Genomic DNA, 140516 nt, shown 5'->3' with positions numbered 1-140516 from the left:
TTTATTCATGTTTGACTATGATAATTTATTTTGATGAGTTCACTATGAATTTTTTATAGAGGGTAAAAAACATTCTGCCATTTACCTTATACATAATTTTGCAAAAGATTGCTTGGGTGTTTTATTTTTTAAGAGATTAAAACTCAGGGACTATAATGAAAGGAAGGCCACCTTTGATGGAAGCCCTCGTCGAAACGCTTCTAGAGACATAAAAAAAAAGTCATTTTTGAAGGCTAAAGGAAGTCACATGCACCACAACGTTAAGGCAAGTCCTCTCATATGATGGCACGTGTTCTCTATTTGCTAGATAATTTTTTTTTTTCATTTTGTTCAAATTAGTCCCTGCTTTTATGATAACCTTTCACTCGAGTCTTGAATTTCATTGCATAGAGCCCAAGCCATTTTCTTTTAATTTAGTCCATGATTATCCTATAAATATTCAATTTAGACTGGAATTCCATCCGACCTAAGCCCAATAAAAGCCTATTCAAGGGAGAAAATAAAAAAAAAAAAGGATAACTAACCAATCAGGTTAGCGAATTGTGATCAAACTCATGACCTGAGTCATGAATTTAATATTTAACATAAGTTGACCGAGAGTAATCTAATATGTCTTCGTTTCAATATTAAAATAAAAAAATATGTCATCCGAATTTTTTTAAAGCTTACCCACATTGTTATCAGTTATTCATGTTATTTTTGACATTACCAAATCAACTTGATCATGTTGTGGGAACCCCTAAAAATTAATTTAAAGCTCGAACAATGCGAACAATCAGATTGCGAGGTTTTATGGTTAACCCCTAAGATCAGGTTTAATGACACTTTCAAAGAGTTCTCCATGGTGTGCTTAATTTTTATTTTTTTTACATTTAAGAAAACAAAATCGCTTAGAATTATTTTTTTAAGCAAAACCTTGGGTAACATCATTTTTTAGATTTGTTTTTAGTAATATTGGGTTTCGACCATGTTAGTTTTATATGTTATGAAATTACACCTATTATTTTAAAAAAATGCTTACAAAGGAATTTACTAACATCTCAAATCTTTATCGACAGCAGACTGCGGCCAACTAAACTACTAAAATCTATAAATCAAATGCATGAATAAAATTTATAGATATATTTTAAAATTAATAATAATAAAACTACTAGGCTGAATATGTGTCAAGTGATAGATGGGTAAACCTCTCTCCAACTCTTGCATCGGCCCATTAAAACCGAGTTTGATTTTCATTTGGGGTATGTTTGTTTTCTAGAAAATGATTTTCAGGAAATTATTTTTCAAACTTTCATAAGTTTGTTTGTTATTAGAAAAGTTGGTTAACGAAAAACATTTTCCGGTTAACAGAAAACACTTTCTAGTCAAAATAAAATTTGGCTTGGTTTTCAAGAAAGTGTTTTCCTTTTATTTTGGGCGGAAAACACTTTCTGAAAGTTGTGAAAAAAATTAGAAATGTCATATTATTTGCTGATTATATCAAATTTGGTCCTCAAACTTTTGATTGTTATATATATTTTGTTTTGAATATTTATTTTTCAATTTCATCCCTTATAATTTAATTTTTATATTAACTTTGGTCCTCATTTTTATAATTGTTATTTGCGTTTCCCTTATTATTTTTTATCTATCAAATTTCATCCTTATTCTTTTGATTGTTACTTTTTTTATTTGAAATAATTTATAAAATATTTATTATTATTATTTTAATTTCTTCATCTTTTATTTTTTTTATTTTTTAGATTTGATCTCTATTATTTTGATTAATATTTATTTTATTTGAGATAATTTATGGAATTATATTTTTTTTTAAATTTCATTCACATTCAACTTTTTAATTTATAAGATTTATTCCTTATTATTTTAATAAACTTGAAAAACATAAAACATTAATAAGTTATTTTCTAACTCATTTTTCATGACATAACCAAACACTGGAAAGTGTTTTTCAACTTATTTTTCATTATACTACCAAACATCGGAAAATAATTCACTTTCCCGGAATTTATTTTCCTGAAATTAACTTTACAAAAAGAAACTACTTTTTAGCAAACAAACGAAGCCTTATACTCAATTACTAAACTAGGTGATGCTAGATATACAATGGATCAAGGAAAAAATATTATCCCTGCGGCTTCAGAAATAGTTTTTTGAAAATTATTTTCCAAACTTTGTTTGTTTATTATTAAAAAAGTTAAAAATTTTAATCAAAGAAAAATTTAGTTTAGTTTTCAGGAAAGTTTTTTTTTATGGAAAACACTTTTTAAAAGTTGAAAAAAAATCTTGTTTTTTGTTAATTATATCAAATTTGGTTCTCAATCTTTTGATTGTTATATTTTTTTTTTAATTTCATTCCTTAGAATTTGATTTAATTTTATTTTTCTACCAATTTTATTCTTTATTTTTTTTTACTGTTATTTGTTTCTCTCTTATCCTTTTCTTAATTGAGATTTTTTATTTATCATATTTGATCCCCAATCTTTTGAATATTATTTGTTTCATTTGAAATAATTTATGAAATTGATTTTTGTTTTTCAATTTCACCGTCTTTTAAATTTTTTATCTATCAGATTTGATTAACATTTTTTTATTTGAAATAATTTATGAAAATAGATTTTGTTTCTTAATTTTATCATTCTTTAACTTTTTTATTTTTTAGAATTTGTACTCATTCTTTTAATAAACTTGAAAAAAAATAAAAAACTATTTTGTAACTTATTTTTTATCACATAGTTAAATACTATAAATTATTTTCAAACTTATTTTCTATCAAATATTAAAAAATAATTTACTTTTTAATTATTTATTTTCAATAAAAACTATAAATATATATATCTATATATTTAAAAAAAAATTATTTTCGATCAACAAACTAGGCTTAATTTTGATATAATAATAATTAGGTTTGGGATCAACGACCGAGTGGTATGGGCAATTGTCAAATCTGCGCAGCGAAGTTCCAACCTTGTTATCTTTTTTTCTAATGAAGGACGGAAGTACTTGATCAAAACACAGCAGCGGGCAACTTAGGATGCCATCAGCACTGATCCTCTCGATGTCTTGTTGCAAATTTGACTCTGACTTTACGAGTCTCAGTATACCCTCGGCCCATTGCTAAACAAACTGAACCAGACTTTTCTTAATCGTTGGATTTTTCTTTTCTTTTTCTGACTCCCGGATTCTTTTTTTTCTTTTTATTAATGGTTGGAAATTCAGCTTTCATATTGGAGGAAGTGCTAATATACGGCAGGAAAACCATTGTCTCGCCATCTACAGTGATGATGACAGTATAATCTGCCCACATTAATTGCAGAGTTAAATTTGGGGCCACAGAACTCCCACTTTTATCATCGATCGTCGATGGTAAGACTGGATTATTGGCGTTAGTATTCAAGAAAACTGAATGGATTTAAAATCAGACAGGCGTACGTACTCCTTGTCATCCTGGACGAAACGAGACTCGTCAAGAACAGCAATAAGGAATTATCTCACATCAGGAGGTTGGCTTTAGAACTAGGCAATCATCAATCAACTATAAAAATAAATTCCATCGATCCCACCTGTACTGCCAACCGCTGCAGTCCCTAGCGTGGTTGGGAATCAACGTCCACCACAGTCACATTTCGCATTCAGTTGTTAACCTAATTCAATGGCACCAGCTCCATCAACTAGCAAGATATGATTCCAGGATTAAACATCTTAGCTAGATATGATTCATCTTATGTTTTGTATGTAAGCTACTTGTTGCTTTATGCTGCATCAGAAGCACGTTGTATATTTTTCCATAGAAACGATCCCATTTCACTGGCTTTCTGTGTGTTCTCAACACAGCAATGATTGATGCATTGGAGCAGTGATTAGATTAATGGTGCTGAACTAGTAATGATGAACATAATGTAATAGCAAATGCAATGAAGACCTTGAAAGCCGCCTTATAGCTACTATGGTTTTGATTGGGGGGAGGAAAGTACAGTGGGGATCTAGAAGCAAGTAAAATGAAGCACAAATGATGAGAGAGAGGGAGTTGAACAAGAGAAGGCTATACTTCCAAAGGCTAACTTTGTGGACAAGAAGCCAAAATTGTAAAGCGAGGGACCGCTTGATTTGATACAATTACGCAACCTGCCTCGCCTGGTCGGCCTCTTGTTTCGCATATGGGGCCATTCGCATCTTAAGGTCTAATAGTGGGGTTGGGTCTATTTATTGAGCTGTAACATTGAGAATGGTTTAATTTTGCTGGTCTGTTCCTCTCCCTCTTCTTAGCTGGTGTTTTATAGGGCTCTGGTGGTCCATTTTTAAAGTATTTTTATTTATAAATATATTAAATAATATATTTTTATTTTTTAAAATTTATTTTTAACATAAATACATAATAAAAAATCAAGGCTAATACCATTTCCAAATAATAATTCAATTCAGTAGTAATAGGTGAATATTGACATGTGTATTATCAAGCGATTTATAACACTTAAGACTTAATTTTTTAATTTATTTTTGAAATATTTTTAAAGATTAAATTCCATTTGAAATTTAATTTTTAACCCTTAAAAAGGATTAGAAACATCAAATTTCATTAATATCTTGCTCCGGTATGCTTCTCCCTCTCTTCTTTTTATCCTTCTTTTAGCACTTTCACCTTTTCTTCTTTCAGTGGATGACCATAATTAAGCAGCAAGTGAAAACCTTGAATCATAAAAACCTCTCCTTTATCAACACAGGGAATGTAAAACAAAAATTATCCTTCCATGTTAGCCTGAACCCACCCTCAAATCTCTATAAAATTTATTATAGCAGCTCGTGCTCAGGCGAGGAAGATGTTGCCATATTTAGCAGTAGATTGAAGAAAACAAAAAATAAAAAGAAAAGGGGCCATGCCCAATATGTTAACGCACCATCCAGGGCCCGAAGATTTGTTATGTCTACTTCATCGGAGACATGGATACCTTGACTACTCACTGCTCGGAACCATGGGTGGTTTTCTGCACTTTTAAGAGGCACATGGTGACATGTAGTGTGACTTGTTATTCCATTGTCGAAAAGCATTACAACTTCAAGTTAGAGATTACCTTACTCATAGCCATTTTCCTCCCCTTTCCCAACAAAAGATAAAATGAAATAAAACAGCTCATTTGTTTCTTGTAACTTAAAATAAAACACCTCATTTCATCTATCCGTGTAGTGTATATAAACTACAATGCTACACTATATTGTAAAATATAGTTTAAGTTAGTGGGTAAAATTTCAAAATATAATTTATATTATTTATTAATATATCTTTTTTAAGTGAAAGTTTTATGGACTAAAAACTTACACAGACTCATATTATTTTATACTTAATTTTATTAATTAGAATGAAAATGATGAGATTTGAGCTCATAACCGTTTTAATCTAAAAATTTAAGCTATTAGATAAAGTTCAAGATACGAATTTAAAAACTTAAGTTGTTAGGTAAGACTCCGATATATGATTTATATTATTTTATAACACACTCTTTCAAGACTTGCACATGCATACACTACATTGTATAATTAATTAATTTTAATTAGAAGAGAGAAGGAGGGTGTTGAGATTTAAACTCGTGAACATTTGATCATGATCAAAGCTCTTATACTATGTTAAATAACTATCTCAACCCAAATAAACCCCAAAAATATAATTTATATTATTTTTTAACATGCATAAGGTAAAATCAATTGCCATACTATCCAGTCCAATTATGAAGTTATAAATTTTTTGATTTTATAAAATTTTTTTTCTAGATCTAATCAAAATTAGACAGTATCATCCATCTATTTATTTATCTAACACCGTTAGCAATAATTTTTTTTTGGGTCCAATTTACATATATTTCTTTAAGTGATATTATCCAAAGGCTTGTCAAATTAAACCTCATTCTATTCTAAAGAACAATTTTAAAATTGATTAACAGTAAACTTTTCTCCACTTCACTACGATTTGATGTCAAAATTATCCTTTAGAGTAAGCTAACATTTGACATCTTGAATGGAAACACTCAATAAATATGTACAAATCGGACGAAATCTCTTAGCTTCTAGTTACAATAAAATGGATGAAAGGATAATATTGTTCGACATTAATTAAAATGTAATTAATGAAATTAAAAGGTTTGAAATTCATTTAATAATGAAGTAATACGTTAAGAGTTACGTTTAGGTTTCCATTGCTGTCAAGAACCCCAACCATTTTTCTTTTACCTGAACTTAGCGATTCATAAGTTAATAATCATACACATTTTGTTCTGCCCATAGTCTATCCAGCATTACCCAAGGAAAAAGAATTGCTGCCATGTCTCATCCATAAGAGGGAAAAAAAAAAAAAAGAGTGTTTTAACGCAGTTGATGAAGTTGGGCCGTGATATGGGCTTGGCGTTTCTTTTTTCATCCTTGTTTTTTTTAAAAAAAAAAACAGAAAAAAAAAACATGGAAGAAATATCCAGTCAATGAAGGGGCATGCAAGCCACAGCTGGTCGTCCTGATCTTCGATTTATTTATCATTTTCTTCGGGCTTGAAGATTTGCATCGTTTTTATTTTTATGAAACTTGAAAATCTGCTCCAACTGTGGATCTGAACGTTTTTCGGACACCACGGATAATTTTCAAAGCACTTGAAGCTATTGAAGAAGACGAAAAGAAAGAAACAGGATGCAAAACGATCGAGTTGCAGAGAGAGCGCCAGCATGATTCCTCTTCTACCAAGATCCCAAGAAAAACCGCACTAAAATTGGCCACTGAAGCCACAGTGATTATGCTATCTTTCAAGCTCAAATCGCTATGATCAAGAGCTGGCACGTTCACGTGAAAATCATAAATAGTGTACTCACTGCTGCAAAGACCAATTGGAAATCAAATTTCGAGAGCACTAATTTGGCATCCAATGGACTCACGGCATACCATATCCATGGGGATACAAGGGGGCCCGTGAAGCAACTAGTAGTTGAAGCCTTGACAGGGATAGCATATTCTCACGCGAAACGCTGGGCATGAATAATAAATTGGGGAATCGTGAAGGCATTGATTTGCATCTCATATTTATTTCTTTCTTTGTGAACTCGCCTCTCCACTCTCCTTGTACGAGTGGAAATTAAATTATTATGCAAATAAAAGTGAGTAGAATAAATAAAAGAACTTCACAATAAGGGTGGAATTGAGCAAATCAAAAGATGGCAGGACAATCAATAGGTCACCACCGGTCTCTAGACAGAGTTTTGGGCTCAAATTCCAGTTGTATATGCTAACCCAAGCAGCCGGAACAATTTCTAGGCGCGGCCTGGAAAATTTATTTTTTCTTGTATCATCATCATTGATGAGTGATTGGGTTAAAGTAAATCTTGTTGTACAAGTACAATTCGTAATCGAGTGCTGGACCAGAAGATCAACATTATGAGACATTCATGGTTTTTGTCTCGTATGTAAAGTAGAATCGGGGATTGGCCATTGCTCTAAAACTGTCTCCATAAATAAAAATAAATCCTGCCTTCTTGGTTTAAAATATTTTTTTATTTAAAAATATATTAAAATTATAATTTTTTTTATTTTTTTAATTATTTTTAAAAACCACATATCGATTTAAAAATATAATTTTTAACAAAAAAAAAATTAAAATTTTAAAAAACACGTTCCCAAACAGTCTCTCAACTCTTTGGCAGCCAGTTACTGGAACCGGCAAGAGCCTCCGAATCTCCCTTCCAATTGCATGCTAAAACGACCCCGTTCCGAACACGGTACGCTCGCTCTCTTTCCCTTTCGTTTTTCTTGTGGATTACGAGCTCATGACCTTTCCTTGGACGGGCCTGTGCACGTCTTTTTCCCCCTCCTGTAAAACGGAAACCTCCTCCGGTTCTCATTGTAGTTTGTTTAACGGCTAGCATTTTGCATCCGGTGGTGATGGAGTAATTCAATGCTAACATCCTCGAAAGAGTTCATGGCCACTGGAACTAAAAAAGCTTTGATGGGCTATTAAGCAGTGTTTGAAAGTTTAAAATTAGTTGTTTTTATTTGTAAATATATTAAAAACAATTTTTAAAAAAATTATTTTGATATAACATATAAAATAAAAAAAAATATAGAAAAAATATTTTTAAATTAAAATATTTTTTTTAAAAAAAAATAGTGAAACTTAGTTTGGAACACGGTTTCAAAAAGGCATTTTGGGAACACGGTTGAAACCGCTCCCTCAAATTTCATTTTTTTTGAATATTTTTATATTTTTAAATTGTTTTGATATGCTGATTTTAAAAATAATTTTTTAAAATTAAAAAAACTGTTATTTTAATATATTTCTAAATAAAAATACTTTAAATTATAATTATTATCAAACATGAAAGCATGTTTCAAGCTAGCTATTTGCCTAACTAGGAAACTTTATTTTTTAATTTTTACAAAAGGAGGGAAAGACTAGCCTCTAGTGAAAGTTACGCTAGAAAATCAACTAAAATAAAGTATCCAGGTCCAGGGGCTGCTCTCAAATCTGAGCAATTAACTAACCATCTACCTTGCAAGGATTTTTATTTGATGACAAGAAATATTTTTAGCTAAGATTAATAAATCTCATCTTCAAGCCACAACTTGTAAAAATAATTTAAAGAAATAATATAACTATATAAAGACATTTCCATCTATGCGTGGAGTCTTCATTTTTTTCAAAAGCATATGCCTAACCAGGTGTTCCATCAATTGATTAATCAAACTACAAGATACTTAAAACCGAATATTATTTTGTGCGTTGCATCAACTTATAAGTTTTTATTATTAGAAAAAAAAAAATGGTGAAATGACTTTGTTTTGTTGTGTTCTTGGTGGATAAAGTTAATAAGTGTTAGAGAATAATATAAATTATATTTTAAAATTATACTTAATAGCTTAAGTTTTTAGATTGAGATGGTTCTTTGACATGGTATCAGAGCCTTGATGACTAATCGGTCATGGGTTCGAATCTTACCATCCCTATTTATTTGATAAAAATTAAACACAAGGTTATGTGGACATGTGCAAGTTTCAAGCCCCAAGAGCTTTCACTTGATGGGGTATATTAGAGAATAATATAAATTATATCTTAGAACATCATCTAAAGTGTTTTTTGTTTAAAAATATATTAAAATAATTTTTTTTTAAAAAAATATTTTTGATACCAGTACAAATGATAAAAAATCATAAAAAATAATTTGAAATAAAACAATAATTTTTTTAAAAAATACTTTTTCTAAAATATGCCAATAAAAATGCTTTCCCACCCAATGGTCGACAACCACAATCTTTGACAATAAATAAAGAAAAATCAATCAATTAAATATTCCATCGTAATCACTTTACCTTTCCCTGTATAACCCTCCATCTCTCTAAACAAGAAATTGCAAACCTCATTTACCTAAAATGGAGAAACATAATTTTCTTTTTTTTTTTGCTTAGTTTATTTTTCTATCTTTAAAGGGTAAAATAGCAAGGAAGTTCCATCATATAGTTTTGTTTTTCCAGAAGAAGAAAGATACTTGTTTTATAAGATGGGAAATTCAACTCATTAATCAATAAAAAGTTTCCAAGCTGATAAAACAAAGAAATATACAAATTTCTCAAGGATTTTTCATCCTTTTATCATGGGAATATTTTCTGCACTTCCCTACACTTGATTTTACGCTTCATCGCCTCGTTTTCGGGACATTGTAATTGTAAGATTAAGTCCTATTAATTACAAGGGATGGAGAAATTTGACCTTTGATCTTCAGCAATAAAAGAGCATCATCACATGCAAATGGGGCAACCAAACCAGAAATCGATCCCCATTAAGAAGGCTATGTTAATGTGGACTGAATTGCACACAAAGTCACCATATATCGCTCTCATCATGCTGGCTAGGTCATCGTAATTTGTATTGTTATTTTCACTATAATTAATTAATTTGACGATGGATATTTTAAATTACTTAAGATTTTCAATTAATAGGAGATTAACATTTTCATAGGGCTTAATTTCTACGTACGACCCTTTGGTGTGCAAATTTGGAATTTCTCAATTGGTTTCCAACAAGATATGTGAGAATATAATAACGATTGTATTTTAAAATATTTTTTTATATAAATACATTAAAAAATCATTTGAATTTTTGCGAACTTGTTTCTGAACCATAATACCAAGCATGGACTAGATACACTATCTCCAGGCTGTTTCGTTTGTTCAGGTGCAGCGAACAACTAACACGTTATAGAGTTTTAGGTAAATCGGTATGGGAAAGAGAAGATCTGGTGTTTTATTCTCTCTTTAATTAAAATTTGTCGTTCTTGCGAATTTTCTTTTCTTGTAGTTAGGCAGGTCTGAATATTCTTGCTTTAAAACCACCGTTCAAATTAAGCAGCCTATTTACAATCAAAGACAAGATTTAAGAAATCTATCTTCCTATATTTTGTGGTTTGATGGTTAGGTGATATCCTCACCTCATGTTAGGCGCCGGCGTTATTATCGATAATTAAAAAGACAGAATATCCCTTAAAATTAAGACCAACTTCTTAATTAATGTAATATTTTCTGGCAAACCGTGGAATTATTTTCTGGGAAAAAAGAAAGATTGGCATGAATGGGTTTATTTTTCTCAGTCTAAAGTCTTGGATAAATATTGTTAATGGAAGAGAAGCTAGCTCTCTAGAAAATGATCGCTCGCCATTACGAAGAAGCCATGGTTTCGGTAATGTACGGAAAACCAGTGATTAACGGTTTCAATATGTATAAAGCTGCAGGATTGAGATGAAATTACATTGATTCTTCGAAAAAGGAATGCTGATTCATTCAATAACGAGTGAAAGTCTTGACGTTTTCCTCAACAACGGAAATAGAAGAAGAAGAAGAAGAAGAAGAAAGTGTCGGCATACAAGCTGCTGCAGGACGGAAGACACGCAGCTGCTAAAAGCAAGTGCGCAAAGGCAAATAACAGTCCTATTGTTATTTAAAAATAATTAATTTGTTTTGTTTTAAATTAAATTTTTTATATTTTTAAATTGTTTTAATCGGTTGATATTAAAAATATTATTTTAAAATATTATTTTTTTAATAAATTTTTAAATAAATAAGCACCACAATAAATAAATGAAAAAAGAGCTCGGAAAGCTCTGATGGACTGCTGTCCAGAAAAGAAAAGGTTTTATCTCACATATTAGTTTTATCCCATACTCACAAACACATAATAAAAATGAAAATGAAAATGAAAATCTCAAACAGGCAAATGGCTTGGAACTTGATTCCAAATTACTTGGTACCACAATTATTTAGTTTCACATACACACCAATTGGATCGGCATGGAGAAATGTACAGTCGTTTTATCCTGGGAAAAGATTTTTTTTTTTTTTTTAAGTTTGGGATAATTAACCTGCTCTTCATCTTCCCAGCAGACGAACATGTGCAAAAATACACTTTCATCAATGGGGTCTTTCCCCTTCTTCTTCCTTTTTCACAAGACGTCATGTGCTGTAAATCTTTCTCACGCATGGATTTGGATCTTAGGTTGTGCCATGCATATACAGGCTCCATAAAAATATAAATAATCTGATAGAAACTATATATATATATATAAAAGCGTGATATGAGCTTCAATCTTGCGAACACGGCACCACATCCTTGTGTGCGTGTGTGTGAAATAGTGATATGAATTTCAATCTTCCGTTAATTAGAAGCCCATTTGAATGGTAAGAACATTATATTATTTTCGTTGTTGATGAACTCATGTCAATGATCACCATGTATGTATATGAACAAATTAAAAGCGAAAACTCGATTTAGAAATTATTTATTTACAAGTCCGTCTCACTTTCGATTGCAGTGAAATTAATCACATTTGTCAAACGAAAGAAAATCATTCTTTTCGTGGCACCATCTAAACTTTACACATCATTCATCCAAACTTGTGTGGACTTGATTTGTTTGATTGCATGAGCTAACTGATATTTTTATTTTAAACGTTTTCTGATTATCAATAACCCCAGCTACTTTTGAATTCAATCCTGATTGAGAAGAATACAAGGCTTGAATAATTAGTTAGTTAATCTTTTTTTATTTATATATGTAGAGATTACAACTCAAGATTAAACCTATCAATTTTTTCTAATTATATACATTCTATATTATGTAATTTTCTATAACACGCCCCTTAAAGCTGAGGGTAGAGGATCAACCCAAAGCTTGAACTGAAGATCAGTAAAAAAAACAGTAGGAAGTGGCTTAGTAAGAACATCATTAAATTGATCCTTTGAAGAGATAAAATGAATCTAAATGTTCATATTGACAACTCTGTTACGTACAAAATGATAATCAACCTCAACATATTTAGTACGATCATGGAAGATATGATTCACAAACAAATAAATAGCACCCAAATTATCACACCAAAGTGTTGGCATAGAAGTAGGAGTAATCTGCATATCTGACAATAAATACTAAAGCTAGATAACCTTAGCAGTGTCATCGGTTAAGGCTTTATACTCAGCCTCAGTAGAAGAATGAGCTAGCAACCATGCGTTGTTTGCTAGAGTTTCAAGAAATCAATGTATTACCAAAAAACGATAAGATATCCACTCGTAGACTTATGATCATTAACACTATCAGCCTAATCAATATACATAAAACCATGTAAATCAAAGGAAGAGCTATGAGTGATATGTAAACCAAAAGAAAACGTACCTCAAAGATATCACATAATACGTTTAACGACAACCCAATGTGCATTTATAGCAGCATGCATAAGCTAACAGACCTTGTTATCTACAAAACAAATGTCTGATCTCATAAAAGTGAGACATTGAAGAGCATCAATAATTTGATGAAACAGTGTAGGATAAAAAAAAAAGCAATCAAGCACCACAATAACCTTTGAGGTAGAAATAAGAGTATCAACATGTTTGCAAGAAGGCATACCTGCTTGATTAAGTATGTCAAGAATATACTTATCTTGTTGAAACATAAAACTCACACTAGTAAAATGAACCTCAATCCCAAAAAAAAAAAATGAGTAGCTCCTAAATCCCGAAACTTAAACTCTAAACTCAGCAACTGTATCAATCGGTGAAGCAAGATTAAATTGCTTCATGTAAGCAAAATATCATCAACTTAAACTAGAACATAAAAGATATCAGCAGTCATAGACAAGATGAATAGTAAAGTGTCAACCTTAGAAGCTTAAAAGCCAATAGAGAAAAGATAATCACTCAAGCGAGTGTACCATGCTCAATGAGCTTGTTTTAAGTTATATAAAGACTTATGTGATCGACACATATGAAAGGAAAAAGTATAATTAACAAAACCTTGAGGTTGTTACATGTATACCTCTTCAGTAAGTGTCTCATTGAAAAAGACATTATGTATATCGAGTTGATTAATCTTCTAACCACACAAAATCGTAATGGAGAAAACCAACCAAACTGTCACTTGCTTAATGATGGACTATAAATCTCAGAATAACCAATACCTTCTTGCTGAGTAAAATCTTTAGCAACCAATCGAGCCTTATAACGCTCAATGTTGCCATTTGCATGATACTTTATCTTATACACCCAACAATTACCAACAACATTCATCGAATGATGAAAAGGAACCAAAGACCAAGTGTCATTGGAACGCAACGCCTAAATTTCATCCTTTATAGCATCGTTCCAAGCCTCATATCTGCCAACATCATAAATGCACTCGATTCATAAGTAGGAGAAGAGATAGGGCTAGCATACAAAATTAAAAAAATCATCAGACTAGTTGTTTTTGGCAGTCATGGATGAAGAATCATACGATGCCGACGAACCACAAAACTAGAGGTAGGTAAGCTCAAACCTGTATGCTATTATAAAGGATATGAGGAGAGGTCAACAACCAAATTCAACCTAACTGGAGATTCAGATCGAGATGTTAGACTAGTAGCAACAGACCCAAGTGACCCAACAGTAGAACCAACGACGTCAAACCTAGAAAATGGCAACTCTAAAGAAGGAGAACATGTACCTAGAGAATGATCATTAGATAAACAAGTAGATGGTGACATAAAGGCAGGGATGACGGGATGTCTGATGGTGGCAGAAACGACAGGCAGTATGGGTGGTGGAGAGGTTGTAGGTATAGGGGAGGGAAAAAATGGTGAATTAAGAAAGTTAAGCTAATGGTTAGTAGGGATATGATGTGGAGAATAATCATTAGATAAACAAGCAAATGATGACATAAAGGCAAGGATAATGGGATGTCTGATGGTGGCAGAAATGATAGGCAGTATGGGTGGTGAAGAGGTTGTAGGTATAAAGGAAGGGAAAAAAAATGGTGAATTAAGAAAATTAAGTTAGTGGTTAGTAGGGATATGATGTGGAGAATGATCATTAGATAAACAAGTAGATGATGACATAAAGGCAGGGATGATGGGATGTCTGATGGTGGTAGAAACGATAAGCAGTATGGGTGGTGGAGAGGTTGTACATATAGGGGAGGGAAAAAATAGAAAATTAAGCTGGTGATTAGTAGGGATATGATGTGGAGAATGATCATTAGATAAACAAATAGATGGTGACATAAGGGCAGGGATGATGGGATGTTTAATGGTGGCAGAAATGATAGGCAATATAGGTGGTGGAGAAGCTATAGGTATAGGGAAGGGAAATAAATGGTGAATTAAGAAAATTAAGCAAGTGGTTACCTTGGTTTACCATGACTGAAATTAGGACTGTTGTTATACGAACTTGAGAACTGATCGTGTGCAACATTAGATGACGATGGTTGAGTTAGGAGGAGTAACCATCATGGATTGAAGGGAGGTCTTGTGGAGGAACTCATAGGTAAGGAGATGACTATAAAGATCTGCATACGAAAGAGGTTTTGCCTTGGTCGCGAGGTTTGTTACTAATTCTTTGAACTCACCGTAAAGACTATAAAACACATACAAATTGAAATCCTCTAATGAAACTGGTCGGCCAATAACTGCTAATTCATTAAAAAAACATGTTTTTACTTTTTGCACATATATAATGACTTAATCATCACCCTAACAAAGATCTTGTAAAAACCCATAAAGTTGTATAATACAAAAATTAGACGGGGAAACAAGGGCTTGGTTAAGAGTACACCAAATACATTGCAAGGTTTTACAATTGACAACAAGATACAATACATCCATTGAAAGAGAAGAAAGCAGTGCACTGAAAATAAGTTGATCATACTGCTTCTAAGGAAGAAAAAAAAGGATTAGTCTAAAGAGAAGAACCATAAGCAAAAAGCACATAAGAAGAAGGACACGACAATGAGCCATCAAAAAAATGGAAAATAACTTGTCCAAGAAGATACCGCTTCATCTGTATTCGCTAATAAATATAATTGTTGTTTGTAAATTTCAAAGAAATAACTTGATGAGTATTAGATAGGGGAACAATAATTGTAATTGAAGCCTTTATGAGGGGAAGATTCACGGTAGCATCAGTAGCAGGGGAAAAGGAAGAAGTATGCATCGATTGAGTCTTAATGACAACCTGTGGTGTAGGAGCTAGAACACCAATCTGTTGCGAGAAGAAACGATAGTCAAGGAAGAGTTCATTTGGAGGGGGAAAGAGAATTTTAATGTGTGAAGGCTCTGATATAAAGTTGAGAAGAACAAGAGGCTTGACCAATTAATTAACCAACCTTTTCTATTTATATATGTAGGGTAATGTATAATAGTTAATGTAGAGATTACAACACAAGATCATTAAGCCTATCAATATTTCTTGATTACATACATGCTATCCTATGTTGTTTAATTTCCTATAACAATACTGAACAAAATAAAATAAAATAAAAAGGATAGAAAGTTTCAAAAGACAAGCCAACTTTGAAATTTCAGCTGTTGGAAAATTTGAGATAACTAGATGGGTAGATGTATTTGTCTAGATAGCTCTTTCTACACATATATAGTAATTAAAGCTGGAGAAAAATTCAAAGACAAAGTTTTATGCTTCTTCTACGTCGTCTTTCTCCAAGCTAAAAGAGATTGAAGTTGGTTGAGTCTTCACCTACTCCCGTGCCGTACTGATACTGTGATTGCTTGCTCAAAGGCAACTTGAGATGAAGTCGTGCAGATTAATGACTTTCTTCATGAAGGACCATCATACAGATACATGGCCGACTTTAATGCATGCATAATATTCTAAGTTTCATCAAGCTGTACTACCTATATTGCAAGGTTGAAAAGGGAGGAGCTCAAAAATTGCATCTCGTTGTTATTTAAAAGATAGGTTTAACTAGAGGAGTCTTTGTCATTGAATTCGTTCTCTTAAAATTGTTATAATTGGTAATTATTCTAATCCAAGTTGTATTTTTTTAGTGTTGCAGAGGTATTTGGTGTAGTATTTTAAGAGTCGGTGACTAAAATATTCAACAATGCTTTTTTTTTTTTTAACTTCTTATATCATTCTTGAGCACGATCATAGCTAGCTAAAAGTTTTGCATGCATCCGTAATTGATTGCAATAGTTTCGTTAATACTTTTTTTTTTTGTGAATTTACCCTTTAAGAACATAGAAGAATGGAATACTAAAATGCTCTTGAAATTAACTTTAATTTTTTTTTAGATTTCAAAAGTAATTATGTAATTTAACTATCAAAAAAATAAAAAAAGTTTCTTTGTGCATGTTCATTTTTTTCTAAGAGTATAACCATAACTTTATCGTGATTTAAAAAAAAACAATAGAAGCCTTAACCGAAAGCCTAATATTTTTTTAAGGGTAAAATAGTTATTTTAGTATGATAAAAAATATATCCTAATTAATTTATTTTTAATTAATTTTACAATAACTAATGAATCAAAAGAAAAGGATGATTTTATCAACAATTGAAAGTTTCTGTAGTTTTTTTTTTAATGGTAAAAGCGAACTTTTCCGATGAACAGGAAAATATATCTATAATAGTGTTTTCTTTTTTAATTAATCCAAACCAGATCTTACTTTTGAATTTACCCTTTAAGGATATTAGAAGCTGACTTCTAGATAAATTGGAATTTAGCACAGTGTGAAGGCGAATTGAAAGCGAACGCAACTAGGTACTCGAGGGAAGCCAGGCAGTGGTTGCGAGAGAGAGACGTCGAAGTCGTAGCCGCCTGGTCCCTCGGGGGAAAAAAGTCATAAGAAGTTAGGCCCTTGCTTTCTATATATTTCTTTTTCAAAACTAGCTCTCTGTATGCAGAAATAAATGGTTTTTTATTTTAAAAAAAAGAAGAAATAAATAAATATATAAGGATGACTTCCCGCTTGAGCAACTGATTAAGAAATTACAAAAGCTAAAAAGCAAAGGACATGCATGGACATATAGTCTTAATTAGTACTCGATTCCTGCTGAGTTTGCAGACTCCAATCAAGGCAAATCAACTATTTAAAAGTCACATTGTTTCAAATTAATTATTTTATTTCTATGCCTTTTCACCGAGTTTAAAATAAAAACTTCTCCGAAGTCCATTTTACCATGATTGGTTTACGTGTTCAAGGGTAAAGTATCGAATCTATATAAAGGGAAGTGAGGATTGCCTAAGAAGCAGAACCAAAGCAAAGTTGGCAAAAATGAGGTCTTCAATGGCCTCTCTTACTGCTACTCTTCTACTGGTAGCAATCTCTCTCAGCTTGCCATCACAAACCACAGCAAAATACGAATACTCCTCTCCTCCACCTCCTAAGAAATCGCCTCCACCACCACCTCCTCCTTACCATTACAAATCCCCACCGCCACCTCCGCCAGTGCATTCTCCTCCACCACCACCACACCCTTACAAGTACAAGTCCCCCCCACCTCCTCCACCGGTGCATAAGTCTCCACCACCACCCAAAAAGCCCTACAAGTACAAGTCACCACCGCCTCCTCCGGTTCATTCTCCACCACCACCATCACATCCTTACAAGTACAAGTCTCCACCACCTCCTCCACCAGTTTACAAATACAAGTCTCCTCCTCCACCTCCTCCAGTTTACAAGTCACCTCCCCCACCTCCCGAGAAGCCCTACAAGTATAAGTCTCCCCCACCACCTCCCGTTTACAAGTCACCACCTCCTCCTCCCGAGAAGCCATACAAGTACAAGTCTCCCCCACCACCTCCTACTCCAGTTTATAAATACAAGTCTCCTCCCCCACCACCACCAGTACACAAGTCTCCTCCACCACCTCCTCCCAAGAAGCCATACAAATACAAGTCTCCTCCCCCACCTCCCACTCCAGTTTATAAATATAAGTCTCCTCCCCCACCACCACCAGTACACAAGTCACCACCACCACCCCATTACATTTACGCATCACCCCCTCCACCTCACCATTACTAGAATACGGCTATCATCTATAGTTTCAAGGTAAACCCAATTATATATGCAAGAACGATTATCTTGACAATGCTAAGTATATATATCTTAATTAACAAAAATCTGAAAATATAATGTCAGGCCAAAATATGTTGTTACAGCATTGCATTAAATTATTCACTTTCTTCCCACATAAAATAAATATTAGTAAATATTGCCAACATGCACCAGTATATATATTGACAGAGATCCAATTTGTGTGTGTTTTGACAGGTAAAAAGGAAAAGGATGGGTGCAGGAGCTTCTGCAAGGAAGGAAATTAAGGAATCAAGCTACTGCAATTAGTGGAGCTCTGTGTTTTATTTATATGATGAATAAAGAGAGACATGTAGAAGAAAAGATCAGCTTCCTCGTTTAGTGTGTTTTTAGAAAGTTGTAGTCACCGGTTAATCTGCTCTGTTGAAAAGTAGCTTATGCGTATGTAATTTCCAACCTGTTGTGCTATGCATGCATGGCTGTTAATTTCATATGGAGTAATAAAATAATATCTTCTTTCACCAAAACAAAAGGTTTATGCATTTCTTTTCTCTTAATTATTTTATTTTGGTTTCAGATATATATTATGTACTGTGGTTTAATTGGATCAAGTGCAGCAATCATCGTCTATATATCTCGTAAAATCGGCAGGCTTGAGTACGTAGCAGAGAATGAAGAGACTAATAAATTAATATCTTTAAAAGAGAAATAAATAAATATGTGGGAAATTAACAGCACCAGTCCTTTCATCTGAAAACTCCGAAATGAAGGAATAGAAAAGGTTGCGTGAAAACAGATCACAAGTGCAAAAGACAATCTAAAAAGGAGGAAAAATAGATTTTTATTTTACTATTTAATTAGTTTTAATAACTCTTTCTCGATTTATATAATTTTTAATTTTTTCTACTAACCATAAACTATTTGAAGACGCGTCCACAACATTAACAATTTTTTTATATATAAAAAAAATTAACTTAGAATTATATCCACGGTGTGGCGCTACTGATAAAACAAGTATAAAATATACCCATGTTCTTTTTATTTATTATTTTTTTAATCAAGACTATCTGAGAAGGGGAATAGCCAGTGCTAGCTAGCCAGTAAAACAATTAGTAGGTATGGAAAGCACTAAAGAGATGAGTGTGTGTGTTTATTTTAAAAAGAATGACTTACGATCATTACCACATTTAATATTATTCACGGTTTAACGCGGGTTAAATAAGATTATTGATTTTAGTTCTATTTTTTAAATTAATTATTTAATATTAAATTGATAATGAATTATACTTTATAATTAGTTTTTTGTTTTATTTTCTATAAGGTTATCTCAGCTTTATTAAAATTATGGGTTTTATAGGTTAACTCGAGTTGACTTAAGATATTTCTCAATTTACTTTTTATGAGGTTATCCTGGTTTCATGAACAAAGTCAGGGGCATGACGTATTAAACTGGGTTGACAATGGTTGTTATTTGTATTTTTTTTAATTGATTTTTTTAAAAAAATCTTATTCTTCAATATTAGGTTGATTGAGAATTGAGTTTTATAATTTGTTTCAATTTATTTTTTATAGGGTTATCTCGGTCTTATAATTCAAGTCGCGAGTTTGATAGTTTGACTCGGACAACTTTTTTAGTTATTTTTTAATTGATTTTTTTTCAATTATATTTTTTAACATTGGATTAATTGGAAAATATGTTTTATAATTTGTTTCAATTTACTTTTTATAGAGTTATTATGGTCATATGAATATGATTGTAGATATGACAAGTTAACTGAGGTTGATCCAACATGTTTCCGTCTAATTTATTTTTTTTAAGATATTGTTTTGAATTTTTTAGTCAAGCAATGGTTGAATCGATCGTCTAAGTAATTTTTTTACCTACCAAGTTAATTAGGTTATATCAAATCAACTCCTACATAATTTGTTTTCTGATAGAAAAAATGTTAACAATGACTAAACAATTTTATTTATGTTTAAAAAGATTTAGAACATAAGGCATTTTATAAGAATAAAAATAACTTAATTAAAGATATATATAAAAAAACTCACCTTATTATAAGAACAAACTAATAATTTTCCAACATTTTAGAGACAGAATACTCTTTAAGAGTTTGACAATTCTACGTAAAAAAAGAAATTCATTGAGCTTGTTGCTTTCATTATCTAGAAAAATCAAATGGCATGCATGCAAAGATATATCTATGTGCATATAAGAACAAACTAATTATTATTATTGCAAGAAATTCAATGAGTTCGTTGCTTTCATTAATTATCTAGAAAAATCCAATGGCATATATGCAAAGATATATCTATGTGCATATAAGAACAAACTAATTATTATTATTGCAATCGTCACCAACTTGCAATAATAATAATAATAATAATAATAATAATAATAATACTAATAGTAATAATAAAAAAAAGGGGCATGTGTACACGAGAAAACACATCATCATGGCTATAATTTCCACCGAAGAAGGGAAGGGTTGTATTTCTGGTTTCCTCACCTAAAAGCATAATCCTGGAAATATGAAGAAAAAACAATGGATCTAGAAATAAATAAATAAATAAATACTTAGATTATAGAAAACTAATTGAATGTCAGTGTCTCTCCATCTCATCATGTGCGATTTTAATTCAGTGCCGGTTGTCATATTTGACGAAAACTCTTTGTAGAGGTCCCCGGCCCCAATTTTATGTTCTCTTCTGCTTTGTCTTTTACTTTATATTATCATCTTATTATTGCACATAAATAGCGACAAATTAATCTCACTGACCCCTCCCTCAAATATTCACATAAATTATGATATAATTGCCCTCTCGCCCAAATTTATATTTACTCTCTTTTTTCTCCTATGAATATACTTGTATACGAGTCTGTTTGGAAATGTGATTGTGGTTACTTTTCAAAATACTTTTCATGTCGAAACGCATTAAAATAATATTTTTTTTATTTTTTAACAATTATTTTTAAAATTAGCATATCAAAACGATCCAAAATATAAAAAAAAATAATTAAAATGATGGTGGCTATTGAAGGCAAAAATATGCACATGCATGGAAATTAATTTATGAAGCTATTAATTAGTCCAAGCCACGTATATAATTTAGTTAATGATTTCATTTAATTTTGTAAGGAGTTCGAACGAAAAACTCGATTAAAATCTTTTAATCCAATTTAAGGTTAATTTGCCCGGCGTAATGAAGCCTGGGATTCTCTCCTTGGCGGAAGAATATGCCAGACGATACAATTATTCTCTTGGCAGCCCTGCAATGCAGTACATTCAACAATCTATTGTTTAATTAATTCCTTACAAGATCTATTGTTCGATTAGATTGTAACGTGGGTTGGGTAGCTCGAGATTCTGCTCTCGGTCCTCCAGCTCAAGGTCAGTACCCCGCAAGAAAGTAGTTTTTGATTAAATTACTGTGGATTATCTTGCATGAAATTCGTGCTATATAGGCACGTAAGGCACATACATTGACGTAGGAATTCGGAGCATGACTTGAACTTGGTTTCAAATTAATCTTGTAAAACTTGATTAATTTCAATGAGTTTTTAATGATTTGTTTGATTTAGTAGAATCCAATTAAAAATTAATCAAGTTAATTTTAAATAATTTTTTTTTAAATAATAAAACGATGGATATAATGAACCCACAATTAACTTCTCAAGCTAATAATAGTCATCAAAATACAATCCTAAAAGGAAGCTCAACTAGTTAAGTTTTAGATTTGTTTCTTAATAGTTATGAGTTCGAGTTCTTTTAGAATCACTAAAAACTTATACAGTTATTAATTTTAAAATTTATAAAATTAATCGAGATAAACACATATAATCTTGATCTTAAACAAAAAAAAAAAATACATTTCTGCAACGTGTTATTGTCAGTGAACTGGCTCCCATATACAAGTGTCTTACTGCTGTCCATAGTCTCCGTTGAAATGGCACCTGTATCTACAATATAAAGTAACAGACACATTTAATTAATTAAACAATCAAAACATAAAATATAAATTACAAACAGGGAAACTGACAGATAGAGTGAGACCCTCGGTTAGGGATGGGTTTTCAATGGCCCCTCAAGAGTTTTTCAACATTCCGCGTCACTTATAACATATTTTTTTATTTTTTATTTTTGTTAACGAAGCTATCTATTTTATATATAGTATTTTTTTTTTTATGTATTGTCTCACTCTCATGCACTTTTATATATTTATGTTTCTTTCATATACTGTTTATCTATTTTTCCGGATAAAATGAGTCGTTAAACTATCAAAAATTATTTTTAAAGGATAAAATTGTTTTAAGAATATGATCGGTCATGTTACAAATCCCATCATTGATTTTAAATTCAATAATCTAGATTAAGTAAAAGAAATACAATAATGAGGAGTTAATTAGTTATCATTTTTTTTTATCTAGATTAAGTGAATATTTTTCAAGAAAGACATTGACTGGAATTCTCTTATATTCATTAAATTTAATTAATTTAATTCAAATTGAATGGATAGATAACCTAACTCCTCATTATTTTATTTCTTTTACTTAATCTAGATTATTGAGTTTAAAATCAATGATGGTGTTCGTAACATCACTGATCATATTCTTAAAACAACACGAGAGGATCCAAAAACCCAATATATAATATATTAGATTAATCAATTAACTTTTTTCTTATCCGGAAGATGGAAATTAATGAATCATCATGAATAATAGCATGTACAAAAACATGTTGTGTCCTAATCATATGAAAAGCATCATTTCAAAACACCAAACTAACATCGTGTCACTTGGATTTATATATTCCCTCTTAGTTACCACTAGGCAGATTTCCTGCTTCGGTGTAAATGTTCTATATTGTTTTCCGACAGCCTACTTTAAACCCATGAAAATGGTGAATTTATTCTCAAAATTTGATTAGGAAAATGATAGTCACACACACTTCTAATACAGATTCCTTCTACGCAGCAAATGAGTATGTTTTGATCCTAAAGTTCTACAATCATGCTTAAAAGAAAAAATGTTTCCATCTTGTTATTTTTGCCCATGCAATCTTCAAATAATTAAATAAATACAATTTGATTCTTAAGACTTAAAATATGTATTATAATTACATCATTATTAATTCAAATGGGAGAAAAATAATAGATTAGCATACCAACGAAGGATATACTATATCCGGATTTAAGCAAACAAAATAAATTTATTACTTTTACTCATGCACCTCAGTTCCATGAGAAAAGCCCAAGAGTGGGCTGACGATCATATAGCTCTCACTCGTGTATAACAATGGGCTGGATGGCCCCGGCTTCAAGCAGATCACCTACAAATTGGGAAGAAAAGGGCGATACGTCTACACTCAACAGACAACAAAATGGATCAAGCCTTGCTCCGAATTAGAATCTTTCATGCCATCCTCGTTTCGCACACTAGCCATCTTCAGACAATGCATTGCAGGATATATGCGATTGAATCTTTATAAATAGATACATGATGAAATGTGGAGACTTGAATTATTTTGACATTACTCGTCATTATGCATTTCAAAATGTTTAAGTCTTTCATAAATAGATGCACGACTTGTCGTTGCAGGCAGAGGATTCTCTCTCTCTTCCAGTTACATCTGCCAGAGGCTCCACATGGTTTGTAATCAAGGACGACTAAGAATCCTTCAAAAACAGATGGCTACAGTGTTCGAAATTCATATTTTGGAAAATAAATACAAACCTTTAAAAACAAATAGAGTGTCATCATAATTACAACAAATTTCAAGCGTGACTGATCTTTGTAGGAAAGTATACACGTCTTGATACTAAAAAGCTTTGAAATCTCACAAGTAGAAAAAAAACCTTGCTCTTTGTTTTCTTTAGTGTTGTAACGGACAAGCCTAAAATCCTTTTCCCTAGGTTGTACAATAAAACCTCTATATAACTATGTTTATCTTTTTTAACACAACTATGTTGAAAGAACAGAAGGCAAATCATCAAAACGGGCGTTAGATTGTTGCATACAGAAATTGTCAGTTCCCATTGACCGCTTCCATAATTCCCTGACAGGTCAATCATTGAGTTAGACATGCGTCTTCTGTATCGATCAACGAGGAAAAGAAGTGTTCAGAAATCCACCTGACTTTCTTGCAGAAGTGTTTGAAGTTCAACTGTTATCTCAGAGAAGGATGGCCGCCTGTCAGGAACTGTTTCCCAGCATCTTTGCATCAAGTCTAAAAGTTTTGGATGTGCACTGTGAGGGAGATCAGGACGCAGCCCCTGGAAAATATTTTATGTAAAATCAGTGAAACTATTGACTAAATTAGCTCTAGTCTCATGTCAACCCTAGAATGCTTTCAAAATGCAATCGAGAAAGCACCATCTATGTGGCACAAACACTGATCATGAAAATGTCTCTAGTTTGTAACTAAACTTCAAAATAACATGTCATAAACACTGAGAAGCAGCTTTCATCTTACTACAATTGAATGCAGCGAACCTGTTATCCAATGCAAAAGGATTTTAATGCCACACTCCTTCCCAGAACACCAACACTTGCAGTTGCGGATACAAAGTAAAAATGCACACGACATATAACAAAACAAGGAGGCAAAGAAGACTATTGTGCCTTTCTGAATCCAATTCAAAGCCAAACTAGACTAATATATCACAATATAAACCATTACATAGAAATACAAACCTGTCTCACTCCCAGAGCAGCTTGTAGTGGAGTCATGCTATCATATGGAATCTAGGACAACAACAAAAATGTCACTTCAGGATTACTTCACTAGTGATTTTCTTTCTTTTTCTTTTTCTTTTTTAATATTTGTAACAATGATTATTTTCATAAAAGCTCAAGTGCTGGGTTTGCTTTTAGGAAATACCTTTGCAGTTACTAGCTCCCACAATACAATAGCAAAGCTGAATATATCTGCTTTCTGATCATATGGCTGATGGTTGATGACCTTGAATCAAACAAATTATAATATAAGATAATTGGATGCAAGTTCAAAGAGACTAGAACACATGATGTTGCCCAGAAGTTGAAAGCTCAAAACGAACATGAACTTGGCAAACACAAACAAAATCCAGGTCCATTTCTTTTTAGTCTTAAATGAGGATGAAACTTATGGGTGTATATTTTCTCAATTCATCAAAGTTGAGTACAGCAGAGGAGCAAGAGTACAATAACTGAAAAGCTTAGAAAACAAACATCATCTTTCTTCCTCGAAGGGAAAAGGCTATCTATAATTATAGCTGTAAGATTATCAAGTCTGAATGCTCAACAATTCATCTAAAGAGAGATTATAACACGATCTCTACCAAAGAAAAATGGATTGTGAGAGTTTTTTCTAGAAGGCAGCTGATCAATCAAGGAGTTGATTTGAATCATCACAAAGATCCTTAACTTGGATAACAGAAAGCTAGTACCTCTTTATAGTAAAGAAGCAAGAAACACATAACTACACAGTGGAACTAAAAAAATCCAAACCTCAGGTGCCATCCATCTGTAGGTTCCCGTCTCTGCTGTCATTACTCCCCCTTGATTCTGGAACCGAGCAACCCCAAAATCTGCTACCTTAACAACCTTGAGGCAAAAATGACTATAACTTAATTAAGATTTTTTTTTAATGAATTTGCATAAGACTTTGTCAATCTATTCTGAACAATACAAGTTCAATACAGATATAAAATGGAAGGACAGCCTATCAAATTCATAGTCAACCACATTGATGATTTATAACCCCAACAAGCCACTACTAAGCAAAAGAAAATACAAGAATGTTGGATCTTCATGCTCCATACATTAATTGAGTGACCCATGACATGGATCATTACATAAAAAGTGCTTATAACAGAAGCCACATACAGATTAAAAAAATTGCTAAAAAACTTGAAATCATTGAACGGAGACATAATGATGATAGAAAAGCCAGCTCATCAACCATGCAGCCAAACATCAAGGAAGCATCAGAAAATGTGGAATATTTTTAAATAACTTATCAAGTTTATGAGGTCAGCAAATACAAATGTCACTTCAATCAATCAAAATAAAAACTCTTACATTTTGAGTATCCATGAGCAAATTTGCTGTCTTCAAATCTCTATGGATGATGTTGTTTTGATGCAAATACTCCATTCCTTTGCAAACATCAATCGCAAAATTCAGCAATTGAGGGAGCTTCAGTACATTATGGTTCTTATGCAAGTAATCATAGAGACTTCCTCCATGCATAAACTCTGCAAGCAAGAACACCATATCCTTATAGAGGATTTCAATGAAACAGAAGACAGGCAAGCAAACAAGTACAGAATCAAATACATTTGAAATTAAATAAATTACAAAAAGGAAGCCAGGAACCAATTATACCTACTTGGAATTCATATTAACAAAATAAATATGAAAATGGAAATTTTGTATGCCATATTAAAGCATTAACACAAGTATGAGCATGATTTTCAACTTTGGTAGATTAATGCAAAGAGAGATGGATACAGAAGGCAATGTGTTAGATATTAACTTGATTAAAATGACGGTAAAAATAAATCCTGGCCAAAACAACTTGGGGAAGTTAAAACCCTAGTATAAAATCTAAAATAATTTCACGGGAACACATAATACTACAGCAAGCCACAAAAGCAAATGCTCCATGATCCAATAAATCTTCATGATCATCAGCCACAAATAGTCATAAATTGATTTGCGTTGATACTCACAATAAGCCCCCAGAGATTTCCATTCCAGTTTTTAATTTGAAAAACAAAATGAGGAGAGCGAAATTCTTATCAGTTACTGAAAAGAGAGCCCCACAAAAAAGCACAACATTAAATAGAAGAGCAAAGCCTTAAGTTCTCTTGAGGGAAGTGCAGTCTGATCATTCTGATAAAATAAAACAGTGCGAGAAGAAAGAACGATGAAAAGAAAGATTTTGCTTCCTGTAGAGTTCTGTACCTGTAACTATGCACAAATGTGGAAATTTAGTGCATGCACCAACAAAACGAACAACATTTCTATGTTGGACTTCCCTGTATCAAGAAAAATGGACATATTCAGGTACAAATGTAAAACTACTAAACAATAAAAATGCTTAGAATCATGGCAAAGTGGAGCAACCAGAATATTAACAGCTCAAATGGAATAGTGGAAAGGAAATCCATGCTCAATTAAGTGCCTGGACTTTCAGATTACAGTGCTAAATGACATCATTACTAAACCAAAAAGGGAAGAGATTTCCACTCTGAAGAAAAGAGGAATTCTTTACTTCCATATGGATGTATAAATAAGGGCATGTCTTTGGACACCAAAGAGGATTGAATACCATCCCTCTTTTTCATGGTTTTCTGCAATACTTTTAAAATCATATAAAATGGTAAGAATTAATAAAGAAAACATAACACAGGTTAATCAAATAAAAGTCTACTTCGTGGCTGCTTGAAGGACAGATTAATTCAGGTTAATCAAATGACAGATATTAGACAAAAAAGGTGAGGGTTCAAAATCCCTGAATTGAACCAATGCTTTATAGTATAATTTGTTTTAATTCAAAAATAAATACAGCATTTTGAGAAGGATATGAATAGCCCTTTGTATGAGAAAAAATAATGCCATACTATGAAAATAAAGTTTAAAAGAGACTAATGTAGACAAACACAATCTCAAACCCCTTAACAAAGGATACGGAATTTTTAGGTTCCAAAAGCTAGCTATAGCAGATAGTCAATTCTGGCAAAAATCTTCTCCCAAGGGAAAAAAAAATGCCTTTCATGTTATAGAGTCAAACCAGTTAGTAGAAAGTACAGGTTTTTCCAGGAAATAAATATTTCAAGTGTCAATTAAGTCAAATCATACAGTCAAGCACATCACATAAAACCAAAAGTAATATCATTACCCAGATTCATTACAGTCTCAGATCATACTCTCAGGGATCCTTGCGCATATCAAGGCCAACATGACAGAGATACATGGGGAGTTCATGTGAAGTCAAATGCTTAAACATTTTTGCATGATTAGTTTAGCATGAATCAATTTACAGATGTACGAAGTGAACTTCATTTCAAACTATTCACCTTAGAATTGTCACTTCTTGAGCGAACTCTTCTTCTTGAGTGCCGTTTAATTGCTCAGATCTAAGAATTTTAATGGCAACATCTTCACCAAAGTAAACACCACGATACCTTCAGATTAACAGAAGTTGGCAGATGAGAATGATAATGGAGGACAACCAAAAATGAAGTTGAAGAAAAGTAGCAAATTTGAAAAGCCCAACTCACAGATCTCCACAAGATCCAGATGCAATTCTTTCTCCTATCTTCAATAACCTTCTATCTATTTCCCAATCTCCAGATTTTGCTCGAGCTGCTACTGCTTTACCTACAGATGACTGAGAATGTGAAGAACCAGACCACGACCCCTGTATTTCCAGAGAGAATAGTCAGAACATTTTATTCTTTGTTTAGCTAAAAAAAAAAAAACTGAAAATAGGAGCCCATGCAAGAAGAGGGTCAAGCAAGTTTAAGACTTGGGAGAGTCTAAAGAAGACAACAGTGATAAACATGTCCCGATCAAAGGCTTAAAGTCAAGAACAGGGGCAAGATCTCCTCAATAAGTCAGGCATGGAGTGACAGAAAGGAATTTAATTTTAAAAACTCCATTGACACAAATTTAGGTTTTTTTAATGCCTACAAGCAATGAAAAGAGAAGTACTAAACTAAGCTTCTCTAAACTCAATAAGCATTAACCTTCAATATAGTAAATCAACAGAACTTCTAATTTATGAATTATTAATGACAGCCAGCAACTTCATCCGCCTGTCAGATTGCAGGTTGCAGACTAAGACATTCAGTTCTGTCATAAATTAAAACTACATGCATCAGCAGTGGTAAGAAGTATCAGAAGTCGGCATCCAAGAATTGAGAGGTGCCACATTTTCTTAATAGGACACCGCAAGGCTGAGCTAACAAGGCCCAAAGGTAGATGTTTATAAAGGATTGCCTGCTGGAACAATGCATTGATCATGCATCGCAAAGCTCATCACAACATATGTTTTATCTCTTGAACAAAAATTAAGCGGAGACACACACAACCACACCTGACACTGAAATTGACAGTAGTCACAAGAAAGTGAATATGCTTCAAGCGATCTGAACAGTTCTGTGCAAATACAAGATGAGATATATGCTGAATTAATATGTGGAGGCTTCGTTGATGTATACACCATGGCGTGCAATGGGTACTCAAATTGCTCCAAATTATTTGTAGTTGGGGAATGAAAAAGAAAATTACAAACAAAAGACAAACTCTAACCCAAAATATCCAGTCTTCTTCCAGAAGATACAGCAGAGAACTATAAATTAAGCAGCGCGAATTGGAACTACCCCAGCTAGATGAGAAAAAATTTCTAAAATCCTGTTCACAGCCTATAACCCTTTGCAACTCTCATATGCATTTCATTTTTACATGTCCTCCATTACCAGAGAGACAGCTAAATTCTCTTCCATGATATGCATGGATTTCTTCTGCTAGGTATGACAGGTAAATTCTAAAGCAGCAAAAAAGGTGAAAATAGAATACACAATTCTCAGGATCCCGCCTCCTTTTTTTTCTACTCTTTAAAAAGGTATAGTAAATCTAAAAAAAAATGATGTAATGAATATAAAAAGACATATTCTCTGATTCTTTCATTATTGACCAATACTTCTGCTGGACATCAGCGTGATTAAAGCAAACCAGTGACCCAAAAAACAAACAATAGGATTATACTGAGATACAAATTACCTCGCTTCTAGCAATTGCTTCTTCCATAGCCTTATACAAACCATCTGTATCCTGGCCACAACATTGCAAAGTCAGCAACATTTGGACTCAGCACAGAACCCTGTCATAAAGAGATATAATCGCAATGCTCCTTAATATAATATGAGGCCACTGTCCGGGGATAAGCACAGTTTGTTTTGTTTAAGAAAAAAATTTGCAAATTTTCTGAACAAAAAGGGAAACATAGTAGTTATAAAGAAAATTCAAGCTTATTAATCATTTCATTTGAAATTCAGGTAACAAGTACAGAACTCATCAGTGTGATTATTATGATGCAAGGCATGAGAGATTAATTTAAAGATGAGCAACAGGAGTAAACGAATAACTCCCATATCATTAAGATCCTTCAATAGTATTAATGAGTTATACTAAATCTCTAAGTACAAAAAATATATATATTGGGAATATGAACACAAATCATAGTGAGTATCAAGTACCTCAATAGGCCACCCATCCACCACAAATACATCCAGAGAGTAGCTATCAGTAGTTGAAAACACATGAGCTTCGCGGATGTTAAGCCCTATATCTGAAAGCAAAGCAGAAAGCTAAAAGAAAACATGCATCAGAAGAAATTCACATTACTCATTTCAAACCACCAAATTTAACCAAGCCTTATTGTTTTATTGGTTCAACTGATTTTAGCATGGGTTTTACGTTGCACATATCTGCACATCATAAGCTTACAAAATTTATAAATTCCATTCTATGAACATGCTTTAGATTGGAAAATAAGACCTTAAGATGCATTACCAAAGCTCAACAAAATCTCGGAAGAGGTGTTTTGAAAACATCATAACTTAAGGGTCTACAGGTAAATCTAAGGAGTTATGGTCATGCTTTCCTTCCCAGTGAAGGATAATGGCAAATACCAACGGGCTGCAGATTTTTCTTGGCAAACTGCATCTAATAACAAGTACCAACAGGCTGCACAAGTGGAAGTCCTATCCATAGCATACACAGTGAATCCAACAGCTGATGAATATAAAGTAAAGGGACCCATAACATTTTCAAAAGCTGCAATGGAAAATAAAACCATGGCAATGAAATGCTCTTTTCATTAAATTTGAACAACCCATGTCCAATTATGGCTAGTTTTTTAATACAGAAGAGGAAAAACAATGCAACAAACTTCAAGTCTGGTTTTACTCTTATGGAGAAATAAATACCAAAGGTAGCAAACTTCAAGCTTGGTTTCTTTTCTTTTCCCCCTTATGATGAGGTAATCTTACACCACTCAAACACATTACAATGAATGCAAACAATTTAATAGGATTAAATTTGAACTCAACTTTTAAGCATGTGAATGCCAAAAAATTGTGTGGTTCACGTTAATGAAGGATTATGACCATGGAAACGGACTTGGTACAACTCAAAAGATTAATAACACATTCTACAAAAAAAGAAAAAGAAAAAAGCATGAGTCTTCCCAAACAAACCTGACTAAGAAGCTTGGGCTTGTCTACAGTAGAAAATATTACTTCATGAATTGGGACATGTGAAACTTCTTGCCTGCATTAAGTTTCCAAGCAACCAACTTAATTCCAATATAGAAAAGCAATATAAAGAATATATTCGTGATCTAACACACTTCATCTTTTTTATATGTATATAGGTATAATTCAAGCTAATCTCAATTTCATAAATATAGCAAACAGATCCATGACTGTACAACAAACATTTACAAATAGAACAGAGACATCTTATTTTAGCTAATTTTAAAAAATGCATCCAAATAAAAAAGAGAGAATTAAGTTTATCATTATTAAAAGTATAAAACTTATACTCCTTTTTAAAAACCTTGGATAAAGGATAAGATCAAAAAGAAAATAACAACTATTTGAATTTGACATGCAATGTGGAATAACATAGAGCATTGCTGCCACTTCCATTTAGGCTTGTCATTTAAATTACATCGCTTGATAATGAGGGAAACATTCTAATTCCAACCCCAAAGAAGAACATAGAAACCAAAACAGATACAAATATTGGCAATTACACTAAACATACAGGGTGAACCCCCTGCACTAAAAGCAAACTCTTGAAATTCCCCAGTTACAAAAAATTTCCCATTCATAACTAAGTTAAAAAATAATAATGTTTCACTCTTCATGATAAAAAAAAAAAAGGAAAAAAATAGTCACAAAGAAACAATTCTTCATTGAGGAAGTACCTTCTGGATGCATCCTCTGGATGATACTTCTCCTCCATGTCCTTGGAGCTCTTTCTAACATCCAAATTCAGATCCTCGAGCTTAGAGCAAGGTTCAAATTCAATCGTACAATCGCTGATTCTACTTACCGAAATGGCATAAATAACAAAAAAAAAAAACATTGACAAACCAACAATAAAGGACAATCATTACATTTACATGCTCACTAAATGAACAAAAATAAAGTTAAAAGCTCATCATTGCTATGCACATATAAATAAGATCTATATGGATTCAATACCTCTTTTGTAATGGCACAGCTCCATCATCTATATCACACGCTGGCCTTGGGAAAGGAGTCATACTAATAAACTGTTGGTCACCATTGTCCTCTGTTTTAGTGCAAAGGTTCTTCCCAGAAGCAAAAGGAGAAAATAAGCAGACAGAGCATAGAATGTAAGATGCGTTACTGAAACAAGATAGCAGGACAAAATCATAAGTGTACCGTCATTTTAAATATATCATAAGTTTCTTTAGTAGTTCAGAATGAATTTTAGGATTTGGTACTAGAAGGATGACCTTTAATATTTGCTACAAGATAAAGCATTCCAGCAAATAAATTCTAAAACTAAAAGTCAAACAGCCTGATTAACCTGTAGAGCACTGTGCGCAAGTGATCTATAGTCCAAACACTCATGTGTTTTGTTAACCCTAAACCCCAAAGAACCCAAATGATAGCTAACAAAAAAAAAGTCCCAGGATGCTGATGTATTAGTGTAAACTAGACAAGAGGCTTTGAGGCGTGAAATAAATTTTATACGATATCAAAGGAAAAATATAACATCAGAGTGCTGTCTGTGGAATATAAAAATTCCATACTAGAAATATAGAGTTAAATTCATCGTTTTGAAACTATACGCATTAACAATATCGACCATAGAAACTAGAACCCGAAGTATCCCACAAAGGACGGTTGATCTCAATCCCTGTAAACCTAAGAAACTCAGTTAATCACTCTAGCACTCAATTTACCATATGACTGGTACAATGTCATTAATATTTTCAGCAATGTCAGTTATCATAGGCTACCTTACCAATGTTTCATATCACGCTTCATTTTCAGATAATTCTCCTTCAGCAAAGTTCCGTAGAAATTGTAAAGCTTAGCTAACAAAGTGATTCAACAAATAAAAAGCATCAACAGCCAAAGCTAGTGGTACTAACCAAAAGAAGATGAAGAACAGGGCAGTACCTCTAAGAAACGGATATGGTAAACAGGACGTCTCGCTGGATCCTTCGCCATCGCGAGAAGTTTTCGATGTAGCAAAACATCTTCTATTCTATCCATGTTAACATCCAGTCCATAACTGAAAATAACAATACCAAACAAGCAAAAATTAAGTCGTAGAAATAAATTAAAGATTCACACTCTATCGCAAATTAAAATAAAAATACAGAAGATCAAATATGATGTGAATAAAATTAAAAAAAAAAAACCTGGCAGGCAAGCGATTGAAGTGAGAGTCGAGGAGTTCGCGAAACAACTCAGGATTTGAAACAGCTTCTTCGTGACCACTCTCTATGAAGCGATTATACACGTCGCTCCGCACATCGTAGTTGCTAACACTGCCAAAGCTTCTCGGCGGTGAAGAGCTCTCTCCAACTCCTTCCGTTAAATCCATTCGATTTTCTTCCTTTTGCTTGTCTTTTTTTTTTTCCTGTTTTTGCACTATAAGCAAGCCTCCTCTGCTCCTACTGGTTCCATGGAGAGGGGAGATTTTTTGAGGAGAGAGGATAGGATCTTTGACGGATGGTAGAATCTGAAAGGACACACGAAACAGGGTTAGGTTTGGGGTTTTGAAGGTAAACCAAGGGCAATTTCGTCCTACGAGAAAGAAGCCGTAGCAGAAAACGGAGACTCAAATTCAACGCCTAGAAGAACTGAGCACTGAGCAGAGAGAGAGAGCGAGAGACGGAAAGAATTTCGGGTCAGGTTTTTTTCTTTATTCATTTCTTCTCAGTGGTGGTACCATTTACTTTTCTATATATAAACTTCAAGGGAAGTGGATAAAGTTATGGAATTACTAGCATGCTCTTGACGATTTGCAGAATTTACGGGTTCTTGGCGCTGGTCCTTGTATTCGAGCAAATCGCAAAAATGCCATTGTCGTACCAAAAGGGGAGCGGGGGTGGGGGCAGGGCTGGGCAGCAACAGGTGGTTGGATCACGCCATACGCGTTTTAAACAGGAGAGGTTATGGACCTATGGTAAAGTGACAGGTGGGTTAAATTAAATTCCTAAAATTGACTAAGCGAAGAAGAATGGATGATTTTTCTTGCAATTTCGGAGGCAGAATTGTGGTGAGATTGGAATTGTCAAGACACAAAAGAAAGGGATGGAATTGGAATCATACGAGCGCTCCTGGATTTTGTGTAGGAAGACATTTGATCAACTATCTAGATATTTAAATATTGCTTACATCTAATCCCAGTTGATTTTTTTTTATTTTTTTTTATCCTAAACTTATATTAAAATGCATTTTGAGAAACAGTACATGTCACGTCCATGATGCAATTTGCATTCATTTTGATAACGTGCCTTGTTTCTTTGTCACCGAATTGTCTCCCCTCCTACCCTCAACAATTTACAATTCAAATGATGCAATTCCGGCCATGGAATCCAAGCTTTTTCAAAAAGGAATATACCGCCCAAAAAAATAGTAGAAAAACAATGCATGCGGTCGTCCATCTCTAAAGTCTTCCCGGTTAAAGCCGTCTTGGGGAATAATTCGAGCATCTCTTTCGGTAATAATTGCATGTTTAGTATTTTAGTGGGAAATGTTTTTTAAAAGTATGTTTTACTTGAAATTATATTATTTTTTTATATTTTTTATTCTTAATATTAATACATCAAAATCATCAAGAAATACTAAAAAAAATCAATTTGAAATTTTTATAAATAAAATATATTTTTAAAACACAATAAAAAAAACAAAAATTATAACACTTTCACACGATAGCTTTACTAGCTTGGAACTGTTCTGGACAACAAAAACAATTCCTCCCTGGTCCTTAATCTTATTCCCTAATCTTTTTATTATGACGATTCCCCTTTTCGTTTGGAACAATCCCATAGTTGGTGAGCATCTCTATCCTTTATATATTACCTTATTATTTGGTTTTTTTTTTTGGAGTGAGTTGTTTAACCAACGATACAGAGAACACTTATTATCGAGCATGATTAATTGAGGGAATTAACTTACTGGGTGTTTGGATACCGATAAAATTATTTTTTAAAATATTTTTTATTTAAAAATATATTTAAATGATATATTTTTTTATTTTTTAAAATTTATTTTTAATATTAACATATCAAAACGGTTCAAAAATACTAAAAATTTAATTTATAACAAAAAAGAACTAAAAATGTGGTTGGACCGCGCTTCCGATACCCGTTTACAATGTTGTGTTTCTTTAAAAAAACAAAAAGCATTCTTATTTTTTTATCAGGTATGATTATGAGAATTAAAATTATAATAGATCTTATAATCCCAAAATGGATACCTTTTGAGTCTTTAATCAACCAACACAAGAGAATTAAGACTATGACAGTAATCCTGAAAACAATGAGGATCCAATTTACCAGTAAAAATCAAGATCAAGGCAGTATTTTACGTTTTATGACTGTAGATAAGCCTAAAAAAACGATTAAAATGACTGTGTTTTTATCTATTCGACAAATTAACTCTTAAAAAAAAAAAATCAAATGTTTGTAAGTTCTTGAGAATGTTTAAGGGATAAAAGTAAATTTAAAAAGAAAAAAAATATTCAGAAATACTGAAATTCTTAAAGATGTCAGGTAATGGAGCTTAAATCTACACTAAGACATGATTAAGATTTTATTCTCATGAATGGATTTCTTTCCTTTGTAAGATACAAGTGGGCCATTTTCTGCTGCTCATGTCTTCTTCAATAAATTCTCCTTCGCTCAAAGGAGGATATCATAGTGATGTGACACGATCTAACTGATCACCACTGGAGCCTCGCCGGATACTTGGAACACGGTGGATTTTATTTTATTTTTTTCGAAAGGAAAGAGGGGAGGCAATATAAGCCACAAAGTTTTCGAGCTTTTTGGTGGGAACCAAGATTAGACGTCTTCGATGCCAAACTTCATAGTTGAAACGTGAGACATGCGAGCCGAGGCTTCGTCACTATGGATAGCCAGATGTTTTGAGGTTAATTTGGTGCCACGTTTTTGTCATTTTGGAGTGTGTGTGATGCAAAGAAAATAGGAATTGATTGGAAGAACATTGAGCTTGAAATATAACTAACAACGATAAAATTATGTAATTAAAACAACTATAACTTCAATTAATCTCCAGAACTCTTCAAATTTTGAAGATGTTTGAAAGTGTGGTGGTGTTCCACCATAATTATTAAACTCAGACTAGTCTAATAGGGTGACCTAGTGACTTGACCAGTTTTGATAAGGTAAAAAACCGGGATGAGCAAAAACTCGATTATCCCGTGACCTAGGCAACCCAACAAAATCCATTTGAGACCTTTTTTTTTTTAAAATGTGTTTTTTCTTCTAATTAGAGATCCTTTTTTATATATTTTTTAGTTGGTTATTAATCATTTTCAAAGTTTACCATATAAATACTAAAAGTATGTTTTATTTTTTCAATGTGGAATTTAAAACTCTTTAGTATATATACTCGAGTCTATGTTCACAAGGAAAAAATTATGTTTGTTTGATGCGGGATAAAAAAACTGTTTTAGTTTAAATACTTCAACTTAAAAGGATAATATACTAACATAGTTTTTTTTTAATGTGGGATAAAAAAACATTTTGAAATAATTTTTTAAACTTCATTATCTATAACATGTATAGTCTATATTCCCATGGATTATTTTTTTTATATGAAATATTAAAATTTAAAATATATATTTAATTTTTCCGAGTTGACCCGGGTTAACCTTTATAACCCGAGACCCGGCTCCTTGATCGGGTCAATCCCTGGGTCAGGTCTAGTAACTATATTTTTCACTTTGAAATGCTTCAAAATAATATTTATTTTTTATTTTAAAAAATTATTTTTAATATCAATATATTAAAACAATCCAAAAACATTAAAAAAAAAAAATTTAGGCCATCCTCATTTTAAACGCAATACTAAACAAGGCTACATCAAGATAGAGAAGCAGAATCTCAAAGCCTAAAAGTTGAAATCTCTCCACTAATAATCTTATAAAACAAATCTCCTTATCCTATTACAATAGTTCTTTTCCATTTTATACACACACCATCATCAATTAACATGTTATTTTGATTATCAGTCAAGATAGAGTGAATTCAGTTTTGCTTTATATATTTATCACCCCCTTCAATTTCTTCATGAACTTAGCCTCTAGAAGCACTTTTTTAAATTTTTTTCTTGATTTTTTTTTATATAACCCGCAGTATAGCATGGGTTTATAAGCCAGTATTCTCTCAAAATCATTTAATGATACAAAACATATTCTATGTGGCTGCAACCATGTTCACATTGTCTTCATCGGAATGAATTTTGGGGTCAACCATTTAAGCTGGCTGGCAGCTGCTGGGTTTCTTGTTGTGTATGTAACGTGGGTGAGCCGTATACCCTTAATTTCCTTCCAATTCTTTCAAGGCATTTGCAGAGTCGGTTGTGTGAAAATGCAATATGTTGAACTCTTCCTTGAAATCACCCAAATTGTGCAAGTCGTTTCATATGGGAGTCAGGCACAAGTTTAATATTCAATTGCCATGGTGTATATATAATTAATTGAAGTGTGGCAATTATTTATTGATTAATTAGGTAGACTGTTCTTTGGCACCCCAAATTCTTGGATGCGTGGAAATTTAGGGCGCATGGAAAAGTATTGGGAAAAATATATCTAGAATACGTAGTGGAATTCTCGTTTGGATGGAAATTAATGATGATTTCTTGGAATATATGTTAATATTGTAATATATAAAGCAAAACTGAATTCACTCTATCTTGACTGATCAATCGGGTTAGATAAAAATTTTATACACACACCATCACTTTCAATTTCTTTAATTTTACTTCTAATTTCAATAAATTAGAACTATGTGGTTCGGTGTCTTTTACAAAATAGTTCTTGACTGTAAAATTTTTTAATTTAATCTCTAATTGACCTCAAAACTCCAATTTTCTTGAGATTTTACCCCTGATTTCAATCAATTAACTTGGTAAAAATTAAATTTAGTCTCTTAAAATTTCAATCTTCTTAATTAAACTCAAATTGGGTTCCCAAACTTAATGTTTTACCAATTAAGCCCCTAATAAAATTAATTTGACCCTTTCAAAAGTATAATTAAGTCATTGCACCTAATTAAATCCTTTAATTGGACCCAAATTAATTCTTAAACATGATTTGACTTTTAATTTGATCTGTAATTAAATTAAAGTGACCTATTAAAAATTTAATTATGTCCTTGGACTTAATTTCTTATGCAGATTCATCCAATAATCATTTAATTCGACCTTAAATCTGTATTATTTTTTCATTCTTAGGTATAATAGGGTACAATTAGACCTCGAATTTCCTCCAAAATTACAACTTGACTTTTATGTATTTTTTTTGGAATCCTTCTCGACCTGCTTTCTCCACGTTGTCAATCTTTATTTTATTTTTTTGATTTTTATTTTGGAGGAAAAAAGTGAATTTATGAAATAACCCATAAATCAGTTATGACAACCCATATTAAATAAATAAGAAATAAAATTAAATAATAAAAAAATAGAATGTTAGATTAGAAGTTATAGTTGGGACGGACAAGTTATGTAATTTGTATGATAATTATCCTTGTAGTCCAGGTCTCCATTCAAATAACAAGAACATACATCGAGTATTTAGTTCACATTTTTTTTAATCCATCACGTCTCCATTTGTCTCCCCTTTTTTTATTTTCTTCTTTTTTTTTAATCAAAGAACTTGATTAAATCACATATAAACAAGATTAGTGAATGATATATAATAGCAGAGAAAGAAGTAGTAATTGGAAACAAAAGAAATGTAGAAATATATAACTGAACTTCTTTGGTATATCTATTCTTGTTAACTAAGAGCGTGTTTGACAGTGTGGTTGCGGGTGCTTTTCAAATAACTTTTCGTGTTGAAATACATGCCAATAATGTTTTTTTATTTTTTAAAAATTATTTTTGACATCAGCACATCAAAACGATCCAAAAGGTACAAACCGCACTTAATTTTAGCAAAATTTTTTTTTTCAAATTTTAATAAAACGCAGTTACAAACACAATGTCAAACGGTGTCTAAGCCAAAAACCAGGGAGAGTAATAGTATTTTTCAAATCCTTCCTTTTTTTTTCAAAATAAAATGCTTTTGGTCTGCCATTAGGATGGGAGGTAGCTTGTATTTTTGTTGGGATAAAAAATATGTATTTTTAGTTTTTAAAGATATGATTTGTGCTTAAAAAATATTATACATTTTAAAAAACCCACTATATCTCCAAACCAAACATACTTGGCATTTGGTAGTTCGTTTAAAAAGCATTTTTGAAAAAATTTGATTTTTTTTTTTGAATTAATATGTTTTTTATGTTTTTAAATCATTTTAATCTGCTAATGCCAAAAATAATTTTTAAAACATAAAAAATATTATTAATATATTTTTCAAATAAAAAATATTTTAAAAATAATTTTTTCTTGTTTATAATAAAAAAAATAGCAAGTGCTGCTTAATTGGCTGATTTGTGCGGCACAAACTGGTTCTTGTGTGAAACCAGAACCAGCTTGCAGCTAGCTTAATTAATTATTATTATTATTAATTTGTTCATAAACTCTTAGGAAATGTCACGTGTGCATTTTGTCACTGGGGTTGTTTCAGGCCAGACTTAGACGAATGAGTATAATCTTGATTTTGTTCTCTTGAAAACAATTGGGTATCTACACTCAATAATTTTTTATAATTTTCTATCTTAATAATAAAATTAATAAAATAAAAACATATTTATTAAATAAAATATTATTTATTTTACTATAAAACACTCTAGTAACAAAATCAAATTCAATTTCATTAAGTTATAAATTAATATAATTTTTAAAATCTTAAATAAACTCTAATATGTACAAATTATACATTCATAAAATAAATTTTTATGGAAACAAGCTATAAAATAAGTAAACATATAAACAAACTATATATACGTATTATATCAAAATACAAAAATTAAATAAATTAACATTTAAAAAATGAGTTACAATAAAAAAATAGATAATTTTGCTTACTTGATGTAAGGAATGAAAAAATGATCTAAATTAGTGATGTTGTGATTGAATTTGTAACGATATAAGTTTGATTGTGATAAAATTGAGGGAGTTGGCTGTTTGATGTTTTTTTTGCAAGAAAGAATGGAAGAAAAAGAAAAATGGGGGAGAGGAAGGGGGAAAGAGAAGGTCGATTGTCATGTTATAATTTAAAAATTATCGATGAATATTAACGACAAGTTTATTTTGTTAATAATATCGTATGTAACAATGATATGTTATTTTTTTTATTCTATTATTTTTAATTGTAATTTTCTTGGTATGTACTAATAGAGAATTTTTATTGGTAAAAACTAAGGGAAATTTTGAGAAAATATTTCATTGATAAATATTATTATAATTTACTGAAAGTAAAAATTTCATTTGTTTTTGATAATTTCGGAGTGAAACAAATTTTAAAAGTCCAAACTCCACGGTTCTTAAGCTGGAGTGGTCCAAACCATTTATTCCCCAGAATGCAAAGTCTGAGTATATAGTAGCCTCTTGAATTGGTTATAATTTGATAAATGAAAATTGTATGCATCATTAAAAAAAAATATGTGCATAATAATTTCCCTTTCTTGAAATTCGAATTGATCATGAAATGGGCATCAACCGCTCACAATTTACACACACGTCAAAAGGCAACAATAATTCTTCAAGGGAATATTATTTGGGATGGGTTTGGTTGCTTGGTGACCATGCTTATAATTCAATAGAAGTCGCAGTGTAAAAATACCTGGAATTATATATATAATGCTCTAATTCCAGCTCCATTGAAAAAAATAAAAATAAAAACTCATCTAACTGGAGGAATCCTGCACAAAAGCAATGGTGGTTTTAATTAGACCAGAACGCAAATTCGGAAAATAAGCGAATGTTCAAAGTGGGTGTACGAAAGAGTCCATTAAAGAGGAGCGATAAGTAGCTTTACTTCACAGGAGGTGACTTTTTTGCAACACAACAGGGGCGAGTCTAGAATGCCTGTGTTTATGATTAAGAGCCCGTTTGGAAACGCGGCTGCTGCTGCGTTTTTAAAAATTTTGATTTTTTTTTTGTTAAAATTTAATATGGTTTGTACGTTTTGGATCGTTTTGATGTGCTGATGTCAAAAATTATTTTTAAAAAATAAAAAAACATCGTTGGCATGCATTTTAGCACGAAAAGTTATTTGAAAAGCACCCGCAACCACACTGCCAAACACGCTCTAAGAGATGGCCAGGATAACGCGTTTTTAAAAAAATTAATTTATTCTTGTTAAAAATAAATTTTTTTTATATTTTAAATTATTTTAATATTTTAATACGTTGATATCAAAAATAATTTTTTAAAAATAAAAAAAATATTATTTTAATACATTTTAAAATAAAAAACACTTTAAAAAACAATCGCAACCACACTCCCAAACAGGTGTATAAATGGAGTATAATAAAGAATAATATAAATTATATCTTAAAATTTTACTTAATAATTTAAATTATTGAGTTGAGTTGGTTTTTAATATGATATCAGAGTTTCAAAGATTAAGTAGTTTGAATTATTATTTTTATTTATTAGATAAAAAAATATTTAATATGATGTAATATATACTAGTTTAACTGCTGTCATAATCCTCACAGGCATCCGTTTCTTTCCTTTATCGGGCGCTGTAGCCTTTCGGTGTAATTCGTGGACAGCCAACGCACATGAACGAGCGAAGGGAAAGGCCTGGCCTGAGGCTTTCTTTAACTGTTACCTTTTCAAGAATGCTAAAAAAAAAAAAAAAAAAAAAAAAAAAAAAGAATGCTAGGGTTTCTATTTCTTCAATCCTTTCAGCTCCCGGTGCCAATGTCTCGAGGAGACGAAAACAACTCAGGGAAGACTCGAAAGCAACGACAAAAAATTAAAGCATAATCAAGAACAAATTAATGGTTGCGTTGCTTGTTAATCGTGCTAAACGTGCTTAATTAGTTTCCTAATCTTATTGTAATTTCTTTTCGCAGCTTCTCGTAATCACTATATATTTAGGCATGTGCATGGCATACGTACTTTAATCAAATAAAGACTGCGATTTTATTTTCCAAGGTCCACCGCATCTCGATCCGATAACGCATGTGTTAATGTACACCATATCCATTGGGTTATTGCGTTCTTGTATTATTCTCCTAGTTCATCTTGTATTGATGCTATTTTTATTTTTATTTTTTTAGTTAAATAATTAAGTTGAGTATAATAATTATTTAGGATACAATACTTGATTAAAAGTACCACGTGTTCGAAACTACGGATTATAAAAATTATGCATGTCTAATTGTAGACACGCATTTTTTTATTTTATAATCTATATTTACAAAAATTAAAAAAAAATGTTTCTTGATTCAATTTCTACACTTTCTAATAACATCGCCTGTTTGAATAACAGTACATGAACACAGTAATCTAAATCAAGATGATATATCAAAATTTTAATTCTTTTATATAGCTTTTACGATTAAAAATACCCTTAGAATGCACGTGAAGAATTCAGTAGGAGCGTGTGCTGGGGATTCCCATGTGACTCGGCAAGGAGTGGCATTGGGACATTGTTGAGTGCTTTGTTCGAAATAATTGTCATGATAAGAAGACAAAACTTGCATAAGCAGTGATTAAGAAACAAAGGCGGATGAATTAAGAGCATAAATTCTCGCGATAAACTTGTGATTCATCATTGGACGGTGAGCCTTCCTTCGAACGCTAGCTTATGATTTGCCGTCGAGTGTTCTTGCATGAATCTGTATCTTTGAGTCCTCTCTGAGATGTAATAATATATATTTTTTTAATTTATTTTAAACATTAACACGTTAGAAAATATATAAAGAAATTAAAACTTACGGAGCCCACCAAACTGTTCATAATCTATACCGACCTCGTAATTTGTCCTTTATAAAGAAACATGTGATTCACAGACTGCACTGCACCTACTCCCTACACTGTCACAACCTGACAGGCTAATACTAGCTAAGTTAGCAAGCGCTGGAAAATTTGCGGCGCCGAAGATGAGATGATCTCGATCAATTTTTATTCAATACTCTGCAAAACGACATGTAAGAAAACGAAGGGGTTAAGGAATCTTTCAAGGGATCCACCCTCTCTAGTCTACACCATGTGTGTGATGGTTGATGATGAAGAAGAAGCGTTCTCCACTCTAGTAGGCTAATAGGAATTGGGTCATATAAAAATAACATACAGACATGTGAGCTATTGCTTTCATGTTCTTTAGTTTTCTTTTCTTCAAACGGGACATCTCTACTTGGCACGCTACATTATCCAAATACCAAGCAATGAGCGAGGTATTTATACAAGGAGGTCTTGGCGGCCCAAGTTTTTCACTACTCTTTAAAGATCTTGGTTTTCAGTCTTTAATTAGTCATCCCCGTTAGTGCCATGAACTATGAGCAAGCTCCTCTTATCTACTACAATAGTGAACTACAATGCAACCTCGAAATTGCTTCAGCTTTCCCAACAGAAAAGGACAACCTGGACACCGATCAGTTTATTGAAAGCTTACTTCAAATGGAAGCTGATTCCATGGATGAAGCCGGTATTGACAAGAGATGTGGCAGCCACACATCAACTAGTCCTGTGAATCAAGAAAGTGGCAGCTTGGTTACTTCCGTAGATGATACTGTGCATTTTGTCGGCTTTCAGGAGAGCAATGGTAGGAATACCTTCACTGATTTTCTGTTGACAGGAGCCCAGGCTGTTGAAGTATCAAACTGGCATCTTGCTTCAAATATAATCGCAGGAATCAGCGAATTACTTCTAAGCCAAACTGAAGAGAATCTGTTCAGTGATATGGTTTTTTATTTCACTCAAGGGCTCTCCTACAAATGCAGAGATGTTCCAGCATTAGCATTACATGAGATTGTTCATGAACAGAATGAAACCATGTCTCACTTCCAGATGCTCAAAGAGCTCTCCCCATATGTGAGGTTTGCACAATTCACTGCAAACCAAGCGATCCTTGAGGCAACCAGAGAGGAAAATGAGGTTCATATCCTGGATCTTGACATCATGGATGGAATTCAATGGCCACCACTAATGGCAGATCTTGCACAGAGGAATAATGTTTCTCTGAGAATAACTGCAATTGTTGGCGACCCAGAGAAAGCAGCTCTTGTACAGCATACGGGCAGAAGACTGGTCGAGTTTGCAGAATCAGTAGGTCAAACGTTCAGGTTTGACCAAATGACTATGGAGAAAGAAGAGGACTTTGACAAGATTGAAGGAGGCCATACACTGATAGCAAACTGCATGATCCATCAGCTTCACATGACTGACAGGAACCTTTTGGCTGTGAAGAATTTCTTGAATGGCGTGAGTAGACTATCCCCAAAACTGGTGGTTTTGGTTGAAGAAGAACTCTTAAATTTTGCTAAGGTTTCATCTGTGTCCTTTGTAGAGTTTTTTCAAGAGGCGATCCAACATTACACTGCACTTTCTGATTCTCTACAATATAGCTACGGAAGAGTGGGGTTTGAACTGTTTCAAAAGGAGAGCATGGGGCTTAGGATTATGGATAGTGTAAGGAGTTTTCCGATTGGGAGAGAAGAGAAAATGTCGTGGGAGGAAAGCTTTTCTTTGCTGAAGAATTTTAAACCAATCCCCATGAGTGCCACCAATGTTTCTCAAGCCAAGCAATTGTCAGGTCTCCTTGGTAAAGCGTACTGGGTGCAAAATGAAAATTCAAGGTTGTCTTTGTGTTGGAAATCAAGGCCTTTAACAACTGCTTCCTCTTGGATTCCTAGACATGCTCTAGGAAGTCGGCATTGAAAAAGACCAATGGAGATTCTGAATTTTCACGCAATAAAATAGCATGACAGGCTTAGCATAATGAAGGGGAACTTGCACAAACAAGTAACTCTTCTCAGTATTGTACGCTGAGATTGATTTCTCATTCCAGTTGGTATAGTTAATAAATTTCATAAAGGGTGTCGTTCCGAGCCGGTCATACAGCAGTGCATCTTCATCTCCCTACATAATTCTAACATATGTTGTTTTCATAACCCCAGATCACCCTCTTCTTCTATATCACTCTTCCTCGGGAAAGAGTGGAGGAATTTATATTCTAATATCTACTCCTTTGGAAAACAAAGGATGGGACTAGATGAATTATAATCCAAGATAAGTTTCCAGAAAGTTGCAAGTTCTCAGGGGTATAAAATATCCCAGAAGTCTCGATTAGCACTTAATTTCTTTAACAATTGAGTGAACTTTGTTTCCATCATGGTGATCAATATTCCAAAGCAACAGTTTCTGGAATAAGCAGTCACTGTCTTCTAGCTTCAATGCTCCATAAATAGTTCAGTAACATTTCAGCAGCAAAAGAACAAACCAAAGTACAAATGAACAGATAATTGAAAACCACGAAAGAAATCAAACCACCGGTGCATCCTTGTATCAAGTAAACGCAAAAGAGATAAATGCAAACAATTAAACAAAATGTCAAGAATTAGATGGTAGGTACAGGCTTTGAGTTCATAAATAATCAAAGAAGGTAAAGAAAAGGCTCTACTTGTATAGCCACCATCAGAATCCGAAAGTAACCAGATGAGTTGCACTTGTCCAATATAAAAAATCTTGCTTTCAAAATAGAAAATAAATTTAAGGGGTTATTTTTGGCTCGACAATACATGTGAATCAGTGTGAATTACACTCGAGCAAGAGATGGGTGTTCAATTACTATGGGTTGTAGTTGGAGGGATTGGCTAAAATTTCAAAATTATGGACCTTAAGGTTATATGAGGTTGCAAAGAGCTGCAATTGCAATTCCAATAGGACCTCATCTCCCCTTGAATCAAGCACATGTACAGTTCTCAAGAAACAGGTGAATCAACCAGGGGGAGTTTTGCGAGCTGAAAGCTTCTCCAACAAACATTTAACCGATCTATTCTTTACACTCATTAAAACTCAAGATTTTAGATGATTTGATTCTGAATTGCACCCCGCTATTAATTCACAACACGAGTGAGTCCTGATAGGGCATTTGCATGCCTATTGATGTCCTCTTATAAAAGATGAAGTGAACGTAACTCACAATGACGACGACAATTTTGCAATCCCAATATTTGAAGAATAAATAATAAATATTTGTGCAAAATATTTTTAAAAATATTTTTTATTTCAAAATATCATATCAAAACCATTAAAAAAAATTAAAGTGAAAAACATCAAAAGACAGAAGTTACAGGAATCCCAAACACTCACCTAAGAAAGAAAGTACAAATCATATCCTGTCAGCAATAAATGAACCATATATATATACAAGGTGAACACGATAAATGAAATAGACAGCAAAAGGCTCTGCCATCAGCACAATCCATCCCAAAGGAAAAAATAATGGAGAAATTACTAAGGTAGCCAGAACAAGAAATGAAAGCACCGCTACTAGTTAGATGCTTTCACATTCCCAATAAATGCAATAGCACATTCCCGTCAGCATAATGCTCATAATAGCATTTTCTTACTCAGAACTGAATCCCTATCAAATCTGAACTAATGCAGGGCTTCAAGAGTCAAGCCTAAAGGCACAAACTAAGTTCAGTTGAAAAAACAAAGTAAAAGCAGGGCAACCAGACAATATCATATGCAACTGAACCATTTGGAACATTTTGTTAACATTTCATTGATAAACCAAATACAAAGTAGAACAACAGAACCAAGCCAACAAGTTTCTCAAACACAACAATAGTGATACAAATCCAACTCGAATACACCTAAACTCAAATTCAGTAACCAAACATAACAGTTCAAGACAATGCAGTGAGACTAGCCTCGAACACAAACCCTCGACAAAGCCCATCACCACCTCCGGGCACTCCTTCAATCCACCTCCAAACCACACCATCACAGTCATCCCACAAAGCCAACTTCCCCACTCTCTTCGCAGATAAACAGACCCTATCCCCACCACCAAAAATCTTAAACTTACTCGATTCCTGAAAACTCTTATACATCTCCGATGGCATCCGTCCTGCCTCCTCCCACTCCATCCTCGCCAAATCCAACCTCAATATCAATATCGTCGAACACGATGGATTCAAAGAAAAATTTGACTTTAACACTCCAATCATCAACAATTTATTCCCCTTTCCACGAACCAAACGTGGTCGTTTGATAATATCAAAGATATCTCCCCATTCAAGCCTTCCCAAACAAACCCAATTGTTATAACTATTGTTAAGATTCGTCAGTGTACATGTAAAGAGCTTCCATTGAGATCTCCATCGAGACCCAACATCACATAAAGCGAAAACCGAGTCCGATATTAAAATAGGGCTTCTGGGTTTTGATGGTAAATTCGCAGAGAAAGTTAACCACGAGTTTGTTTTATTTGTGTTTGAGAAATATAAAGCAGCGAGTTCAGTTAATACCATGACTCGGTGGTTCACTGAGTCAACCAGGACAGATCCGTGTCGTGACCAGGCCGAGCCAAGCTGGGGGAGCACCTGAAATTGGCGAGTCAAGGGGTTGCAGACAACGAGTGATCTGTTTGACTCGAGCGAGTTGGGTGATTCACCCCAGAGGTAAACGAGCCCACTCGCTGAGGCGACAGGTTGAGGTGACCTGAAAGGTAAGAAGCTGAGACTAAATCTGAGCCATTGATTCTGGTCTGGATCGAACACGTGGAGGTAAGGTAGAGAGGAGACGTGACTATTACGCCTTTGATGGTGGTGGTGATGTGGAGGGCGGAGAGCGAGGAAGCGGAGAGGGGTTTGAGTGGAGATTAGGTCCATGAAGGATGGTGAGGTCAACATTTGATTGAAGAACTTGCAGACAGATCTGCAAATCATGATTTGACGAAGTGGGAGAGAGGAGAAGATCTGGTTGAGTGTGTCTTGTGGTAGACGGTTGATTGGTGAGGCGTCCATGGTTTCAGGTGAACCGGTGACGCAGAGAATCGGGAGGGAGGGAGCGAAGAAGAGAAGATGACAGGCAAGGGATATGGTTGAGATTTTTGTTTTGTTTTGTCGTTAAAGTACAGTTGGAGGCAGGGCCACATGCAATGCTTTTGTTGACTGCTGAAAGAGTCAAGACTAAAGTTGGTGATGGGCCAGGTAATCTGATGGGTCCAGTTTTAAGCCCAGAACTATATTCTGCTAGCTTTTGGGCTTGGTGCTCAAAATGTTGGAGATTTGATTGGCAATGATTTGTTAAAGACGGAAGGTTGAGCATCTGCACAAATGTTAAGTTAGTTGGGTTTAGTGATAATACTATTTTATTGCGTGCACTTTTTTTGCAGACCTAAATTTTTTGAAATGTGAAAAAAATTAATATTAATGTAGTTTAAGTATATTTATAATTAGAAATATATTTTATAAAAACGATTCAAAATAACCTTTTTAAAAAAAAATAATGTGGTTTAAGTATAATTTATAAATTAAAAATTAAAAAAATTATCTCTTAATTAAATTAATATTTGACTCAATTTTATAATAAATTTTTAATTTATAAATAATTATTTTTAAATCTAACATACTTATAATTTTTTAAAAAAATTAAAAGTTAAAAAATAATTTAAGTAAATCTAATTGTAAGGTACAGAGAGAGAAACAACAATGTTCTAACGTGGCATGCTACCATGGACTTTATTAACAAACTGATTATTGATAGAACAAAAAAACTAAAAGGAATTGTTTGTTTATTGTTGTTGAATTAAATTATTTTTATGTATTTTTTAATTAATTTTTTTTAATTTTATATTTTATAATTGAATTAATTGAGAATTGAGTTTTATAATTTATTTTATATAAAATTATAATGATCTCACTATATAAGTTACAAATATAACAGATTAATTTAAATTCACAAGCATCCGAATTCCAAAATATTACAATCTTTGATATTAAAAAAATGGATATTGTTTTGAATTTTCGGAATGAAACGACAGTAAACGTGATTCCGTATTAATTCACCAATCAGCACTCATTCCTACCCCGATCTCCAGCACCTCCTACGTGGGCCCATTTCGAATCTCAACAATCCAATGATGACGATCCAATCCAACAATAAACGACGTCGCACAGTACGAAACGAGATCGCTCCTTCCGCCCGCTGTCTCAATGATCGTGTCCACTTGCCACGATGAGATAGACACACCATCGAGCGGCCTCAGAAATTGGTGGTCGATGACGTTAGCCCTCGAAAAAATATAATATATCTGCCCATGTGGCTTGCAGTAGCTGGTTTTTGTTTTTTATTTATTTATTACTACTATTTTTTCGTCGTCACTGAGCTTGGAGGGCTGTCAATCAAAGTTGTTAAAATCACGATTTAACTCGTAAAATCGTACGATTTTACGAGTTAATGTAGGCTTTACGTGCTGAATCGTTCTTAAAACTCGAAAATGGATGAAATCGGATTAAAATCAAGTAAAATCGTTAAAATCAGGTGAAATCGTGTAAAAAAGCGATTTCAGCACCGTTTTAACGATTTTGGCAGAAAATATATACTGCCCGTAACCTTTGCCTCGCTCCAGCTGTCCAGCGGCTATTGAGCCATTGACTATTGCGATTTGCGTGTTTTTTCATCTTTCTTTCAGCTGTTGATACACACACACACACACACACACACAAAACAAACAAAATCTAAATCCCTAAGCCTAAAATTATCTACACAAAATCGTGCATCTCTGAACTTCTTTGAACACCTCAAATTCTCAATGCTTCTGTTCTACTGCTCCCGTTCGCCACTCGAAAACAAAGGTAGAAAGCGAACCAGGAAACGCGAAACTGCGTGAGTGAGCTTAACTCGGGCAAGAAGGAAAGAAAGGCATCTTCGGGCACACAACCGCTGAAGTGGAGGTTTCAAGTCTCCAAACCGGCAAGGAGAGAATAGATGCACAAAGCAGCTGGTTTGCATTTTAGATATGAGAATCAATGAGTGAAGAAGCCAGTTGTTCTGAGCGATCCTGAAACAGGGAAGAAAGAGCTCGATATAGAGTTGGGTGAAGTGAACTTTCAGCATTTCAAAAAGGGAGCATGGATCTAGGAGACAGAATGAGAGAAGGGCCCGAGTGGAGGAGAAACTGGAGAAATTTCCAGTATTCGTTCATGAGGAATAAAGGATGAAATTTCTAGTATTTTGTATCCTCTCCCTGGTGCTGTTTGTTTTGGGTTAGTGGAAGGTAAGGAAGATGATGATGTTTATAAAGGCTGAGATATGGTGGAGATAGCTCACGATTTGATGGGCATGGTGTTGGTTTGTGTTTGAAAGGATGGCTATGGTGATGTGGGTCTCTGGATCGGTTGAAATCTGGAAGCATTTCCAGACTTCTTTGTTGGTTCTCTGTTGTTGTTTCTTGGTTTTTTTCCCTGGTTCCCCCCATTTGAATTCCCCAGTGTCCACCATTTCTTTGTAGGAGAGAAAATCTGGAATTAATGCAGTATTGAATGATTTCTGGGACTTGATTGCTGGAGATGGAATTGGGAGATTAGAATCTGGGTTTATTTTGCTGGGATTTGGGGTTTAATTTAAATCCTGGACTAGATTGAATCAATTGGACAAAATCAGACCAAAAACATGCTTTGAGTGGGCTGAGTTGAATTAGTTCAATTTAATTGGACTAAATTAATTGGTATGAAACAAATGGGATTGAAATGAAATTATAACTAAGATAATTGATCCTCATAATGTTTCTTACTTTTAATTACAGTCCATGGCTTTTGAGTTTTTCAATTCCATTCAATTAAGATATTTAATCTTATGATTTTTCTCAATTTATATCCTAAAATGTATCAATTCATTTTTCAATTTCAAATTTGTCTTGAATTATTTTTTGTATTATTTTACATTTTTTACGATTGTTTGTTTTACCCCTGTTAATTATTAGTTAATGAAAAGTTATTTTAAATTATGTATGATTTTTATTTGAACCATGTATTTTAAGATGTTTAAACTATGTATGAATTTTTATTTAAAGACTTGAAATATGTATGAATTTTTATTTGAAGCATATTTTTTAAGGTACTTGAACTATCTATGAATTTTTATTTGAAACATCAATTTTTTTTTATGTATTTTAAAATTCCTTACGATTTTACGATTTTACGATCCGTTTTTACGATCCGAGTTTGTGTGAGGCTTTCCGTGCCGTGTTAAAATCACGATTTTAACAACCTTGCTGTCAATGTTTTTTAGTCAAAGCAATGAAGGATCTTATAGTGCTTGCTTTCCATTTTGTTTCTTTTATATATTAATTGTGTTGCGCTTTACATTAAAAAACGATTTATGAATTAATTATTGTTATAGTTAGCGGCAAAAGAATGCATTGTTAACGTATAAGATTACAAGAGCAACCCTATGCTTGGCCATGAGGCTGAAAAGATTCTCCAATTTTTATTTTTTTTTAAAGGTTAATAAAGGTCATGAGCACCACTCCTGTTTTTCCATTGACATGTGCGCGCTCCCTGGCACCTACGTCTGTAGTTTCAAAATTTGTAAATGTGATTGCAGCAGCTTGTTAGTTAAAAATTTAATTTTTTTATTTAATATTTTAAAATTAATCTAATATTAAATTATTTTAATATATTGATATTAAAAATAAATTTTTAAAAATAAAAAATATTATTTCAATATATTTTTTAGTAAAAAATACTTTAAACAATAATTGTTATCACATCACTAAACATTCTCTTAACTTTTTAATTTAAATTATAATTAAAAAAATTGCTTTTTATCAATAATTTATAATAAAAATAAGTTATAATAACTTTAATTTAAGACTATATTCGTTAAAAATAACTCACACAACTTCTTTTTTTTACTAAGAAATATGGTATAAGTCATAATAATTAAGTTAAAAATTATGATTAAATCAATTTTTTTATTTATTTAAGTCAAAATTTAATTTTAACCAAACATACTTATAATCTGTCTAGCTAAAAATGAGAAATAACTTAAATAAGAGACATCAAACATAACTTTAATAGGTTATGCTATCCATTTGTGCTCGAAGTCTATCTCAAATCATAAATAAATAAATAAATCTATCATAACTCATAGGAATGTGCACACAAAAATCTTGAAGGATAATTTAATTTAGACCCTAATTATACGGGGAGTAGTTGTTTGCATCATGTTTAAATATTTTATGGGTGGTATGATACACAAATAGTCACCTCGTGAACATAAAAAATCATTTAAAAAAAACCCAGTCAAATTCTTATTTTAAATTCATTATTGTATTTTCTCCTTGCCGGCTAAAGTTCAAATTCTACACAATGTTCTGAATTCGATGCATCGGCACATATAATTAATTTTTAATTAAATTGAATAGATAAAGTTTTCAAAGTGTTTTTTACTTAAAAATATATGAAAATAATATTTTTTTTTATTTTTTAAAAATTATTTTTGATATCAACGCATCAAAATGATCTAACAACACCAAAAAATATTAATTTAAAGTAAAAAAATTAAAAAATTTAATTTTTTTAAAATGTTTTTGAAACAAAAAAACAAGGCTGTTGTAGTTTTTCATTAAAAATAAATAAATATTCTAAAATAATGTTGGATTATTATATTATAATTGAAAAAACAAAAAACATTATAAATATGTTCTATGTATTTTATATTTTGAAAATATAAAAATCATTTCAAAATATTTTTAAAGAAACATTTGCATGTCTCTTTATGCCTTTCGTTTTAAAAATATAAAAATTTATTTTAAAACTAAACTCAAGATATAATTATTTTAAATTACTATATTTGTTTTTACAACTAAATACATTAATTTCTTTTATATTTTTATTTCTATTTTTTCCGGAGAAAGTAACTAAACTACTACAAAAGTCTATGCTATATAAATAGCCAACCAATCACTGTCTATTTTCTTCCCTTTAATTAAACTCGCTTCTTCCAAGCAAGCATTCAGCCACCTCTCTCTCTCTCTCTCTCACACACACACACAGATCTACAGTTACATAAAAATCATTCCTCGTTAACGCGAACAACTAATACTTCAATCATCCTCTCTCATTTTTTTAACGTCTATTTTTGCAATAGTAGAAACCATGGAAGTTGTTGATGCAGTGTCTGTTCACGGTAACGGGAACGCTGAGATCGAGGATTTCGATATCACGGCTGTGGTTCAACCGGAGCCTTTGCCTCCGATTGTGGCGGCGGAAAATGGAGATAAGCAAAATGGCAGGGAGATTGTGTTAGGGAAGAACGTGCACACCACGTGCCTCGAAGTCACGGAACCTGAGGCTAACGATGAATTTACCGGAGACAAAGAAGCGTATATGGCTAGCGTTTTGGCTCGCTACCGAAAGAACTTAATGGAAAGGACCAAATATCATTTAGGTAATTGATTGATTTATTTATTTTGTAACATAATTAGTGACACTACTTGTTATGACTATACTACTTTTTAATAGCTTATGTTAATGTTTCAATTCCAGAATCTTGCTTGCTATTAATTTATTGTTTCCTTTTTTGTATGGGAAAACTGGATCTAATAAAACATTAGTTTCATGTTTATGCTTTGTAGACATAAATAATTAGTTTTTTCTTCAATGCGGGAATCAGATTTGTTGACACTGCTCCGAATTTGGTAATCATTTTGCTAATTCGAAGTGTATACATACAATTTGATTGGTATTCTTTTCTTTTCTTTTTTTTTAAAAAAGTTGTTATATTTTGCCTAAACAGTGCTGGTTGCTGGGAGAGCCTGCTTGTTTCTGTGGCTTCTATGGAATGTAATTATTTTGAGTTCTAACATTCATTTTTTTTAAAAAAAAAAAAATCTGTTATAGGTTATCCTTATAATTTGGACTTCGATTATGGTGCTTTGGGGCAGTTGCAACATTTCTCCATCAACAATCTTGGCGACCCATTCATTGAGAGTAACTACGGTGTCCATTCAAGACAGTTTGAAGTTGGTGTTCTAGACTGGTTTGCACGTCTTTGGGAGATTGAGAAAAATGAATACTGGGGTTACATAACTAATTGTGGTACAGAAGGCAATCTTCATGGGATTCTAGTTGGGTAAGTAGTTTTGTCGTGTTTCTTTCTGAGTGTTTAAGGAGTTGAATTATGTGCTGGAAAAGATTGAATTTCTAACACATCTCAATTGTTCAGGAGGGAAGTGTTTCCCGATGGAGTTCTTTATGCATCACGAGAGTCGCATTATTCTGTTTTCAAAGCTGCTCGTATGTATAGAATGGATTGTGAAAAGGTTGATTGTCTGATCTCTGGCGAGATTGACTGTGCTGATTTTAAAGCTAAACTACTTGCTAACAAGGACAAACCAGCCATTATTAACGTTAACATAGGTATCCATCTCTCTCTTACATACCCCCATGCCTATGCACACACACTTATGCAGACACATGCCTGTGTCTATATGCTTGAGCATTATTAATTTGTTTTAACGAACCATTCTTATTGCAGGCACAACTGTCAAAGGAGCAGTTGATGATCTTGATCTTGTGATACAAACCCTTGAAGAAAGTGGATTTTCGCAAGATCGATTCTACATTCACTGCGATGGAGCTTTATTTGGACTCATGATGCCTTTTGTCAAACGTGTAAGTGATTTTATTGACTCCAGGTAGAATATGATTTGATTGAGCATAGGAAGGTGTGATTTGTTGTGTATTCCTGAAGACTCTCGGAACATCATGACTCCAGTTGTTCTGCTTCACTTAAGTGTATCAGGAATTTAGTAGTTCATCTTAAATAACTTTGACTAAAGGACTGAATCACCTAGTTTAAATGTTTCTGGGGCGTCACCAGCCCCAGTGCACTTGGAACAATTTAAAATCTTTTATTACATTTACGGTCATTTTAATTCTGGAGCCCTTTCTCTTTGCTGGCGGTATATTTGATATGCTGATAAATAAAGTAGTTGAACATTATGGAAATCATTGATGGAAATGGAAGAAGCAATACATTATGTTCATGCCACAACTTGCAGGGAACAAGAAATGGCCACATTTCATTTTGCTAGAGTGACATCATGATGTCATGGTGTCCCTGTTGTCTCCCCTGTAGCTTTAAGTATGTTGCTGTCACATATTCCAATTTTCCGCACTAGGCTCTTGTAGAATTACTTTTGTTATTAGTGTTGTGGTCCTGGTTTTCTCTGCGTTGTTCATTTTTGTTGGTGGTAAACAGGCACCAAAGGTTACTTTCAAAAAGCCCATTGGAAGCGTTAGTGTTTCTGGCCACAAGTTTGTGGGATGCCCAATGCCATGTGGTGTTCAGATAACAAGGATGGAGCACATTGATGTTCTCTCGAGAAATGTTGAGTACCTTGCTTCAAGGGATGCAACAATCATGGGAAGCCGCAACGGCCATGCTCCCATCTTCCTTTGGTACACGCTTAACAGAAAAGGATATAAAGGGTTCCAGAAAGAAGTACAGAAGTGTCTCAGAAATGCTCATTACTTGAAGGACCGACTGCATGATGCTGGGATAAGTGCTATGTTGAACGAGCTCAGCAGCACAGTTGTATTTGAGCGGCCTCTAGATGAGGAATTTGTTCGCAGGTGGCAGCTCGCTTGCCAAGGAAATATTGCCCATGTTGTGGTTATGCCTAGTGTCACAATTGAGAAGCTGGATGATTTCTTGAATGAATTAGTTGAAAAACGTTCAACCTGGTATCGGGATGGAGGAGTTCAGCCTCCTTGTATTGCAGCAGATGTAGGGTGTGAGAATTGTGCTTGTGCTTTGCACAAGTTAAGTGTATCATCATGAGTGAGAATTAATCCACTCTATTGTAGTTGTTTCATTATGTAAGAGCACAGTTAACGTTTTTTGGAATTTAGATATGTTTTTGAGGGTTTTCCCTGTTTTACTATATTTCTTTATTTCCTTGTTTTCTTATCTACTGATCTCAAATTGTTCACAAGTCAAAATCGCCATTCATATGGAACACTTGTTAGGATCACAGGAGCTGCATGATGATAAGAGCAGGCTGCAGAAACTGGGCACTCAGTAACTGCTTTTTTCTGGGTAGTGTTTTGGTCCGCCAGTGCATCCAACCATCCGAGCAAGTTCTTGATCTCCCTTACTAATCAAGGCAAAAAAATAACCACCCGTTGTTTTCAACGCATTCCATTGTTGAGCAAAACAAAGACAGCATAAACTTAACCAAGGATGACTGGAGGGGCACTACAGTCTCAAATGGTGACTTATTCGGTCTGTGTTCTTCTTTTCATCACTTCTGATTGCCTGCTGTTCATTAGCTATGGAATCTCTGGGAGTTTCAGAACTACCATAAGCTCATGTTAGAGCAAGAAGAGGAATCATGGGAGAAAGTATAGCTTATCTGGCTAGCTGTTGCCTTCTGTGGAAGAATGAAGGATACAAGATGTGATGGTGGTCAGTCACACATTTCTTATCCTTTGAAAGCGTCTTGATATGCATTTCTCTCTGATATTCTTCTGTTGTTCCAAATTATACCATAATTGCTGCCTGCTTGTTTCTGATTCAGTATTCGCTGTTAGAGTATTAGCTGACATAACAACCACAAAAGATCAGGAGAGGATTCCAAAGATACTACTAAGAATTCTGCAGCAACTACCTTTATGCGAAATCTCTAGTCATCTATAGTTATTTTTTCAAATCACCTGCACTATCAAAGATACGTACTTGTTTTATTATCTGTTTTTCCGGATGGAAATGACAGGATACTCTGATAAAAACAGATAATAAAATTAAGTATTTGACATTGTTATATTTAATAGTGATATAGAGATCTCCTCATAGGATTTTAGCCGGAATGCTTTATTCTAAAACAAAACAAAACAAGACTATAAAATAAAAATAAAATAAATTTTTGATGTGAATGAAAAGACAAGTTTAGGAATAACAGGATCCTTTAATAAATACAAAGCATATTTATTTTGGCATTAGATCTCTTATATTGGTTTCTATACAAATTTTAAGTGTGTGTGTGTGTATGTATATATATATGAGATTTAAAAAATCTTAAGAGATCTAAGTTATTTGGTTTGGATCCAAATATATAGATTTGTTTGCATGATATTAGATGGCTATAAAGAAAATTACAAGGAATTATAAAAGGAGAGTATTTGATATTTTTTTGCATATGAAATTGTCTATGTAGTTCTGCCTTCAAAACTTGGGAAAAGTCTTTTTTTTCATATAAAGAGGTTTGAGACTGATTTTTTTAAAATTTCATAAAGCAAATAATTTATTTTTAAAAAAATTGAAAAGTTGCAAACTTGTTGTTTGTTATCCTTTGTAAGTTGGAAAGGTTTTTTAAAAGCTTTTTTCAATAAAAATAAATTAACATGATGTTTTTTATTTTTTATATTAATATATCAAAACCATTAAAAAATGTTTAAAATAATTAATTTAATGTTTTTAAAACATAAAAACAATTTGAAAAACAAAGTTAAACTACAATGTCTTTTCATACAAAAAAGAAAAAAAAAAGTCTGCAGAGCACTCTACAAAGCATGTTCAACCACGAAAACAAGCATTAATTTAACATCATTGTAACCTTCTTCATCTATCACAAAAAAAAAAAAAGAAAAAAAAAAGAGAGAAAATGAAGCTACTATTCTCCAACATGACTGCTTCATTTGGTGTCCAGAAACGAATAAGCACTCGAATACAATATCATAAAGATCCCGCGTTAAATTGTTTGCATTCTCTAACTCAACTCTTTGATTGTTAACTGTTGAGTGATCAGGAGATGAGAGAAAAGAAAGAACTGGAAAAGATACTCTCCATCAAGAACTGCAATGAGTTGTACCAAAGAACCCTGCAAAATATTTCCACCACCCGCCACCAAAACTTTTTCTTCTTTAGAAGGAAAAGACTAAAAGAGAACTGGCGGCCATTAGAGAGGAATAAAATATAGCTACCCTCAGGGATTTTATTGATGGCTAAAAAATTGCATGCTCCTTTGCCATTCTAACTGTGCATGGATTAGAGGATAATCTCAGACCAAGGTGTACTTGTAGCTGGTTGAAACCAGGCAAGGAAAAAATATATTTCAAAGGAAGATATGTGGTGTTTAGTCCTACAATGCCAAAGGCTAATTATTCTGCACATGGAAGATTACAAAAGTCATCCACCCAATTGTCTCATGAAGTGTCCTAATTTCTATGCAACATGTGGTGAATAAAATCTGTCCTAAGGATAACATAGCCTGCTGTGACGGGAGCCATGAGCACGTACTCTTTCACAACATTTGCCTGCAAACAATATACATGCTTACATATACAAGATGCCTACTTTGGTCGAATTAATTTCTATTTTGCAACATTAAATTCCAGCAGATAAAGTTCCCCAGTGACATTAGACCCTCTGGCTAAAGTTTGGGAAGCTAGGGCAGGGCTGCCCGTTAAGAGTCTGTCCAGCGGTGGATGACTGCGGCATGTGCATCTGCTGCTGAGTTTGCTGGTTGCCAAAGGGCGGTAAGATCTGGTGAGAGGGAAATTGGGGAGCCAGACCTCTATTGAAAGGGTTTCCATTGACAGCTGTAATCTGACCAGTTGCTATCTTAAGCCGCTGCACCTCTTCCCTTAATGCTTCATTCAGAGCTGCACACCATGGTAATGCATAAAACACCAATTCATCGCTACCCTAGATTCATCCCCTAAAACTACCGATAAGAAATTAGAAAGTGAACGTGTTTAAAATAAATAAACACGAGCATTTTGGCAGCATGCAATAGCAAAATAAATTTGTTCATATGGAAATAATAGAAGGTATTTCCCCGAAACAAATTTAAAATCTCTCCCATTTTAAGAAAAATCTCAAAGCATGGTATCAACATAATGCTTTTGGTTAAATGATGCCGAGATACAAACACATCTCCACCCAAACCCACCGACACTCTCTTTAAGATTGGCCATTTATGGGATATTACATCAATCAATTGCTGAAAGAGGAATAAGTTTGCATACCACGTGGAGAGCTTAGTCCAAGTCCAAGTATATTTCAATGTCAAACAATTAGAAAAATGTGATTATTTTATTTATATAGCCCCTATATGCCTCCAAAAGAGAAAGCACTCTTGTTCGAAATGCGTACCATCTCTAAGGTGTGCTTGTTGCTCCATGGCCTGTAATCGCAGTTTCAGTTCCTTATTCTCAACCGTCAACCCATTAGTGTCTCTCTGCATCAATAAGAAAAAATATACACTAACATTAGCTTACCTCCATATTTTTCCGTAAGTGTTCCTGACTAGGTTTTTAGCAAGTACTAACTAATGTGGCCTCTATAGATTGTAAAATAGTGTGCCACCAGGTGACTGGAAGGAAATAGACAGTTCTGCATAAATTAGCACAATTTTGAACAAGAAATCCATATCATATAAAATCAATTTCAAAAAAGCACATGCAAATGGAACAGGAAATATTGCAACATTTACTAGAACTATATAGAACCTGAGCACAGTCCACAATTTATATATGTTCAATAAATATCATTGCATCTTACAGGAAATCCACAGATATGGAAAGCACTTTCCAGTTTGAAAATAGGAAACCTATCATTTTAGGAAAAGTCATATACCTGTCTAATACAAAGAATAGTACATATTTGTCAAAATACATTAAGGTATCGATGAATGCACAATTGATATTAGAAAACACAAATATTGTTCTGATGATTAATAACTAGATAAGAGTGTAAACAAGAATCCTAAATAAAGCTGTAAATAACAAGATTTTAGAAGCACACTAATCAACTTGACAATGGAATCTTTGTCTGCGACTTAGATAACTTTCCAAACAGAGAAGTTTATTTAAGATATTTTAAGAAAAACAATCCAGATTCAGGGAGGTGTTAGTGTAGGATCCAATTTTACGCTAAATTTAGATGTATTAAAAAACTTGAAACAGAGCTTTGAAACGCTACTTTCTATGCATAGCGAATGCAGGATTTAATTTCATGTCCTCAAAACAATGCCTAAGGGACAAAATCATCTAAGATAACTAGCATCTTCACTATTGGTTCCAACTGATAGATTATGGACAGACATGATGGAAAGATGATTTGAAATCTCACACAGGTTCAGTACGTTTGACAATAAATGTTAAAAAAAATTCCAGCTAACCTTTCAGTTAAGTTTCCAGGGGCATGTCTCGGGAGCTAAGGCTGATAAATACTTCCATGGGGGGCATTTATGGGCATGCAGAAACAGGGCGGTGCATAGTTATATTCATAGTTCATATCTATTGAAATTTCGTTTGGATCCACATGTACTATGCATGTACACGTGGTAGCACAAGAACTACGATATGCAATATCTTGGAATGACAGCAGGGCACATGCTTAAGCAGATAGTATTGAGTCAGGCTAGTGAGCATTGAACTCACAGTTTTGGCTAAAAGTTTTGAAATGATCGATTAATCACACAATTCTTCCCCATTTTGGCTGGAAAACAAATTTCTTGCTCAATCTTTTTCTATGAAATCATTCCCGAGTGCATGCACGGTACGGACAGGATTTTTAAGTCCTGTAAAATTTTGGCCAGTAACCATTGTTTTTATTAATACAGATATCTGTTGTATGATAACACAAGCAACCATTTTGGGTGACCCCAACTTGGCAAAGCCAGGTAACTTCTTTTCATCAAATCAACCCATGAGATCACGGTCATGAAAAACTGTTCACAAATGCAAAAAAGGTGATGGGACGTAAACTTCCTATTATGGAATGGACATAGTTGAAAAACAAATAAGGCAGCATGTTGAGGCAAATGCCTCAACACAGCCCAATCATAAAGTACCGTAGTTTCTATACTTTTCCATCCAATTATACTCTAATATATCTCTCAAAATGGTATCAAATGAACTTGCAATCAAGAGATCAAAGTCGTTAATCACTCCATCAAGAGATCAGAGTCATTAATCAAGGGATCCAATGATTAGGTACATGTAAGACGTAACAAACAAAATATTGCAGGTTCATGCATTCCCATACAAAAAATCATAACATAATAGGGCAATGAAGCACAATTTCAGCGAAAGAAACCAAATCTAATTATTTTGATCAAATAAGTTAGATAAAGTCATTAAACAAAAACAAAATCCACTTATACCTGCAGCATCGTGACCTGTGCGGAGAGAGTGGTTGCTTCAGTCTGAAGCGTCTGCACCTTCCTCTCTAACTCACTAGTGTATTTGATTTTCCTCTCTTTCGACCGAGCTGCAGATTGCCTGTTGGCAAGAATCCTACAAAACAGAGACATTTCATTAAGAAATCCTCATCACTCATCATTTTACTGAGCAAAATGACAATTTGAACAGCAAAAAGAAAAGCCTTTAGAGATTACAAAACTAATAACAACACATAAGTATTTTTCTCTCTTTCTACTGTAAAAATGCAATAGTTAAAACATATAAGATATAGCTTAAGAAGAAAATTAAAAACAGTTAAAATTAATCATTAGAGATTAATTAGACATAGAAAAGGCCAAACCTTTTAGCTCTTTTGGGATCAATCAAAGATAGCTCTGCAAGTCTATCAGGAGCCATAGCTTTCTTGACACCATCTATCATGAGAGACTCTGCCTCAAATGACCCGTCCATGGAATAACTATGCCTGTGGGGGTCCGCAGCCCTCTTTTCTCCCGCAACCGCTTTCCCACCCAACTTCTCATCTCCACCGCCGGCAGCCCCGAGACTCAAGCCATCAAAAAATTCGGAGTCCATAGACAAGCTCCGGAGGTGATTGACGGGTTTGGGCTTCTGATTCTGACCGTTGGATGTGGAGTCATCGGACAAGGAGTCAACAGCCACGGGAGCGGCAGGTGGAGGGTGAGTGGTGGTGTTGGGAGTAGGGAGGTCGTCGAGAGGGGGGAGGTCGAAGTCAGAAGCATCAAAGATGAGGAGGTCGTCGAAGCGGAAAGAAGTGTCGGAGTGGGCCCTTCGGTGGTGGGTTCCACGGTGAGGTGTCTCAGGCATCTGCTCTATGTCCACTATCATCGGCTGCTTCCCTCTGAACTTGGTAGGTTCCATTGTTAGCGGTGGTTTTGCTGGTGGGTGAAATGCAAAGACTGAATTTTGTTATAGTAATTATTATATATAGTTATATACTGCTGCACTTCAGACGGGAGGGAGGGAGGGGGGGGAGGGGGTTTGTTTGGAGACTGGACATTGTTTTGTTACCCCGGTTTCAGCTTTTCAACTATTTACTGTGATTACACACAGTATTTGATCTTAAGTAACTCTGCCCTCCAACCGACTCTGCTCTTGCTTTGTTGCGGTGATATCTTTTCTAGTGTAATTATTTATTTAATTAAATTTTAAACAATTTATTTATATTTTTTATGTTTTAAAAAAATCCCTTTCACACTTTTTTCTTATTCACATCGGCATCCGTTTGTTTTTTTTTTTTTTACGATTTGCTTTTAAGATAAAAAAAAATATTGAAACTAAAGCTTATTGAGAGAGATATTTATGGAAAAAATATTTTCATTACAAAAATAAAAAAAAATGTTGTTCAACTGTCACCGCGTTCTAGTAGTTAGTAGTTAGACAGTTCTAACATTAGTGCTGGTGGTTAGCAGTTAAAGAGCTTGAGAAGACAAGTTGAATATTGTTGGTGTCGGGAGTTGTTTGTAGAGTACACAACAAATCATAACTATGTATTTACGTTGAATTTATCAAGGTTATTCATTATATTATTAGAAACCTGTAAGTCATCTTTCTTGTTTTGATTTTTGAAAAATGCAAGATTTTAATTTAAGCTAAACTATATCTATATATATAATTTTATTTTATGTTGCATAATAAATAATATTAAGATAATTGATACTCATTTGGATAATAAAACTTAAAGAATAGGGTGTAAATATTTAAATAGTTTATTTAGCAAAAACTCTTGCGAGTAAATATACATTAACCATTCCTAAGTGCATGGCTGAGCTAATTTATACACTCATTAATGATTCAAAATAATAGGAAGTTAGGTTTTTTGGAGTTTGGAGTATGTAATTATCAAACAAACTCAAACCATTTGGCAAATTAATTATCCAAATAATAATTCAACATCTGAACCACGTACGGCCAAATTAAGCAAGGCATCTTCACACATGGCAGCACATGGGATTTGCATATTTTATGGAGCATAAACTTGCAGCACTGGAAATTATATAATGTAATGATGATTATGAAATTAAAACAAGTGTTTAGTGACAGCTAACAAAGCAGGCTTATCTACTCATAATTAAATGAAAGACTCTCAGGAGCACCTTGCGAAGCACTCGGTGAATCCTCGCTGGTCAAGGACTCGATGAAAATGGTGTTAAAACCCCTGAAAACCGAGGGTGGGTCGCAAATTTATTTAGTTTTGGTTAGCTGTGGGTGTTCGTGTTAGTTTATGCATATCTTGATTAATTTTTTAAAATTTTAAAGTTAACGACCATGCAAGTACTTTCCAGTAGTCTTAAAATTTATAACACTCAAACTGGTAATCTTTAGAGAACAAATCTAAAATCTAACCAATTAAACTATATTCTTCAAAATTAAGAATTACAAAAATTAAAATTTGAAAAGTGTAGCTCAATTGGTCATGCTATAAGTTTGTTTTCCAGAAATTATTAGTTCGAGTTTCATAAATTTTAGAGCCATTAAAAACTTATATAATTATTAACTTCAACGTCTGTAAAATTAGTTAAAATACATACAAGATAACAATCATATTAATCTAAAAATAATTTTGCAAAAATTGACCCACAAGGACGATAGCATAATTAAATTAAAAGAAAGGGCTCGTGTACTTTGCCCTATATTATATAAGTAATATTTTTCCTGGTCAGCTGGGCGTTAGGATACATGGAGGCACGTACCTCTCGGTATTTGAAACAAAGTCGTAGAACTAATTACAAGGTGGGGAAATGGTGGCCATTTTACATGACAGAAGCTCAAGCACTATGAACTGAGAGCACTTTTTAACTTGTCTCCATGAAGTGTATCTCAGTCGTTCTCACTTGCATCTCGTCATCTTGACATTTAGCAAATGATTTCCAACATGCCCTATCTCTTTCTTTAGGCTCCTGTAATGTATTGCGGCTGCCATTCTTCTCCATGTCGTTTCAAAAGACACATGAAAGCCACACACAACATCCATCATGATTGTACATGCGACTCTTTGCTGTGACTACCAGAAAATTAGATTAAAAAAAAAAAACATAAGAAATGCTGATGGAATATATAATGAAATTAAAAATTTTTATTGATATTTTTAACGTGTCAAATCATCGATGGAAATTCCATTAATGATTTTGAAAGGAAATTAACCCGCTAACTCTTTCATACCTCGACAAATTTTTCTCTTCTTCTTTTAATTTCCAGGCCAAAACATCCCCCTCTCTTTATCTACTTAGAACCTCCACCCACCTCCACAAATCTAGCCACCACAACTTACTAGTGCGGACGCAACACCTTTCCTAAAGTTTAAGCTTCCCTCCCTCTGTTTCATTTCGTGTCTAGCTTTGCTTTGTCAAGTAAGCAAGCTAATTCATTTATTTTTTAATTTATTTATATTTTAAGTTAATGTATCAAGATTTATTTGTAGTTTTTATAATTTATTTGTATACTTAAGTGTTTTACTTGTTGTATAAATTTTTTAATGCATTTAATGTAGAATTTGTATTTTAAGGTTTGTTTAAGATTTAGGTAAAATGAATTTAATTTGTTACTTGATAAAATTGAGTATATAATTTAGGTGTATTAGAATTGAAGAAATATTGAGCAATCTAATATGAATCAATTATTTTTTGTTAATTTTATGGTTAAGTTGAAAATTTGAAAAAATAAATAAATTTGTATGTAACTAATAATAATTAAAGGTTTTAATTTACATCAATTAAGTTTAAATTGATGAAATAATGGATAATTAATTGTGTCAATTTAGGGTCTTGTTGAAAATTTAGAGGAAATTAAAGTGATGTGTAATTGATAATAATTAGGATATTAATTAATGTTACTTATTTTTAAATTTAATAAATACTAGGAAGTTAGTTAGGTACCCATTATTTATTATTAATCTTATGGTTTAGTTGAAAATTAAGGGAAAATTGAATTTTGATACCTTGGAGTCCACTGGAGCATTATATGAACGGATACTAGACCTGCGCATTGCCACCCCACAAATCATCATCAATTATGCTTATGCTTGGCTTCTAGAGGTATGGATATTCCTTCGATAATTGTTGTTATGAAATTTACGTTCCTTTTAATTGTTACCTTTACTAGTTGGAATTTACAAATGTTATCTGTATATATTGGCTTATTCAGGAACACAAATACATTCAGGTATCCTCTCGGGTCACAAATCCTCGTAGTTCATGGAAGGATATGGCAAGACAGAACTGGAGCAGGCGAGAGAGTTGTTTAGTTTTCTTTATCGCTCACGCTAGTTCCGAGCTCCGATCATTTGTGGTTGCCTCCTTAAACCATTACGGGTTTACGGGGTCTTCATGCATCTTCATGCTTGCATGACTGAAATATCTCTATAGTTTTAGCCTTGCTTTATTTATTTGTTGTCATGTTGATTCTGCTGTTGCATATTGCTCTGATAATGGATTATACCTTTCTGCTCATGATTTTGTGACTGGAGGTGACTCTGCTCTGTCCCTCAGATATTCAGTTGTAGGTCTGTCATGTTTTTGCTTCTGTTGGGCTTTAAGGATTTTGATTGTCCACAAAAAAAGAAGAAGAAAATCATGGAGTAAAGAATATTCTAATTTTTAAAATTTTCCTATTCCATTGGCAATTTCTAATGCTGATAGAGTACTTCATTGATGATTACAAGTTACTTTTAGACGAGGTATGCCGTCGGCAATTCCCCCCAATAATTTCTAATACCAATAAAATTCTTTTTAAATATCGACAGAATATTTGGTTGACATTCTCCAATTTTCCTGTACTAGATGCTGCTTCAACAACAGCATTGGAAGAGAAAAAAAATTGGATTACTCGTGAAACTTAAGGATCATGTTTGATGATATTTTATTCTTGGCATGTCATCGATCTCAACACATAGTTCTTCCACTAATGTAATCAAGTGAAGGAAAGTCATGAACCATCTAGGTGGTGGTCTAGTAGTAAGAGTTTGGAACTAAGAGGTTTGTTTCTTCTTAGATCTCAGGTTCAAACCCTATGGCTGCTCATATGATGGCAACTGGAGGCTTACATGGTCGTTAACTTCAGGGCCCGTGGGATTAGTCGAGGTGCGCGCAAGCTGGCCCGGACACCCACAATAATCAAAAAAAAAAAAAAAGTGAAGGAAAGTCATGGCATGATATCATGAGTTGATCAACTAGTTCTTTGAATGGCGGGATCCGAGTATGATTCATTACAGGAACCAGAAGCTCTCATTCAAAATCCCTATTCATCGCAGTGTTTTTGTTCTTGCCGTCAAAAGAAAGTATCTAGTTACTTTCAATTATCGTACCAATTTCTTCCGGTTAAAATTCCCTTTCTGCAATACCCCCCCTTACAATAAATTAAATGAAGCTATCTGTTGGCAGACAAAATAATGTCCTGTAAAAATAATAGCCTTATTAAAAGGGGGCTAATTTTGCTTATTACCATGTTTTTTTTTTGTTTAAATATCGGTAAAATAACATAGTTTATACATGTAATAATTTAAAAACGTGATATTTAAACTTCCCGCTACTTATAATCGTGATATATAATAAAAAAAAAATGTAAAATAGGTTGCACATGAGGAGAGGTGATAGATAAATAAAAAAATAAAAAAAAACTCCAAACTAACGGGTTTTTTGTTTTCTTATTCTAGTTTGATATAACCAAATTTTTTCTTGGATCTAAATCTATCATATTAGTCTATAAATATATTTTTTAAGTCATTCATATAATTTATTTAATGAGTTGATCAGTTGAGTCAGATGATTGAACTTTTACTTTGTCGCGTTTCTGAAGCGCGACATTTACTAAATATTGCTATTTTTAAACGTGACAATTATCTTCTCACACTTAGAAATAATGATATTTAATAAATATTATATTTTTAAAACACGACAAAGTAAAAGTATTATTTCGCCAAAAAAAAATTCTAACGATGTGTCAACTTCTTACATTTCCTATGCTAATTTAACAAAAGAACAAACCATTTTAGATGTCCTTAACCTCCAAACAATGTCCTTTTACATGAACACCTGTCTATGCTATCCAGCTAAATTAATGAAGGGGGTCTCATATTCCACAAACCAATCACGTTATTGTTTGTTGGATGAAAGAGTGCACAAGAAAGGGAGTAAAACTAGTTAAAAGATGGAGACTATTTAATTGGAACTAAAATTAGAATCCAGCACAAAGACGGTTTTAATTTGAATCACCGAACAAGGATTTGACCACTAAGAGTTGTCATAAAGCAGAAACTTGAACAGGAGATACGATCACAGTCAGTTATCCAACGTAGAAAGAACTGTTATCGATATATCATCAAAAAGGTTAGACAATGAATCTTTCAAGTTTTCCTCCTGCTTGGAATATATCTAGCCTAGTTACATTCATAGTCTTCAATATCTTCTACAGTAAAGCGAGAGGAATTGTCATGTTTTGGGATGGGTTTCTCAATTATTATTCTTCGCCTTATATATATGTGGCCTCAGCTTCCTTCATTTTTTCTTGTTGACAGAACTTATCAAGGTTCACAATGTGTCCACAGACCGGAATCAAAATCTTTTTACATAATCCTATATTTTTCATCAAATTTCATTACAAGAAATTGTAGATGATTTGTGTAACTGACCTCTTTGCTAGATGGATCTAACAGTTTTGAATTCATACAGATACTACTTGTTTTTGTTTTTTGATTTTTTTGTGTGTGTGAATGCAATCACAGTGCGAAATCTCATAGCTTACTAGGAGCCACGGCAGATGAAGGTTTTCGTGCTTGGCATGTTCCTCCTATTGGCCTGCAACCCCTGCTGGGTGATAGTTCTGGTGTTGTTTTTCCCAGGTCATAGTTCCTGGCTTTGAGTCTTTTTTTTTAATTTGATGTTTAAAATTTCAATTTTTTTAAACACAACCTTCCGTGGAATCAAAGTCATATTAGTTGGCTGTGTATGCGGCGAAAAATACCTCGTCTTGAGAAATAAAATTAAATCTTCCCTATTCAAAGAATTAAGATTAATTAAAACTACTCGGAAAAAAAAATGTTGTCCAACTAGATGGAAAAAAATGGTCTCAAACCTGTTTAGAATAGCAAAAGCCATGTTCTTTTTTACTTTTGTGCGTTTAGAAATAATATAAATTATGTGAAAAATACAGTGAAATTTATTTACCAAATTATTTTTATATTTGTTTAAGTGAGTTGTTTGATAATATCATAATGGAACTATAATTTCAGATGAACATGAAAAAACAATTAAGGTAAAATAAAAATAGAATAACCAAGGCAAAGTCATGGAGATAATATATGATTTATGGGAAGCAACATATATATTCCATCCAAATAAGTCTTAACTTAAGCCCGTTTGTTTGCTAGAAAGTAGTTTTTTTTTAAAAGTGAATTCCGAGAAAGTAAATTATTTTTTGATGTTTCGTAGTGTAATGGAAAATAAGTTAGAAAACAGTTTCCAGTGTTTTGTTATATCATGAAAAATGAGCTGGAAAATAACTTATTAATATTTTATTTTTCTTAAGTTTATTAAAATTATAAGGAACAAATCTTACAAATTAAAAAGTTGAATGAAAATGAAATTGAAAAAAAATATAATTTCATAAATTATCTCAAATAAAATAAATAATAATCAAAATAATGGAGATCAAATCTAAAAAATAAAAAAAATAAAAGATGAAGAAATTAAAATAATAATAATTAAAATTTCATAAATTATTTCAAATAAAATAAGTAACAATTAAAAGAACGTGGATCAAATTTGATAGATAAAAAATTTCAATAAAAAAATAATAATAAAAAAAGCAAATCACAATTATAAAAATGAGGAACAAAGGTAATATAAAAATTAAATTTTAAGAGATGAAATTAAAAAAAAATATTTTTTAAAAAATAATATATATATATATATATATATAGCAATCAAAATTTTGAGGACCAAATTTGATATAATCAGAAAATAATATGACATTTCTAAATTTTTCACAACTTCTGGAAAGTGTTTTCCTCCTAAATTTTCTAGGAAAACACTTTCCTAAAAATTAAGTCAAATTTTTTTTTGACTGGAAAATATTTTTTGTTGATCAAATTTTTTAATGATAAAAAAATACAAAAAAAATTTCAAAAATAAATTTCAAAAAACAAACATAGTAGAGAATACAGTTAATTAATAAAAAGGAGATTTTGCCACTCTTGGGCTGGTTCCAATTGTACTGTGCAGTTGCTTTTTAAAGGCTTATTGGTACTCCTCAAAACATGGGCCTAGTTACTCATCCAGTTGTCTTGAGAGCCAGCAAACAATTCAGGCCTAAACTGTTTAAAAATATTGTTATGATTAATTTTTAAAATATTTTTAAATTAAAAATATATTAAAATAATATTTTTTTTATTTTTAAAAAATTATTTTTAATATCAATCCATTAAAATAATTTAAAAAAATTAAAATTTTTAAAATTTTTTTGAAAGGAAAAAGGTATTTATGCAGAATGGGACATAATTTTTTCTTCAAAAAGCTAGAGAAATGTCTGATGGGATGGAAATAGACATGGGTACTTTTCATTTACTTTTTTCAAAAAGCTGAAACTTTTATGGTTTTTTTTATTTTTATTTTTTTATTTTTTAATTATTATTTTTAATTTACTTTTTTAATATTAAATTTTTTTCTATTTAATTATTAGACTTTTATGACACGAATCCAAGCATTAATGATTAACCTGGTTTGATGAGTTAACCCAGTTGATTCAGATTTTTTTTTTATTAGTTTTTTTCTTCCTGTGGGTTTTTTGCTCTTTACTTTTTTTTAATTAATCTTTTTTTAATTTAGTTCATTAATATTAAATTTTTTTCTATTTAATTGTCACATTTTTATAATAAGGATCTCATGTTTAATGGATTAACCTGATTTAACAGGTTAACCCAGTTGATTCAAATTTTTTTAATTAATTTTTTCTTTCAATTTCATCTTTTAAAATTATATGCAGTCCACAGTGAAAAGATTGATACTTTTAGTTTTTTCTTTTTTTCTTTTTATGTCTTTCACTTTGGACTCCACTGTGCAGTCCACAGTAAAAAGGCTGATAACTTTTTTTTTAATTAATTTTTTTTAATTAATTTTGTTGATATTAAATTTTTTTCTATTTAGTTATCAGACTTTCATGACCCGGATCTCGGGTTTGACAGGTTAAACCAGTTAATTTAGATTTTTTTTCCTTTTTCTTCATTAGTTTTTTCTTCTTATAGGTTTTTTTTATTTTCTTTTTATTTTTAATTAATATTTTTTGTTTAATTTAGTTCATTAATATTAATTTTTTTTTCTATTTAGTTATCAACTGATGCCTTTAGTTTTTTTTATTTTTATTTTTTTGTTATTTTTATACCTTTGACTTTGTACTGCACAGTGCAGTGCAGTACACAGTGAAAAAGCTGATGCCTTTTGTTTGTTTTTGTTTTTTTACTTTTTAATTAATTTTTTTCTTTTAATTTGGTTTGTTTATGTTAATTTTTTTTTATTTAGTTATAAGATTTTCATAACACGGATTTCATGATTGACGGGTTAACCCAGTTAATTTAGATTTATTTTTCTTTTTCTTAATTAGTTTTTTCTTCTTCTTTGTTTTTCCCTTTTTAATTATTATTTTTTAATTTAGTTTGTTGATATTAAAATTCTTTCTATTTACTTATCAAACTTTCATGACATAGGTTTTAGGTTTGACAGGTTACCTAGTTAGTTTAGATTTTTTTTCTTTTTCTTCATTAATTTTTTTTCTTTTTATAGGTTTTTTTTTCTTTTAACCTAGTTAGTTTTTTTCTTTTTGCTTTTTTCTTTTGTTTTTTATACCTTTGACTGTGGACTGCACAGTGCAGTCCACGGTGAAAAGGCCGATGTCTTTTGTTTGTTTTATTTTTTGTTTTTTTGTTTTTAATTAATTTTTTTATTTATTTTAATTTGTTAATGTTAATTTTTTTTCTATTTACTTATCAAACTTTCATGATACGAATCTCGGGTTTAACGGGTTAACCCAGTTAATTCTGGGTTAACCCATCAATTTTTTATTTAGTTATCAAACTTTCACGACACGAATCCGATGTTTGACGGGTTAACTGGTTAATTTAGATTTTTTTTTTCTTTTTCTTCATTAGTTATTTTCTTTATGTTGGTTTTTTTTATATTTTTTTCTTTTTACTTAATCTATTTAATTATCATACTTTTATAATACGACCTTACAGCTAGACTCACATCCAAGGCTATTAGATCTGATATTGTAGCTAAACCCACTTAAACTTGGGTTATGCAAGTTTAATGTTATCATTAATATTATAAATATTACTTTTGGATCAAGTGTTGCAGCCAAACTCAAAATTTTTGGATATAATTTTGTAAAAAAATCTAACATTTTTAAATTTTAATTTTATTTTATATATTTTTATACAAAAAAAATAAAAATTGAATCACAATATTTCACGGGTAATCTAAGTAGTACACACGAAATTGATACGAGACTTGTAGCCTGGAAGTTGGAATGACTGAACGAGCTGCGTCTTTGGGGGGACAAGTCTAGGATGCTCTCTGTCTTAGGCCATAGTATTCCAATAATTGAGAGATGAAAAGTACCCATGTCTATTTCCATCCCATCAGACATTTCTCTAGCTTTTTGAAGAAAAAATTATGTCCGATTCTTCATAAATACTTTTTTCCTTTCAAAAATATTTTTTTAAAAAATTAAATATTTTAATTTTTTTAAATCATTTTAATGGATTGATATTAAAAATAAATTTTTAAAAATAAAGGTATCAGTTTTTTCACGGTGGACTGTATTATGCAGTCCATAGTAAAAAGCTTGAAAAGGAAAAGAAAAGGAAAATAAACAAAGGCATACCCACAGGTTAATTTGTTTTTCTTGCATAAAAAATATAAAAAGGCTAAGATTTAAGAGTATTAGGTCTTTATGCAAAGATATACATAAAAGCTTTGGGTCTAACTGCAACGCTTGACCCAAGAGTAATATTTATAATATTAATAATAATACTAAACTTACATGACTCAATAAGTGAGTCTGGCTGCAACATCAGACCCAAGAGCGTTGGATATAGGTCCGACTGCAAGGTCGTGTCATAAAAGTGTGATAATTAAATATATTAATTAAAAAGAAAAAAACAAAGAAAAAAAACCTACATGAAAAAAAAAACTAATGAAAAAAAAGAAAAAAAAATATGAAATAACTAGGTTAACCCTTCAAACCAGGTTAACCAATCAAACCTGAGATTCACATCATGAAAGTTTGATAACTAAATAGAAAAAAAAATTTACCGGTTAACCTAGAATTAACTTGATTAACCCGTGAAACCAGATTAACCCGTCAAATTTGGGACATGTGTCATGAAAATCTGATAACTAAATAGAAAGAAATGTAATATTAACAAACTAAATTAAACGAAAAAAATTAATTAAAAAGACAAAAAAACTCCAGGTTAATCCGTTAAATCCGGAATTCGTGTCATGAAAGTCTGATAAGTAAATAAAAAAATTTAATATTAACAAAAAAATAAAAAAATAGACAGGTTAACACAGAATTAACTGGGTTAACCCGTGAAACCAAGTTAACTCGTGAAACCAGGTTAACTCGTGAAACTTGGGATATGTGTCATAAAAGTCTGATAATTAAATAGAAAAAAATTTAACATTAACAAACTAAAGTGAACGAAAAAAATTAATTAAAAAGAAAAAAAACAAAAAAAATTCTGGGCTAACTTATGAAACCAAGTTAACCTGTTAAACTTGGGATCAGTGTCATGAAAGTCAGATAATTAAATAAAACAATTTAACATTAACAAACTAAATTAAACAAAAAAATTTATTAAAAGGAAAAAAATACAAAGAAATAAGAAAAAAAAGGCATAAAAAACAAAAAAAATGAAAAAAAAACAGCTTTAAAAAAGACAACTAAAAAAAACAAAAACAAAAACAAAAAAGAAACAACTCAGCGTTTTACTATGGATTGCCACAATGAATTTATTAGACAACTAGGTTACTTTTCGTCGGATCAAATTTTATTAAATGTAAAAAATAATATCAAGGTCATGGATAATTGTTTGAGATTATCATTAAATTTGTGATTAAAAATTCTTTATCCAACTTTGTGTATTTTGAAATAATTTTTTATTTAATAACAAGTTAAAATATCAACCCGAGTCATTTTATTAAAATGTTTAAAAACAAAATATAAAAACAAAGATTGGCCAAACATGGACAACAAGATTCAAACCTGCATGGGTTCATCACTTTGACCACTTAGACACATGGGTAGTTGTTGATACACTGCACCCATTTTTATTTAAACACAACCTTTTTTTAAAAAAAAATAGACAAAGCATCATATTTTTACTTAGATTTCGGCCGCTATAATGGTAGCTGAAAAATAAAGGATTTTGCTCTAAAATTTTATTTTTCAATTAAAAACATCTAATACTCTTAGAACATAATAAAACCAATTTATCAACATAAGAAACCAACAAAAAAAATTACAAAATCAATCCGAGTAAATTTTTTATTTCTCGACCTCAATCTATTTTTTTTAAAAAAATATAGAGTTTTGAAACAACCACCATGGAATTCATCTCATCAAATGAAACTCATTAACATAAAAATCAACATTTTTAGCGTCCAAAATTGGTGACAATCAATGATTTTCTCTTTCCTTACTAAAATTCGACAACTTTTTCTCCTCTCTTAAATTCAGTAACTATAAAATAAAAAAAATAAACTTTTAGATCAAAAGTGAATTCACGAAAACTACATGGACTTTTAAGGAAGAAAAGAGAAACTAAAGGGACTAAAATAAACTTGTCCTATAAAATTTAGATTAAACATGAGATTTCTCTGTTTCTTACATGTTATTCCTCTCATTTTTTTATATTTTTTCTGTCTTGAATAAATTTTGACTGTTTGATTATTAATTTGTGCTTAGAATAATGCAATTAAGAAAAAATATCAAGGACAAAAAAAAAATGGTCGGTGGAGTTGCTGTGAAATAACTGGCGTTTTAATGCATCTAGTGTGGTTTCGATTATTAATTTGTGTTTGAGAATGTGATTTTGATTACTTTTTAAAGTGTTTTTCGCTCGGAAATGTATTAAAATAATATTTTTTATTATTTTTTAAAAATTATTTTTAAGATCATCACATTAAAATTATCTGAAAATACTAAAAAAATATTAATTTAAAATAAAAAAATAAAAAAATTTAATTTTTTTAAAATATTTTTAAAATACAAAAATAAAAAGGCTCCTATATAGTAAGTAATAATAGTAATCCCGAAGATCCCAAAACCACAAGAAATAGATTCAGGCCTATCTTGTAGAACACACAACTGTCTGATCTGGGCTTTTTAGAGGTAATGGATGCCCACATAGCACTCTTTTGATGCCGTGGAAGACAAGGAAGTACTGTTGTTTGATCTGTCCAAATCGAACATGATGTCGGCCCCTATTCTCATCCCACCATCATTTATTAATGTTACACATCATGCCACTAATGTAGCCATAAATGCCCACATGAAGGGCTTCTCGTTTTATATGGCCCCACTGCTACAGTACTGATTAGGCATATTACCCCGAAATTAAAAGGAAGATTTTTTTTTTTTTGTTAATTTCCGAGTGCTCCTAGTTAAGTAGAATGGTACAAATCTAATAAATATAGAGTACAAATTTCAAAATTCTAACTTCAATTAAGTTTGCACCAGGAATATTTATTTAGAGGGCTTAATTGAGGATCTCAGAGAAAGCTACCACGTATGGTTCTAAAGAGTGCTCCCCACACCGAAAAAGTTGTTTAGGATTTTTAATGGCAGACATTATCCATCTGGGGTGCTGATTTACGACATTTTGTAGTAGTAATTTTATCAAAAGACAGATTCTTATACTTTTTTCACAGAAACATGCTGATCATACAATATTGATCGAGGACTGCTACGCTACAAAAGGATTCGTTGACGGGACCTTTCTTCGCTACGTTTTTATTGCTCGGAGGCCAGTTCTTCATGAAGATAGACAAAAGCCGATAAAATAGTTACGGATAAAAGTCCATTGAAGAAGATGGAAAGCACAATGATAGCAGGAATCTGCTTCAGTGGAACGTTGAAAAGGGGACAGAGATGGACTCCCAATAGGAGCAGTTTTTTACTGATTAATTATAAAATAATGAGAGAGGTGGCATTCGTGTGGAATGCACACTCCTTTCGTATACTAATATTATCATGACTTGTATCTTTCAGCTATACAGAGTGCTCTCCGATTCAGCAATCCATTGTTTTTTTAGTATGTTACGTGCTGGGAAGAAATCTTGTCTACGAGTATGATTTCTTGCATCTATTGAATTCATCTTACTTGGTGTAATATCGCATGTATGGACAATTGATGAAGCAGACTCTTTTCTTTTCTTCTCAAGTGGTGACAATATTGGAATAGGATTTATGATTTTTGGACCCCATGATCTTCCATTATATTCTTAGCCTCCTTTTGCTTTTGGGTTCAAACAGGAGTCGGATAAAATTTGAAAAAAAATTATAAAGATAAAGGTGCTTTTGACACACCTTATCATAAAAATAATTTATGATTTCTTTACAATTATCTAGATATCCCAACGATAGATATCTTGGTTTCAATTAATTATAATCATAATAAATAAAATTTTGTTACAATTGTTCAGTTCTTAGGATGCAGGGACCATTTGGGTATTTCCTGTGCAAAATATACATATAAAAGAGGCTGTGCCAATATCCTCTTCCCTAAAATAATATAGACGTTTAATATTGCTGGGTTATCATTACGTGGACATCAAAATAATCTAAAATATAAAAAAATATTAATTTAAAATAAAAAAATAAAAAAATTGAATTTTTTTTAAATATTTTTTAAATATAAAAACAAAATACTTTCTTAACAGAAATTGAAGTCTTCCAGTTTTGCACTTGTCGTCTAAACAGAAGTAATAGAAAAAAAGAAGGGAATATCAATAATTAGGGTAGCTAGAGATCGAACTTAGAGGCATGAGACAAAACAGCGTTCAAGATGAGTCAGTCGCCTTAATCAAGATAAATGTCGCTTTATAAAAATGTTACAATAAGTTAAAAGGCTATATAATTGTTTTTCATAAGCACTTGCCTTTTCTCATCTTTAAGACCATTCAACTATTAATTTAAAAATAAAAGATTATTAAAAAATAAAAATTAAAATAACATTAAAAATTATATTATTTCTTTTATGAATATAAATATCTCAACAAAATAGTTCAAGTAATAAAGAGAGAACTAAAGTCTTAAATCCGAGTCAAGTCATTAACTTTTTAGAAATGAAATAACATTGTTTTTTTCTTCTTCGTTGTTTCAATAGTCATGCTTTAACTAGTCATGACTTCTAGTCTGGTATATCTGCCTTCATGTGCAACCTCCTCTTCTATGGTACGTATAAAGGATTACTAGAGTTATTCTTTTCTCTCTTGCAAATGGATACAACATTAATTTCTTCTTTTTTCATGAATGAATGTTAATTTAATGGGTTCAAAAACTTTTTAATGGTAAAAAAAATAAATTCCAGTAGTCAACGGTCCAAAAATAAATGGGTTGAGACATTGTCTAGACTCAACACTCCCTTAATTTTTTTTTAATATTTCATATAGATCATTCAATATTTTATATTGATTCAATATATATTATTTTAAGTAAAATACAACTCAAAATACTATATTAGTTAATAGAGCTGAAATAACTCTTCAACCTCTTCTCTCTACAAAAAAACAAAACTTATTAATTAGTTATAAATATTCTATAAATCCACTAAATATAAGGTTCATGATATTTTCATTCTTAATTTTTTTAGCATACATATTTTTAGAGTTTATTTCTCTAAAATATCATTATATTTTCTCTCTCTAAAAATTACTCACTTAAACATTAAAGAGTTCTTAAATCTATCAAAAAAGATATTTTGCATGTATCATCCACTCTATCTTGTCAGACATTAGACATTATTTATCTTAACTAGACACTATTTACTTTAACTAGAAAGAATAAATCAAATTGTTTGAACAAAAAAAAATTAACTGATTATTCAACATATAAATCTTGCTTCTAAACTATTTGAATTTCTTGGGATCTAATCAATTTGTTACTTATTTTCTTTAATCTTTTTACTTATCCTTCTTTCACGAGAACAGTTTATGATTAATCCTGAATCAAGATCTTCTTTCTTTTATTTAAATTCTTTCACGAGTCACGGGCATTGAATCTTATATAGTTTCCGTACGTGGTGGTTCTTAGGGCACATGCATTTTTCCTTGCTTGATATCGAGGAGATCCGGTTATGGTGATGTATAAGGATATACTTTGAAGGCCGTTGAGGGTAATACATCAAATTACTTTATACGGGAAAAACCCAGCCATTAATATAGTACTATATATGGAAACTATATAATACATCAAAGTACTTTATACGATCGACTAATTATATATGAAGTTCAATTTTCTTTTTCAATTTTTTTTATAAAAGTTTCAGCAAATATCTCTTACTGGTAATTTAATTTTTCTGGTAATTTCTTTTTTTCTAAAGAATTACTAATATATTAAGTATGGTAAAGCATTGCCATACGTTTTCCTGAAATATATACATACTAACATAACCCATAGTTGTGAGAATATATTTAATTGGCAACTACAATAATCTTCTGTTAGATTAAAGCATTTTCTATTGTTAGTGGACATTCCCCACTTTTGCCTTGTCTTCCACAATAGCAAAGATTTTCCTCTATATATACCACTCTTCATGGCGTGTGTCCTCCACACTTCTCCAACCTTCTCCTCTTTCCTATCTGATTATTCTAATAAAATCTTCTTCATTTTCAACCTACTTTTCTTCCATGGCTAGCAACCAAACATCCCTCAATGATGCCAAATTTGCTCTCCCTGTTAGTGATGTTGAGCAACAAGCAGCTTTAGAGATTGAAACCGAGGACTTTGACTACTCAAAACGAGCACAATGGCTACGAGCTGCAGTGCTCGGAGCCAATGATGGTTTGGTCTCCACAGCATCATTGATGATGGGGGTGGGGGCTGTGAAACAAGACCTTAAGGCCATGATACTGACCGGGTTTGCAGGTTTGGTGGCCGGCGCTTGTAGCATGGCAATAGGTGAGTTTGTGTCTGTCCACTCACAACTAGATATTGAGTTGGCCCAAATGAAAAGAGACAGACAAAGAAAAGACACGGAAGAAAGAGAAGAGGGAGAGAATGAGAGTTTGCCAAACCCATTGCTGGCAGCTGCAGCTTCAGCTCTTGCCTTTTCAGTTGGTGCATTAGTGCCATTGCTAGCTGCTTCCTTCATAAGGGAGTACAAGGTGAGGCTAGGAGTCGTGGTTGCGGCAGTAACCTTGGCCTTGATGATCTTCGGGTGGTTAGGGGCTGTGCTGGGCAAAGCACCGGCTGTTAGGTCATCACTTAGGGTTTTGGTAGGAGGATGGCTGGCTATGGCCATCACCTTTGGTCTAACCAGGTTAATTGGATCAAGTGGACTGTGAATTTGCAACATACACACTCCCTTGTCGTTTTTATTTCTTTTTGTGAAAGTAATTTTCTTATGTTTTTTTTTATTTTTGTTTTTTTAAATAGAAAGATGCGAACTCGAAACCTATTCAGAAAATAAAAATATTAATAGCAGTTGACTATAGCTGATCTTTGGCTTTCTGTTCTTCCTTTCTTCTTCTTTTTATCTAGACGGACGTTGTGACACATGGGAAGTAAAGGTGGGTTTGTTGTAACATTAAGGATTAATTAGAAGCCAAGCCAAGGTGGGTTAGCTTCATAAACCTAGTATCTAGCTCTGTGCATGGTGGGTTCGACTAAATATCTAGTTAAAATGTTAAATACAGCAACCACAAAAAAAAAGGGTGTGACCAGCTAATCAGTTGGTAATTGGATTAAACCAATAAACAATAACCAATTCTTGTTTATTAGATTGTTTATTAAACCAATATACAATATACTTGAGCCTTTCTGGATTGTTTATTATATTGAAAAAACTAAATCAGCTTCGTGGGGGTGACATGAAAGTTATTTTCATTTTCTAAAATTAATCAAAATAGAATTGTTTATATTTCCTGGATATATGAAAGGTCTGATTTAAATCAATAAAAATACAATCCAATTAAGTGGTAAAAACCTTGGATTTAAATCTTGACAACTAATATTTAAAAAGAGAAAATATTTTCTTAATTATCAAATCTCAAGCCAACTTCCAATGTTACCATATTAGGACAATGTGAAGGGTTGGTAGACATGATCAAGGACTAAATGGAGGATTGAGATCATTTAAAGTGAAATGGGGATTGAAGTAGAGGCTATATTAATTCCTAAAAAGAAAAAAAAGTCACAAGATTTATAGACTTTTAAGAAGTCGAAGAGGATATAAACTTTGTACTTATTTATTAATTAACGCAATAAAAACGCCCTCATAAATTAACCAAAACATATATATATATATATATATATATATATATATATATATACACACACACACACACATTGGGATTCTATTGTAATTTACGAGTAAAAATATTATTCATTGAAATAGTATTTTTACAATTTTACTCTTATAGATGATATGGCTTGCCATTACTGTACGTTAGGCACTGAGGCTTGGGTCTGCTAATTAATTAAATTCCATTCATGGGTACTTACAACGTGTCCACTCATAATTAAATGTCATTTTTTATCTTCCATTTTCAATTATCCTTGTCTTCCTTAGAAACTTTGAAGAGAATATTAGATGCCAATCTGAACTCTTAATTTGAAGAAGGTGCGTAGTTGTCATGTCCATCAAGGCTCATAACACCATTCAATTATGAGTTGTTTCAGCATTTTAGACATTTTAATTTTTGGTTTTTTTTCCCTGCATTTTGTTAACTAGATGCTTAAGATTGTAAGCAATTTGATGTTATAATAATAATAATAATAATAATAATAATAATAATAATAAGAGGAGGAGGAGGAGGTTTGCTCCCCTGTAGTCTCAGGTTCGAGCCTTGTAGTTGCTCATATCATGGCACTGAAGGTTTACATGGTTGTTAACTTCAGGGCCTGTGGGATTAGTTGAGGTGTGCGAAAGTTGGTCCGGACACCCACGTTAAATTAAAAAAAAACTAATAAGAAGAAGAGGAGGAGAAGGAGGAGGAAGTTTGATCACATGGAAAAATTGTTGTAGCAGACTACATAGGAACATTTATGACTGTATGGATCTAATGATGTGAATAATTTAGGGAAGAAGTAGAAGAAGCAGAGAAGAAGAAGACAATAACGTTGGATAATTATTGGATATCCTTTATTGAATGCCCTCAGGCTTTATATACAGGAATGAAATAACAATAATGCTGGAAAGAAGGAAAGTGATTCCTGAAAGGAATCCTTATTATTTGCTAACAACCTATTCAAACAAACTTGACTCGACTTATTCTATAACAACTTGGCGATAAGCATGATCCACGTCCATGTGCCTCAACGTGCCCCTGCTTCTGTCACAATTCACCTCAGTTGCTATAACGTCGACTATAATACTACGTGTGCACATATCATTCTTGCCCCCTTAACAATCCTTGTCCTCAAGGATAAAAGCAGGGTAGGTCTTGGTAAATCTCCTTACATCCTCCCAAGTGGCATCTTCAACCGGTGCACCCGCCCACTTAACTAAAATCTCAGGCTTAGGACGATATTGCCTTTTGTGAACTACCCTGCGGTCAATGACAGCTTCAGGTTACGGAAGAATAGTTGCAGTTTCTGAAACAGGAGGAAGCTGAGTGATTGTGGGGGGAATGGACCCTAAATATTTGCGTAGCAAGCTAACATGGAATACGTTATGTATTTACGAATCTGAAGGTAATGCTAATCTGTAGGACACTGATCCGACTTTGGCAATGACCTGATAAGGTCCAAAGAACCGCAGAGCTAGTTTCATAGAGCTTCGAAAGGCTACTGAAGTCTGGCGGTAAGGCTGTAGCTTTAGGTACATATAGTCACCAATATCAAAGGAAACATCCTGACGATGTTGATCAGCTTGACATTTCATTCGATTTTGAGCGAGCAAAAGATTTCGTCGTAGCTCACGAAGAATGTGATCTCGATCACACAGGTGCTTATCCACTGCTTGAACCTTAGAGGTGCCAGGAACATAAGATAATAAGCTAGAAGGTGGAACACCGTATACCACCTCAAATGGTGTCACCTTAGTGGAAGAGTGGACATATGTGTTGTAGCTGAATTCTGCCCAAGGAACCCAGTCAAACCAGGTTCGCGGTTGGTCCCCTGCAAAGCAACGTAAATATTATTCTAGGACCCTGTTAACCACTTCAGTCTGGCCATCCGATTGAGGATGGTAGCTGGAGCTCATACATAACTATGTGCCTTGGAATTGAAATAGTGTTCGCCAAAAGGTGCTGATAAATACCTTGTCGCGGTCACTCACAATAGAGGTAGGAATGCCATGCAACCGAACTATGTTGGAGATGAAAGCCTTGGCAACGGTGATGGCTGTATAGGGATGTTTCAATGGAATGTTGTGGGCATACTTAAATAAACGATCCACAACCACTATAATGCAGTTGTAGCCATGAGAGGAGGGTAACCCTTCGATGAAGTCCATGGAGATATCCGTCCAGACTTGGTTTGGCACTGGTAGAGGTTGGAGTAACCCAGCTGGTTTCATGCAATCATTTTTGAAATGTTGACACCTCTCACATTGCTGCAAGAATTTTTTGACTGTGCGGTGCATATTTGGCCAAGAGAAATCTTGCTTTATACGGGCAAGTGTTTTATGGAACCCAAAATGCCCACCAACAGGAGTTGCATGACAATCAATCAAGATCTGTGGAAGGAGAGTGGAGGTGGGACTTAAAAAGACTTTACCTTTTCGGAACCAGACTCCATCTCGCTGGACCATGAATGGGTTGGTTGACTTGAAGTTAGCATAAAATGGTTCCTGCTGCACTTCCTGTTGTAGGGTTGGCCACCAATCTGCTCGCGGAGCAGATATAGATAAAAACTGGAATTCCACCACCCTGAACAACGAATCGGCTCCTTGGTTTTCAATTCCCTTCTTGTACTCAATCACATAATCATACCCCAGTATTTTAGATAGCCAACGTGCTTGTGCTGGTGTAGTTATTCGTTGTTCCAAGAGATATTTAAGACTCCTCTGGTCTGTGCGAACCATGAACGGTTTTCCAAGCAGATATGGTCGCCATTTTTGAATAGCCTTAACGATGGCAAGCATCTCTTTTTCATAGATGGATAAGTTTAAAGAGGAACTCTGTAGTGCCTCACTAAAGTACGCCACTGGTTGGTCTTGTTGGGAGAGAATTGCTCCAAGTCCAATGCCACTAGCGTCACATTCAACCACAAAGCCTTGTGAAAAATCTAGCAGGCGCAGGACTGGGGATGAAGTTAAAGCTGTCTTCAACTTGCGAAAGGCCATATCAGCCTCTTCATTCCATTGGAATCCTTCATTGGTCAGCAATCGGGTAAGCGGTGCTGCTATACTCCCAAAGTGACGAATGAATTTTCGATAATACCCACCCAACCCTAAAAATCCGCGAACTCCCTTTGTTGTTGTCGGTGTAGGCCACTCAATGACCGTTTGTATCTTGGTGGGATCAACAGAAACACCTTGTTCTAAAATGATATGGCCTAGGTAGTCGACTTGTGTAACTCTGAATCGACATTTAGACTCCTTAGCACACAATTCATTGTCTGCCAAAATTTGCAAAACAGTTTGCAAATGAGTGAGATGATCTTCCCATGATGTAGAGTATACCAAAATATCATCAAAGAAAACCAAAATAAATTTCTGGAGATAGGGACGAAAAAGGTCATTCATGAGGCTTTGGAAAGTTGCGGGGGTGTTAGTGAGACCAAATGGCATGACAACAAACTCATAATGCCCTTCATGTGTTCGAAAAGCCGTCTTAGGAATGTCTCCTTTGCGCACCCGGATTTGATGATAGCCGGGCCGTAGATCCAATTTGGAATAGTACCTGGATCCATGCAGTTCATCTAAAAGTTCATCGATCACCGGAATTGGATATTTATCTTTGATGGTAATTTCATTCAAGGCGCGATAGTTCACACAGAATCGCCAAGCTCCATCTGTTTTTTTGACTAGTAAAACAGGTGATGAGAATGGACTATTACTTGGCCTTATCAAATCTGACTTCAAAAGTTCCTGCACCATTTTCTCTATCTCGGTTTTTTGGTAATAGGGATATCTGTAGGGTCTAACACTTACTGGACCTGAATTCGGCTGCAATGGTATATGATGGTCATTGGATCTTTTGGGGGGTAAACTGGTAGGGTGTTAAAAAACATGAGAGAATTTGGAAAGAAGGTTATGCATATCAGGAGGGTGATGTATAGTGTTATTACCGGAACCGGAAAGGATGATTTAAAGAAAAAAACCAATTCCCTGTAGCCCTTGGAACTCTTTGTCTGTGAAAGCTGTGTTGTCTGTGTGTCTTAGTCCATGAAGGGTGTGTGTCTCTCCCTGCCTTTTGTAGCTCATCGTGAGCTTTTTGAAATCCATTTCAATGGGACCGAGGGTTTCAAGCCACTGTACACCCAGCACTAGCTGACAAGTGGTAATTGGAAGAATATAGTAATTGGCAGTGATGGTTTGCCCTTGAATGTTCAGTGTAAAACCTTGGCATTGTCCATTACAGGTAATCTTCTCCCGGTTAGCAACCATGACCTGGAACTGTTTGTTGCGGTTTACTGGCAACACAAACTTGGAGACCACCGCTTGATCGATGAAGTTGTGAGTACTACCTCCATCGATGAGCACTGTTACACTCTTGTTCCTCAAATTGCCCAACACACGTAAGGTTTGAGGGTGTTCAGCACCAGCAATGGCATGAAACGAGATTTCTGGCATGTCTTCAGAGTTCAACATATCTTGAGAATCATCAATGCCTTCCTCAAGGCTCGTGTGGGAAGTGTCTTCGATCATAAACAGCTGAGGACGTTCACAGCGATGACCTGGAATAAATTTCTCATCACAATAGTAACACAGCCCTTTTTCCCTTCGTTCCCTAGCTTCTTGATTGGTTATCCTTCGAAATGATGTTGGAGAAGGAGTTGCTCGCTGTGATGGGGGTGGTCCCAGAACTCCTGCTGCTGAATTGGTGGGCACCCTAAATGTTAGCATAGTGTGTGATGATCGGTTTGGAAAGCTGGCTTTCTTATGTAAGAGATTGCGCTCCTCAATCAGTCGTGCAACTCCAATTGCATCTGCCAATGTGTAAGGCTGTTTGATCTTGACATCGATACGAATATCATCTCGAAGACCGGAAATAAAGCACCCTATGAGGAAACCTTCAGGCAGGTCATCAACTTGATGGGAAAGTCTTTCAAAGGCTTCTTGGTAGGCTGCTACAGTGGTGGTTTGTCTGAGACGTGTGAGTGACTCTGATGGATCCTCATATTCTGTGGGTCCAAAGCGTAGCAAAATTGCTTGGACAAATTCGCTCCACATGAGGGGTCCTCGAAACTTGTTCAGCCATCTATGCCATTGAAGGGCAATTCCATCTAAGTGGAAAGAAGCTAACTGGACTTGTTGAGCAGGTGTAATGTTCTGAAAATCAAAATATTGCTTTGCTTTATACACCTATCCTGTAGGATCATTACCATCAAAACGTGGAAAGGAGAGCTTGAGTTGTGGATGTGGTTGACCATTGGCGTGAAGAGAACGGGAAGTGTGGAATTGTGATGATCCTTCTGGTGCGAATGGGTTGATTTCAGGAGAGTTAGGACTTGGATTTCGGCTGGTGCGAAGAGCTTGTAGTTCAGTTAACACTTCTTGTAAAGCAGAGTTTACCTGATCAAAACTTGATTCATGCCTAGCTAAGGCTTCATTGACCTCGTTGCGGAATTCAGCATTGCTTTTTCCATGAGTGTCCATGATGATAACCAGGCTCTGATACCACTGATGTGAATAATTTAGGGAAGAAGTAGAAGAAGCAGAGAAGAAGAAGACAGTAACGTTGGATAATTATTGGATATCCTTTATTGAATGCCCTCAGGCTTTATATACAGGAATGAAATAACAATAATGCTGGAAAGAAGGAAAGTGATTCCTGAAAGGAATCCTTATTATCTGCTAACAACCTATTCAAACAAACTTGACTGGACTTATTCTATAACAACTTGGCGATAAACATGATCCACGTCCATGTGCCTCAACGTGCCCCTGCTTCTGCCACAATTCACCTCAGTTGTTATAACGTCGTCCATAATACTACGTGTGCACATATCATCTACATAAACAGCCTGCTTTCGACCATCCTTAATTTGCTGAAAGATCACAAAACCCAAGTTAATTATATATAGAACTGTCATCACTTGAATATCTTAATTTGTTTTCTCTAATCAAGTAAAATCTAACATCGGTTAATGTTTTATGTTTGCTTAACTTGTTTTATTTATATACATTTCTTATCTATAATTTAGGATGAATTTCATATTTATCGTTAAATTATTTAAGAGTGCTCACAAATTTCGATGCCACATGTTGTTAATTATATTTAATAAAATGATACAATTGAGAAATAAAATTATTATGATGACATAATTAACATAAAAAAATTAAAATATATAATGGAGACTATCTTAATAGTAGAGTTGTACATTTGAGATTTTTCCCTCCGCTAATAGTTTAATTGACCATGTAGAATCCCTATTAGCTTAGCTTTGAATTAAATTAGGAGCTCTCAATATCTCGCTGGTTTACCTAGATTTTTTTTTAATATAAAAATAATATATACTAAGATGAGGGAAGCTTTTTTTTTAAAAAAAAAAAATTATTAATTCAATTGTGTTTAATAAACTTGAATAATTCAAATAATATGAACAAAAAATACAATAACAGCAAATAATTTTAAAAACAAATTAACAGTAAAAAAAGACAAAAAAAAACCTAACTTGAGCTTTTCACTTGAAGATGTATAAAATTGAGTTTTGTTTTCAAATTATTTATTTATTTTTAATATAAGTATATCAAAACTATCATAAACACTAAAAAAATATTTTTCAAAGCACTGAAAAGCAAAAACAAAATCACTCTCAAACACACACAAATCAAATCTAAGCATTTGACTTTTTTATTTTTTGAAATATATTTGTGTGTACAAAAAATATCTGAGCTAAAAAACCAGATTCACGAATCATTTTCAAGGTTTTTATCCCGTAAATGATGGTGGTGTAGAACTTGTGTTTATTATTGGTGCAGTTGCTTTTTAAAAGTATTTATGTTTTTCAATTGAAGATGTATTACAATATATATATATATATATATATATATATATATATATATATATATATATATTATTTTTTTACATTAACACATTAAAATCATTTAAAAATATCAAAAAATCATCAATTTAATGTTTTTTAGACAAGAAATAATTTAAAAAATACTTTAAAAAACAAATTATAACATGAAAAAAACATCGATTGAACATTATTATATATACCACGCTTATTAACTACCTTTTCTTTAATGCAAACCATGATACTTGGAAATGCTATTGAATTTTTTATTACTATTACAATGAAAACTAAAATAATTGATGTTTTTATCATTTATCACTTTACAAAGCATTATTTAAATTGAAATTTTTTTGTTAAATAATATTTTTACTGATCATTTGAGTTATTTTTAGACTTATCAAATTAACCGGATTACACATCAGAATAAATCTAACATGATTTAATTTTTTTTTATTAAAAATATATTAACAACATCTAAAAATTTCTTTTTATATTAAATAAAATAGATCCGAGTTGCATCCTAATGCTTGCAATAATTAATTACTATATTTTTTTTCAAGTTGCTTGCTGGTAATTTATATTCCTATGGTCAATTTAATATATTGCCGTTAAGACTTGCAAAAGTGTGCCCATTTCATAGCATGATATTTGTAGCAAAGAACTGAACTAATTAATTAAGGCATATATAGTTTTGAAAAGTATTATATAAAAAATGTGCATATCAACTTAATTTGCAGGAATTGCTACGGTTCAAATTAAATACCATGGAGCAGCAGGATTCATTACTATAAGCAATCCAACGGCTGGACCTGGCCAATTTAGTGCATCTGATTTCAATTGATGGATGATCATATGGTATATATGTCCTCCAACACCCTTCTTTCTTAATTATCATTTGATCCCTACATTTGACCTTTCAAATTAAATACTCTTGTTCCTCCCATTCTCGAAGAAGGTAGGAAAATAATTCCATGCATGTTTTTTCTGCATGTTAACATGGATCACAGCCTGCTTAAGTGGCGTGGCTACATTTAGAGTTTTGTTAATGTATCCGGCCTGTTTTCTATCACGGTTTTGCACTCATTCATTGTTCTGGTTTTGTGCAAACAAATCCCATCATACCACTTGATAAGGTCCTTGGGCCAGTTTCTGCTGTTCGTGGACCACAGTACTATGTGAAACTTGCAGTAACAAATCTAGCACGGGGTATCATATTACACCTTTTCAATATTTAGAACAGGAAAAAAAAATCATCAGTTTTACTCGACATTTTGAATGTTAAAATGACATTATTTTCCTTCGAGATCCTCATCCATTTCCATTCGTGTGCGAATTGTAAAATGTAACATTTATAAGAGATTTTTTAAATGTTCTACAACAATTTTCGTGTGTCAGACACAATCAATTAGCCTCGGTGAGTTCTGGAATTGCCAAAAATAAATAAGCAACAAATTAGAAGAAGGAAAACCTGCATTATTTTTTGTTAATATTGATAGGAATTCGGATATAACTAATTATAATACGACTTTCTTACTCACTGGGATTGCCATTTCGCTGCAGGATGATAAATCAACCGAGAACTGGTTGCTTTGGTATGGAGAAAGTGGTGGAGAAGTTGGGTACTGGCCGAGCAAACTATTCACCAATCTGAAAGATAGTGCAGATGTTCTTCGACGGGGAGGAATGGTTTATAGTAGCACACAACAAGTGCCACAAATGGGAAATGGGGACGATAAATTTACACGTTCTGAGATGTTTATATCTTGGCCTAAAAAATTAATCTCCCCTACCCAACAAAATAGCAAGCAAAGAACTTTTATTATTATTATTAACATAAATATCTATGCCAGACTAATTCTATAAGTCTTAAAGTTAACGACTATATAAATTTTTACTGGTTCTGAAGTTTATGAAACTCGAATTAATGATTTGTAGAGAACAAATATAAAACGTGACCGGTTCACTTTAGAATTAACAATACATTTGAATTGCTGGAATGTTTGCTTGAGTTGTCAGCGGAATGGCATCCGTCTAAGCCTACTGTACCTGGAAAAGGTTCTCAACCTAATAACCATGTGTCAATCCTGATTATATAGATCATCCTGGACTTATAGAGTTCGGATGGGCATGAATTGTGATGGAACTAGAATTAAATACTGTAAGTTATATTCTTGAAATGGGGCAGACAAGTTCATGATCATTTTGAAAATACCTGCCATACCTTCTTTGCCGCTCCTCTGTGAGATAAACTCTAGCGTGTGAAGCACAAAAGTTCATGAAAAACAGCAATTGCAGGATGTCCAAGGTAACAAATAGAATCCGTGTAATTCTAATTAGGAATACCTTAACGGCCACATTCTGGCCTCTCCAAGCATAATCAACAGAGGTAGCTTGTTATGCTCGATAGCAGAAATACGGCCAATCTTAATAAATCCCCTTTCATCAATGCACAATGGACTACCAACATGTGTGGGAAAAAAAAGGCACATATTATCAGAGGACTAATGCTCATTTGGGAATCTAGAAAATCATCAGCTTTTTACAAAAAATAAAAAAAAAAAATCAAATGCTCATTTGGGAATAATGAATGATAATTGTTCATGAGAGAGCAACGATAATTGTGATCATTTTTGCCTAATTGTTTGTCCAACTATGGGATACTTGTACGTACTTGAAGATTATATTATTCGTTTTGACCCATGATTATAATTTTTCTTAATTTCTATACTTTTTCTTGTGTGATTGTGTGATACTTTCATTCCCTTTTTTTTTGGGTGAAAGATGCTTGGTTGCATTTTTATATCCGAAGTATGTACAGTCTATTATATTATTCTATGTCGAAATAAAATAAAATAAAATAAAACATATTGTTAGACAATTCGTCCATCTTTTACAGTTATAAAATCCGTACCTTTTTACTTTTCTGCCGCCATATGTTGGCTAAAGGAAGAAGTACAATACACAGGTAAAGGACCCCATTATGTTATGGACAAGGAAAGAAATGAAGGGGGAAAAAACCCAAAGAAAACAATAGGGGCTTGTCCACTTAAATGTTTTTTTTCTAACAAAAAAAAAATAATTTAAGAATAAAATAGCCGATTGCTAATTCAATTCATTTTCACAAGTATTTTAAATAATAAAATTAAATTAAATTTTATAATTTAATATTTTATTCAAATATAAAAATTGTAATATATTATTTAATTTCACTAGAGGACTATGAACTAATTGCCGTAGGAGCGCAGGCAAGTAGATAAATTAATCCATTAAACAGTATATTATCCTACTTAGTTCCTTTTTTTCTCTAATGAAATATTCATTTACCCCAAAAAAAAATAATAATAACTGGCTTTTGGAATTTGTTGAAAGGCACTTTCAAGTGAAAATAATATGAGGGCAAACATCAATGAAGCAAGAATTGCTGCTTTGAAACCCTAAACCCTAGCTGACAAGAATAAAACATTATTGTTCCAAACATGATTGCCCGTAGTTACAGCAGGGCAGAATCACTCCTTTTATTGACATTTTTATGCAGTCTTCCAAGTCCATCTAAAAGAATCCTCTGTTATTCCAATTCAAAAGGTTTTCCTCATCAAAATGAGGAAGGGTTGGCACGAATCAGCCAAATAACATCTGAGAAATGTCAACTAGGGTAGCAAAGCAAAACATACGGATAGGAAATGAAAGTGGTGTCCTGACAGCTTCCATATCACTTCAGTTTAGAGAGTAGCTTTGGTGCAACCTGCATATTCCAAAATGTTGAATTCTGCATATGAATCAGACCAATAATAATCCAAGAAAGCATTACGAAATGAAAAGAAAAACTTACGCATTTATCAATACAGAACCAGTAGTCAAAGTACTGCCCTGTACAATGTTTCTGGCTGCTGTCATCTCCTTCAACTCTCTTAACACATGCCTGTAATAAGTGGAACATAATCATACTTGAGGTGGCAAAACATATACTCAAGCTGAAAAACATCCAACCAATAGCATGTCAATACAGTAGTGACCATTGAATCTTGATCATATACTGCCAGAAACAAGCTAGCACCCACAGGGTTCACTGTACAGCGTATCCACATGACCATTACCACCAACAAAAAAACAAAAAATTATCTCTCTTGTTAAGCAGCAAAAGCTTGAACATTGAATCTTGATTATATACTGCCAGAAACAAGCTAGCACCCACAGGGTTCGCTGTACAGCGTATCCACATGACCATTACCACCAACAAAAAAAACAAAAAAATTATCTCTCTTGTCAAGCAGCAAAAGCTTGAACATTAGTTAAAACAGTTAGTTTCATGGCCTAAAGTTCTTATATGTATGCATGTATGTAGCTACAAATCATGACCCAGAATTAGTGAACTGACATATAAAACAATCAGTAGCGTCATTTCTATTAGTTCCTGACACAGTTTTCAGTAATTGTGTAATGCATAAAACAGTTGCATTAGGGAAGTTTCAGGAAGTATAACATCTAAGAGCCTTGGAGAGTATTGGATATCATGCTGGTGGCCAGAAGACACAGGAACAAGCATCATATACATTAGATAAGAAGACAAAGGAACAAGAGAGAGAGAGAGAGAGAGAAGGCAAGCAAAAGGAAATAAGTTAAAATGTGAAAGTGCTTCACCTCATATTCAAGTAGAGGCTTCACACACTTAGGCTTGCAAGAGTCCTCAAGATACTTCTTTTGATCAACGAGTTCTTCGTCCGCCCTAAATATAAATAATGAGAACAACAAGCACATACAAAGGGTAAGACATGAGAAAACTTTGAAATGCAACACAAAAAGCTATGCGAGTAGATAAAGCTCATTATTGACTCTAGCAGCACAGGTAAAAGCATGCTCGTGAATTTAGCATCCGTGTCATTGTGTATGAGAACATAATTTTGGCCCATGCAACATCCAATTACAGATGAAATTCTTGGTTTAAAACCAATGAAATTATATCTTCCAAACTATACATTTAAACCAGAGTGAAAATACTTAAATGCATGAACCAGCCTTTAATAGTTCGTTAATAAAAAAAAAAAAAGAATTTTTATAGGTCCACAAAATCCCAGTTTATGGCAGTTAAACTATATCGGGCACCATACAAAGGATGACAGCAATTTGTTTCCCTACAGCATTTATCCATATAAGCAACCTTAAACCTGAGATCAAGACACCGGCACTGAACGGCTGTCTCCACGGTGGTTCAATTTCAGAAATGTGCAAAAACACAACAGGTGAGGTAAAAGCACATCAAAATTATAACACACTTAGCAGTAACTTAAAGGCACGAAAAGTGGAGCCAAATACTTACATGTAATAGAATTAAGATATGACAATTCGCGGTGTTCCCTCTGTAAAAGACGGCAAATGATTTATTTATTTATTTTAGATACGGAGATTAATAGCCAGACCTTGGAATTTTAGAAATGCTGATTTATTTATTTATTGTAAATCAGAATCGGAGAAAGAAATTGAATGAAACACAAAAGAGATTTGAATGAATGAATGAGAGCTAAAGAAGCGTACCTCTGGTTAGTGTTAGTGGGGGAGAGAGATAGATAACAGAGATCGGCGGCGTGATTGTTCGTTGTTCGATTTTGAAAATAATGCCTCTCCTGATCTTAGTTTGCTAGTTACTGCAGGAGATTCTGGCCTGGACTGGGCCCGTTCTTTTTGGGCCATGAATGGGCTCCTTTTTACAGACGACGTTGTCCGAGTATTTCGCATCTGGAAAATTTAGAGGGTTAGGACGGACTTGGGACTGATTTGCAACTTGATTAGGTGGTTGAGTGTTCACGGTGTAGCTGCTGGGATGCGTTTGGAATTATAATAATAAATTAATAATAATAATTTAAGACGTTTTTTTATTAAGAAATATATATATAAAAAATTAATAATTATTTTAACATTACCACATCAAAACAATTTAAAAAAAAACACAATTTAAACCGCACAAAAAAAGTCCCCGATTTTCAATCAAACTGAATTCTATGCTTTCAGTAATCATGGCTGTTGGGTCCTTCGCGTTTTCTGTTTCGATCAAATTCAATTCCGATTCCAATTTCATTAGCATTTTCTATTAAAAAAAAAATTGTTCCCCAGTCATCGCGATTCTTAGACCATCAATAGTCAAAGCAAACTATAGGCAAAAACCACCTCACATGAGCAGGGATCCTGCACGACTGTGGAATGCTGAGATGATTGCCATGAAGGAAAAGCAAGGAATTCCGTCCGATCAGTTAACCAATTTAGACAGGATCTGCTATGAAGTGAAACCTGAACTACATTTATCATATCAGATGACAGAACACATGGCAGATTTGTCATATGGTTCTTTTAGTCTATGAACAAAAACTAGGAAGTGAACTGGACATGCAAATATCAATCAACACAGCAGTATACAAACAAGCATCATGGAAAGCATCGTCTCTCATAAAATAGAAAGGTATAAGCATATGGTTATGCTTTAAGCAATATATAGTCTCCATCTTTAAAATTTTCAACATGACCTCACATGATATCACCTTCAACTTCTTGCAAGTTGCAATGCAATAAATCCAAGACATGTTCCATTATTCTAATTCAAAAAATGTTTGCTGATCAAAATGAAAGGAGGTTGCCCCAAATGAGTGAAATAAGCACAAGATCTGACATTTAGAAAGATTCGGTAGGAAACGGCACATCCCTACTACTTCAGTTTTGAAAACAGCTTTGGTGCAACCTGCATTTGAAAATGCCAAATTCAATTGATGACCCAAACCAAAATCTGGATGAACTTTGAAAAGGTGAAAGAGAACTTACACATTTATCAACACAGGACCAGTAATCAAAGTACTGCCCTGTACAATGTTTGTGCCCGCTCTCATCGCCTTGAATTCTCTTAACACATGCCTGTAACAAGTACCACAGAGTTATAAGCTCTCAGCCACAAAATCATATCCTTGAGCTGAAGAAATATCCATTCAGTAGAAACCAATAAAAGAAATGATTTCTTTTACCTATAACTACCAAAGAAATGATTTTAAAAATTTGTTGAGCCAGAAATGCTGGCACCAACAGGGAGCATGTCCACACTTCACTAACAAATTATCAAGAACAATCTTCTCTTATCAAGCAGCAAAAGATTGAAGATGAAGTAAAATCAGTGCTTTTTAGTCTCCGGAAGGGCAACAGTTTCCCACAAGGTCAATGGTGCAGGGAGTGAACAAGTAGATTTAAAGTTTTAGGGTATGCGCAGTGAAAGAATGTTAACAAGTTGAATAAAAGATCTTAACTAGTGAAACTGGTGTGTTTATTTGCCTTTCACTTCTGAAGCCAAGGATTTATTAGACTATGAATTCATTTTCTCCAGATAGCAGACAGAAAATAAACAAATGAATACAAGGAAGAACATCACTGCAACAAACCCAATGTAGCTTTAGTGCTTTGGTGATTGCTGGTAAACTCAGCTAAGCTTCAGATGAATTCTCTAGATTTGGCTCTTTGTTTCATTTACTTCATAAATTAACACATTAATAAAACCTCCAAAGCTTTAAGAAAAAAAAAGCATTTGGTACTCAGCCTCACAGAATCTGGATGGTTTTAAAGCTGACATATTCAATGTGCAATGCAAATACTTGTCCTTAATTTAGAAATCTTACGACAGACATTATTTAGACAATCCAAGATCAAGATCTTCACATTTTTAATTGCTTTCTAAAATAGCGGAGTATGTTGGTGCACATTCAAGAAAATACACATATGACAACTATTTCCTTATTGAGCCAGGGAAGACAGGAAAAAGGATCGTATAGTCATACAAGTCTGTAACTTCCATGGAACCCATTTTTTTCTTTCTTTTCTTTTTTATTGAACAAACATCCCATTCATTCAATATCAAGATACAGGAAAAACCTTAATGACAAACAAAAGAACTACATGTACGCAATCCAAGATTTTCACTCATGCATTCTATAAACAAGTCGAAATCTGAAAACGCTTTACCTGATATTCAAGCAATGGCCTCACACACTTAGGCTTGCAAGCTTCCTCAAGATACTTCTTTGGATCTACAGGTTCCTCGTCCGCCCTAAATTTAATTGAAACAGAGCAAATGCATGTAAAACATCTCTCCAAATATAAGTGCAATGTAGTTTAACAAACAGGAAAAGAAGGTTCCTGCTTCAAACTAAACCAACAGTTGATATCTGCAATACAAAATATCTAAACCGGTAGTTTTTAATGGTTCTAAGCATAATTGTTCCAAATGGCGCTACACGATGTTGTCAGACATTCCATTGGTAAGGAAGACAGCGCCATGATCATGGTTCATGGCCCTAAGACAAAGTACCTAAACCAGAAAAGGTGAGACATTCTTATGTGTGCTTTCTAATGTATTTACAAAATAGAAGAGCAGGACAGACATGTACCTATATTTATTTCATTTACTTTAAACAGCAGGGATACGAACCTTCCTTTTTCAACCTCGCCTCCCCACATAATAATAATAATAATAAAAAAAAAACAACAATTTTAAATTGGTATAATTCACTATTGATCTGCGTGTTCTAGTCCACAACACAATAACTTTTTACTCCATCGTAAAATCCAAAAACCTACCTTTCATTTCCATGGATTATTTCACCAATATACAATCACACACCATGGCAGACTAAAAATAAGATTCAATAAATAAATCAGTAAAGCTTGCTATAAGCACATTTGAGTGGCAGTAAATTAAGAAGGACGAGATACTCACATATATTAGAAGTAAAAAGCACGGTGAGACAAATTGGCGACTTCTCTGCAATTATTTGAAACCAGTTAATTTAATCACTAACGACATCCAAAGAACAAAGGAAGAAGACCTAAAATATTGGAGAAGGTGCTTTTCGAATTAAAAAGAATATATATATATATATATAGGAAATTAACAGTGAGGTTAGCAAGAGTTGTGAAAATAAAGGATCGACGATGGGAGATTGAAATAGCAGATAAAGAGAAGTAAATGAACGGAATCTCACCTTGGTTGGGAATTGGGGACACGAAAACCGGGTGACTGACGCAGGCAAAGCGACTGCTGGTGCTCTGGGATTTACTTTTCTAGAGAGATCTATGACCTGAGCCTGAGAAGACTAATGGGCCTGTCCTGGTTGGACTATAAACCTTCTACATTAACGAGCCTGATTTGACCCACTTCAGTTCACAGTAATTCCTTTGATTTTTTATTTTTTTTTTGGGGAATTATCAGGTTTCTTATTTATTTATTTATTTGAATAGTTCATAAAATAACCTGGTTTTTTTTATGTTTAATGAATTTCTGATTGGCCCACAAATGTAATATCTCTCCCTCAGTTTTCTTACTCAATCTTTTTTCTTTCTTTTTTCGTGTATGAAAAACTGTGTCAACGAAAGAATATATATATACATATATATATATATATATATATATATACATATATATATATATATATGAATCCAAAGTAGAGAGTACAACCCATTTGGAATGCTTGCTCCATCTCCATTTCTGAAATGTGCCTTGGTACGCCAAGGGCCATAAACAAAATGAAACAAGAGAATAAATAGCAGCAAGCATTGAACCAAGTCATACTATACTAGCAACTCTGCTTAATGCACTAATTTGACAATACAAAGTCTCCCGAGTTAAGCTACTCATAGAAACTACAACCCAGGTGCAGTCCTTGTTGTTGGCACAAAATGTTGATTAGATCCGTACAAATGACAAGGATTTTAGTGTTACTGTCCGCATGCCGAAGGCAGGTTCACACCTAGGGATGAAACTAGTGCACACGTTTGCCTCAGATTGCACAGATAGATAAAAACATGCTCTCCTGCTACTCTTTTTCATGTCCCAATCCTACACTGGAAACAAGGGAGAAGATCTGACTCCAAAGCAACTCCAACTAGGACTTTTTGGTCAGGAATGCAACCAATCACCCAAAATTCTGGCTTGAGTTGCTCTTGGTGTCATTGGGCCTTGCATTCATACACAGCTTCCTCCTGTCTCACTCCAACGAGGGATTTGCACACTCTTTCAATTGCTTTAGATCCTGCTCAATAATCCCTTGCATCAACCTACAAGCACAAGGGATTGTTATGCTTTCGTCCTCCAGCAGTCTCAAAAAGGGATTTTACCAGTCTTGTTGGAGCAGCCAAGGCCACTGAATTGTTTGCTCTGCAGGACATGGTATTCATATAAGCTGCGATATTTTAAATGACTTTGAGCACATGAGAAGTTATGTTTAAAATTCATGCACTACAAGCTTTTTGGCCATCCAATCGAAGCTTTTTTTCCGAGTGGCATATCTCCCTATATAGACTCTTATTTGTCAGCGAGAGGCTCAATCCACTGACAGCCAACTAGAAATTGAAAGTCAGTGAGCTGTTTATGGATTTCAAAAGGAACCTTTTCAGGGTATTTAACAGGTGCTGAAGATTGTAGGATGAAAATCTTGATATGATACTCTCAATAGAACTAAAAAGTAAACAACAACACCAGTAGAACCATTAGCTACATCAAGAACTAAGAAACAAACAAAAGCAATGATTGAGATGGAACTTCGTTTCCTCGCAGCCAATATCAAGGTTCATAAAGAAAATTTTGTAACCATTACATTCTTCAAACAGTGCATGGACAATGCTTCACAAAGTCAAAAACTTCAAACCTGGGCACCATTCTCTAGGCGCAAACCACTGTGAGGGCAATTCACGTGTAAATCTCAAAGAGGACTTGGTCCATTACACTACCAAACAATCACCTGGAGATATATCAAAATCTACTCCCAACTTCAGTTCCGAAGTGTATAATGCAATCATCCTAAACTCATTTCTTGTACTCCACAAATATAAAGCACTCAACAAGTGTTGTGGATAAAATTTCTAGCTAAGAACTGACATCAGAAAGGATGCAAATAAAACACTAAATGAAGAAACAATACAACTTGGAGCAATCTCTAACAGAAGTAAAGTGAAAAGAAGAATGAAAACATAAATACCTTACAATCTCATGGGGCATCATCATCAAAAAGAACTTTATAAAACCGTTTCCTTTCTTCAGGGTCGAACAAACCACCCAGCTTATCACCACTATCATCTTGTTCAGTCATTTCTGTGCTTCCTTCCTTCCTTTTCTCTTTTCTTACAGAAACAATGCCTTTCTTCCTCTGCTTTTCTAGATTCACTTCATAGCGCCTCCGGTTATATTCATGGAGCCCTTCCTGCATCAACTCTCCAAATTTATCCTTCACAACAACAAGTGGATCCTTATCAATCAATTCTGAGCCATTATACCCTTCTCTAAGAAGAACAGTATAAATCTGATACTTATTCGACACATAAAATATGCCTGGATGCTTAAGAAGCAGAATATTTAGTTTCTCAGGTAAATTAAACTCTCGTTTAAAATGACCCATTTTCACAATTGACATCTTCTTCCATAATGTCAATGACAGCAACTCGTGCACTAAACCCACTATTCTTTTCTCCATCTCCTTTGAACCTTCCAATAAACCTCTTGAATCCACATAAGGAGAAATATAAGGAGTAGCATTGAATTCATTAAACCTTTCCCATGATTTAACCCAAGTTGATGGCAAAGAACAACTAAAGCAAGGCTTAGAAGAACCCTGTTTTCTAGCCGAAACTTCAACAGCAGAAATTGCCAAATCTGGGTTCCATGATAAAAGTTCAATCTCCATTGAACTCCTTCTCCCACTATGATTAACAAACCTAAACGTATCAGGGTATTTAGGCAAAATCCTAATCAAATAATCATCAGGGAATCCAAGATTTCTCTTTAACTCGTTAAGTTTAACAACATTAAGCCTATGATTCACACTCAACATCAACAACTTACTTAATCTCTCAACAAAGACAGGTTCTTGCGTTTCTTTAACAGACTCTTCCTCCTCCACTAAGAACAACATTCTCTTTGATAATTTACAATGATACTCATCGTTTTGTAGATAAACATCGAAACAACAAGGGTATTTTTTAAGCCAGTTAAGAGCTTTACCTTGAAGGTCTAAAGTCTTGAACTTTTTTTGAAGAAACTTGACCGGTGCATCCTGGTTGGGGTATCTAAGGATAATGTTTTTTATTTGATTATTTACTATCCATCTACGGTTTCGCGAGAGAGCAGACTCCAGATCCGGGTCTTTTTTCATGGACCAGAGTGAGAAGTTTCGATGGAGATAATAAAAGATTGATGATGATGATGATGATGATGGAGAGTTGTGATTGTGATTGCAACGGTTTAGGTTGTTGACAAACATGGCGTTGATGAAACCACTTCCCTTCCCTGGCTTCATACTTCACTCTGCCTGCCTGCCTGCCTGCCTTTTGATGTCGAGTCATGGTTTGGTTTATCTTTGTTTTTACCCTCTTATCTTACTCTGGCAAATTATGTTTTTATTTTTGCAACTTTTTATGATTGCTATTGCTTTCTTAATTCTTCTTTTTCCTGGATTATTCTAGTTTGGAAAAATTACATTTAATATTTAATATTTTGTAGTTTAGTACATATTGTAATTATTGGTTATAATTTGAAAAATTAACATTGCATCCTGAATCAACAAAAAAATTTTAAATTTAACGTTTTGATCAAATTATCTTTGTTTTTATATTTTAAAAATAATTTTAAAAAAAATAATTTTTTTATTTTTTATTTAAAATTGATATTTTTTTTAGTGTTTATAAATTATTTTGATATACTGATATTAAAAATAATTTTTAAAAAATAAAAAAATATTATTTTGATGCATTTCTAAATAAAAAAATATTTTAAAAAACAATCACAACTACAACCTCAATCACGGCCGTAACATATGAAATTGATAGAAACGACAAATTAATTTCTTTCTCTTCGAGTGACGTTCCTCTCTTTCTCATCTATAAAAATTAATCAAAATCAAATTCAAAAACTATCAATTTTTCTTTTGTGTAAGGTGTTAATTTCTCTTCTCGCACATCACTATTAATTTCTCGCAAGTATTGTATCTATAACTCAGCAATAAACGAGTATGTTCCCATTATTATTATTTTTTATCGTGACATTGTAAATCATTGAAAGTGCATTTTCTTTTTGTTAAACATTGTTAATTCAATTGTTTAATGGTTGTTTTTACTTAATGAAACTAGAAAAAATTAAAAAGGTATCAATGCTGAAACTTTAATTTCGAAACTAGAAATATACTAAATAATTCTTTTTTTTTTTGTTGAATCAAAAATAATCAAAATCTAAAACATATTTTTGATAGTGGGAAAACAATTAGTATCATTTTTCTTTATACCCTAAAAAAACCCTAAATTGAAGATTAGGGTTACTATTCACATAATTTTAATAATATTTGCATAAAACATGTTTAATTAATGTTTAACCCATATTTTTTAAAAAATTTAACCATTGTTGAACCTAATTATTATTATTTTTTGGAAACCCTACAAAAACTTTTATAGTATATATATATGTTATCTCTTTTCTTTCTATCTATCTATTTATAAAAGGGTTTATTATTTATTGTTGTTTAAGCTCATTTCATCTCATATATAGGATTAGTATGTTTAAGCACTAGATGGCAAGAATACATGTTTAGTTACTATGTAGATTGTTACTTTTGTTTACTTAGGTTGATGTACACCCTTTAACTTATTAGGAAAGGGTTCATATTCTATAGACTATTGGAATCATGTGCTTAAAACATTTTGACTGTTTGGCGGGTGGAAGAATGCTTCTTTCGGTTTATATTTAAAATGTGCATTTAATCTCTGTTGTTGATTGCTTTTAGGCCAAAGTAAGTGAACAATACAAGAATTGGAATGGAACTAAATGGATTTTCAGTGCAAAACTCAAACTAGCTAAAAAATTATGAAATATCAATCATAGGATGATAAAGGGAATATATTGTTATGATGCCTCGATGTAGAATATATTGAGCACGCATGAACACGAAGGGGAAGAAGAAATTCATATATATGTTGATGCTGATATTGATGCTTCTCTTTTAACCCTAATAATGTCAAGGTGTTATTTAGGCAAACCCAATGATAGTAGGTCACTTGGAACTGAATATTTTAAAGGATTGATGATGATGTTGAAAATAAAAATAAAGTGATATTAGTTGTTAAGGAACAAGATTTGAATTTAAATAAAGATGATTTTCATGCAGATGTTGATTTGTGTGGTGATATAGATGTTATTAATTGTGATGTTGATGTTTATGTTGTGGATAGTGTTGTTAGTGGTGATATAGGTGCTAATGTTGATGTTTATGGTAATGTAAAAGGAGTTGTTAGAGGTGTTGTGGGTGATGATTTGGATGTTGATTGTAGTGGTGATGTTAGTGGTGTTATGGATGTTGGTGCTAATGTTATTGGTGTTATAGGTGTTGGTGTTGATGTTAGTTATGTTGTGGATGATGGTGTTGATCTTAGTTGGGTTGTGGGTGTTACTGGTGATAACTTGGATAGTGATAGTGTTAAAGTTAGGATTTTTTGTGGAAATAAGGATGGTGGTAGTGGTGGTGGTAATGATAATGAATAGTCAGAATATGATAATTATATGCTTTTTATGAGGAATGATATGAGTTTTTTTAATGAAACTGAAGATGAGTGGATTGACAACTTATAATGTGATCTTTATTTTAGTAAAACATTAAATAGTTTTTTAGATTTTGATAATGAATGGAAACTAAGTAGTGATGATGATGATGATAGAGATATTAAAGATAGTGATTGTTCTGAGAGTATTAATGATTGTGATGATGAGAAAAAAGGAAATATAAGTAAAAATAAAAATAAAAAATATGGATTTGACATAGGTGTCGCACCTGACATTGCAGAGATCAACACTCTTTTTTCCTATAAAAGGAAAGGTTTTTTTTATGTTTAGAGGGGGGAAGCTTTTTATGTTAAAAAAAAGTTTTTTTATATCCTCTGGACCAATTGGTTTAAACTCGAACCTTCTTCTCCATTATCTCATTTAAATTCCGATATTTCTTTCTTTAAGCTTTTCCCCTCCTTTTCTCACCATGTCACTCTATTTATTAGCAAAAAGGAATGCCATAAAACCTTTTCTAGATGGAACAAATTCATTCATTGATCTCCTTAGGTAAATCTTTATCATCCACCATTATTGTACACCTTGTACAACATACTTGGGTTAGCTATTTTAGCACGCATTATAGTCTACTAGAGGTAGTGGCCAAAATATTTTGAGATGTTACTCATAGACATTGTACAAGGCATATCTATGATAATCTAAATAATAAAGAGTTTCATGGTTTGGAGATGAAAACTGGATTTTATGGAGCAGCAAAAGTTTATACAAATCTCTAATACAAGTTTTATTTGAATGATATTATAGATATGGACAAATCAGCTCTAAGTTGGTTGAATAGCATCAATGCTGAAACATGGGCTAGACATTTGTTTGATAATGAGATTAAGGTTGAAAAAGTGACATTTAAATTGGTTGAGTCATTGAATAGTTGGGTTAGAAAATATAGAAGTATGCCTATTATTTTGTTATTAGAAAAGATTAGATTGAAACTTATGTTTAGGTTTCATGATAGAAATGTCTATGTTGCAAGTTGAGAAACACATACCACACCTTATATTAGGGAGCTACTATATATGTCTATTGAGAAGTCTAAACATATGAGAATGATAACAGTCAGTTCAAATGAATATCAAGTTTTTGATGACCAAACAAAAGTTTGTGTTGATTTGGAAAAAATAAAGTTTTATGTGGTGAATGGAAGATTACAGACATACTTTACAAGTATGTGGTTTCTTGTGTGTATCACAAGATACTTGACATAGAAGACTTGTGTCATGCATATTATAATGTTGAAACATTCAGGAAAGCTTATAGTGAGGTTACCCGCCTATATAGTAAGGTTTTCACCAATCAATGAATGTATTCTCGCATGACTTGTCATCACATCTATAAAATAGCTTGTTTTTACTTGCGTATATTTTTGATATCCTGACAACTGCTCTTTCTTCACATTCCATGTACTTTTAATTCTTAAACTTTAGTACATCCAAATTGTTGCAAGTTTGAAAACTATTAACATTTGATGAATATGACGACATTAATTCAAATGTGTGTGATGCAAGTTTTTGGCTATTTTTTCTTGTTTGTTTGTGTGATTTGGGTTGTTGTTAGTTTTAATGGTAATGTCGAGCAGTGTAGAATTATGGTCGAAGATGATGAAGAATTGTTGTTGGAAATTTGTGTAACTAATGCTCTAGAATTTGTTGTTTTTGTTAGGTTGAAATTGTGAAAATCTTTGAAGAGATCTATTCTAGAATTTGATGTTTTTATTGAGTTGAAATGGTGAGGATCCGTGGAGAAATTTGTGTAATTAATACTTTAAAATTTGTTGTTTTTGTTGGGTTGAAACGGTGAATAACTTTAAAAAAATATGTTCTCGAATTTGATTTTTCTTTTGGGTTGAAATGGTGATAAAATGATGTTCAATTTGTTATAGACATTAATTTAGTGTTATTTTTGTAAATATTCGGACATTGTGGCAATGAATAGATTTCAAAATAATAACTAATGGTTAGTGCACTTTAATGATTAAATTGGATATAAACAAACTTATAAATAATAAGATACTTTTTTTTTACTAATTTTTTTCTACCAAAAAACAAGAAGATGAAGAGGAAAAATGTGATTTTTCAATTCATGAAGAAAAGAAAGAGTGAAAAATCAACAAGAGAGTTGATATAATTATCTCATTATTTATTTTATATAAATAGTCACTAGCATAAACAAATATTACTATATATGATATATAATTAGGCATTTATTTTAGGATAGGCGGGCAGCCATTACTGTATATTATGAGGGTGTTTGAGAATATGGTAGTAATTGTCATTTCAAAACATATTAAAATAATACTTTTTTATTTTTAAAAAATTATTTTTAATATCAATATATTAAAATGATCTAAAAATATCAAAAATAATCTGAAAATATAAAAAAACATATTAAAATAAAATAAAATAAATTAATTTAAATTAAACTTTTTCAAACGAAATATCAAATACTAGTATCAAATACTTATAGGAAAAGGTGATGACGGCCCACCCCATCTCTGCCACGCCTGGTTACATGGAGTTGATGTGAAACTAGTAATCATTCGTTCTCTTTGTTGCAATTCATGGTTAAATATTGCTTACTAAAAATAAACATGCGTCAAAACAATGTCTATCAATCGCCTACAAACTCTTCAATAAGAACTGTTTTCCGGTGCCCATTCGCTTTCCTCCAGGGCAGAGTTTAACTGTTACAACATTTTCAACCAGAGGACATGTATCATTATTTAGGCATTCCTACATTCCCTGGCAAAAGGCTTCCCTAATCAAGACAGAGCAATACAAATGAATTTTACACAATGGGTTGCCAACAAGCATGGCCGGGAACCTTTCTCTCCGAGTATCTAACATTATCAAAATCGAATTAGAATGAGCAAAGGTACAACAATCCACAGCAGAAATGGGGTGTTGCACATACTTGAGAAAGACAAACCATGAAACAACCATTTTGCTTAAGGTACAATGTACTGACTTGTTCGTGATTGATTTTGGATTATATGCCATCTGTGTTTCCAACTATAAGAGCACACTGAAGGATCCCAGCAAGGATAAACATTCACACTATACTAGGCGGATCCCCCACCCAATTGCAAACTGCACGAGACCAGCGAGTTCTAATACAGTCCACTAATGGTGCATGCTGAGAAGGCTCGGGTTTGGTCACCTCAGTGTCTTTACCACTTGATTCCTTCCCACCAGGGCCACACGTCACTACCACATCTGCCATGAATTCCTCGGGAGTCCACCTTGGTGGAACTGAAACCCTCAGTTTTGTGAGTCTAGGTCTCTGAACCAGTGTTTCACCCCCAGAGGTTGCGTGGCTTCCATTTATATCAGATTTTGCAATCCCATTAAAATGGCAAAGATCAAACACCTTCTTACCCATCAACCCACTTGAATCCTTAAGGCCTCCCAGACTTTTGTCTAAATCCAAAATAACCTGCCAGAATTCACTCCATACAATAAAGCCAGTGCTGCAAAGGTGATCGAGTTTCTCAGATGGAAGTCTAATACCCACTTCCCTAAGGACTTGATGGAAGCCTTCAACACTGATAAAGCCACCACCACCACTCTGATCTTGTGCATCAAATGCCCTCCGAATCTGTGACTCTCTTTCTTCCAGTTCATTCTCGTCCTGAACCGAGGTGTCGAGAGCAAATAGAACTGTATAATGAGATTCGCTCCCAACAACCCATATTGGCCATTTCGGGCATTTTAAATGCTGGCCAACCTTACAAAAATTGAGAGATTCTAATAGTGTGAGAAATCCAACTTCCACACTCATGGATATGCCCTTTAGAAACATGCCTCCACCGAAGTCCATCCTACCATCAAACACGTTAGGGACAGCCTGTCCACAGAGCAGAAGGTTCACAATTTCCTGTATAATGTTCAAAAGAAATTATATTATCTCAGAAAAACCCAATCATTATCCAAAGATTCACCAATAGAAAGTAAAAGGACAGATACGTATCAAAGTGGAGAGGGACAAAATAGCACGTCATAGATTAATCTGTGGATATCAGACCTGTGAAGCATGCCCAAAAGGTGCGGTGACTAGGGGAAGGTTGGGATCGTCCCTGTCAGCTTGAATTGAGTCCTAAAAAGGTAACATTTTGCAGGCATAAGAGGCATAAACATCCAATTTTAAAGTGGAGTGCCACTAATATACACAATTCTAACAATCAAAAGGCCATTTAATCCTGAAAGAATAACAATTTTCTGGAGCTTGTATAAATGGAACACCAAGACTGAAAGCAAGACCTGCTCCCCAAAATCTCACAAAGGAAACTTCATAAGGCTCTGGGCACTTAACAGCACAAGCAATGCAGAAAGATGAAGCAATCTTTGTTTCTAACAATGTAACATAAGCCCAAAGTCTCAACCCCCCCCCCCCTCCCAAATAAAACAGCTCACCATTGGATAAGCTCGAATTAAGATAGATTTGGAAGTTAATATTTTTGACTCCTCACCCCAACCCTACCCCTTCTTCCAGAAAAAGAATAGGTTTTGACATGGACTAGCAGTACACCCCCCCCCCCCAATTTCCAAGCTAAAATCGATGCTGATTAGGTCACACTCTCAAGTGGAAAATATAAATGAAAAGATGGTGGCTTTTTAAGCATACCAATCCTCGGGACAGTAAGGCGGAAATAAGGAACAGTAGTGCCCCCATACGAGATTGGAAAACAGGAAGTGCTGTATGGAGTTTCTGCAATGCAGTTGTTTGTGATGTATATGTGTCGATTCTTAGAATTTTTTGCAAATCAGATGCAGATTCAATTGTAAGGCCCTCGAGTGCTTTTGCAATGATCTGCAAGATAGAAGACAATCCCTGTTAGCAGCTAAAATATCCAAAACAGCTGTGCAAAAATAGCTATTATAATCACAAGGTTTCCATTCCAAACTAATATTTAACAGTGCATTCATATCAAACCTAAAGCAACTTACCTCGTTCTTTGCAAAGCCCTCAGTGTCAAGGCCAACAACATTCAAAGTGGCAATCACAGCTCTTTTATTGTCTCCGCACATAAACAATATCTCACCCATGCTTTTAACCAGGGCTCTGTGAATGGGAAAAAGTTTAAAGACATGAAATGAAAATTGCAATGTGAGTAAAGATACATGAGATTCTATAAAAAGAATGATCATGAACCATAAAGTTTTTCAAGGCATCCCAACATTCCTATCAACCTGAAACACAAGTAACACATAAATGATAGTTGATCAAGATCATAAGAAGGTTTCAAGCCACTACTAACTGTTAAACCTGGCCCACTGACCTAAATATATGCAGTGGCAAATTATTTAAAACCTTAAGTACAGGGACATAAGGTATAAAAGTTATTTTCACTGGAACCGGGTTGCACATGGCATGCAAATAGAAGATTAAAGTGGTTTTGCTTATCCTACAAAAGATCAAGTTCCATAAATAGGAAAAAAAATACACTTTATATGGAATCCATGACCAGACATCCACGCATCTCTTTCAGCACAAATTCAAGGAAAATTGAATCAATAACTTGATTCCACCAACCTCGCAACTTGTAATAAATCAACCATACATATAAAGAATATAATTGCATAAAATAACTCACAGAAGGCCAATGGAAAAACCTAAGATATGAAGTCATTACACTATCACAAGTTAAAAATAGAACAGTTCACAACACTTAAAAAGTAACTAAGCACATCTAAGCAATGAGTTCAATAATTCCTCTTTGTTCATAAATCAAAGGATCATAAACAATAACATAGATTGAAAGCAAATAAAGAATCAAGTACCAAGATTTAAATCAAACTGGGAAAAAAAAGGTCATTTATAGCAGGAGTAATATTATGTGAATCCATGAGTAAAACAGATGGCTTATAATCACCTTGCTTTTGCATCTTCAGTAAGAGAACTGAAATTATCCGATGCAACATATTGACTTTTAGACAATCCTCCAGAGCCCAAATTTTGTGGCACATTTGATGTAACTTTGCCTATTTCATTCGGAAAGAAAAGAAGGTGTTTGAGAACAAATGCCTGCACAACCACACAAAATATTGTAAGAAAATCAATAGGGATTTTGAACTGAAGCTATAAATATTGTAAATCAGTAGAGCACCAAGAAAACTAAAAACAAGATGAAATGATAAAAAGATCAAGAGCTAAATATTACACACTTATATTGCAAGCAATGTCTGGTGCAAAGAAACGATGATTGATACAATTGTATAACTTTTAGACTTCAATAACTACCTTGTACAAAATCACAGGCTACCCACTTCCAAGCCAGATATCAACCTTTAACCTCCTCCATTTTGGAGCAATTCAAAAAACAGCCATAATAATGTAAAGTGATCAGGCCAGTGGCTCAATATTATTATGAAGAGAAAGAAAATTTCCTTTGGTTCATTATGGCCTATTGGACCTTGAGTTTGTGGTATCCTCTATTTCTCTAAACCCTTAATGCTGAGTCCGATGATTCGAAAACATATACATACATATATAAAACAAATTTTGCAAAGGTCATTGCCTAAAAGTTTTTGCAATCACCACAAAGTCAATATATAACAATTATTTCAAATATTTAAAATAAACATCTGATGTACAACAAATTGTCCAAATCATGTATGTGTTGATAGTGGTTTCAAAGAATATCATAGGGGATGGATGTATAACAGCAATACATTAAATCAACTTAGCAAACCCAGAATAGTTGTGGTCAATCACACAAGTCATCTTTCTATATTCTGATTCTATTAAGGCCAAACTTCCTGTAAGTTATCGGCAACCAAATGACTTTTAGGTTATGTTTGGCAGGGGGTGTTGGGTTAAAGTTTTTGGATGGTAATCATTACCCCCCTTAACAATTCACCTTTCCCAAAATTTAACCAAGCAAACTTAAAATTTCACAATAATAAATTTTAACCCCCTGATCAAACATAACCTAAAAGTCATGAAGGGAAAAAGTCACCCTTCAAGCAACACTAATTTTTTATACTCCCTCCCCTCCTTTTTTTCTGAAAACACACACCAAATAATTTCTCTCTCACAAACAAATCATTACTAATAATTTAATTACTTCCTATCTCTTTCCACTAACAATCCACCCTTCTACTTATTGACACACCAAACATCCTTAAAAACTATTTTTACACCCTAAAAGATTACTCTTGTAATAATCCACTCCCAATTTTTAAACTCATACCAAATGCCACCTTGGTCAACTTTTCTCCATTGTGCATACTAACTACTAGTTGAATCAATCTTCCATGTTAATAAGTCTCCAAGTCTTCATTGCACAAAAATTAACATCAATAGATTGAAGAGCTAGTAGTTTGGCAGCTAGCAAGGGCTCCTGTTGTATAGTTGACCTCGAGCAAAATTTCTAGTAACTGCTACTGAGATAAACCATGTTTGAGTTCAATTCAAAGCATTTTTTCTAATCTCTGTGATACCCACAACAGTAGATGTAGCATCATCACCCTGCATTTGGCTTCTTTGAAGATTAATTAAATTCTTTCACATAACCATGGCTTCAAATTGTCACAAGCCCCATAAATTCCACTATCCGTTACAAATAAATCTAGAAATGAATGGCATAGACATCCATTTGAAAATCAATTCTATGAATGACTAGATGGTAGCCTAAAGAGTGAAACAAAAAAAAAAGATGACATTAAAACATCCATGATGAAACTGCAGGTTGACATCCAAGTAGCCTGGCAAAAGAAAGCTCATTTCTTCAACATGATACCATGGTCAACGATCCATTTAGGGACCGCATCCACCCCACCCCGGTTCCAATTCCCATAACACAAAACAAAAAAACCTTGAGTTGACCATAGAACACGCATAATATAAAAATTGATTAAACATACTAACAAAAACAGAAAAAAACAGCATAATTAGAAATCGAGGGATTACTTGTATAGTTGCTAAGACGCCACAGGGCCCACCTTCATGCTGCACTAGTCCCATAGATGTTTCTGGATCAGGACTAAACCTATAGGAACGTTCAACATGATATTAGACAATAATGGGCATGCCAATGGAAGTATGGAACTACAGTAACATCATGATTTTCATAACGAACCAGATCTCAAAAAAGTTGTGCAACAACTAATTCTACAAACTATCAAACAGACTCTTATGAGTATACATCTTTTCCCTTTCATCACTACATTGACACAAATTCCACTCTTCTCCGCTGTAAGTTGCTGAACATGAATCAAATTGCTAAAATTCACTATTATGACCCCAGAGAATCATGTCATAACTAAACATGCAAAACCATTTGCAATATGAAAGTTACCAAATTATTCAATACCTTATGCCCTGGTTACTCCACTGAGCAAGAATGTCATTAGAAACACAACTCCCAAACACCATCGAAAACAACTCATTAGCTTCCTCACTCGATAATTCCTTTCCCGAACTCCCCTCCTTCAAACCAAAATCTACCTCCTTTCTAACAAAATCTGTACTTTTACCAGGGCTTCTATCAACTGTTGCTTTTGAAGGCGAAGGCGACTGGGAAGGAGAAGGGGAGTCAACTCTCGTCTCGAGAAGCCGTTTCTCAGCAGCCGCTGCCATGAGCTCGCGCTTCATCCGCCTCAAATCCTCCGGCGATGCCACAGGAGCTCCAGCGTCCCTCGGCTTACTCCGCTTAGGTTCAGGTGGCGAGTTTTGCATGCTCATTCTAAGAGCCATTCTCAAGTCGTCTTCTTCTTGATCCGCCATTGACGAAGAAAAATAAGAATCAGAATCGCAGATCGAAAGAGGCTTGTAATTAAGCGAATTTAGGGTTTCATGTGTGTATTTACAGGTCGTTTGAATTCAGTAATTAAAATTAATAACAGGATTGGATTTGATTTGATTTAAAGATGACGAGATAAAAAATGATTGCGATTATAAAAACCCTAATTTATTAGGGTTTGGAATTTCTGGTTTAGAACGTGAATGGATTTGGATTTCATTTGGGCATTCGATTTTCAACAAAGAAGAATGAAGGTAGGATTGGGATTTTCAAGTCTACATAGCGTTAAAAAGTGAAAGAAGATTATCTGAAAAGGAAGTTGCCGGGCCCGAACGATGTCGTGTACTATATAAACAGTGAGTCGATGGTTACTTACCCTTAATGAAATGACATGTTTCACCTTGTTATGGAGTTCAAGTTATGGGCGTGTTGGGTGGAAAGGCTAGGGTAGTTGAGGAAATTAAGAGCATGTGATTTATCTTTAATTAAAGAGTATAGTTTAGTGACCTGACGGTTAACTGTTTTTTTTTTCAAGGGCCGTGTATTTTTTATTTTAAAATATTTTTTAATTTTTAAAATTTATTTTTAATATTAATATATCAAAACAATCCAAATTATAAAATAAAATAATTTAAAACTAAAAAAATTAATTTTTTTAAAAAATATAATACAACAGCAGTTCCAAACATCCCAATTCTTTCACTTTATTTTTGGTGTCCAAAGAGAATCTTTGCCAGAATAGAAAGGTGAGATTTAGTATACTGTTTTTTGGTTTATTGTTGAATTTATATTCATGATGAATTTCCACCTATGGGATGTTGTGTCTTCGAGGATAAGCGTTTGATGTTGATTGAAACATTAGATATGTGGTTAGTGTGTGGACTCGGGTCTAGAAGTGAAAAAAAGTCCAAAGTGGGCTTTTCATGTAAATATTTTGTGTGTATTTGGTATTATATGATATTTTTAAAAGATATTTTTTAATTGAAAACATATATAATAATGTTTTTTCATAATATTTTTTTGCATTAGCATTTAAAATCATCCAAAAAAATTATTTTAATATTTTTTAAAATAAAAAACACTTTAAAAAACATGTTATATTACAAAAACAAACACTCTTTGTGTTGAAAAGAAGGGATTGGTGTGCGAGATTGAGACCATATGATTGTAACTTGTAAAATGAACCTCTCTCTCATAAATAAAAGGAAAAGATGTTTAAGATTGAGAGAAGGAATGAGAAAGCGTTTACACTCATGAATAAACTTGGCATATCCATTTTAACAAGGCCTACATTATATAGTAGTCTTTCACACATCTCTAATGGAAGAGCCAAATAAAAAGTAAAAAAAAACAGAAACAGAAATCAAATTAGCTTTTAACTTTAAGAAAAGAGCTACATTAAATAGCCAAAATAGTAATTTTATCTTGGAGAGTCATTCAATTTCGTCTGGTTTTTTGTTCCTAGTCTAATTTTATTAGTAGCCATGATTGGGGCTATAATACTGATAGATTGATTAAAAGTGTTAAAAGTTTGTTAAATATATTTTGATGCAAAATAAAGGTTTTGATTGGAGTTGTGTTAGGTAGTTACAATTAACAAATAGTTTTATTAATATCAAATATATTAAAACACAATTGACTCTTCTAAAAAACATTTTACTAATAGAGTGCATATAAAAAAAAGTTATATTTATATTATTCAAAAAACCATATTATCAATTTAACTATTCTAAATAACATCTCTCATTCGACATGCTTTATGCCACCACTGGCTACCGCTTTAAGTCATCCTCTTTAAAGACTTGAGGGAGACATTAAAGGATACGCCCCTGGAATCATAGATGATGGATCTATTATTATCACTTGTCAGCCTGTCTTTTGATCCAATACTCTTAAAGCTAAAACTCTGGGTTGTCATCCACCCTACCAGGATGAGCTCATAAAGAGATCACCGACAGTTTAAAAAAAGAAAAAAAAAACTCTCAAAGATGAAAACATAAATTGAGATTGCATTATAATGGTTTATGAAAAATGAATTTTTTTTACTTTAATTTATAGTTCAAAAGTTATTTTTCATAAATAATTTACCTAAAAAATGACTTAAAATAGTTTTAAGTTGGAAATATATTTAATATAAAAAAAAACACTCAAAACAACATTTTGAGATAATATAGATAATATAAATTATCATTCAGATAAAATTTTTATTTTTTATTAAATTAAATTAAATTAAATTCTAACTCAATTTTGTAATAGATTAATTATTTGAACTAAAATGTATTCCTAGCCAAATATATTTATAACTTTTTAAAAATTTAAGTTAAAAACTAACTTAAACCAAATTTTAAAAAGAAAAAATTACTCTTAACATTTTGTAGTTTGTTTCATATTGCAATTATCCATTCTAGTTTTAAAAAATACTATTTACATCTTGGACTTTGTACGCGTGCTAACACTTAACATCATCGCAAAAAAAATCAAAAAAAATATCTGGTTATTTATAGGATAACTATTATTTTTTATTTAATAACTAAAAAGCCCCTAAAATGTAATAAAAATGATAATATCATAAGTATTGAAAAATCACAACTTCAACGCCAAACTAATATTAAAACTTTGTCAAAAATTGGAAAATAACTAAAAAATGGTATTTCATCAAACACTTTGTGTGCAATACAAAATCAACCCCAATTTCATATTTTTCATCAACACAAATGCCATAAAATCGAATCTAGCCATCTAAATCTTTTACCCATTCAAACTTTCAAAATAATTTTTTTGGTGCAGTCTTGAAACTAGATATGAAAATTGGGTTCTAAATAGAAAGATGGGAGCTAACATGGTGTATTCAAGGCAATTTAAAGGTTATATTTGTAGTTTCTATAATTTGGTTTCTACAAAACATATAAATGAATATCAACATATAAAAGTAAAATAACTTACAGTACTTGTTGATATAAAATAAACTAGAAGAGATAGATTAAGGCAAAGATCAATCATCTAACCTTAAAATGATTTATTGTTTGCTTTATGGTGCTAGCAGTGTGATCGCAATATTATTTTTCAGACTTACATAATCTCTTATTATTAGCAGCACAATCGAGAATAAACAGCGAACCAAAAAAAATATATGTTACTTTCTATAAGAAAGTAAGAAATGAGTAGAGGGATTTTGATAGAGAGAATGTAAAGGGGGTAAGTTTTAGAAAGATTAAAAATATTTTGAATAATAAAAACTATGTTAGGGTTGTCTTTTTTTATAAGCAAATTCTAACAGTTAAATTAATGTTATTTTTATTTAAAATAAACAGACATATCTTTACAAGGATACAATTAAATTAACATTAATCTATTTTAGAACAACACAATTCTTCATTCAGTAGATGTAACTTTTCATTCACCCTAACAATCCCCTATATGAATGAAAAAAAATTTATTAAAAGAAAATACAAAGTCGACACAGAAATTTGAGAGTAACAACGACAAGTCTGCATCGGGTAAGCTAGCTTTTGACCTTGAAACTTTCTTATTGAAAAACTGTTGGATTCACTAAGCTAACTAACAAACATGATGTCTTGAGCTATTTAACCTTTATGTAAACCCAAACAATAGAAATCACATAGCTCATCTTCTTACAATTTTGATTCTCACAGTTGTGTTCATTTTAGCCCCAAACACATCCTGGTTTTAGAGGGTGCTTTAAAGAATTTAGTCTTTTTTTTATTTTTCATAGAATTTGCCTCGTTTTACACTTACATAGGTGATTCTTATTAAGAGTATCCTACAATATCCCACTTGAATTTCTCAAGCAATAAGAATAATTAAAAGCTTAGTTTATCATGGTTTTTGTTGCAAATAACATTTTTCATCATATAAAATGGGCAAAAGTGCAACTACTGAATTGATACATGATTTGGTTGTCCCTTTGAACTTATATTTTGGGATCTTCAAACAATTAGGTTGGATTTCCATCATGACAATTATTTGAATATAGGCTTTAATCATATTCCTCTCGATGATTTATCAACATGCTCTCTTGGATGATATGATCTTGGCTATGACATCAAATGATCTATTAGGAGTTTTTATTTGGTCTATTATAAGGCCTAAAATGAAGTGAATGCAAGAGGAGTTCATTGGGCTAAGTCAAGAAGTTTGGGTTAAAAAGGTTTAGATCTACCAGTTTGGATCTTTATGTACTTTTTGATTTGTATATAGAGTTGCAGGATGAGTTTGGATGCGATTATAATTGGGTTGAGAACTAGACATATGTACTTTTCTAATTATATATAGTAGGCCCACTAATTCATCTGAAAGAGAAAAACGAAAAACATGCATGTTTCAAGTTGAGCCTAGAATCTGTTAGCAAAGTGTAAAAAAAAAAATATTGTTTCCTTAAGAGTTATGGATTTCATTCACTACAATGAGCCCTTAATATTATTAAGAATTTATATGGTAGCTTTTATCTTACTTTTTTTTTTATAAGAATTCCATATCGAACAAGAAGAAATAGTTTGTCAGAAATTAATTCATATTATATAAGGTATTACACTTTTGTTCAACAAGGATTCTTCAATAATTGTTTATCTTAGGCATTTCTCACTATCATATACGAAAAATGGTAAAAAGCAATCTTAGACTATTTTTTATTTATTTGTATTATTTTAAACCTAATTCTAATTATTTTGGGCTTTATTTAAATTAGGTGCATATCTGACCCATTAGTTTTGGGGTTTACATATAAATATTCTTATGTAAGGATTTTATTTAGTTTTGACAATAATAACAAAGTTGATGTATATTATGTGCGCTCTGTTTGTTGCGAGTGATTCTTATACTTTGATTTTTAACTGAATTACTCAAACTTATTGAAGGATTAACAAATTTTTATGGTCTTTTCTATACTTCTCATCACATCTTGATATAGGCATGGGGTGGAGGTGGTCTTCCTTATAGTCTTGGTTATTTGGGAAAAGGTTTATGCTAGGTCAAGCTTAAATTTAAACTTGATCTTATCTTCCTTGAGAGGAAATCAATTTGTCTGTGGGTTCATGAATCCTTATATCCGTAAAGTTTGCATCAATTGGTATCAAAGCTTGCTCTAATTTTAGATTATATCTTTTCAATTCGTGTTCTTTAATTTTGCTTTAATTCTATATGCCTTAGTTTCAACTAGTTTAAAAGAAAATCCTCACTCTTGTGTTTTCTTAGTTTGCTAATTGTTAGCATAAAAAAAACCTACTTTGTGTTTTGTGGATTGCCGATTACTGGAGCAAAAATATATATATATATCTTGATTTATTTTGAGTTTATTGAATAAGAAAAAAAAGGATAAGAAATTGAGATTTGTTGATTAGATTGAAAGTTTAAGAGGAAAAAAACTGATATTTGGGTTATTTTGATTTGATTCATGAAATCTTATTGGCTTGGTATTAATTCCTCTAGTTTTCAGGTTTAGTATAAAAAATCTTTAGTTTTTTAATTTTCTTAATTGTCTTGATTTTTTTTTAATTCTATAATTTTAATCGTGTCTTCATATCGTCATATATCTTATATAAAACTTGCATTGTTACTCGTAAAATTTGCATTCATAGTTTCATCAATTTGCTAGTTTTCAGTTAAATATTTGCTTCTTGAATCAATAATTAATTAAAAATTTTTACTTTGATTAGTTGATTTATTTGATTATTGTACCAATTACTTTTAAGAAAAAGTTATGGATTGAGAGGTAAAAGTTGTAGTGAGTATAATTAAATGAAAAGCCTATAAAATTGTGTAAAACACGAGAGGAGAGACATTAATTTGAGAGTAAATACGTGAGGGAGCGTGTGAGGATATTTTTTAATCTTTGCTACTAACATTTATTTTTAGAAATTAAAATGTTCACCAAAAGTGGTTCATCATAAAAGGGTAATAATGTTGGAAAATGCTAAAACTCATTTATCTTTCCATCCACATTCAAAATATTCTTTAAAGAAGATTTCAAAAAAGGTGACATGGGAAGAGACACTGGACAATGGAGAGAGAAAAATAAAGCTTTAAAGCTTGAATGGCGTGTAGTTCAAGGAAAAAAAACTAAAAATATATAAAAAAGGAAACAATAAGTTCTAGAGCAAAGAAAAAGAAGGAAAGAAACTAAAAATACATCATAGCAGATAAGCCACGTAATCCTATAAGAGTTGGAGCAAAAAAGAAGAAAACAAATGTTGATATTGGGTTAGTGTACATAAACGATAAGAATTAGAGTTATAAATTATAGGTATTGAAAGAAAAGAAAATAACACAACAAAATGGATGAAAGGATAGATGTAAATAGACAAATAAAGTGCATTAAATGCATAATCAAAACTTTATAAAACCTAAAACATGATATTGTCAACAAACCTCAAGTACAAAAATTACAAAACTGTCATTTCTATAAGGAGTGAATAGTGAATGTCCATTATATATTAGCATATTTGATAATAATTAATAATAATATCAGGTCTGAGTCGTTATTTATTAAAGATGTAGCTTTTTTATACCTAGTTAGTCTTGTTAACGTGCATTGTAGTGGTTTAGATATTAAAGATATAGCATTTTTATACCCAGTTAATCTTGTTCACGTGCATTGTAGTGGTTTGGATATTTTTTTTCTAAAAAAAAATTGAATATGCATCTTTTTTATGTGATTTTTATATAAAAAAATCTCAAGTTCAAAAATTTTATGCGTGCATTTAATTAAATAAATTAAGATCCATCTATGTCTAAAAAAATCATTAATGATAGCTAAGGATAAAATTAGAAAAACTAACAGACAAATATAGATCAAAATATTAGATCTCATAACATGAGTCATTTATCAAGTCGTGTTTAATAATTTTGTTTATTAAAATTAATTTTTATTTAATCATATAATAATAGAAATCGTACATACATAAAGTTGATTGAATAAAACCAGAGGAAAAAAAAATTATGCAAGATTACACATATTAGAAATATTATCTAAAACTAGATGTTTTTTTTTATTTTTTTTTAAAAATTATTTATATAAAATATAAAAAAAAATCATAGATGAATTAGAATAATCTTTTCAAAAATTAAACACATACAAAATAATTAATATCATCTGCTATTTAAAAAATGTTAAATAAACAAAATAAAAAACTAGAGAGGAGGGGTGTTAATTTAAATATTAAAAGTATTTTAAAAATACATATTAAAAACATGTATCAATTAAAAAAATAAAATTAGAAAAAAAGAAAAAGAGGTTAGGCATTGTTGGGCCTGACATGTGTATGCTCCAATTTGTTTTTTGAAAAAAAATAGAGTCAAATGACACATCGTTTGTTGAGGTAAACGACATGTCGTTTGTTTTTCCTAGATTTTGGTACTATGGCGGCCAATAAATCAGAGATGATATTTTTTTATCTACAAACTGATTTTTCAATCAATTTTGACCAAAAATACCTCAAAAGAACTCTAGACATTTGACAAACCCATTAATTGCCATTTGCCATAAAAAAACGCACAAAAATCCGAAATCAACACGGAACCAAAAATTTTCCCGAGCTTAAAATTGATTTTTCAGGTAATTTAAAGGTGAAAAGGCACCTAAATGGAATTCTCCTCACTAAATGAAAGTCATTTACACCAATATCAACCATCTTGGTGGTTGAAATCGATGTTAACACTGTTTTTCTCTCTCTACCTTAGAAGTTTGGTGACTTCCTCTCTTCTTTTCAAACTATGGATTTAAAAACAAAAAAATATAAAGATTTGGACTAAAATTGATCTGTTTTTGGAATTTTTAAAATTAGAGAGACACAATATTTATAATTTGAAAAGTATGAAGTCTATAATGAACATGTCTCATAAAGTCCAAAAAGCCATCCATTTCCTGAGTTTCTCTCACTTTGATCCCTTGTCGTTTAATCTAACCATTTTATAAGAAATTAACTGAAATCGGCCTATAATTTAGTTCTACAAGGGTGAAATTGAAAATAAAGTCAGGACTAGAAAAAATATTGTGAACAGTGAATTCACAATATTTTTAAGAGGATTCACAATGTAATTTGTATAGTAAATCCCCACGTCTTTAGAGGATTGCCAATGTATTACTTTAAAATTATTTAAAAAATATAATTATTATTAACTATAAACTAAAAGTGGAGGGGGTTTTACTGTACCCCTCATCACAAACACTATTCATTTGAATAATGCTTTGTTGTTTTTTCTTTGTTTTTTTTATTTTTTTTCTTTTTAATTAATTTGTTTTTTTTTTAATTTCATTTTTTCTTTTTAGTTATCACACTTTCATGACACAGATCTTAGGTTTGACGGGTTAACCTAGTTGACTTAGATTTTTTTTTCCTTTTCTTAATTAGTTTTTTTCTTTCAATTTTATCCTTTAATATTGATTTGATTGATAATTAAACTTCATGATTTGTTTTGTTTACTTTTTATTAGATTATTCTGATCTTATTACACAAGAATAATGTTTAACAGATTAACTCGAGTTGTTTTTTGTGTCTTTTATGTATTTATTTATTTTTTAATTTTATCATTCAACATTGGATCGGTTGAGAATTGAGCTTCATAATTTAATTTGATTTTTTTATAAGAATATCCTGGTCTTAAGATCAAGGTCAGGGGTTTTGGCATTTTAACCCTGGTTAAATCAGGTTATTTTTTTTTAATTTTTTTCCTAAAAGGTTATATTAGTCTTATTACCTGAGTCATGAGTCCTTCAACAATGAACTTGTTTTTTTATTAGGTTGTCCCTGTTTCATAACCCGAGTCATGAATTAACCTAATTGACTCATTTTTTTTCTTTTTTTTAATTGATTTTTTTTTTCAATTTCATGGCTTTAATTAAGATTTTTACAATTTTCATCGTTTAACATTAGGTTCGACATAGACAATTGAGAATTGAATTTTATAATTTATTTGACCTTCTCTCTATGGGTTTATCTTAATCTCAAGATCAAAGTTGCAGATTTGACAGGCTAACCCGGGTTAAATCAAATTATTTTTTTTCTATAAGGTTATCTCAATCTGATGACCCGAGTCATGAGTTTGGTGGATTGACTCATGTTGTTTTTTAATATTTTTTTAATCTCGTCTTTTAATATTATGCTGGTTAGATATTGAAATTTATAATTTGTTTTGATTTGCTTTCCACGGGATTATCTTGGTCTTATGACTTGGATTGCAAGTTTAACATGTTAACCCATGTTGTTTTTTGAGGCCCTTTTTTAATTGATTTTTTTAATTTTATCATTCAATATTGAGTTGATTGATAATTAGACTTAATAATTTATTTTGATTTACTTTATATAGGGTTATCATAGTCTCATAACTCGAGTCATGAATTTGGCACGTTAACCTGGGTTATCCAAGGTCAATCTAATATGTTATTATTTTAATATTAAAAAAAATATCATCTTAAAATTTTGTCTAGTTAAAATTTGTTTTTACATGGTTTATAGTTCCTTTTGAACTAGTAAAGTCAACTAAATTATATTAAATAAATCATCACATGCTTTAATTTTTTTACACTAAAAAAACTTTAAAAATATTAAAAAAATATTAACGTTCAAGAAAATTTTAATTTAACCCACAACACAGCAAAGTCAATCATCTACCACTACTTGGAGAGAAAAAAAAGGAAAAAGAAAGCACTTTGTTAATTTCCTCCGCAAGCCACCGAGAATCCAGGATTTGCTAAAGATAAAAGAATACGGGAAATCAAGTTGATATTTGGATGGATAACGACGGCAGCACATCCACATGTCAGCCGTTGAATGTTATTCGTAAGATAAGAGTAAAAAGGAAGAAATAAATCGAATGGTCGGCTCCACAATAAAAATCACTACATAAAAATAAAATAAAATAAAATAAGACAAGAAGGTACTTGGGAAAATAACAAGTATAACAGTTATTTTTTATTTAAAAATATATTAAAATAATATTATTTTACTTTTAAAACAAACACATTACAAGCACAGCAGATTGCAGCAGATATAAAACGACCTCGAAGTACACCACCATCTCGTCATCCTCAAAACACGAACAGAACTAAAACAGAAACCTCATTACCGTCCAATCAGAGATAAACGACGGAAGGTGTTATCTGCAGCGACGGCCACACACCTCAGTCTCTCACTCTCTTGTCTCCACGTGTCCTCCGAAACTTCCGTTTACACCAGATAGCCCCATCCCCTCTCTCTCTTCGCTTTCATATTTATCTTCTCCTCTCGAACTGACCAACACGCATTCTCGTCAATAAAAAAAAAAACTCAAATTATATTACAAACCGGATTCGAACAAGTTTTTGAGAGAGAGAGAGAGAGAGATGGATCACGCAGCAGATGCTCACAGGACGGACCTGATGACCATAACGAGGTTCGTGTTGAACGAGCAATCCAAATATCCTGAGTCGCGTGGTGATTTCTCTATTCTGCTAAATCACATTGTTCTTGGCTGCAAGTTCGTTTGCTCTGTCGTTAACAAGGTAGGTCCATGTCTGCGTTCGCTTCCTTATTAACTAAATATGTAAGCATGGCTTCTTCTTTAATTACCCATCTTTGTTCGCCTAAGAATTGGAAATGAAATAATTCTCCTCTCTTATTCCACTTACTAAGCAATAACAATTGTCTGTAAATGGATTTGATTTTTAAATGAAAGTCAAATTTTTGAGTTTTATTTGGAATTAGAATCAAAATCCTCTTCCTATGCTATTTCCAATCCAGAGCAAACCAAAAGTGACAATTTTTTCTTTGAAGTTTAATGAAAATTCTAACTACCTAATCTTGGTGATTTCTTGGCCTGGGTTTGGTGCTCCGCGGAAGATGAAATCTTTTTCTCTTCGTTCAATTTTTAAATGCGATTCCATGTAGAATTTTAATCACGACTTTCAGTCGAGTCTCAAAAATAGAACATCACTTAAAATAGTAATCTAGGTTATTGTCGTAAGTCACCTGTGGTGGTTGTATATATTATCGAAGAAAAACTGAAAAGCCAACGAGGAAGCCAATTTATCTCCAATTTTTTTACTTGTGCAGGCGGGTCTAGCCAAAATTATTGGACTTGCTGGGGAGACTAATGTTCAGGCAAGTTGTTGAGTGCCGGGTCCAAATTCCATGTTTTTTTCCTTTTGTTTTCTGTTAATGTTTTGAATGAGCTATTCGTTGTTATATAAATACAATGGTTAGTGCGATTATATTTCTCTTTTTGGAAAAAGGGTGAAGAGCAAAAGAAACTTGATGTCCTTTCAAATGAAGTGTTCATCAAGGCTTTAGTAAGCAGTGGCCGAACAGTAAGTTACGGGGTAATCTATATGTCGATGTGAAATTTATTTGTTGGAATTTTGTTTAAGATTTGGATCTTGTGGTAGTGCATCCTTGTCTCAGAAGAAGATGAAGAAGCAACATTTGTGGAGCCTTCCAGGCGTGGAAGGTATCTGCAAATGTTCTTGTCTGTTCACTATTTGTTATGGTTACGGCCTGCTCTGTTTTGGATTCTTTAGACTAACACATGGTATCGGTTTGATATTTGAGCAGGTACTGTGTTGTGTTTGATCCATTGGATGGATCCTCCAACATTGATTGTGGTGTTTCTATTGGAACGGTATGATCTCTCATTATGAAACATGACATTGTTTTCTTTTTTTAATTCAAATCCTTAACTGACATGATGAAGAGTGACTGTTGTTCCAGAATAACTTGACATTGCAGTTATATATTGAATGCCTTCTCTTTCATCTAGATTTTTGGAATTTATATGGTGAAAGATGACCATGAACCAACTCTAGATGATGTGTTGCAACCTGGGAAAAATATGCTTGCAGCTGGCTATTGCATGTATGGAAGCTCTTGCACGGTATGATGGATCACCTTTCCTGTATTTAAATGGCTCCATCTTTTTTTTTTTTTGTGGTTTGGAATTATCAAGATGACAATTGTCAATCCATTGACATCACCTTATTCATTTGAGAAGTGTCCTTTTATGTTTAATTTCAAATTTGACTTTTTTTATGGGAGTACGAAGATTGTGGTCCACGATTCTTTGTCTGCCATTGTGACTTGCACTTCGTTGTGTCATGCTCTTACTAATCAATATATGATTTGGCAGTTTGTTTTGAGCACTGGAACTGGTGTTAATGGTTTCACCCTGGATCCATCCCTCGGGGAGTTCATACTCACACACCCTGACATAAAGGTAAATTCAGTTTTCAGTAGTAAATTGTGGAATAGAAATCAGTTAAACTGCATGATTACACGTTCTAGTTAGTTTCACATACGAGGAATTCAATCCATCCTCTTTAAGTGCGAGAACTGCATGCTTATCCATAGAACTGCAGTTAAGTAATGCTTGTGGTTTTTGACAGCCTTGAGGACTACCATATCTCTTCTTTTTAAATAGTAGAAAACTGCTATTTAAAATTACATGTGCATGTCCAAGGATGCTTTTAATCTCTGTACATAAATTTTGAGTTTAATGTGGAGTATCTGATATTTGTTTCTCACATTTGTTTCTGGACAGATTCCAAAGAAAGGAAAGATTTATTCAGTGAATGAAGGAAATGTGAGGAACTGGGATGGTCCAACAGCCAAGTATGTGGTATTCTTTATGATAGTCTATTACCTTTTTAGTGATTATGATCTAAGGTTGTATTTTATGACTTTAGGTATGTTGAAAAATGCAAGTTTCCCCAGGATGGTTCCTCAGCAAAATCTCTAAGATATATTGGAAGGTATCCTTGATCCTCATTCTAGCAACTACAATTTTCTGGTTTTTTTAATCAACCACATTTGGTCTAGGGGCGTTTAAAAAAACCTTCTCATAAGTAATATTTGCAATATCTGACCCAACTCAACTTGTTAAAATCGGATAATATGGATATTACGAATGATAGTGAGTCAAACAACCTAATAAATAAATATCACGGGTTAGGATTTTTATAACCCAAATCAACCTGTATAACTCAATGTAAATACCTTGAGTTCTTGATATAAATAATATTTTCCCTTCTCTCTCATTATTTTTTCATCTCTCATGTTCACCCTCACAACCGCCTCTTATTATTTTAATCTCTTTCTCTTCTCTATATTCTTTACTTTCACAAAAATTATAGTTTTTTTGTTTAATTTGATGAAGTGACAATGCATTTTACAATTCCAATCTTTTCTATTTGGTAACCAATAGACCATTAGAAAACAAATGAAAATTTCAAGAATTCATATGGAAATTTTATTTTCGTAATCAAATCACAAATCCAAAAGCACTTTTGTCTCTTTTTGCCAATCTGTTTTTGTATCATATTACACCCTAACTATTTGATAAAATATTTTTGACTATGATTTTTATTTTGTTTTGTTTTTATGTAGAAATTGTGATAGTTTTTATGCTATCCCTAATATATGCATTCTAGGGATCTTATCTAGTTCCAACAGTTGCAACCCGATATTTTTTTTAGAATCAGTGAAGAATAAGTGAATTAATATGCACAATCTGTAATATTCACAAAACTTTTAGCCCAACCTGATATATTTAACCTGTTTGGGCTAAAAAAAAATTGAATGAGTCGGGTTTATATTTTGTAAAACATCAGAAGTTGGATTGGATACAATTATAGGTCAAAACCTGACCCCCCCTGTATCCATGAACATTTCTAATTTAGGAGGATATCTACTCCCAACAAAACAGTCTTAAAATTTAATGAAAATGAATCATGTGGCTTTATATGTTAGAAATCCTTTAGTCCGCACCCCACATCTGAATTTCATCCCACCACAGTGCAATCAAAGTGGTAAGGAACAGGATTAAAAGGGCGGAAATAGTGTAGTCGCTGTTGTTAAGTTAGGGCTACTGCTCCAGCCTCCTTCAAACATTGATTATTCAGATCATATATCCCGCCAGCTATTTTATAGGAGTTCTTAAATTGTTGATCACTGGGTTTCATTGAATGTCATTGTTATTCAACATGAAATCAAATATTCCAATGTGATTATTTTCTGCATATAGAAAACTGACAATATCCCTATCTTTTTTACATGTCTTTGCTGTCTTCAATTTGAGCTTCATAGTTTTTTATGACATTTCTGTATGATACTCAGCATGGTAGCTGATGTCCATCGCACATTACTTTATGGGGGTATATTTTTGTACCCTGCCGATAAAAAGAGCCCCAATGGGAAACTGCGGTATGTTAACGCACTCTTGGTGCTGGTATTTCTCCTAAATTTTTTTTATTAAGCCTGCTAACATGTCCTTTTGTCTCTACTGGTTTTATTTCGAGACTCATTGTGTGATTGTATTTGCGCAAACTAGTGTTCTATATGAAGTCTTCCCGATGTCCTTTTTGATGGAACAAGCAGGAGGTCAGGCTTTTACTGGCAAGCAACGGGTATTAACTTCTTCATTGTTTTTATTGTTGAGCTGTTTAACTACTTGGATTTATGAAAGCTTTGTATTGAAAGATGTGCTTCTACCCTTATTATTATTATTTTAAAAAAAAAGATGTGCTTCTACCTAAAGTTATTGAGCTGTTTCCTACCTTGTTTGTCCTGCCCTTGTATAAAGGTGCTTGAACCCTATTATGTAATGATTTAAATGTGATACGGACGTTGTTTTCTGATCTCCTATAAGGTTATAGTGGTAGAATATAGTTGAAGCTCATGGTGGTAGTATATTAATTGTATATGCAGTAACAAGATCCAAGCTAGTTTCTTTATGCGAGTAAATAGTACTTGAGCAGAAAAAAGGAATGACCAGTGTGATTAAAGGGCTTTTTCTATAGCTAGTATCTGATGTGATCATTTACCTCGGCAGGCACTGGACCTCCTTCCGACGAAGATACATGAGCGCTCTCCTATATTTCTTGGAAGCTATGATGAGGTTGAGGAAATCAAAGCACTCTATGCCGCCGAAGAGAAGAAAGCATAAACACCTATGCTGTGGCTATGTTTGGCATGGCGCTGCACCACTCTGTGGTCAACGGGGCTACCGTGTCAAAATTAGCGCAATGCCGAGCAGGGGTTGTTATTACCAGAGTCTTGTAGAACTCGTAATACTTCTGTCTGTGGGCATTTGACCTACTTCTAATCATCTATATATTCATTAGATAACGTGTTTTCATGATTTTCTTCTGATATGTGTTCCTTGATGGGCTAAACAAACCATTTGGCTGATATTAGAACAATGAGAAAGGATGCAATACATGATTAATACATGACCACGTGGGAAGCGAGAATCGTGAACTTTTTCCATGCTGGAAAAATATGGCACGCCCTTCTCCATTTCTTTAATGACACCTACGAAACTATAAAGATCTTTGGTAGTTTCAAGCGCCCGCCCAAAACCGGAAAACCCATGAGAAACAGCCAACGTACTAGCTCGCACGTGGCAAATCGAATGGTATTTTTTAAAAAATCTATTTTTAACGCAAATACATATACACAGTTTCCAGGTAGATGGGAATAATAAAAAATCTCATAGTCGTATCTCTGTCTTCGCTTTTATTCCTCGTGAGAAACCCATCAACGCGCGCGCGCACAAAATGCTACACGCTCTTAATTACACCCGCCAAAAGAGCTATCTATATCCCTTCCTCACAAACTTTTAATCACCACTCCACACTTTTAAAAAATAAAATAAAAAATAACGCATTATAAAAAAAAATAACCTTACCCTGTACATTAAATATAAAATACCAAAAGAAAAGGAAAGAAAAAAAACTAACCAATAGAAACAATCCTTCTCAAGCGCCACTTGCTTTAAAATCCACTCATTCATACCAAAACCATAAAATTACACCCCAAAAAATCCCTCCCCTGACATTTGCCTCAGGTTAAAACCATATAATCAGCATAACAGACCTGGTCTATCCCGAAATTGAAAACCGAAACCCCCAAAAACTCCCTTAATTTACGAAAATGTCAAGCGATAGCGACGATGACGACGAGCTTCTCCAGATGGCGTTAAAGGAACAAGCTCAACGCGATCTCAACTACCAGGGACCGTCGTCGAATCAGCGCAAGCCGGTGGTCAATTTCGTCCAGCAACCGAGGCAACGGCCTCCACCGCAGAGGCCGGCTTCGACGACGAACATGGCGAATCAGCCGCAGCAGCCGAAGAACAGGAGAGCGGTGGAGGAGGAGGATGATTCGGAGGTGGAAATGCTGAGCATATCGAGCGGAGATGAGGAGGTTAGTAAGGATCGTGGCGGTGAAGGAGGTGCGGCAGCGAGAGGGAGAGCTGGACGTGGCAGCGGAGGGAGGGAGGAGGAGAGTGGGTGGGATGGAGAAGAGCCTGATTGTTGGAAAAGAGTTGATGAAGCTGAGGTATGCACAAAACTCTCTTCAATTTTTATCGATGTGTGTGTACATATATATATATATGTATTATAGGTGGGAATAATGATAGAAACCTCTGGTAATTATACAGTGTCGAGTTGATTTCTTTTGTTTCGGAGAATGATATATTAGGCATTACTGATGATTCAGGAAGAATCATGTGCAATTTAGTTTTAAATAGTTAGTTTATTGAAGGTGCTGAAGTTGTGCTCTTATGACAGCTTTCTCGTAGGGTTCGTGACATGCGAGAGTCGAGAACTGCACCAGCGGCTCAAAAGTTTGAGCGGAAGCCTTCGGCAGTGGTTAGAAAGGGGCTTATCACTCTGCAATCATTTCCCCGTGGCATGGAATGCATTGATCCACTTGGGTTAGGGTAAGCTTCTCATATGTATTTTTCGTCGATAAGCAACGTTTTTCAGTTTCCGAGGCTTGATTTGGCTCATGGATTGTGCTAGTTGATATTATTTTGAGGATTTCAGCTTTCTAGACATTTGTGATAGCTTGAAGAAGCAAGAATTTATGATATTTCAAAAGTGGAACTGTTAATTGATTCCCTCTATAATCTAGAACCATAAAATGTGCTCCTATAGGAGACTGAAGTATATGTTTTCTTGATGTTCGCCTTTTAACATTACTTGTGGTAAGTGTTCACCCGAGTTTATTGTGCATTCACAGGATTATAGATAACAAATCATTGAGGTTGATCGCTGATTCATCAGAAAGCTCTCCATCAAAATCTGATAAAGATCATTTGCACAATAACCTTCGTGGTATTTCTCCACCCCCTCGCATTTCCCCCCCATTCAACGTAATTAACTATTAGTTTCATTTCATATAATTACATGTCATTGCATTCAATAAAATACATTTCTGAATTGCCAAATAATTTTTTTCTTCCTCATTCTGGTATCATGCGATATCATCAAGAGCTAAATACTAGTTAAATTAGAGCAAAACCATTAAGTCTGCATATCACTAGCATGCTCTTGTGTGTAATGCCATAAGAGATATCCATAAATCCTTGTTATTTTAGGAGTATTCACTTTTCAAAACTAACAATCATAAGAGCTTTATTTAAATTCAGCTCTGATCTTCATGTTTTTCATCTGTCAGCAATAGATAAATGAAATGACATTCTCAAAACCATGAGAGAAGTGGCAAGATCCTAAGATCCTTAGGAGTTTCGTTGATAGAATTAATCCTTCAGCAATGATACTCCCATTGAATTAATCCATTGGGGGTATTAGCCACCTGCTTTTTGACTCTTGATTGCGCAGAAGTCAACACTGGTGCCATAAGTTGTGAATAAGACTATATGAGAAGATAGAATTAATTCACTAGGAAGAAATAGTTGTCTACTTTTGGAAGCTATTTATATTGGTGGTTATTATGGCTGACTACAATTTTTAATGTTTATATATGCAGAGAAGCTGTTGTATTTCTCTGAAAACTTTGACTCAAAGCTATTCCTATCCCGAATACATCAAGATACAAGCGCAGCAGACTTGGAGGCTGGCACACTTGCTTTGAAAACTGATCTCAAAGGACGGACTCAACAGAGAAAACAGTTGGTTAAAGACAATTTTGACTGCTTTGTCTCTTGCAAGACTACAATTGATGGTATGCAATCATCATGTCACTTGGCTTGCTAGATTTACTCGTTAACTGTGGCAAGTGAGCTGGAGATTTGGATTACACACAGTTTTCATTGGACATGGTTTTTGCTATGCAAGGCTTACTGGAATTGCACCCAATAGTTATATGCTTAGTGCTGTATTGATCTTGATGTTGGAACCAATTATTCATTTACAGATATAGAATCAAAACTGAGACGGATTGAAGAAGATCCTGAAGGTTCTGGGACTTCTCACCTGTTTAACTGCATGCAAGGAGTAAGCTTGCTGGCCAATCGTGCTTTTGAGCCTCTATTTGAGAGACAGGTTTGTGGGAAATAACATTTTATATCTTGTTTGAAGTTGATACCTTTTTATGCATCAAAGGTCACTTAGCTCATTTTGTTTCTGAAACTAGGCCCAAACTGAGAAGATAAGATCCGTGCAAGGAATGCTTCAGAGATTCCGAACACTGTTTAACTTGCCTAGTACAATTCGTGGGAGCATTGGTAAGGGCGAATATGACTTGGCGGTTAGGGAATACAAGAAGGCGAAGTCAATTGCTCTACCCTCTCACGTATGCAAGAATCAAGAGTTAATTTACTGTCATATTGTTTGGTTGAGGCAGATGCATCAAAGTATAATCTTAAGGTTTTAAGGGTTTTATTTGTTGAACTTTGCCCATACATGCTTATTTTTTTTCTGACCTGTGCTAATGCTGAGGCTTTACTGTCAAGACTTTTTGATATGGAGTATGCTCTACCGTTTTATATCCAATTTGATATTCCTAAACCTCAGTTGTTGTAGATGCAGTGATCATCATAAAAATGACTTTTCTGCATTCCTCTGGCAATTGCCAGTCATGGATGGTCTTTTCCATGGTCTTTCCCATTTGGTATGGTAGAGCATAGTCAGCCCCAGCCAGTCTTCTTGCGGCATTTCTGTCCAAACTTGCTTTGTATGAACTACCTAGCAAAATCAGGAAATTTTGGTCATCATTGTGATGCGTGTTAATGTTGAATGAAAATCCATGGGTTTATTTGATTCCATTTATAAACTGTAAGAAATATCTGATATTCGAGTGCTTTGGCCTTATTGTTGGAAGGTTATTCTTCAAGTGGGATAGGGTCTATAAGGTCGAGCCTCTTTTGGGTGAGAAAATGAAATGAATATGGTGAGACTGTTCTTGACATCCATGTTTAAACATGAAACGTCCTCTCCTTTTTGCCTTGTGATTTCCCATATCAATAACAGTACCTCACTCTATAATATCCAAATATGTCCTTATGTACTACTTTGCATCATCAAAAAGCTTAGATACAGCTAAGTCCCACAGCATGTGTTTTTTGGCAGAACATATTTAAAACAATGTCTAAATTTCCCTGTTCTTTTGGATCAGTTGCAGAACACTATTCTTTTCCTCATTTTTTTTTTCTTACGGATGCATGCTTACTGTTTTATGTCAATTTCAGGTAAACATACTAAAACGTGTTCTTGAAGAGGTTGAAAAGGTGGTAAATGAGTTCAAAGGCACACTTTACAAGTCTATGGAAGATCCACAAATAGATCTTACAAATGTAAGGTTACTAATTTTACACTGCGAAGTCCATTTCTGTACAGGAAATTCAAAATCAACAATGATCTAAGGCTCTGTTTTTCCTAGTTTATTGAGACTGTAATATGGTAATAGGGATTACCCACTAATATAAACATTCTCATGTTAATGTATAAGATAATAGTTTGTTTGTTTTTGTCTCTCTCTGAGTGGAGGAAAAAAAAAACTATATATTGGAATGGTTTGTTTGCTTTTGTGCCTCACTGTGGTTGGAGAAAAACAATCATATGTTGGAAAAACCATTGTGCAATAGAATGTTACATTATAATCTTGTACACGATGACATTCACACCCTTGACCACTAAGCTTACAGACTTCTGTAGTTGTTCAATAGAAGTGCATTTAAGTGAAACAATTCAAGTGGACATGTTGCCTTAGCTTCCGATACCAATGTACTTGGTGGGTTATGGTTGGTATGGCTGGTGCAGTTATGCATAAGCAGTAAACAGATCATACAGTGTCTGAGTGGAACTTCTCGTCTGTATGAAATTAATTGTTGCCAAATTTTTTTTGTTGTGTCTACTAAAGTATTTGTCCTGTTTATTTAGCTTGAGAACACAGTGAGACTGTTGTTGGAGCTGGACCCTGAGTCGGATCCTGTGTGGCATTATTTTAATGTGCAGGTCAGTGAATTCATAACTAATCTTAATAAGACATGCCATGCATGTAATTCGTTTTGCTTTAACACATAAATATTTAAAGAATGAATTCATAAAAAAACAGATTAACAGAAAATATATGGGTTTTGTATTAGCTTCTGATTTAAACACAATTGGAAGGCTGATTTATGGATTCTTAAGCTTTGTCCCTTTGGCAGAATCACAGAATTCGAGGATTGCTTGAGAAGTGCACCTTAGATCAAGAAGCAAGAATGGAAACTTTGCATAATGAGATGCGTGAAAGAGCTTTCTCTGATGCAAAGTGGAGGCAAATTCAACAAAATCTGAATCAATCTGTACGTGCAATCATCGCAAATTATTCTGTTACATTTATGTATTGGCCCATTGGTTTGCTGAACGATGATTTTACTTTGTATATATCTTATTACTTTCAGTCAGATGTCAACTATTCTCTCACCCTGGGGAACATCCCTCTGTCAGTAGATTCCCAGCCAGTTGATTTGACTGGTGAAGAAGTTGATGCTCTTAGAGGAAAGTTTATCAGAAGGTTGACTGCTGTGATTACACATCACATACCAGCTTTTTGGAAAGTTGCTCTCTCTGTTTTCAGTGGGAAATTTGCAAAGGTATTTTGGACATTGTCTTTCTTCTTAGATTTTAACTTGCATTAAGAACTTTACTTGTCTTCCATAAATACTTTTTTAAAATTAATTAAAAATGGAACATGCGGCTTTTATGCATCCGGTTCATACTGAAACTTCAGTTCTATCAATTAAAAATGGAACATGCGGCTTTTATGCATCCGGTTCATACTGAAACTTCAGTTCTATCAACCATTCTTTTATCATGGTACTTTTATCATTAAGAATTGATCTAGATCTTCTAATGTATCAGCTACTGGAATGTTGGACAGACAGGGAGAAGCTGAATAAGCCAATATTTAGGTTAATACTTTTGGTTATGACATGTAGTCCTTGTCAATATCTTCAGGCTCTTTGCGATTTTGTTTATTAGCAGGTGCAGAGCAACCATTAATAGCGGCACTTTATGTTGCAGCATCAATGTTATATTGATAAATTAGAATAATCAGAAAAGGTTGAGGAGTCACTCGAAAAAACTGAAAGTAGCTTTTTTTAGAGGCTTACTGAATATTGCACTGTTATAATATTCTTCCTCGGCAACCTTGTTTTTCCTTGCACTCATGAGATTAGTGGCTTTGTTGCTAAGATGCAGGCATCTCCGTCCTTTTGGAACAAGTGCTTGCTATAACAGCCCAGCTTGAAGCTTTTAAAAATGTAAAATAAAGGATTAAAAATTATAATCTCTTAGCCTTGATAAATGCAGCGACAAAAGCCATGTATCAAAATTATTGTCTTGGTTTCTCTATCTTTTTAATTCCCTTTTGAGATTAAATGAAGATCTGTTCATTTTTTCTGTGCAAGTTAATTTCAGCCTTCATTTTGATTTTCTGGATCTTATTTTTTCAGTCTTCCCAAGTTTCTGCTGAATCAAATGTTAATGCTTCAGCAACTAAAAGCGAGGAAAAGATTGGAGATGGGAGGTACTCTAATCATTCTCTCGATGAAGTTGCTGGTATGATACGAGGTACCATATCTGCATATGAAACTAAGGTGAGCATGCATCATGCAGTCATTTGTCTATAGTTTATGTTTGGACAATTTCTCTTTAAGCCCTTTTTAGTTTGAATAGAAGTAGTTTGTGTTTTTTGGAAATTCTTTGGTTTCTAATTGGAGGCTATAGCAAGGTTTCAAGTTTTGCCTAGGTAAGGAATTTCAAAAGAGAGCAGGTTAATGTTGGAGGTTCAACTCAACTTAAATTGGGATTTCGAAGTAGAACGTTTAAATGTAGTGAATGTTCTACAAAATCAGAAAAAGGTTAATTTTGCAAATTTTTAGAGGTAACTAAGGATCAAAGTGCAAGCAACTAGGGGTGTACATGGAAAAAAACTTTTCATAGTTAATCCAAATTGTAACTTCACAAACTGGTCATTTCTCGATCTTTAACCATATCGTGACCTGTTTTTGCCTCTTTCGGACAGGTTACCTGGCTCTTCAATGTGTCTGACCAACTCTGGGTTTGAGGGGTCAGTTGGGCTGTATGCCTGTATCCAGACTTGATCCCAATCTGGTCAGCTTAAAACAAGCCTGGTCTGGTTTTGACAACCTGGTTTGCCGGAAAGATTTTATTTTTGAAAGTTTTATGACTGTCTTTGTGGTATTATAGAAAATCTCCTTGGCAGATTATCCAATGAGGCATTGATAATGCGTTTGCCTGGCAATTTTGACCTTTTTCTACCTTGAGATTGAAGTTTCAATCTGTCTTTTGAAAACTGCATCTGCTGTATAGTGATTTTGTCAATTCAGACAGACAGTTTAGCAGGTCTTTCCAAATGTTACTTCTATTGCAGGTTCATAACACTTTCCGTGATCTTGAAGAATCAAACATTCTCCGGTCTTACATGAGTGATGCTATAAAGGAAATATCTAAGGCCTGCCAAGCTTTCGAAGTGAAAGAATCAGCTCCATCTAATGCTGGTGTGTGAAATATTTCATTAGCCATCATTTCTTCAGTTTCTAAGTTCTTAGCGTTTCACCTTTTTGTGACAGTGATGGCACTTAGAACCCTTCAGGCAGAGATGACAAAGATTTACATACTTAGGCTTTGCTCTTGGATGCGGACAACGGCAGAAGAGATATCAAAAGAAGAAACTTGGATTCCAGTATATATTCTTGAAAGAAATAAATCTCCATACACAATTTCTTTCTTGCCTCTAGCGTTCCGCTCAGTTATTGCCTCTGCAATGGATCAAACCAGTCAGTAAGTCATCAGAGATTACCTTTACACATAATTAGTTATGATCTTTGGAATTGTTTCATAGACTAGCAGAAATTTATGGAGCTTGCTGATGACCTCGATGTAAGGTTGGAAGTTAAGAACGTCTTGTGGATCATGTCGGATTTCTAGTGTAGGTGTTTTGTACTATTTTCTTGCTAGATAAAAGCTGAAAAACAAGTGAATTCCTGCCTTTTCTTCATTTCTTAAATGGATATATATGAGTAAGACTTTTGAGCATTCTGCTTTTCAGAATGATTCAGTCCTTGAGGAGCGAGGCTGGAAAGTCAGAAGATATGTTTGCACTGCTACAAGAAATTGAAGAATCTGTCCGACTTACCTTCTTAAACTGTTTCCTCGATTTTGCTGGTACAATGAATAACTTATTCCTATTTTATGTTTGGAAGGAAGACATGTCCATTTATTAATTTATGATGCTTTCTGTCTGTATCCCTCATTGGTCAGGCCATTTGGAACAAATTGGAAGTGAGCCTGCCCTTAACAAATCAAGCAAAGAAAGTTTGCATTTACAGAATGGGTATTCTCATGAATCAGAAGAAAAATCATCATCTGATCTCGAAGGTAGTATTGTTGATTCACATCAACAATTGCTGTTAGTTTTGAGTAATATTGGATACTGCAAAGACGAACTTTCATATGAGTTGTTCAACAAGTATAAAATGATATGGTCGCAGTCCAGGTAGTGAACTCTTTCCCCTCTTCCTCAGAAGTCAGAAATATCATGTATGTTTGAAAGTGCACATACATTCCCATATGCCCCCCTCTTGATTACTATTATGAAGGTGCGATCTCTTATTTTCTACTCAGGGGAAAGGATGAAGAGGACAGTGATATTCAGGATCTAGTGATGTCTTTCTCTGGACTTGAAGAGAAGGTCCTTGCTCAGTATACTTTTGCAAAGGTATGGCTTAACATGGTTTAAATTTAGTAATTTTCCATGCACTAGCATGAGGAGATCAGAATACGTAGCTATGCTGCTGCGAGGATATTGATTTAGATGGTAGGTTTAGCTTTGTCTTCCTCTGAGTCTTTTGCTGGACCAGAACTACGTATTATGTGGTTAGAGTACAAACACAAATAGAGTACTAGATGGCTATGCTAGCGTGAGGAGATCAATTCAGGGGGTATCTCCTGCTTTTTTTTCTGTGGTCCTTTGCTGGACCAGTTTCCTTTTAGGTGATCAGGACAGTCCAAATATATGGACTTGGGACTTCCAAGAGTGGATATATATATGTTTGGTGGCTCTTCATGAAATTGATTCCAAATGAGTATAAGTCCTTTCATTTGTTTTTGGCTCTTTAAATAAGTAATTCTGTGTCTTCCCGACAGGCAAATTTGATCAGAACAGCAGCTATGGATTATTTGCTGAACTCTGGTGTTCAATGGGGAGCAGCTCCTGCAGTTAAAGTAAGGATGTGCTGATTTTGTAATTGGTTAATTGCTTTGCTTCTTTCCAAGATTGCGCTGGGGAAAGCAATTTTGTAATGACAATACATGGAATACCTTTCAGGGTGTGCGTGATGCGGCGGTGGAGTTATTACACACTTTAGTAGCTGTGCATTCAGAGGTATTTAATTTTTATCCCTGGAGTGTATATGCTTTTTATATGCATTGATCTTCATATTTTTGTAGCATGATCTTTGAAATTGTATTTATGCTTTCTTTATATTGCTATGTGGGATTCAGCTGTGTCAAAGCTACACTTCCATGAAATCATAACAAGTTGACCGCTTTAGAAATCATATACTTTGTACTCTAGACTGTATTTAAGGAATGCTTGTTCCTATGCTCGATAACTATCCTTTGTTGTTATTGCCCAATCAAATGTATTCTGAAACATAAATTTTCCCATCTCAGGTTTTTGCTTGTGCTAAACCCCTCCTGGACAAGACACTTGGCATTCTAGTTGAAGGTCTTATCGATACTTTTCTGAGCCTTTATGATGAAAACAAAAGCAAAGATCTTAGGTCTCTTGATGCAAATGGCTTCTGTCAGCTCATGTTCGAGGTAAAGCACAATTTTTCTCACGGTGAAAAATTCTTGAATCCAGCCACTTGCACCCGAAAACTATATAATTGTTGCATTTTATGCTGTGTGATGAATGCTATTTGCTTCCAAGTTCCCTTATGGCTGATATTTGTTGAACTTTTCTGCTTCACATGCACACTTAAACATGATATATACTCATAATCATCTTGCTGACCCAACAATGCCTCCCACCCCTGAAAAGGAAAAAGGACATAAAAAACATGCATATCGAAATACAAGAAAAAATAATGGCTGACATTCTTGTGAATTTTTTTATGAAAATGTTGTAGGATTTAACACTAGAATTGCTTAGTTCATCTACTGGCCGCAGCTTTTTAATCTAGATGTCTTATCTTGCACGGTAAAGACATTTGTTTCTAAGACATGCTTCTCTGGCAGCTGGAATATTTCGAGACCATATTAAATCCCTATCTCACACCTGATGCAAGGGAGTCTCTTAAGTCCTTACAAGGGGTGCTGTTGGAGAAAGCCACTGAGAATGTCACCGAAACTGTTGAGAATCCAGGTCATCAACGCAAAACAACTCGTGGGAGCGAAGATGCACTTGCAGATGATAGGCAGCAAGGAATGACCGTGTCTCCAGATGACTTGATTGTAAGAATCATATTGCATTGCATCTCTTAATGCTGTGTGTCTTGCGAGTCTATGTTTTGAAATTACACTGAATGACTAGAGTACATCATTATTGCTCATTGGTATTAATCTGCCATGATAGATTGATGTCCTGATGTTTGAAAGCTCCAGAGTGAAGAGAAGTGGATTAATGATATTTCATTTCGATTAAAATGGTGTATATACAGACAAGGAAATTGACATTACAGGATCCTCATTGTGGAAACCCCAGTCATCCATTCTGTTATATTTTGCTCATTCAGTTGTCGCTAAATTCTCTTATTTCTTTTTTTTTCTTTTTTCTTTTTTTTTTGGGGGGGGGGGGGGGGTTGTTTAGGCTCTTGCTCAGCAGTGTAGCTCTGAGTTGCTTCAATCAGAGCTTGAGAGGACTCGTATCAATACAGCATGTTTTGTTGAGTCGATTCCCTTGGACTCGGTACCAGAATCAGCTAAAGCTGCCTATTCCTATAGAGGATCAATGGATTCCTCCAGAAACTTAATGGATTCCCCTGGAAGAAACTATAGAGGCACACAAGCAGTGGGTTCCCCTAGTTTCTCTCGTCACAGGCGTCGATGAGCCAGGCACTACTTGGTAATTACAAGTTTTGATTGTTTTTCAGTTTTTTTTTTTTTTTTTTTGTATGTGCAATTGTAATATATTTATTCAAAAGAAATCCTTATTCTTTCCTCTTCATGATATTTTCTTTCTTATTTCCTTTATTTTATTGGGTGAGATGGAGTGGGGTTGGGCTATATTCTGTCAAATTTCTGACATATCGCAACTCCAAGTATTGGATTATGGTTCTTTGCTAGTACTGGAAATGTGACCGGAAAAAACCATGGTTATTGCAATTTGACTTCTGAACTTTATGTTTTTAACGAAGGACAGGTGTTTACAACGGTGGCTGAAACTGAATGTGTTTTCTTTCCTGGTTAGCAAAAGAATAAGCCTTTTGCCTTATTCTCTATCTTGGTGGCATTCTTTTAAAATGTGTGATCGATAAGTGAAATTCGGATCCTTCAAGAACGTATTTTAAATCCTTCACGGATTATTCCCAACTGAAGAAAAAAAATGCCAAAAAAAAAAAAAGTTTGGATTGGATAATGTAGCCCAGCGTCTGCAAGGATAGAATATTCGGGGGTGGATATCAACTGGATCATGTAGATGTCCTGACGACAGGGAAACAAATTAAGGATTGGTCGTTGGTTTCTTTTTAAAAATATACCCGGAATCAACCTGACTGTCGTTGGCATAATCAGTGCCATCGAAGTGGATTTCGAGAAAACCAGTTCATTCAACAACGGCCCAAGGATCTTGCATTTGAAAATCAATTGGATGCATCAACAGTAGTGTATTATTACGGCTACTTTGCTTAAAGATCAGGGTTTTAAAAAGTAGTCGCATCATATCATTGGCAATAAATAAATAAATAAATCCTAAGGAATTTATTGCCCATCAAGACACGAATTATTATTTATTGTAATAGCATAATTATGAATTTGGGGTAAGATTGTATTTTTTAGCATGATACAATTATTTATTTTTTAATTGTATATGGTTAGATTAGTAATTTTGTTTTATTTTGTATGGTAAAATTACTAATTTAACCCTATAATAAAATAATTTAATACCTACAACTCATGGTTGTTTTTGTATTATTAATTTTTTTAGAATACTGTAATTACTTTGATGTTTAAAGGCAATCAGCTGAACTCTCATTCAAGGGTTTTTTTTGTTATTTTACATTGTTTTTATTGTAATTTTCAATGGTACTCAGGAGTATTGTTGTAAATTATATTTATTAAATATAATAAAAAAAAACATGTTGGCATGTGCGTGACACGGATTAGCGTGTAGACGACCCCCACACCATTCGGGCAACACGTGGGGTGGTTGTCCGACCATCAAACACTGTTTTCTGGGATGACGTTTGAAAAGTATTAGCACCCCAGACCAGATGACACGACACGTGTGCCAAGATTTGATGTGGTTTGGTGTCGGAAACCATTTCTATTCCCTCTTTTTTTCTTTTCCCAACCTAGATTTTTGTGTCATCCCCTTAAAAATTCAAAAACAACCCTTGAATTTGCTGGTTCTTCGGAATTAGTCCCATTTTTTTTTATTATGATTTTATTTATCTTGAGTAATTTATTGAATTTGGTCCCTATTCTTTTCATTGATATTTTTTGTTTGAAATCATTTTTTCAATTGATTTTGTTTTACGATTTCACCCTCCTTTGCTTCTTTTCCTATCAAATTTAATACATTTTCTTTTAATTGCCAATTTTTTAGCCTTGATAATTTTTTATTTTAAATCATAAATGCTTTTATGTTACTATTTCACTCTCCTTTGTTTTTCTCTTTTTCCTATCAAATTTAATCCATATTCTTTTGTTTGACAATTTTTTTTGCTTTGACAAGTTTTTTAAATTTAAATTTTTAAATTGACTCATAATAAATTTCTTGATTGGATCCGGATCACGAGTTTTTAAAATTTAACTAGGTTTAAGATATTTGTCTGAGTTTGCTTAGTTTTTACAAATGTTTTTCAATTTCACTTCCTATTATTTTTTATATATTTAACATTTGTCCTTTATTCTTTTAATTGTTGTTTATTTTAATAGACATCATTTTTATTTTTTTAAAAAAATTGCATCCTCATTGGGTTTTTTCTATTAAATTTTATCCTCACTATTTTTTATTAAATTGGTTGAGAATTAAGTTTCTTAATTGAATCCGGATAAAAAATTTCATAAGTTATGACTTTTAGAGTTTGGACCGGTTTAAGAGATTTGCCAGATTTACTTGTTTTTTTTTTCTTTTTCTAAACTGATGTTTTTTTATCCTTTTTTTTTGGGTTTTTTTTTTGTTAATATTTTTTGCATTTTGATTCTATTAGGTTAGCCCTCAATAATTTCTTTCTATTTCACTCCCTATCATTTTTAATCTATAAATAATCTATGAAATTACAAATATTTTTCAATTTCATCCCCTATGATGTTTCAATTTTTTTGGCACTCATTCTTTTAATTGCTATTTATTTTGTTTGGAATTTGTTTTTTAAATTTCATCCTCCTTAACTGTTATTCTCTCAAATTTTATCCTTATTCTTTTTGTTGCTTTTTTTTTTATGCTTTTGCAAGTTTTTTTAATGATTTCATCCTTCAAGATTACATAGCTTAACTGAAATTGAGTACATGATTCAACGAGTTGCAAGGTTTTAAGATTAGATCAGGTTTAGCATGTTCGCCTGGTTTTTCTTGGGTTTTTTTTTTCTTTTTTTAAGTTGATGTTTTCTTCTCTCTCTTTTTTTTTAAAGTTTTACTTCTTTTTTTCTAGTTTTCCTTCTATTATCTTAATATTGGGTTATTAGATAATCCGAATAGGCTGAGGTATGATTCTTTTTTTCATTGGTTTTTTTGTGTATTTATTGTTGTTGTTTTTTCATATTATCTAAACTATCACTTGAACAAATGACTCGAGACTTGAATATTTTTTAGCCTAATATTTTTTTTACATCAAAAAAATTTTCTCAGCCTGCAGTGAAGGGCGGACAACACATCGAGTTAGCATTTACTATAAGGGTTTGGCTTTTCATTATAGCAATGAATGGTGAAAATCCAAGTCCTTTTTCACTTTAGTCCTAAAATCTTTTGGCCTCTTTTTTTAAAAAAAACTTATTTTTTTTTTTAATTTCATCATTCAATATTAGATTTTCTAGTATAGAGTTTCATAATTTATTTTAATTTATTTTTTATGAAGTTATCCTAGACTTTCCTTAGTTGGTTTGGGCGGCATAGCCCATTGCAGAAGTCTCCTTTTTTTTTTTATCTCATAACTCGGGTTGCGAAATTTTTTAGGTTAGCCGTGTTGACTAGGTTTGTCCATTTTTTTATTAATTTTTATTTCAATTTCTTTCTTCAACATTGTATTGATTGAGAATTAAAATCTATAATTTTTTCTCGAATCAGTTTCTATAGAGTTATCCTAGTCTTCTAACCTAGGTTTGTCAGGTTAACCGGGGTTGACTCGAATTATTTTTTGTTCTTTTTTTTTTCAACTTAATCCTTCAAATTAGGTTGATTGGGAATTGAAATTTTTATTTTTTTTATTTGCTTTTTATGTGGTTATCACAATCTTATGATCCAGGTCGGGGATTAGGACGGTCGGCTCAATTTTGTTTTTTTTGTTTTTTTAGTTGATTTTCTTTTTAATTTCATCATTTAATATTGAGTTGATTGAGAATTATGTTTCATAATTTGTTTCGGTTTGCATTCTATGAGGTTATCCTGATCTCGAAACCCAGGTCATGAGTTTGTTCGTTTGACTCGTGTAGTTTTTATATCTTTTTTTATTTCACCCTTCATCATTGGATTGATTGGAAATTGA

General features: G+C 33.1%; 13 protein-coding genes across 17 annotated transcripts; 6 read left to right on the top strand and 7 right to left on the bottom strand.

Moving 5' to 3' along the window:
• Positions 1-17513: 17513 nt before the first annotated feature.
• Positions 17514-18843, top strand: LOC133693619 (extensin-like). Its single transcript, XM_062114862.1, has 2 exons — positions 17514-18326; positions 18549-18843. The coding sequence occupies exon 1, from the start codon at positions 17550-17552 to the stop codon at positions 18297-18299; it is 750 nt and encodes a 249-aa protein (XP_061970846.1). The 5' UTR covers positions 17514-17549; the 3' UTR covers positions 18300-18326; positions 18549-18843.
• A 5181-nt stretch (positions 18844-24024) lies between these two features.
• LOC133695024 (serine/threonine-protein kinase STY46-like) lies at positions 24025-34483 on the bottom strand. 3 transcript variants are annotated; one of them, XM_062116762.1, is made up of 16 exons: positions 33773-34483; positions 33528-33642; positions 32577-32686; positions 32297-32416; positions 31563-31635; positions 30561-30671; positions 30085-30135; positions 28581-28720; positions 28377-28484; positions 27262-27335; positions 26374-26549; positions 25801-25896; positions 25193-25273; positions 25006-25056; positions 24444-24584; positions 24025-24367 (listed from the first exon to the last, which is right to left on the bottom strand). In XM_062116762.1, exons 1-16 carry the CDS (start codon positions 33955-33957, stop codon positions 24338-24340), a joined length of 1662 nt encoding a protein of 553 aa, XP_061972746.1. In that variant the 5' UTR covers positions 33958-34483; the 3' UTR covers positions 24025-24337. The 3 variants fall into 3 exon arrangements, with proteins under 3 accessions (XP_061972746.1, XP_061972747.1, XP_061972748.1); XM_062116763.1 differs by having other exon boundaries at positions 32297-32350; XM_062116764.1 differs by lacking the exon at positions 33773-34483 and having other exon boundaries at positions 32577-32744.
• A 9514-nt stretch (positions 34484-43997) lies between these two features.
• LOC133694305 (protein NODULATION SIGNALING PATHWAY 2-like) lies at positions 43998-45386 on the top strand. Its single transcript, XM_062115794.1, has one exon. It carries the CDS (start codon positions 43998-44000, stop codon positions 45384-45386), a length of 1389 nt encoding a protein of 462 aa, XP_061971778.1.
• Positions 45387-47213: 1827 nt separating this feature from the next.
• LOC133693569 (SKP1-interacting partner 15-like) lies at positions 47214-48603 on the bottom strand. The gene has a single exon (XM_062114802.1). The coding sequence runs from the start codon at positions 48482-48484 to the stop codon at positions 47363-47365; it is 1122 nt and encodes a 373-aa protein (XP_061970786.1). The 5' UTR covers positions 48485-48603; the 3' UTR covers positions 47214-47362.
• A 4834-nt stretch (positions 48604-53437) lies between these two features.
• Positions 53438-56415, top strand: LOC133695352 (serine decarboxylase-like). The gene is made up of 5 exons (XM_062117295.1): positions 53438-53915; positions 54368-54599; positions 54693-54886; positions 55005-55141; positions 55731-56415. Exons 1-5 carry the CDS (start codon positions 53624-53626, stop codon positions 56310-56312), a joined length of 1437 nt encoding a protein of 478 aa, XP_061973279.1. The 5' UTR covers positions 53438-53623; the 3' UTR covers positions 56313-56415.
• Positions 56416-58543: 2128 nt separating this feature from the next.
• Positions 58544-62671, bottom strand: LOC133693416 (transcription factor VIP1-like). Its single transcript, XM_062114627.1, has 4 exons — positions 62022-62671; positions 61642-61774; positions 59628-59712; positions 58544-59134 (listed from the first exon to the last, which is right to left on the bottom strand). The coding sequence occupies exons 1-4, from the start codon at positions 62558-62560 to the stop codon at positions 58890-58892; spliced, it is 1002 nt and encodes a 333-aa protein (XP_061970611.1). The 5' UTR covers positions 62561-62671; the 3' UTR covers positions 58544-58889.
• A 15844-nt stretch (positions 62672-78515) lies between these two features.
• On the top strand, positions 78516-79409 carry LOC133695384 (vacuolar iron transporter homolog 2-like). Its single transcript, XM_062117358.1, has one exon. It carries the CDS (start codon positions 78604-78606, stop codon positions 79258-79260), a length of 657 nt encoding a protein of 218 aa, XP_061973342.1. The 5' UTR covers positions 78516-78603; the 3' UTR covers positions 79261-79409.
• An 11102-nt stretch (positions 79410-90511) lies between these two features.
• LOC133694516 (cytochrome b-c1 complex subunit 6-1, mitochondrial-like) lies at positions 90512-92736 on the bottom strand. The gene is made up of 5 exons (XM_062116054.1): positions 92579-92736; positions 92364-92403; positions 91688-91772; positions 90879-90968; positions 90512-90791 (listed from the first exon to the last, which is right to left on the bottom strand). Coding segments are annotated over exons 2-5 (210 nt in total). The 5' UTR covers positions 92366-92403; positions 92579-92736; the 3' UTR covers positions 90512-90758.
• A 727-nt stretch (positions 92737-93463) lies between these two features.
• On the bottom strand, positions 93464-96191 carry LOC133694515 (cytochrome b-c1 complex subunit 6-1, mitochondrial). The gene is made up of 5 exons (XM_062116053.1): positions 96055-96191; positions 95790-95834; positions 95036-95120; positions 93854-93943; positions 93464-93773 (listed from the first exon to the last, which is right to left on the bottom strand). Coding segments are annotated over exons 2-5 (210 nt in total). The 5' UTR covers positions 95792-95834; positions 96055-96191; the 3' UTR covers positions 93464-93740.
• A 339-nt stretch (positions 96192-96530) lies between these two features.
• On the bottom strand, positions 96531-99433 carry LOC133694513 (protein WHAT'S THIS FACTOR 1 homolog, chloroplastic). 2 transcript variants are annotated; one of them, XM_062116052.1, is made up of 2 exons: positions 98047-99433; positions 96531-97126 (listed from the first exon to the last, which is right to left on the bottom strand). In XM_062116052.1, the coding sequence occupies exon 1, from the start codon at positions 99358-99360 to the stop codon at positions 98056-98058; it is 1305 nt and encodes a 434-aa protein (XP_061972036.1). In that variant the 5' UTR covers positions 99361-99433; the 3' UTR covers positions 96531-97126; positions 98047-98055. The 2 variants fall into 2 exon arrangements, with proteins under 2 accessions (XP_061972036.1, XP_061972035.1); XM_062116051.1 differs by having other exon boundaries at positions 96531-97226; positions 98047-99432.
• A 4834-nt stretch (positions 99434-104267) lies between these two features.
• Positions 104268-110732, bottom strand: LOC133694544 (uncharacterized). Its single transcript, XM_062116087.1, has 7 exons — positions 109978-110732; positions 109575-109653; positions 107536-107687; positions 106610-106724; positions 106287-106472; positions 105687-105758; positions 104268-105539 (listed from the first exon to the last, which is right to left on the bottom strand). The coding sequence occupies exons 1-7, from the start codon at positions 110388-110390 to the stop codon at positions 104715-104717; spliced, it is 1842 nt and encodes a 613-aa protein (XP_061972071.1). The 5' UTR covers positions 110391-110732; the 3' UTR covers positions 104268-104714.
• Positions 110733-120415: 9683 nt separating this feature from the next.
• On the top strand, positions 120416-125529 carry LOC133693887 (fructose-1,6-bisphosphatase, cytosolic). Its single transcript, XM_062115250.1, has 12 exons — positions 120416-120901; positions 121452-121499; positions 121631-121705; positions 121784-121845; positions 121950-122016; positions 122155-122268; positions 122521-122607; positions 122932-123002; positions 123077-123142; positions 124506-124592; positions 124720-124795; positions 125221-125529. Exons 1-12 carry the CDS (start codon positions 120743-120745, stop codon positions 125332-125334), a joined length of 1026 nt encoding a protein of 341 aa, XP_061971234.1. The 5' UTR covers positions 120416-120742; the 3' UTR covers positions 125335-125529.
• A 615-nt stretch (positions 125530-126144) lies between these two features.
• On the top strand, positions 126145-136978 carry LOC133693886 (exocyst complex component SEC5A-like). 2 transcript variants are annotated; one of them, XM_062115249.1, is made up of 21 exons: positions 126145-126731; positions 126965-127116; positions 127419-127513; positions 128169-128363; positions 128556-128683; positions 128775-128933; positions 129829-129933; positions 130520-130594; positions 130789-130926; positions 131026-131217; positions 132079-132222; positions 133020-133146; positions 133219-133429; positions 133698-133813; positions 133910-134144; positions 134273-134366; positions 134795-134872; positions 134976-135032; positions 135323-135472; positions 135893-136108; positions 136230-136384. In XM_062115249.1, the coding sequence occupies exons 1-21, from the start codon at positions 126324-126326 to the stop codon at positions 136296-136298; spliced, it is 3144 nt and encodes a 1047-aa protein (XP_061971233.1). In that variant the 5' UTR covers positions 126145-126323; the 3' UTR covers positions 136299-136384. The 2 variants fall into 2 exon arrangements, with proteins under 2 accessions (XP_061971233.1, XP_061971232.1); XM_062115248.1 differs by lacking the exon at positions 136230-136384 and adding an exon at positions 136464-136978 and having other exon boundaries at positions 126147-126731.
• The last annotated feature ends 3538 nt before the right edge of the window (positions 136979-140516 follow it).

Source organism: Populus nigra, chromosome 5 (genome assembly GCF_951802175.1).
Source record: "Populus nigra chromosome 5, ddPopNigr1.1, whole genome shotgun sequence".
NCBI lineage: Eukaryota > Viridiplantae > Streptophyta > Magnoliopsida > Malpighiales > Salicaceae > Populus > Populus nigra.
This window is presented reverse-complemented; position numbering and strand designations above follow the sequence as displayed.

Excerpts from the sequence above, each read along its gene's own strand:
- LOC133693619 (XM_062114862.1), top strand. The coding sequence starts at position 17,550 with ATGAGGTCTTCAATGGCCTCTCTTACTGCTACTCTTCTACTGGTAGCA.
- LOC133695024 (XM_062116762.1), bottom strand. The coding sequence starts at position 33,957 with ATGGATTTAACGGAAGGAGTTGGAGAGAGCTCTTCACCGCCGAGAAGC. Across the intron at positions 28,721-30,084 it reads AAGCAATTGCTAGAAGCGAG|GGGTCGTGGTCTGGTTCTTC; the intron begins GTAATTTGTATC and ends CTGGAAATACAG. Across the intron at positions 25,274-25,800 it reads ACAGATGGATGGCACCTGAG|GTCATCAACCATCAGCCATA; the intron begins GTTTGGATTTTT and ends GTTTGATTCAAG.
- LOC133694305 (XM_062115794.1), top strand. The coding sequence starts at position 43,998 with ATGAACTATGAGCAAGCTCCTCTTATCTACTACAATAGTGAACTACAA.
- LOC133693569 (XM_062114802.1), bottom strand. The coding sequence starts at position 48,484 with ATGGACGCCTCACCAATCAACCGTCTACCACAAGACACACTCAACCAG.
- LOC133695352 (XM_062117295.1), top strand. The coding sequence starts at position 53,624 with ATGGAAGTTGTTGATGCAGTGTCTGTTCACGGTAACGGGAACGCTGAG. Across the intron at positions 54,600-54,692 it reads CTTCATGGGATTCTAGTTGG|GAGGGAAGTGTTTCCCGATG; the intron begins GTAAGTAGTTTT and ends TCAATTGTTCAG. Across the intron at positions 54,887-55,004 it reads CATTATTAACGTTAACATAG|GCACAACTGTCAAAGGAGCA; the intron begins GTATCCATCTCT and ends TTCTTATTGCAG.
- LOC133693416 (XM_062114627.1), bottom strand. The coding sequence starts at position 62,560 with ATGGAACCTACCAAGTTCAGAGGGAAGCAGCCGATGATAGTGGACATA. Across the intron at positions 61,775-62,021 it reads GATCCCAAAAGAGCTAAAAG|GATTCTTGCCAACAGGCAAT; the intron begins GTTTGGCCTTTT and ends TCTGTTTTGTAG. Across the intron at positions 59,135-59,627 it reads ACAAGCACACCTTAGAGATG|CTCTGAATGAAGCATTAAGG; the intron begins GTACGCATTTCG and ends CATGGTGTGCAG.
- LOC133695384 (XM_062117358.1), top strand. The coding sequence starts at position 78,604 with ATGGCTAGCAACCAAACATCCCTCAATGATGCCAAATTTGCTCTCCCT.
- LOC133694516 (XM_062116054.1), bottom strand. Across the intron at positions 90,969-91,687 it reads AGCCTCTACTTGAATATGAG|GCATGTGTTAAGAGAGTTGA; the intron begins GTGAAGCACTTT and ends CACTTATTACAG. Across the intron at positions 90,792-90,878 it reads GGTTCTGTATTGATAAATGC|GTTGCACCAAAGCTACTCTC; the intron begins GTAAGTTTTTCT and ends TGGAATATGCAG.
- LOC133694515 (XM_062116053.1), bottom strand. Across the intron at positions 93,944-95,035 it reads GGCCATTGCTTGAATATCAG|GCATGTGTTAAGAGAATTCA; the intron begins GTAAAGCGTTTT and ends TACTTGTTACAG. Across the intron at positions 93,774-93,853 it reads GGTCCTGTGTTGATAAATGT|GTTGCACCAAAGCTGTTTTC; the intron begins GTAAGTTCTCTT and ends TTTCAAATGCAG.
- LOC133694513 (XM_062116052.1), bottom strand. The coding sequence starts at position 99,360 with ATGAAGCCAGGGAAGGGAAGTGGTTTCATCAACGCCATGTTTGTCAAC.
- LOC133694544 (XM_062116087.1), bottom strand. The coding sequence starts at position 110,390 with ATGGCGGATCAAGAAGAAGACGACTTGAGAATGGCTCTTAGAATGAGC. Across the intron at positions 105,759-106,286 it reads CCTTACTGTCCCGAGGATTG|GACTCAATTCAAGCTGACAG; the intron begins GTATGCTTAAAA and ends TTACCTTTTTAG. Across the intron at positions 105,540-105,686 it reads CTTTTGGGCATGCTTCACAG|GAAATTGTGAACCTTCTGCT; the intron begins GTCTGATATCCA and ends AACATTATACAG.
- LOC133693887 (XM_062115250.1), top strand. The coding sequence starts at position 120,743 with ATGGATCACGCAGCAGATGCTCACAGGACGGACCTGATGACCATAACG. Across the intron at positions 121,846-121,949 it reads GAGCCTTCCAGGCGTGGAAG|GTACTGTGTTGTGTTTGATC; the intron begins GTATCTGCAAAT and ends ATATTTGAGCAG. Across the intron at positions 124,593-124,719 it reads AGCCCCAATGGGAAACTGCG|TGTTCTATATGAAGTCTTCC; the intron begins GTATGTTAACGC and ends TGCGCAAACTAG.
- LOC133693886 (XM_062115248.1), top strand. The coding sequence starts at position 126,324 with ATGTCAAGCGATAGCGACGATGACGACGAGCTTCTCCAGATGGCGTTA. Across the intron at positions 127,117-127,418 it reads ATTGATCCACTTGGGTTAGG|GATTATAGATAACAAATCAT; the intron begins GTAAGCTTCTCA and ends GTGCATTCACAG. Across the intron at positions 135,473-135,892 it reads TCTGTCAGCTCATGTTCGAG|CTGGAATATTTCGAGACCAT; the intron begins GTAAAGCACAAT and ends CTTCTCTGGCAG.